Here is a 144,179-nt window from a genome sequence, read left to right as displayed (position 1 = left end):
CACTAGAACTAGTGAGCATCATATATCAGGCCAACTTCTCACATGAGCAATGCTGGATTTTGTACCTGCCTATGCTTCCCTTCATTGCCTCTGGGATACATTTGCTTCATCTCCCTGGTCTAAGGTTTTAACTTTTGACTTGAGGCTTGATTTAGAGTTTGGAACAGACCTTACTTAGTCACAAATGTGGCGGATACCTTGTCCTTCTTATTACAAGTGCATTATATCTTAATGCATTTGTATTAACACTGATGGGTTATGCCTAACATTTGTGACGGGGTACCCATCTGCCAAAACGCTAAAACAGGCCCTTTGTTTTATTCTTGCTTCTCAAAATCCTCCAGGGGGCAAAGCAGGAAGCTGTAGCTGGGCAGTGCTCCATGAGACAAGGTACCTTTACTGCAATGTCCAACTGAACGTATTTTCTGTACAGCAAAAAGCTATGAGGAGGATGAACATGGTTTTCTTGCCAGTCTAATGTGCAACATCTCTAGACAAGCCTCAGCACCTTGTCCCAGTCCTCGAGAGAAGTGAAAAATTACGAAGTCCCCCATTAATTATGTTCTAAGGGAAGTTAGGAAGCACTATAGGTTCGTCGAAGGGTTCCTATTTATGGATGCCTGGGGAATTTATAACGTTGCCACCCAAATCCAGATCAAGTATAGGGATGTTCCTTGCATGCAGCAAGTTGCTAGAAGAGAGTCACCCAACCATTGAGGCCCTAGTGACTTGGGTGATATTGATTGACTGAATGTAACTTCTTCAGTGACCAACTTGGTATTCAGACCTATAGCTAGTCATGAATATTGCAGTGAAGAGAATACGGGAAGCTTGAGTCTTGGGGAAAAGTGCGTGGAGCATGTTCATGAGAAGCTAACAACTCCTGTCCCTGCGGTAAATGATAAGAGTTTGGAGCATGCATTGACACTAAACACTAAGGGGGCAATTAGTGGGGTGGCTAACTGAAAGTCAGATAATTTCAGAAGAGCTTGCTAAGAAATTGGAAAAGAGCGCACTCCATGCTCTTGAACAGATAGCCATGAGCAGAGGGAATTTGATTGGGCCTAATGTACAGCAGACCACGATTCATGCCATAATATTTTGACACACAATCCTGCCAAAGGCACACAAATTGGCATACCCACCAGGAATGTCTCCTGCTTCTGTTGTTAACTTTGGTGGCCCAGACCATGCGATTAGCAGAGGTGTGTCTGATGTCACCTCTGCTAGTACATCCCTGCCCCGATTGTCATAGGATCAGGGTATCCTAGCATTCCAGCAAATATTGGCATACAAAAAGAATTCTCATTGATCTTATCGAACCTTGTAGGGATCAGACCTAAACTCATGGATAACAATTGGCTGCTATTTGTAGGGGGGTGAAAGGATGTCTGCTTCTTCCAAGAAACTTGCTCCGTTGAAAGAATATTTATAAATGGTTACACTGCTTGTAGTGTGGAAGCGACGCCTCCAAATAAAACTGGGTGAGCAGTGGAAGGATTAATGATTCTGGTGAAACATACCACCGCCCTTGCCCACTCACAGCTAGAGATCGATTTCCTAGATTTAATGGGAGTTCAGTTTAAGTTCCCTTCTGGGCTAACTATGGTATGTGCTCAATGTGTAAGCCAGGTCAGTTTCTGTAAGAGAGATTTCTCCTATTTTTGCCTTGCTGGAACATAAGATTGAGCTCTATCAACAGTGAGCAAACGTTGTTATTGCAGGAGATTTTAATGTCTCTTTTGAGCCTTCAACTTCACTTAATGCATTGCTTGAAGAGGAGGATGAGATATGGAATATACCAGGCTTGCATAGTAAACCCCAGCTCTCTTTTTCTAGTGCAGCAATGCAGGTAGCCTCGATGATCAATCAAGCAATCAGGTGTTTGTTAAGCGTGACTACTCACCCGTCAAAGGTCTCAAGGTGCTGGGGGGTTGCAGGTTCCAGTTCATCAAGGAGGGGGTCTGTCGAAGAGCCACGTTTTGAGGTTTCTTGCGAAGATGGGGAGAGATGTTGTCTGTCTGAGGTGGAGCGGAAGGTCATTGATGATGATGGTTGGGCACAGTCTTAGGGCCTGCAATGGATGGACCCAATCTGATCCTCATGGATCACCTACATTTAAAAGAGGATTTTATTCAAGTGTTATATATGACATATTACTTGATGTAAGGATTTGGACATTGCTGAGTGATGTGGTAATCATGTCCCGATTTGACAGTGACCATAATCCATTATTTTTACTTTAAGCGGAGACTCTCTTAACAGAGAGCTGGTTGGTGTCTTTACTGTAATGTAGCACAAAACAATTTCTCTTGGATGAATTCACTCATTCACAATATCTCACACTCCACTGTCCATGTACTTCCCATATATCCTCATAATGCTCTTAAGATAGGACCCATCAATCAATTATAAAGATCTGTTTAATAACACATTTAATAAAAACAATTACAATTGTGTAGAGAACAACTCATATAGAAACTTTTTTCTAATTAAAAACAATCCTAAAATGAATCTCAAATTCATTAGAATATAACACAAAGGCATAAAACAAGAGACAATAAATGTAACAAACATATATCATCACAGATGTGTTAATTTGACTGAATCAATGTCACAAAAGTCTGTAAACTCTGTTATACACAGACTTCAAAGTTCCTCAAATTTAACAATATATAACAAGAGAAGCGTTGACACATTACGGTGGAAGAAGTATTGTACAACCACCTTATTCATGCCAACAAAAATCTTAATGTCCCTCTCAAGGATAAAACCATATAATATGTGTCTTATAGTATTGATCCTCCAGTAGAAGTAAAGGATATAGATTACATGCCACTAAGGTTTACGCGGTGCTAGTTCAATAATGGCCAGGGCTGAATTGCCCCCCACAGTAATACTTGGGGGAAATGTTCCAATTTGTCTCCAAATTTTAAGGAGAAAGTAATATGGTAGGTTCAGAAAGATACAAGAGACCTCTATCATAAGATTATAGTCCTATCTCCAAGATATAGAAGTGGAGACTAAAAAGTGGGTCCATCATTTTACAACATTATATTCAGAAGAAGCTATTCCATCTTTGCTACAACTCCAAAATCTGAATTGGGGTCTCAACGATAATACAAATATCATTAATGATGCGGATCTAGCATTCAGTTTCATTGACACTTCCTCTGCCATTAGTTGCCTAAAAGCAGCTAAGGCCCCAGGCCCGATCACATCCCAGGTGATTTATACAAATCTGAACCCTTAGTTCGGGAATTTTATGTCAATCTCCTGTCCAATCAAATTGCGCTGGGGGTAGGATTCCAGACTCTTGGAGGGGTGCAGAGATCATTCCAGTTTTTGATAAAATCCTGTCAGCCTTCCAAGCAGGATTCCATGCCAAAACTAGCACGTCAGACCCCATTTTTAGGTTCACATTACTGTTTTGGAAGTATGCTCTGATTTGTAATCAAAAACTCTATTTGGCTTTCATAGATCTGCGGTTGCCCTTCGACTTAGTTCCTCGAAGGCTTCTGAGGAAGGAGTTAATTGCAATGGGGGACCCGGCCAACCTGATTAATTTAATTGCAAGGCTGCACGAAAATAATTATGCCCAGGTACGATGGGGCAACCAAGGGAAATTAAAAAAGCAGATTCCAATTTGTCGTGGTGTACCCTAATGTTGCGATTTGGCTCCTCCTCTGTTTACATTCTATATAAATGATGCTGTTAAGGAAATGCAGGACTGTAACACTGACTCTCCCGTATTGAATAGTAACAAGATTCCTGTGTTATTTTTTGCTCATGATTCCTTACTCATATCAAAAACCTGCACCGGCCTTCGGAATTTAATTAACACGTTTCTGCACTTCTGTGTTTCTAGGGGCCTGGAAATAAATGCATCAAAAACTAAATACATGATTTTTGGGAATGGTCCCATTAGAAATAGTACTGTGAGAGTGGCTGACGAACCGCTTGAAAGAGTTAAGTTGATTTGATTATCTGGGTGTCAAACTGACCGACAAGCTTAGTTGGGGAACCTAGCTTAGATAAAGAACCTTTCTTCTGACACAAAGATCCAAAGCAATACCAAGATTGTATAAACAGACACAGTCCAGAGCCATATCCCCAGCTTTGGAGGTATATCAAGCCAACGCACTGGGTGCTGCCCTTTTTAGTGCTGAGGTCTGGGGGAATGCAGATACTCAGAAGTTAACAGTTGAGGAGAATAAATGTTTCATATAACTTAACTGTGTTCCTTCAAGTACACCCCTTATTCCACTTTTCTTGTACTTTGGTAGCAAACATATTGCAGATTTGCCACACCTAAGACCTTTGATGTTTTGGGTTCGTATCTGGTCTACCTCCGGTAATTCGCCAGCTTCATTGGTTGCCGGTTAGGAACCGAATTAAATTCAAGCCACTCTGTATAGCATACAGAGCCGTTAACAACTCTGGACCTGAGTTCCTAAGAAGATCTTTATGCCATTACACTCCCAATCGACTACTGCGTTCCTCCGCAGCCCGCCTCTTAACAGTCCCTCGTACAAAGTAATCATCATGGGGAGACAGATGTTTCTCAGTTGCCACAGCAAAATTGTGGAACACCCTACCTCCTCATATCAGAGCTAGTCCCTCTCTCCTAACCTTCAGAAGTCAGTAAAAACATGGCTTTTTAACCAGTAATTAATCATTCTAAGTGCTCTGTATTTACTGTCTTCAGCGCCGAGACACCTTTGGGTATATGTGCGCTATACAAATTGCATAAATAAATAACTAAATAAATAAAGTATAGGGGTGCATAAAGGGATTTAATGAAGGTCAATGGCACCCTCAAGACCCCTTGGTTACAATATATTTCAACATGGTGTAGGAGAATGGGGCTAAGCAGACACTGGGATAGTCCTGAGAAAACCAGAAAGTCTGAGGTTGCTGTACTTAAAAGAAGTTATTGGGCCTTCCTGCAAGACCAACAACTAACAAAGGCTTCTTCAGGTCATCTGACTAACCAGTTCCTTGAACTCAAGCCTAGCCCAAAGTTGAAGTTTTTCTTGATAAAATTTCTCCCCCACTGGCCAAAAGTCTGTTTATGAGATTTTGGCTGGGTAGCCTGCCGCTAAAAACCTTGACGAGTAAGAGGGCAAGGGAGCAAAATTCATACAAATGTCCTGCCTGTGGGGAAGTTCCTGAGACGGAGGTACACATTTTGTTTTTCTGCCCACAATACCGCCCTGTCTGTTAAAACCTGAAGGTTAATTCCTATAAAATTACAGTCAGAATTTTTTTAAACGGACACCTCTGAAACAATAGTTTTTCCTGTAAGTCGTTTTTTAGTCAATGTTTGGCACAAACCCTGTAAGGTTGTACTCTAGTGTGAGGACGAGTACATTTCTCCCTTTTTAGAATTGAATTCTGATGGCTGGGTTCGTGTGACTCTCTTCAATTACATTATAATACTATACGCACACTAAGCTAGGAAAGGATATATTAGTCCTCTGCTAGATTTTCACAGACGTTATTTAGGAGACTGCCATTGTACATTTGGTATTACAGCTGATTTTTTCATTTTATTAGATCTCTTAAACCTGTGCAAAAATTTAAATGGCCTCTTTTACCCACTTAGCTTTTATATTGCACAAATTGTATTTTAGACTTATAATTATAAACATGTTCTTGTATTTGTATGCTTTGATGGTTTTTGCAAACCGAATAAAGCTTATTTGGTGATGACAAAGTCCCACCTTTCTCCAGTTGCCGGAAAGGTTTTTTCTAATAACTCCTGCACCTCCCAGATTGTTTGGATAGGCTTCTAGGCAACAGGTTTCCCTGCAACCAGTGCTCCAGAAAGGTCCATCCCTCTGTCATCGGCTATACCGTCTTGGATTCAGGAGTCCATCTGCTTTTTGTTTCAAAGGAGCAGGCAAATAGGACATCAGCTACCTGACCCTTTCAAAGCAGTTCCACTCAGTGGGTGTCAGCAGAAGTCCAGAGTCCTTCAGTCTTTTTCTTCCAGCAGGGTCTACGTTCTTCAGGTGTTGTCTTCCCAGGCCCTGGAGTGGTCTGAAGAGGTTCTAATGAGGTACTAATCTTACCCTGAGCACTATCCACTGATTTGAGCATTTTTCCCACCTAATCCTATCTATGTTTTCACAATGTGCCCACCTCCTTTTGATTTACTGTAAGAATTCCCAGAAAGCTTATGTCCAAAATGGCTATCCCCTTATTATATCAGGGGTTCTGACTCTCCCTTTGCCCACTGACATTTAGATGAGATATTCTCTGCTGTTTGAGGGTCACAAAATGATTCTACTTCCTGTTATGGCTGAAGCCTGAAAGTCCACAAGGGCTTTGGAAATGAAGAGATTAGATTCTTCCAGCCTCATTTGGCATCTCAAAGTCAAACGAGGAAGTATGAATGCAATCTTTTGTTCTACCAAAATTACCTGTGTCCTTTTGACATGACTTATCCTTGTTAAGTGGCCAGTTGTTAACAACACCCCTGCCTTCCTGGGCCCAGAGGCCAAGCCATTGCATTCTGAGAGCAGGGACATCAACTCTCAGGTATGAATGTACAAAGAGCCTATGGAATACGCAGAGCTACAAACTGGATCAAAACCAGATTTGCCTCCGCAACCCTAAGTCCACTTTTATAAAGTTAGTTTTCCTTTGAAGCTATCCAATTCAACATTCACCTTTAAAGTCTACTTTTAAAACTAAGTATAGAATAGCTTTGAAAGAGTTTATAGCATTTTCACAGGCAAAGGTGTGAGATAAAGATTTTAATCACACATAGTCCTGTTTATGGAAACCTGCACAGTGAAAGCAGCTTCTGGGTATTTATTCACTGAGATAGTGCACTTGTCCTTATTTGTGCCGCTTTTTATATATGAAGCATGCAGCCCTGTGGGCTTACAAGGCACGCCTTAGCAGTCACTTTTTAACATATAATATAGGTATTCTTCAATGGAAAGGTGCTTTCCTTTTCCATGTGTCACTACAGTGCTTTAAAACTGCAGCCAAGCCAGAGCACAACAGTGCTCTTGCCGCAATATATTAATGGGTAATGTATATACACACAGCAATACCCACATGATATATAACTTTCTCGCCACTTATGCATTTTGTGCTCCAACTTACAACAGCAGATCAGAAACTTGAATACATCAAATTAACAGTACCATTTTCAAGGCAGAGCACATGCACTGTGACAATAATTGGTGAGAAGGGTGAAGGGCAGAGCTGGGTAACTGAATAAACATTTGTATTATGATTACAAAATTGAACAGTGAACCCAGAATAAAAATAGGAAAGTCTGTATTCTTCTTGTAATCCAATTTGATTCCCAAATGGGAAAGAAGATAATGTCCAGAAAACAGCTAGCATGTGTTTTGCCCATCCCGGTGTGCAGTCTTGGGGCTTTCTCAATGGATTGACGAATGTACAAACATATTGGCTAGGTACGTGCCAAGATCCATCAAAAATAGAACAGTGTGGTTACTGTACCATCTGGCCAAAGGAAACCTTCTACAGTCCGCAAGAATCCAACAACCTCTAAGTCGGTCAAATAAAGTTACTAGCAGATCAACAGTACATTTTAAAAAAAAATAGCTTTATTGGCCTTTTCAACAAAGAGAACATAGGTATATGCAACAATTTGACAAGCAGAAGGCTTACAATTTGCAGGTTACAACTTTCCATTTGACAATACCAATTGTGAAACCCATCCTTATCCATAAGCTTCCAACGTGTTGCTTCATGCTGCCAACATAACATAACATCTTCCCCCCCACCCCTAGTCGGCATCCTGTTTGTCCACTAAATTCCTTTTTATCCAACTGAGGCCTCAGTGTAATGAGTCACCTGTTCCATTAACCTTCGGTCGTGGCATCCCCAGAATCTCTGTCTGTCTCCGTCTGTGAGGTCTCTTCTCTAGGGGGTTGTAATTCGGTTATATCATCACCGAACATGCCTGGAGGTCGTCCTCAAGATTCTCGTCTCTCCTAACTTGTGCCATTCTGACTCTCTCGGCTATTGCCCATTCATTCATGTCTTTCAGCCACCTATCTGTCATTGGGGGTGACGGCTTTTTCCATTCGATGGCAATGCACCTCTTTGCGAGTATTAAGCCCAGAAGCACAAATTTACGGGAAACATCCTTTACGACGCAACTTTTACCACGCAGTGCCTTTACAACGCAGGTTTTTCAACGCAAGCCATTAAAACGAATTGCGCTGGGGGGGCGCTCTAGGATAGGTAATAGTTTAATTTACTATCCAACACCTTCCCTACTATCCACGGGGACTGGAGTTGGAATAGTAAATTAAACTATTCACTATCCAGCACCCCCAACGCAAGTCGTTGTAACGACTTGCGTTGAAAAACCTGCGTTGTAGGCATGTGTAGTAAAAGCATGCGTTGTAACAACGTACATCCCAAATTTCCTGTTCAATTTTCTGTTTTTTGGCGTTGGTAGAAGACCCAGTATTACTGTCCGCACTTCCTTGGGGACCTCCCACCCCATGACTTTCCTTATTTTTTGTAGCACTTCCACCCAAAACGCCTCCACTGGCAGGCATGTCCATACCATATGTATGAATTCAGCCCCCGAGGCTTGGCATCTGGGACATGAATTGGAGCGCTCTGGATAAATCTTACAGAGTGTTTTTGGAGTAAGATAGACTTGATGGACATAATTATATTGCATTAGTTTAAAGCGGATGTTGGAGCACCCTTGCTTTACCCCTTCATGAATCTTACCCCAGTCTTTCTCTGTCACGTGTGCACCTGTGAATTCTTCCCATCGCGCCTGGATTGGGAGTGGTTTTGTGGTAGGTCCTCGCCAATTGCTTTGTAGAGATGAGTTATCATATGCCTTCCTTGCACCATAGACTCCATCACCTGTAGGGTTCTTGTTACTGGCAGTTCCTCTGGGAATGTTGGCAATATCTCCTTGGCCACCTGCGAGATTTTTGCATATTGTAAGTACTGACCAGCTCCTAATGCAAACGCAGTCTCCACGGGTTCCTGTGTGATAAACCACCCATTATGATATTGATCCCCCATAGACAAACAACCACCCCTTTCCATTTGTGGATTAACATTGATTCCGCAATTTTAGAAAACTCTGGGATTGCCCATAGGGGGGTTTCTGGTGCAAACTTTTCTAACCATATTTACCCAGACTTCTGCTACCAGCCGAATAAGGTATGGCACGTCTCCAGGAACTCCTCTACCCCTCATTAACAGTTCTGGAAGAGAGCCCCCCTCGTACGACCCGTCCGACAGACTCTTTTCCCAGTTGTCCTGGTCATCCAACCCGTGGATTGAATGCTGCAGGTGTGCAGCCATATAATAATAGTCCATACATGGGACTTCCGCCCCTCCCATATTCCATGGTCGCTGCAGCGTTGACAAGCTAACACTCTTGTGTTTGGGACCCCACTACAGATCCGTTCTCAGTATGTTTAATTCTCTAAAAATACTAGGCGGGATTGCATACAATGAGTTTGAGAGTACATGTAGACATCTCAGTACTATAATCATTTTCGTAATTGCGACGATTCCCATCAATGGCAGGGGCAAATCCCTACAGAAACGCACCAAATCACTAATCCCTTCTACCACTCTGAGTATATTAAGTTCCCAAAAGTGCTTCACCGGTTGTGCCAATCTGATTCCTATATATCTAGGGAGGGGGTGTCTGTCGTCCAGGGCAGGCCCACCACCGGTAACGTGTACACCTGCCGGCATGCCAAACTCCTCATTGGCAGCAGTTTTAATATCCGTGGATTCACTCGGAGGTGGGATACCCTCCCGAACTCCTCCAATACATTCAACAAGACTAGGATTGAGTCAGTCAGTTGTCTACAATACACCAGGGTATCGTCGGCATACATGGAGACCACATGTCCAGTATTCCCTACCTTACTACCCCATTCAGCTAACCGATTCCTGAGCGTTCCTGCCAGCTGCTCGATAACCATCACAAATATTAAAGGGGAGAGGGGACAACCCTGCCTCGTGCCCCTCTCTAGTTGGAATGCCTTAGAGATTCTACCTCCGGTCTTTACCCTCGCACTGGGCAGAGTATAAAGCAGCTGTACCCAATTTCTGAACCCCGAGGCCATTCCCATTTTTTCCAGTACCGCCTATATAAAGACCCATGCCACTGAATCGAACGCTTGTTCGATATCCAGAAGAACCAGGGCATGCTACCCCTGTAGTAAAGTGGGGTCATGCCATACATGAGCTAGTCATCTCAGGTTAAGCATAGTGTTTCGTCTTGGGATAAATCCCGCTTGATCCAGATGGATCAAGTGCGACATGTGGGGAAGGAGTCTGCTCACCAAAACCCCACCTAGCATCTTCACATCTATGTTAAGAAGTAAGATTGGTCTATATGAATTGGTTTGTTGTGGATCTCTGTCCTGTTTTGGGATCATGATCACTAAAGCTTCTCGCATAGAGTCCGGCAGCCTCTTTTCTTGCAATGCCTCATTGTACACCTCCACTAGGCGGTCTACTAATATTGGTGCAATTTTTTGACAAAATTCTGCCGGGAAGCCATCATTCCCTACCGATTTCCCTGATTTTAGCTGTTTAATCTCACTCAGAATCTCTTCTCTCGTGATCAGCCCCCCCCCCCCCCCAGCAATTCTTACATCTTTTCTGCCAGTTGGGGTAATTCCACCAATGCCAAAAACTCTTCTATTGCGGCATTCACAGGCTCACCCCCTTCTTCATAGATTTTAGCCAGATATTCACCAAATAGGTCTGTTATCCTAATTTGTGTATACACCAGCTTCCCAGTTCCAACCATAAGCGACAATATCGGTTCCTGAGACATCTCGATTTATAATAATCTCTCTAACATGGCTCCCTCATGGTGGAGTCGCTGCCGGTAAACCGTATAGTTTTGCTTCTCCAGCCGCTTCCATGCCTCAGCAATGTCTCCCTGGTCTCACACCATTCCCCCCTTCTCTGCAGGATTCTCCAGCTTGGCCAGTCTGCATTCTTGCTCCTCTATATCTCTTATTAGTTGCTGCCTTACCCTGTATGTGGTGTGCATACATACACCCCTGAGGACGACCTTCATGGCATCCCATTCATATGCTCTGTTCGAGGCCCACCCCCAGTTTCCTTTGAAATATTTATCCACCGCCGTCTCCACTGCTCTCTCAAGCGGGGGATACAGCACAGCCTCTGCCCTTAGGCACCACATAGGAATAGCCTGTCTTGGTCTGTGGCCCTCCAGGCATAGTAAAAGCGGTGAGTGGACTGAGAGATATCGTGCTTGATGTGAGACCCCCTTTACTTCTTGGGCTAGCAATGGTGAGACGAAGCAGTAATCTAGATGGCTGTGTGTGTTCGTGGCTGGCGTATGGCATGAGAATATTTTTTGAATGGGGTTGCATTCTCTCCATGCGTCCGTGAGCTGCATGTCTCTCAACATGTCTGACAGTGAGCCAGTTATGTGCGGTTTTGTATGTAGATGTGGCGGTTCTCAGTCGAGGGTACCATCAATGACACCGTTTACATCCCCATCCATAATGATCGCCCCACCTATATACAGTGTGGTAGCCACCCTAAAAGACAGAAAGATAGTTGGACAATCTATATTCGGGGCGTACACAGTAATGATGCACAGGTCCCTCCCTTCTAATGTGCCTTGCAGAATCACATACTGTCCTTCCGGGTCCACTTCCTGATTCATAAACTTGAATGGTACTCTGGGTGCCACCCAGATCAAAACGCCCCTGGCAAAACCTGAATACGACGTGGCATACTGTTGACCTCCCCACCTACATTTCATACATGGTAGTGCCTTTCCACACACATGCGTCTCCTGCAAACATGCTATTGACACTCTGTGTCTTTTTAGGTAAGCATACACCCTTCTATGTTTTTCAAATGCCGCCAGCCCCCTGAACATTCCATGTGAGAACTTTCAAAGTTGAAGATGCCATTTCCACCTTGATACTTTACCCCCCTCACCTCCCATTATTCTCACTCCCCCTTTTTCCATCTGTGTGTAGACTCGGACAGACATTATCTCATACCTGATCAGTAATCTCTGTAGCCTCAAGGACATCTGACTTTCCCCATCCCCTGAAACTAAACTCTCCCCTAGCTCCCACATCCTGGGCAACCCGGCAACACCCCCCCCATTTCCTTGGTGCGGCAAGTCGGGGCTCGACGGTGTCTCCCCATACCCCCATCAAAACAACTTAAACTTAACAATGGCTGTAGCTCTAGCGGTTTTGTATCACCAGCCCAAGCTGCCTTGAACTTGGTAACTTTAAGAACCAGAATGTCACCCTAATGCACCTAGAAGCGATTGGACAGTCAGTCGGGTGCAAGGCTAGCCTCGAGTTCCCAGACCACAATCCGGTTCCTAAGAGGACATGCACAGAACCCCCGCCGGTTACTGCCTCGCTAATATTCCGCTCTTCCCTTTGTATCATATGTTTCACACTGCCCACTGTGCATTCACTTATCTGCTACTACATGTCATTTTTTATTTTTTTTAACCTCAGCGTCCCTCTTCAGCTCATATCCTCCTTTTGACAGGAGGGTGTCCGGGACTATATCCTGCTTTCCTCCGTCTGAGTCCTTTCCCACCTCCAGCTGAAGCATTGCATTGGTGTGCACTCGGATTCATTTCAAAGTGTTGTCACACCCCTCTTGCGACTGTCGGGCTGCCCGGGTTCCATCCTTTGAGTGACCAGGCCCTAGCTTGGATTGGTTTGCATCCCCTCATAGTCCCAGGCTCATATCCGACATGCCCGTCTCATATAGCCATGATGTCGCCGCCTCCAGCGTCTGAAAGAAGCATGTCTTTCCCTTGTGTTCCAACCCGTCATTTGGCCGGGTAGACCGAGCTGTATTTCAGCTCAGTTTCATGCAGTCGGTGTTTTACCACCAGAAATGTCCGCCTTTGCTCCTGGACCCGTTGGGTGTAATCCGGAGAAATCGCAATGGAGTGCCCCTACTACACCAGTAGGCCTTTTGCTCTGGTGGCCTGGAGGATACTGTCCCGGTCCCTGAAGTTACAAAAACTGGCTATGATCGCCCTCAGGGGTCCTCCTATGGGGCGGGAGCCCAGCACTCTGTGTGCTCTCTCGATACTGAAAAATGTAGATAGTCTTTTTGGGGCCACTTCGTTGATAATCCACTTCTCCAAGAATAGATCTTCAGCTGGCCCTTCCGCCTTTTCAGGGAAGCCAGTGAAGCGCAGATTATTTCTTCTTGATCTGCCTTCTGCATCCTCAGCATTCTCATCCAGATGCACCACCTTTTGTTGCATTTGCACCATCGAGTCTCTGAGTTCCCAGACCTCCTGTTGCAGACCTTCCACGTTGTGTTCCATGGCTGTTACCCTATCCAACACTTTGTGGAGATCGAATCTCAGTAGATTCACTTCTATCGCAACTACGTCAATGCTATGTACCACCCCTTCCTTAGATGCCTGGATCGCTTCCATGATTTCCGCCAGTGACTGGGTCGTGTATGGCAGCCGCCTCACTCCATCTCCCCATTCTTCCAAGTTTCCTGCTGCCCCGGCCGGTTCAGCCTGGCACGGCTGTGCATAATTAGAACTGTTGTTAGATTGAACCTTGTTGGCCTTATCCTTCACCATCCTACCAGGTAGGTTCAGGGCCCCAGGGGACAGGCAATATCCTAGGCTCGCACCCTTGGATGTCTTCTCTCCTGTAGGGCAACTGCACACTTACTCTCCAGGCATAGTCCACTCCCCCTCTTTAGTCCGTGCTGTGACCCGGCTGTTTCCCTCTAGTGGCCATGTGTCTCACAGCCCTTCAATTTCCAGGCCTGTACTACCTTCTCCAGCCCCTTCACAGGGTGGTACTGCCCAGTGTGCCCGCCACTTTCTTTCTACTTTCTGAGGCGCCCCTCTCCTGGCAATTCAGGACTGATGGAACCTTCCAGCGCCCAGTGCGGTCCGGCGCACAACTTCAAGAAATTTCCCTTTCATTGGGGTCACTCCTCTTATTGTCCCCCTGTAAGGTCCACTTGCTCCTTTGTATGAGATGGACCGGCCTTGGCCTCCCCCGGGCCTAATTCTCCATTTCTATGCCCCAATTCTTGTGGACAGGGGTACTCTGTTATCCCCTCTAAGCCGCCGGGGTGCCTTCCCCGCTCCAATTCGAGACCCCCGATGGGGAGGAAGGGGTGGCACGGGCGCTGCCTGCTGGTATCTTACTCCCCCCGACCTCCCTCTGGCTTACTGTGCTGCACCGGTGGATCCTACCAGGAGGCGCCAAGTCCTCTGCTCTGTTTCCCTTTAAGGCGTCCCTCCACTCGTCTGGGCGTGTCTTCAGGGCTCCTTAGCCTGACCTGGGAGCAAGCTAAGGACTTCTGGTCTTGCTACGGGCGGCCGCACTCGATCGCCCTCAGTATCCCTTCTTCCTGCGAGAGGTCTGGTTCTCCAGGCCGTTCCTTTCGGTACGGAGACTCAACAAGATGGCACCCACAGCGCCTGTCGTCGCAGCTATTTCTGCGGCTATTACGGACACTGGAGACAATTTTTTTGTGCTGTCCACACTTGCCGTGGAGCAGCGTTGATCTGTTGCCCCCCCTTGTGGGGTGTTCTTTTCAACCGGAATATGAAGGATATGTGTTGGATCGGTATTCACCGGCGGGAGCTCTGGCAAACGTGCCTATTCCACCATGCGTCCAAGCCACGCCCCCAGTTCAGCAGGACTTATCGAAAAAAGGTTGTCCCAGTGGGCAAAAATCTAGCCTGGACATGATGAAAAGAGCAAATCAGCACAGCTGTGTGTTCTCTGATCAGTGCAGACACCTCTCTTTAGTCAGGTTTTCCAATTGGTAGTAGGTTTCTCTGAATTTCTTTAGCGATTAGGTGTAACCACACAGTGCTACCAAATACTCGCCAAAAGACGATATGGCTGTTCTGCAGGAATTTGCATCCACAAAAGCTGTTGTGGAGGTTTTGTGGATCCTAACTTCTGCAGAACAGCCAAATTGTACATGTAATAGTCTTTCAAGAGATTTTTTAACTGTCTGAGTAATCGAAAGCAACCCGCATAGATTAAGGCAAAGCAAGCAAAGTGACATGTGATTTCATAGAAGCATGACCAGCACATAATTAACTCTTCTTAATGCATTCAGAAAGGGTCAAAAGAGCCACAGACAGTTATTTCTATGTTGGTTTAGAGTGAGCTGCACGTTTAAGTTATCGTTTGTAACATCTTATAAAATAAAGATATAGAAACATGAGCAAAGAGATTTGATAATTGTGGTTTCTTTTAAACAATGCCGATCAAAGGGGATTAGCTGCTAATGTTTTGTTTAATTGAGTATTTAGCTACACACTTTCTAAGATACAAAGCATTTACAAAACCATTAATAACCCGGGGGAAATAAAAAAAAAAATACAAACAAAGAGTGCTAATGTGTGGGAGAAGAAAAAACAGAGAAGAGGGCTAAATGAAATAATCACTCTAGGACAGTTGTTAAGAAATGGCTTACAATTCTGATGGGGCCTGTAGAGCAGTTACCAGCCCTATCAAGATTACGTGATTGGGCATAAATCCACAGATCAAGTGGGCCCTTCTTCTGCTTCAAGTAGGGAAAATGTTGGAATGAAACCTCATGGAGAATGGTTTACTACCGAGGAAATAAATGATGTATTCCTGATTCCCCCAGTTACCCCAGTAATCTATTATTTCTGAGAGTATAACTCAGAACACTGCAAGGTATTTCCTCCTAGAGTTGCTAATGCCCTGTTATCTGTAACAGGGCCAATCCTAATAGAAGCCTAAATGAGTATCCGTCTGCTATCTTGTCTAGCAAACAACGTATCAAAATCTCTGATAGAGATTATATTGGATATTCTGTTTCAAGTGTTCTGATAAATAAAATGGAAGTTTTATAATTTTATACTTTACATCTCCCTTCTTCTTTTCACATTGGACCTCATCCTATTCCTTCTCCCCTGGATAAATCAATTAGTATCTCACTGATGTTAGTGACTAAAAAGACTTAATGATCTCTTTACAACATGTGTTTTTAAAGTACAAAACAATTCTCATACGTCATTTGTACTATCATCTTATTACTTCATCGAAAGATTAAATACTTGGCACATCTTTCTAAAATATTTTTCAAGACTGAAAACGTTCTAGTAGTTATCCACAAGACTCACACCTAAACAATTATTGGACGTATCCTGATTAAGGGAGAAAATAGCATATATATCAATGTGCCTGACTCATTTTCTCATATTAATGTTACATAATCAATCCCATATACTCCTCTCAACTTCAGCCACTTTTATACTATGGTTATCTACTTTGGCTTCTCAGGTATCACATCCATTAGGTTATAACCTCAATGATTTGGCTGTTCTAAAATACAAATGTCAATCACTGCATTGGGTCTGCATACAAGATCTGTCCTGCTGTGAATTAACCCCCTTGTCTATAGCTAATACTTGCTTCAAGTTCACAAATAATAATTATCTTGCACTTTGACAGGATTTCTTCCTTGATATAGTTGCTACCCTCCTTTCTTCAGTTTAAGCACACACAGAGGTGAAGGGGACCGTCTTATTGCCTTTAAATATCATTCTCTTATAAAGCAGCAGAAGTTGGAAAAGTATAAAAACAATAGAAATCAAAAAGGAATTACTATTCAAACTTGAACCTCTATAACTGTATGGAAAGTAGTTCTCATTTTTATTATTTTCCTTACAACGTAAGCAATAGTAAAGAAAGTGTTGTACTCTGGAGGGGTTAGATGTACTATTAACATGTGCATTTATGTAACAGAATGGAAAGTGCTGGACTTTGGAGGTGTCAAATTTACTATTCCCACTCCAATCAGAGCAACAGTAGAGAAGGTGTTGCCATTTGAAGGGTCAGATTTACTAGACCCACTCCAACCTGCACAACTTTAAGGAAGATTTTAGACTTTAGAGGGGTCAAATCTACTATTTGGATTCCAACTTAAGAAACAATAAGAAAAGTATTGGAGTTCAGAATAATCAGACTTGCGATTCCTACTCCAAACTGAGCTCCATTAAATAAAGTGTTGGACACACTCCATAATCCACCTAAACAACAAGCAAGACATTGTTTTCACTTTGAATAAGTCAAATGTACTATTCCTAATCCCATATGTCTTTGACAGTACTACCACTCTGTCAAGCTCAGCTCCAGCTATTAACTTTGCACATGAGGGACCATTCTCATCCACAGAACCAACCTGGCAGGGGACCCACAGCAACACATTTATTATTGTCATCACCCAGGGAATTACTTTGTGTTTGAATGTGCTCCTTGTGAAAGGGCATCATGCCGTAACTCATAGTGTAGTCAGCCAATGGCTGAAGTGGAGTGATTTTTGTCACCTTAATACAAGCTTGAGTGGGTTCGAGAAAAATGTGAATGACACAACCACTGACAAATGGATGAGTGTGGCTGAAAATCCCTATAAATAACTAAGTCATACACATAATTTTAGTAAAATTAAAAGGCATTTGGTACACAAACCTAAAAATGCTAAATGCTGTGCCATTTGCTGCTAGCCTCTTGCATTTGAGAAAGAAAGAAAGAAGGAAAAAAGGAAAGAAAGAAATGGGAAAGAAGGAAGGAAATAAGGAAGGAATCAAGACAAAAGAAATAAAAGAATGAAAGACAACAGTAATAAACAAGCATTGGCATAGCCAATAGGTCTCGCCTTTGGGACCTTATAAGTGTTTAGTTATCCAGCACAATATCCTTGGTGCAACAACATCAAGTGTTGCATGGCTAAACACTTATAAGGTCCTAAAGGCGAGACCTATTAGATATGCCAATGCTTGTTATTGATCTGTTTAGAAAACCAGCACATAAATGAAAGGTATTGTCATTTATAACACCAATTGCTAAAACTCTCACAAATGCGAGACCGATTGCATTGCAAATGCTTGTTGTATGATTTTTGTTGTACCATTTACATGCCAGCTCTCTTTTGGGCTGGCCCCGACTATCACTGTCAGGCCAAGAACCTACTACAAAATTATTAGGAGGGTGTGGTGCACCACTCCATTCGCCCTCCCCTGAAACTACGTCCCTGAACACTATTCTGGATTTATCATGTCATAGCCCAATATTGTGTATTAAGACTTGCATGGAAGCTAAGATTAATTCTAGCAAACTAGCGCAGCTGAGCAATACCACTTGAAGTGTCTTTCCAGTGAAAAACATGCGTCTGCCTCTCGGCTCATTCATGCTAACCGCGTGCCGGGTGCCATACAGAATGCGCCTTAAAGGTCACGCAGGTGTAAGGCCGTTCAGGCAAACTGCGCGAGCCGAATGAATGACGCAGCTAGATGGGAGCCCCGAGAATGTCTCTAATAATTCCCTAAGACTATCACGACAGCAGACAGGCGGAGAAGTACACGTGCATTCTTGTGTACATCGGACCTGCCGGGGCAGCAGCTTTACGAGCTGCGCGGGATTGCTAAAGATTTCTCTTGCTACCTTGGAACATCTGCCACAATGCAATGTGATGACGGAAGCAATGTGGCCAAATAAAGCGACAGATTACTTTCAGGCGAACAGCGTATATGTGGTCTAGCTGCCAGAGCTGCCGACGCTGGATTTAGTGAGCCTGGTTTCAAATCCGGCTTTGGGTTAACATCCTGTTTTTCCTGGCAAAACACTCACTCTCCTTGTGATTAAAACTTAAAACATTTACCTTGTGTAATGTAATCTGGTGCTCACAAAGCGCTCTAATGGCTTCCATTTTCTATATATTTTCAATTGAGCAATATAACATCGATATCAATGGAAAAAGAATTAATACTCTTGAGTTAAAAAAAAATAACAAACGAATTTCACGGTTTGTGATTATTTACCTTGCACTAGAAAACAAGAAAGAAGATACTGCAGAATAAATCTAGAATTGTGTGCGCATAAGCAGTAGGGACACTCAACATTCTGTGATTCTGGGCAAATCACTTTCTCCCCGTGTCTAACGAAAACAAGCAGTGGAAGGGGAGAGAGGATGGGGCCTGCACGATTCCCTTGCGAGAGTGAGCAGCAAAGCGTGATAATTGATACCAATTGGTGCCAGCTGCTTGCTCCCGCAAGGGAATCGCCAAACGTGTGCGTGTTGCCACTGAAGGCAATGGAATGCGTGCACATTTTTGGCTGAAAAGCCGAAGCCATTTTAAAAGGTCTTTTGCCAAGCAGCGCATGCGCGCTGCTAGGCGAGACCTAAAAAAGCAATGAATGAAAAAATGAAAGCACAAAAGAATGAGAGATGGAATGGAAGAATGAACGAAAAGGGAATAGAAGGAATGAAGGCATGCGTAAATTAAAAAGTGTTACAAGTACTGCAAATTAAACATGATAAACACTGGTTTTCTTCCTGGGCAAAGTTTATTAGTGAGCCATTGGTGTAATTGAGCTCACATTAAACCTGTTCTGAAGAATTTTCTGCTTATGAATTCAGTTGTATAATATTGCAGCTTCAAATGGACGCAGTCTGTTATGCTGCGAAATAGCAGTAAGATACAGGACACTCCAAAATGAATTTACAACAGCATTGGCCAGAGACAGGAACTCATAAAGTGTAGACAGTGTCCACTTTATCTTTGAGGTTTTGGCGATAATTATTTGAATGAATAATGAGCTCTTCTTGTCACTCTGCCGGTTTTTAGGTTTCGCCTGGCGTTTACTGCGCAAGCAGTATCGCGCAGGCGAAAACTTTTGTAAACAGTATGGAGCTTTCTCCCGCCTCTGTCTTCCATTGGCTAGCTCCATAAATGGAGGCTAGCCATTGGAAGAGCGATCTGTCCGTCATTGCCGGAGCAGATTCGTGGGCGTTCCCGCTATTTTTACTCATCCCACCCCTTTCCCTACGTCATGCAGCGGTGGGCGTTTTTTTTTTTTTTCCTCGGTCATGCTTTTATCTTTTTCGGAGTGTCTTCTGTTGGAGTGGACTGCGAATTTTAAGTTCCCGACAATGTTCTGTATATTTGTGATCCGATCAGGTAAGCATCATTTTGTTTCAAAAATCCTGTGTCTCCGTGTTGTTGTCTCTGTTGCCCCTGTCTCATGTCCATTTCAATGGAATGCTTTTGTCTGCATGTTTCGGCATGTTTACGTTGTTTTTGTCTCATGTCCTTTTCGACTTGCCCCGTTTTGTTACTGTCCAGCGCCTAGCAGGGTAAGTGTTTGTGTGTCTCTGTGCTACGTCTTTGCGTGTAAGTTGATGCTGTTGTCTGTCTCCGTGGTGTTGTCTCTGTTCCCCGTCTCATGTTCTTTTCGACTTGCCCCGTCTTGTTACTGTCCAGCGCCTAGCAGGGTAAGTCTTTGCGTGTCTCTGTGCTAAGTCTTTGCGTGTAAGTTGATGCTGTTGTCTGTCTCCGTGGTGTTGTCTCTGTTCCCCCGTCTCATGTTCTTTTCGACTTGCCCCGTCTTGTTACTGTCCAGCGCCTAGCAGGGTAAGTCTTTGCGTGTCTCTGTGCTAAGTCTTTGCGTGTAAGTTGATGCTGTTGTCTTTCTCCATGGTGTTGTCTCTGTTCCCCCCGTCTCATGTTCTTTTCGACTTGCCCCGTCTTGCTACTGTCCAGCGCCTAGCAGGGTAATTCTTTGCGTGTCTCTGTGCTACATCTTTGCGTGTAAGTTGATGCTGTTGTCTGTCTCCGTGGTGTTGTCTCTGTTTTCCCCGTCTCATGTCCTTTTCGACTTGCCCCGTCTTGTTACTGTATAGCGCCTAGCAGGGTAAGTCTTTGTTGTTACTGTCCAGCGCCTTGCAGGGTAAGTCTTTGCGTGTCTCTGTGCTACGTCTTTGCGTGTGTTGGTGCTGTTGTCTGTCTCCGTGGTGTTGTCTCTGTTCCCCCCTGTCTCATGTCCTCTCTGTGCTAAGTCTTTGCGTGTGTTGGTGCTGTTGTCTGTCTCCGTGGTGTTGTCTCTGTTCCCCCGTCTCATGTCCTTTCTGTGCTAAGTCTTTGCGTGTGTTGGTGCTGTTGTCTGTCTCCGTGGTGTTGTCTGTGTTCCCCCGTCTCATGTCCTTTCTGTGCTAAGTCTTTGCGTGTGTTGGTGCTGTTGTCTGTCTCCGTGGTGTTGTCACTGTTCCCCCCTCCTGTTTGACATTATGCAGCATTCTTTCAGATGAGGAGGCTTTAAATATGCTAGCCACGTCATCAGTCTTGGTTGCATTTTGCAACATTTTTTCAATGAAACAGGTTTTATGATATTAGGAAGAGAAGATCGCTCGCTAAACCGGTTACTCCTACTCTGTTATTGGTGTTCCTAGAACAGAGTATACCTTTTAAGGTCCCACTTACACGACCGCTGTAGCTTGTCTGCTGTCGAAAGACGCATTGTACTATACCAATACTTTCACTGTGCTCTGGGTAAGATTGTTGCTTTTTTATTGGTTGGCTTTCATGTCAGTGGCATGTGTTTGCCTTTTATTTGATGGCTTGCCACCTTCATCGTTTGTCCCTCCCCTGATGCAAAGCATCTGTAGCTTCCTTCTGACTGAACGAGTGGTATCCTTCCACCGCTTAGGTTCAGGGAGCTACTTCCTGTATTTTGTTTGAGCCCTCTAAGTGAGTGTGTGTGTGTGTTCTTGCTGTTGTTCCCTTGTGCTGCTTTTTCTATTGCACCCCTGGCCCTCTGTTGCTTTCTCCTAACCATTGAACTCTGTTTGTTTTTTTGCCCCGCCCCCTCCAGTTCCACTAGCTCATTCCTCTCGTTGCTCTCTAGCACTCAATGGAGTTGAGTTTTTACAATATGATGATAGTCCTGTACCCTTTCCCAAATGCAGTACCAAATCTCTGTGCAAGAGCATCATGATAAGGCTGCCCCTGTTTTTGACTGGTTCCAGTCAGGGGCCTCCAACTTTGGCATCCTCTTAAAAGTGCATTAGGTACCAGTGCCTCCATTCCTTTCACTGTAAATAGTTGGCTTGCCAATGCTCCAAGCCCCTTGTGTTTAGAGCTTTGTGCAGATGTGTAGTTTTTGGCATAGGCACAATACAGTGGTTACAATTGGTGGTGTTAAAGGATTTAATGTATTGCAGCTATCCAGGGTCAGATTGGGACAGAAAATAGGCTCGGGCACCACCGGCGTACCGAGGAGACGGCACAGTCCGGCAGCGATATAGGCTCCTAGATGTATGCACGTCAACATGCACACTGCAGAGGCTGGTGGACGACCTGGCGGGCACAAGACATGCGGCAGTGATCACTTTCAACCTTCACTAACAGATTCCCCCCAACTACTGCCTGATGCCTCAGTCCATCCATCATGAACCTTCTCCAAGCCCCCTGTTTCTGTCTGCTCCAGTGTGTGTGTGTGTGTGTGTATGTGACTGCTCCAGAGTGTGTGTGTGTGTGACTGCTCCAGAGTGTGTGTGTGTGTGACTGCTCCGGAGTGTGTGTGTGTGTGTGACTGCTCCAGTGTGTGTGTGTGTGTGTGACTGCTCCAGTGTGTGTGTGTGTATGTGACTGCTCCAGAATGTGTGCGTGTGTGACTGCTCCAGTGTGTGTGTGTGTGTGACTGCTCCAGTGTGTGTATGTGACTGCTCCAGAGTGTGTGCGTGTGTGACTGCTCCAGTGTGTGCGTGCATGTGACTGCTCCAGAGTGTGTGTGTGTGTGTGTGTGTGTGTGACTGCTCCTGTGTGTGTGTGTGTGTGTGTGTGTGACTGCTCCAGGGTGTGTGTGTATGTGACTGCTCCAGAGTGTGTGTGTGTGTGTATGTGACTGCTCCAGAGTGTGTGTGTGTGTGTATGTGACTGCTCCAGAATGTGTGTGTGTGTGTATGTGACTGCTCCAGTGTGTGTGTGTGACAGCTCCAGTGTGTGTGTGTGTGACTGCTCCAGTGGGTGTGTGTATGTGACTGCTCTGGTTGTGTGTGTGTGTGTGGGGCTCTGGGTGTGTGTGTGTGGCTCTGGGTGTGTGTGGCTGGCTCTGGGTATGTGTGGCTGGCTCTGGGTGTGTGTGGCTCTGGGTGTGTGTGTGTGTGGTAGTAATTGCTGTCTGCTGAGCTCGTCCGTAGGGTACAATAGTTCTCACATTTGCGAGAGATTAAGCTATTGGCAATGTAAATGACAATGCCATTTATTTATCTGTTTTCAAAACCAACACATAAATACAAATTTTGCCATTTACAATGCCAATAGCTCTAACTTCTCCAAAGGCGAAACCGTTGCATTGTAAATGCTTGTGGATAGGTGAGGGCTGGTTTTGTGAATGGGGTGCAGGGTGGTTTTGTTAATTGGGGGTGGGGGCGGTTTTGAAGCAATATCAATCCCCTTTAATAAAAGCACCAGCAGTGGTCACTAGCAAGCCCCCTTGCTGAATTGCCATGGCTGGTTGGTGTTCCCGGTCCGGCCCTGACGATGTGTTCTTCCAAACCATACTGTACTATTACACATATTTCGATATTTGTAAGGGTCTCTTTCATTTTTTAACAGTTTGGAATTTTGTGAATCACTGAATGGGGAACAGCAACATTCATATGACTGCAGTTTCCCGTAGCAAGAACTCGTTACTGCGACTGAACATCTTTGCCATCAGTGAAACTGCACCTCGGACCATCGATCAAGCAGAGCAATACTCAGTATGTTACTTAAGAAGGGCTTCGTGCACACGGGGCGTCACACGCACGCAGCACGCAGGTGAAAAGTGCGCGCTCGATCAACAACCTATGTCCCTTTGAAACGTTAGGAAAGAAACCTGCATAAATCAAAAATACCGGATCTCGAGGTTGAAAAGTCTGCGCTAATCGATGACAAATTTAGTACTTGTTACCACAATTACAACGATAATCGTTGCTTTATGCCATCGCCTTGGGTTTGCAGCTGTAAAATAGCTTTGAAATTCCGCATTTCAAGTAAAAGAAATTAATAGGAGGTCATTTTTCCCCTCGGAGAATTTTTAGGTGCCCATCCTCTCTAATCATCATTAAAAACCAAATCCACGGGAGAAGAGGCACTTTACTGATTGTCAAGTGGCAGCCATTATTCGTTTGATGAAGCTCCCGGCTCCGCGCCGTTTATTCAGCAGCAGTGCCTGCTGGGGCTGCTACTTCGCCTCATGCAATCAAGGCAGTTCCTCCCTGCCAGGAGATATTTATAGAGCGGCGAGAAAAAAAAAAACCTGATGTGTTCTGCTGCTTCAGAATCAACTTCCAAAGTTTGTCGGCGAAGAACTGCTTTATTGTCCCAGAGACACTCCATGCTTAAAGCCAGTTCAAAAGATGATGAAAGGACCCTCTTCTATTTGGAATGAGGAGTGTGTTGTGCAACAGATCTCATGCCATCATGCAGCAAAGGGGCACTTTTAGAGAAATTAATTCTGGGGGGAAATATTCAGGGCGCTAGGAAGTATTTAATCTGAATTATTTTCCATTAAATAAGCAGAAAGGAATTAGCCCAAAGATCCTTTAAATAAAGCCCCCCAAAATTACAGCAAATGAAAAACAGGCCGAGTCTGGAGCTGCCAAATTTTGGCACCAGATTGGAGATACATATTCAATGCTACATTTGAATTTCAAGATTAGGTTAATGATTATGAGAGGAAGGGCCATGGCAGTAGGCGGGGCTTTGAAGAGATATGACGTTTTCAAGTTAACTGTGAAATTGACTCACTGAATGGTTCCCCGCTGCTCTGTTGCATGTCTCTTTACTACTGAGTGGGGATGTTTGCCAGGAAAATGACACAATCCCCATTACCATTACTCCATGAATCTTGAAAATGACCCTACCTAGTGCACCCCTAAACCAATGATAAGCTACCATCAGCCAGGGCTTGAGAAGTGGGGACCAAAGGGACTACCCCCTTGACATTACAAGGTGGGGAGGCAATATTTGGGTTACTATTTTTAGAGGTCAACAAAGGGGTGATGAATCTGTCGTTCGAATACTCCATAGGATATAGAGAGCCCAAAAAGATCACCACAAACAAAAGGACAGAGAACTTTGGGGAAAAAGGAGAAAATTGCAAGGATGCACAGCCTACAGTATTTTTGGGACTTTTATTATTATGGCATATCTGAGAACACACACCAGTCACTGACAACACCTAATCCATGACTCTTACTATGTGTTCTTTGCATATTATAATGCATTCCATGGCTCTCTAATAAATAAAACATAATATTTTTTTACTAAGGCAAGGTGTGCCCTTTGTACGAGGTGCACATAAGGTACGTCTGCAAACACGCATAAGTCACTGCAAACACCTGATCCACGACTCTCGTAAGAGTTCTTTGCATATCGCCATGCTACGTGTTGCTATGTAATAAATAAAACATGGTATTTGTTACCAAAGTAAGCTGTACATTTTTAGAAAGGAAGACTGTGAATACTGAAAATGGTAACCTACAACATATTTAAAGGCTGTAAGTAGCCAGAGAACTTCACGACTCTGGAGCAGTATTGAGAAATACATTGCAACATCCACTTGTAACACTACCTCTAGAAACTTGGTAAATTCAACTGTTAAAAACAAATATAAAATCATTCTGCATTTCTTCAGCGCTAACAGTAAAACTAGCACCTGAGGTTTGTTGGTTCACCTAGACAACAGAATTTTCGAGAAAAGTAGCCACATTAAATACACTTATGCCCCATATGTTAGTTCTGATTTGATTAATGATATGTTCTCTGTTTTTGGATTGTTTCAGCCAAGCATTTAAGGACTCCTTGCAGCATTATAAATGTTTTAGGTAGGAGGCATATTGGAAAATCCAGAAAGGTATGATTATATTGATTCAAACAGGTATCTGTATCATAATGAAATTATACTACTAAATATTTCTTTGATCATTTTACTTCTGCAAATCCATATAATTCCATTGCAAACAATACATTTCATACCATCTTGCAACAATCCTGAAAAAAAAGTGGTAACCTATGTGACAAACGGAGGTTGTGAAACACTAAGTACAGACTGTCAAGTCGAGTGCATTGGACAACACTTTTTCCTTACTCCAACCGAATTAATCAGTACCATATCTGTGGTTTTTGGCTCAGGACAGGCCAGTAGCAATGGACATCTAGCAATACTATACATTATTCCAAATGTCAAAATCCTGGGGAAACCACCAGCTTGTTGGAATCCTTAGGATTTTGACATTGCGAAACATTGTGAAAATCCCCAGCATGTTCTTAACCATGAAGACTTGAGAGTGGAAAAATATTTCTGAAACATACTATTTTCTCAAATTTACCTCCATAACCCTCTGAATCCTACCTCAAGCGACCTGCCAACTCGTAATTTACTTCTACCATCTCTTCAGAAACTAACAGTAAGCTGGACGTGTAGGGACATAGCTCACAGGACAGAAAAAGGTAAAAACTGCATCATTGCTGAGTGGATTTATGGCATCAAGTCCCCAATAGTAAACACATCTTGGCACTTGGAAGTCAACCACCCAGTGAATTCGTACAAAATTATGCAGTTTTGAGACATGGTAACAGTTTTTTCCTTTCCTTTTTTTGTACTCGTATAGACACTTATGTGATCCTTCAGGCCCGAGCGGTGGTGGATAAAAAGATGTGAATGGGATTTGCACCATTTAAATATATATATATATATATATAATGCTTGCATGCGCATACTACCAGATTTGTGCAAGTGGAAACAGTATAGTTAAAACGAAAAAAATGGGTAGTAATGAATGCAAAATGGATTTTAACCCCTTCCGTGCTCATGACGAGCTCAGCTCGTCATGAGTGACGATGCTCGTATGCTCATGACGAGCTGAGCTTGTCATGTAACGCGTTTTTAAAAAAAACGCAGCGCGCAGCGGGAAAACCGCTAGGGCGCATGCGGTTAAAAAATGTGTACTCTTTGCTTCCCATTTTCTACCCAATGTTAGTGGCATTGAAGTTAGAATAGTAATTCGAACCATTACAATATATGCATTTTGCACAAAGTAAATGGGATTTCAGTTATAATGGTAAATTCATCTGCCACCCACTTCCATCAATGTTTGTAGGATTTGAGTTCGACTAGCACTTTTGACCCCTTAAATATTTGCACTTTCCCCAAAGTTTACTTGATTGGAGTTAGAATAGTACACCTGACCACCCCAATATATGCACTTTCACGAGTGTTCCTGGGATTGGATTTAGAAGAGTATATGTGACCTCTTACCAGCATATGCACTTTCTACAATGTCTCTGGGACTGGAGAAGATTAGTGAATGGCACCCCTTCATTTAAGCATTTTCTGCAATGTGTTGGGACTAAGGATTTGAATGGAAATTTGAATATTAGGAAATTGCTTTTTTTCTTGAATGTTTGTAGAATTTTAATATAATAAAATATATTTGCATTTCTTTTTCTATGTTTTTGTATGATTTGAACTATCTTATAAATGTTTCATGTACGATTTCTAAACAGTTTAAATGTTAGTGCCTTGGAGAAATAATAATTATTATTTTTGTAAATTTGTAATTGATAATCCATATATGGTTGGATTTATACATATTTATCTCAAATTGTTAGTTTTTTTAATAACAATATATTTTTACCTTTACAATAAAATATTTTACAGGCGTTAGTAAATGTATGTTGTTTTTGGAAACTAAACTAAACTATATTATAATCAAATTAAATTATCCTTTCAAAATATTTAGATTTAATTAAATGCATTTTTAACAAATATTTTAAAATGCATAAATATTTATTATTTACATATTGGATCTTTATAAAATTAATAATGTTTTTGGTTTGATTGGAAATGCATTAGAAAGTATTACATATTTTAATTAAAAAATAAAACATTAAGTTATATTCACATTTTTTATAATTAATTTTTAATTTAATTTTAAAGCTATATTTATTATTTCAATGATATAGTTGAATCTGTTGTTTTTCTACAAGTACTGAACTTTTGGTTTCTATATTTTGGTAATTGATTTTTGTACATACTATATTTTTACTGTTGGTATCTTTATAATCCATATTTGTGTTATTTACATTATATTAGTATTTTTATATCAATATTTTTACATGATATTTTCCTGCCACAAAACTTTTATAGTTGATATATTCCAATAATTCAAACAAAAATAGCCACACAGCCATGTAGTGACATACAGCCACTCACACACCCACTCGCACTGATACAGTCACAAAGCCACTCAGATCACTCATGTTAGAGATAGTATTCCTCATTAGTAGTACAACTAGTATACTAATTTAACTTTTGTAGTAGGTTAGTATACATGTTTAACACCCCTAAACTCTTTAAAACACTTACACTCACTGGATGTTGTCATCAGTGATGTCATAAGTGATGGCATTTGAGATGTCATCAGTGATGTCACTGACCATGTCATGAGTGATGTAATATGTGTGGTCATAAACAGTGAATTGTGGTGGCGTAAGTTATAGTTAACTCAGGTAATTATAGCTGCTGAATTTCACTGGTTTCGTACAAGGGAAATCTGAACCTAATTATAACGTTGTTGTAACCTTTGTTTTTTTTGAGTGAATTTCTAAGGTTTTTTCAATTCTATTTCCTAACTATAAATTCCTTATAACCTTTGTTTTTTTAAAGTGAATTTCTATGTTTTTTTTACTAATTCCCTCATTTGCAGAGTGGTGGAGAGAGGGGGCGGGGTCTGTGACCTGGTCTTAGCAATTCTGCTGTGTGGGAGTTATTGGAGGTAACAGGAGGGGTTCTTAGCCCCCAAGGACCCTCAGCATCCAAGAGGACTTCATCCCCCAATTAGTAGTGCGCCAGGAGGTGCATTAGCATAGTGGTGGAGAAAGGGTGTGGGCTTTTGAACACCTATCAGTAATCCCACTGTGTGAGACTTACTGGAGGTAAAAGGATGGGTTGTTGGCCCCCAAGGACCCTCAGGAGCCAAAGGGACTTCATCCCCCAATCAGTTGAGTGTCAGGAGGCTCCTTTGCAGAGTGGTTGCTAAAGGGGGCAGGACCTCCGGTTACTTCTACCAAGTGGGCAACCAGTTTTTAAAACATTATTTATATTAGGGGCAGGGGCCCTCCTTTTCCTGGCCAATTTTGCCTGTGGGGACCCATCACCGGGTCCAGGTTTTTTTACAATGGGGACCGGTGGCCTCACGGCCCTCCTCTCAGGGGCTGATTTTGGACCCAGGACCCATCCCCTTGGGCCCGGCCATATGCAAATGGAGAGGAGGCACATGGTCTCCTTCCTTGTGTTGATTTTGGCTCCCCCATCCGTGGGACCTAGCTATATGCAAATTGGGGAGGGGGACATGTTGCCTCCCTGGGCCTATTTCAGTCCTGTGGACCCCATCCCATGGGACCAGCCTCTTTATTCTGGGTGACCTGGTCCCATCCAGGGCACCAAGTTACCTCCGTTGGGGACTGCGTTGTCGTGTAGTTCCTATATACCCTATACAGTATCTGCGCGTTTGGATAATATAAACTGTGAGGTTAGAGGCAGACTGGTTATGACCACACCCACAAGATATGTTAGCCTGTTTTTATCAGCCAGCTCACAGTGCCACTATAATCTCCTCTTATCGGGGAGAGAATCATTTCTGGCAACCTCAGAACATGACAACCCTGATCCCTCAAAATCGTGGAAACAATATACTACCTTTAGCTCAGTCACTCATGTTCACTTAGTTTGTCTCAGAGATACACAGAATAAACAGTCTGTGTGTTTCAATAAGAATTTATTATACAGTTGTTATTCTAGTGTAGAATATATGAGCTGTAACAACCATTAGACAGTAGAAGAGATATATGATTAGCAGTACTACGAAAGTAAAAGGATGGAACAGTTCTACCATTTTGCAGTAATCATGAATATATACAAGTACATAAAATACATGATAATAAGTGCGTACTTCTATGATGCCTCCCTAACTAGATGTATCAAATTATACCTAGCATCTATTTAGGTGTTATGCCAAGAATTGCTCTAGGATCTAGTCAACCCTATTGCCAGAGAATGGGAGAATATGGGACCCTGTCCTGGTCTCGAGTTGGACACCCGTGTGGGATGTTAGACCACTGCTAGATGGAGTGTCTGCATGCAAGAACCTCTGTGTCTCTGGTCAGTGTGTCAGCCGGGAAGTCACTGTCTTCTCTGTCTTACTAAAGCAAGATTTGATGTATATATATTCACAGGTGTCCCCAGGGGTCCTACCTTGCTGTGTTACTGTGTCAGCCTAGAGGATGACCCCGGGCCTGAACTTTATACAGAGATATTATACAGGAGACGGTAGTCCTGCTGTGCTTCCAAGAAACCTCATGCATAATGTATGAGATTCGAACTAGGGAAAACCCTCATTCTGAATGCAGTGTTGTATCTAGGTAAAAGTTCAGTGCCTAAAAAGCGCTATGTATGTAATTTAGGGAAGAATATAGGTGAAAGGTTGTGATGTTACCTGCGCCTATACAACATACCTATATGGAATATGACACCCATTCCTCTTCTGACTGGACGACATATGTAACTTATTACCATACTGCTAGCCTAACTAGATATAGGTATGCTCAAAGTTCATTAAACATTTGTTATTGCTAAAATGTTTCAAAACGTCCAAAAGATTTCTAAAAAATTTAAAAATGTTAAAAGAAAATATTTGCAAGCTATTGTTCTAAAAGTGTCCGTAGTTATAGTCCGAGCCACTATAAGCATTCGAAAGCCATGTATGCCCATTAAGTGAAAGGAATGTCAATTTTGTTTTTGGGTTCCAAATTTTGAGCTTGTTTAAAAATGGGTGAATTTCTTCCAGCACACGACGAGCCAAAATTGAGTCAATTGTTTACGTGTCCTGGCTGGTAGACGCAACATTTTCGTTGCTTCCTTCCACAGTAGACAGCCCCTGTAGCACCTCGCAGAGTACCTCAATTGAGCACAGATGATGTTCCACGCTGTCTGCAGCCGATGCTGGGGGCAGTCTGTGCCACATCCAAAGCCTGGGTGTCAGTGGAGGAGCCGGTATCCATACCAACAGGTGCAGTTACCACCTGCGGTGGCTCAAGTAATGCCGCCATCAACATTGGAATACGCTGGGGACACTGCAGAACATGGGCCGTTATCGGGTCCAGTAGAGCATTCAAGTCCGGTTGCGCACATGATGGGAGTGTCAAAGAAAGGTCAAACACGCATTCTTCTCCGCAAAACAGGCATCGGAGGACAGGTAAGATGCAGTCCATCCAGACTGGTTGAAATGACAAGAACCAAGATGCACTTAGTTCTCTAAGGCGAGGCGTGCCTAGATGTTGTACCATGTGGTCACGGTATTTACGCTCTAGGAGTGCTTTTTCCATCTCCTAGGTGACTGGGACGTCCATTGCGTAGCAGATAGAAGACAATCAGGATACCTGCTATTAGAAACTGGATTAGCAGAAGTCCTCCAAAGATGCTTCCTAATACGGAGTGTATGAAGTTTGGTATAACTCCAAGTACCGTCTGAAAGGTGCCTAGAAGTCCAGAACCTATGGTCTTAAATAGGTGGACAATGCCAGTCATATCCTACATTTTAAAGATACGATTTACCATTTCTATGAAATGGAAAGGGCAGTTGGTATGGATAAGCCCCTGTATCTCTGACAAAGACCTTGTGATCTGAATATCAAAAGTCTCTCGAGTGGAGGCTGAGGGCACAGACTTCTGTAAAAGCATGGCTTTCATTCTGCATAGAGTATTAAACTGTATTAAAGAAACATTCATTCAGTGAAGGTCATAACGGCGCCTCCCTGACTGTATGTGTCGGTGGAAACAATACTTGCATACAACAAGTAACCCTGGATCTCACGGTTACCAGATATGCGATGCACGGAAGCATTCTGCAGCAGCCTTGATTGTTCAGCATCAAGTAACTCCCATTTGAAAGTAGCTCAAAATCTGGAGTAATTACTGCAGCTGGGGCACCCACTCAAATGACAGGACAAGTTCGCTACAGAACCATTACAAGCCCTGTGCAGCATTATATCGTGATATATGAGTGATCCACTTAAAGCGTTCTCACAGCTTCTACCACTGTCATAATCTTTTCTGTAGATGCGAAGTGCACCTCAGCATTTGTGTATAAATGTGATTTGTATGCAATCGGTACTGTTTCACCTTCATTATACGTAAGATAGGTGTACCCAGATTGACCTGCAAATATACGGATCACCAGGTTGCATACGATTACGCGTGTCTTTAAGTGTTTGGAAGCTATCAGGTCAGCTTGTAAGGAATGAAGTGTATCTGTGTGTTCCTGTGATCATTGTCTTCCTGAAAAATTGGATTTTTATTAAATCGTTTAAATGTTTTACTCTTTCTGTGTAATCAAAAATGTATGTTATTCCAAAATTTGGGAATCCCAGGATTGATTGTAGATTTTAAAATAATTTTGGAGGTTGGAGCAGCGTGCATTTTTCTAAAAAAAATTGGCTGCTAGCCTTTTGCCTTCACTTGAAAGCTCATATCCTAAAAACAGGACACTGAGATGGGCTATTTTTGATTTTTAAAGCTAAATTTCTAGCCCTCAGTTGCAAATCTCAAAATTATGGTATTTACTCTATTCAAGTGCTCCTCAAGGTCACCGTCGGTCAGATAAATATCATCCACATAGGACCATGCCTCTTCATCCAATTATTGAAGTAACTCAGTTACTCTGGCCGAAAACAACCCTGGGCTGTTCTTATACCCCTGGGGGAGTTCACAAAATTGACGCTAGGACCCTACCGCTGAGATTGCTGTTAGATATCTGCTTTCAGATGCTATATTTTGGCAGAAAAATCCATTTGAGACATCAAGAGTACTTTTATATTTTTTCCACATAATGTTATTCATTAATGAAGCACTGTGTGCATTTTGGACTGCAAATGTCTCTGTGCAAGTGTTTAAATGCCTGAAAACGTAAACTAGATTATATGAATGATCAGGTTTCATGACGGGAAACAAAGGATTATTAATTGATGAGGTGCAATTTTCGAACACCCCTTGGTATTCAAGTTGATCTAAGATCTCCCTGACCTGTTTAATAACTTCTTGCTTTATTGGATACTGCCTCTGTGCAGTTGGAGTTTTTTTTAAAGGAATTATGTGGTGGGTCGAATCCTCATCCCATCCAACATGGTTTTAGTATAATGCTGGAGCTTGGGCAACTGCCCACTCCTGCGCATATGAGTGTTGCAACCGTGATATAATCATTCAAGTCCGCTATCACCAGAAATTCCATCAGGTCCTGGTGTGCTATTGTTACTTGTGCCTCACTGTCTAGCATTATCAGAGCCCATTCCCCATTCAGTAGTCGAGTTCTCAGAATTCTGGGCATGTCTGATCTTTAGACCTGCAACCATCTTTTTAAACTGTAGCTTTTGCTTTGGCTTCTCTTCTTTCTTAAAAGTGTAATCTTGAGTGTGCTGCTTATCTCTGGAGTTTGTATGCTCTTCTTGTCTTTCTGACCATCCTTCCCTCTCAGAGTTTTTCGATGAACCCTGAAAGGAACGAGAGGAGCCTTTATCAGTATCCTGATACCTGTCAGGTTTCCTAATATTATCCCAATTCCTGAGGTTATACCTCTTTTCTTAGGGCTCCTGTGGAGGAGATCTACCTCGGGATTGAGATCTGTTTCCTTTAAATGTTTGTTGTTTTTTATTATCCCACTTCTTTTTAGTTGAAGCAGGTGCCTACTTGGAGGTGTCCTTTTCAGAACTGCCCATCAGTTGTGGTTTTAAAGCTTTCCCACCCAAACTGTCTCTGTCTAATTCTGCATATGTAGTTTCAATTCTTTTAGGTACTTTGTGTTCCTCTTCTTAATATTAGCTAATATTATGGCTGATACCTTGGCATAGTTACCTAGTAACTTCATCACTAAGTTCAGAGTGGGCTCTGCTCTGTACTCGGTCTGTATTTGTCTTAATACATCTGGTATCACCGCTAATGATTGAATACCATGAGTCCTGGTATAAATGTCAGCAAAGACTGTACCCCAACTGGTACAATCCTCTACTTGTGGTGTTATCCCCATGGGCAAGCAGATTGTTAGCATTCTATGTTCATCATATGGGGTAGTATTCAGGAATATTGCCTCTAGCTTTGTTATTTTCTGAGCTACCCAGAATGGTATTTGTTCACGTTTTGTGGGCATTTTACCCATTACTGCATGTCATTTTTGTGGTGTGATATTAGTTGCTGTACCCATGTGTTGCAACTATTGCTGGTGGACTATAAGTGTCCTCATGACGAATTGTGTCAAGTTTCTGTATATTTTGAGCACTTCTTTGTACTATATGAGAAAGTCTCCTACTGGCATTGTTTCAATGTCAGGATGTAGTGTAGCTCCTATATTCCCAATAGGCTCTGCACATTGGAATAATATACACTATAGATTTGACATAGGACTAAGGTCAGTATGTCTCTATCAAGTAGATTAAACTTAATTGTGCGTGCCAGCTAACTCAGAGGTCACTAGAAACTTTCTTGAGTAAACAAGAAGGGATTAGTCTCTGACAACCGCATAAACATGACAACTTTATTTCCCCTAGAAACGGAACAATATCTTCAGAGTCGTGGAAACAAAGATAACTATTTCACTCAGTCAATCGTGCATGCTTCGTTTCTACAGAGTTGCACAGAAATAGAGAGACAGGTGTTTCGATAAAAAGGGGTTTATTGAACAGTCTTATTTCTCATGCAAGAGATATGAACTGCTACAATCGTTAGACAGAATGCGAAGTATAATGCGTACAGCGCGAACAGTAATATAAAATAATACAGTAATAGCATTGTCTGTTGCTCTGGCATATATAAAAATACATATATATATATAACACAGGCTAAAATACTCAACTGGTGCTTCTAAATACGCCTACCCCAATGTACCTAACCTAGGTCTAGTACCAGGGAAGAAGTAGGTCCTGTTTAGTTATAGTTTTATTTCTGCCAAGACTTGCCAAAGGTTTCTCTGGGTTCTAATCAGCTCCATACCTTAGAATGAGAGAGGTTGGTATCTCTTTCTCGGGACTCGATTTCCCAACCCCCCGCAAGGGGAGTCAGAAACACTGGAGCTGGATTCTCGGCAGGATGATGACAGCTTCTGTTCAGTGCGTCAGTTGGAGAGTTGGCTTCCTTCGGTATTTGCTGTAGCGAGCTGCGTCGTGCAAGTAGGTAGTCGAACTGCACCAGACCACACTGTGCTTTGCCATAGCAAGTGAAGGTATATTTATACCTTGAAGTTGTTTAGGAATGCCAGTATTGAAGTAAAGTCGGGCATTTGAACGTCATGGATGAATCCCTAAATAATAGATGTTCATGCATAATAAATGAGTCCTTGGAGAAATCAATATCGAAGCAAGGGGAAGTCCCTAACTGCTTAAGAGTCTGGTTTTCCAAGAAATCGTTGTGACGTAGATGAACGGATGGAAGTAGCCATGCCTGTATTTGGGTAGCATGGACTATGCCTAAATAAGGACTGGATTTATATGCCTATATAAGGGCAATGTGAAATGTACCTATATAAGGGTATAAATCAGGAAATGTAAACGGAATCTAAATCGATATACAACATCCACTCCACTTTCTTATGCGTGACGTTACTAAACATGTTTAACATATCTAAAAGATATCAACACATGAAGTGCTAAAACCCCTCCAAAATACATACAAAATGCATTAGAATAGGCTTTAAGCATAACAAATGCATTGGTGCTGTACACATTAAAGCAATGTTTCATTCTGAGCATATATTTACATTCGAATGTTAAATGAATGATGCATGAAAATATACATTTATGAAATGGCTCGTTAAATGCAGAAGAAAAATGGCAGAAACCATTTCAAGTCAGATTACATAAAATTGTTTGTTTGTGGACAAGGTCATATATATTGTCTCGTGGAAGTATTCAAAGAATTCTCGTTCTCCATGAATAGTTCTACTTTAAGCAAATTACTTGTGGCAAAAAATGAAAAATACAAGTTTGGAAAAAAAAAATTAACCCTAGGAAAAAGTTATTTGTTTTAAAAAATGAAGGTCAAATTCAAAGTCTTTCAGAACACTGTGAGCCGAACTCAAATGTCAGTGCTAGTGCTTGGAGAAAACATGAAATCTTCTATGTCTGTAAAAAAGTTATCTATCATTGTAGGTGATAGTTGGGATTACCTTGTCCAGAAGAATAACAGCACATAGATGTGAAGCATTGCCGTCAGCATTGGTCGCATTAGCAGTTGGAATTGGATGGCACCTGTTTCCTCTCGTACCTCAGCAGTTGCAATTCGCGTTTGTGAGATCTCAATGAATGTGGTCATAAGAATTGGTAGCCGCTGGGGACAACACTGGGCATGGGCCGTTACCGGGTCCAGCAAAGTGTCAACATCGGTTGGCATGACCTATGGAAGTGTCATGACGGATGGGTTTCCCAACTATGGTTGGGAGCACCCAGTGTTGGTAAAATATACCCTCACACATCAAAAGGACCCTTGGTGTCATGCTTCATCATTGGGGTCTTGCACCCCTCTACGGGATGCGGTGTGCTACGACCTGCGACTACACGGGAGCACTTATTCACTGACTATGTGTGGTGTGTGTGAGGGTTTTTATTTTTGTTTTATGTGCGTGAGTGGTGAGGTTATGGACGAGTGATGTTTAAAAAGTGCCTGGCTCGTGGGGTAATAACAAAAGAAATTTTAATGGGCCCCTGGGCTGGCGCTATTAAAAGGGGTGATTAAATGGAGGTGTGAAATGCAGGACAATGTGCATCACCTCCTGTGTGTGTGTCTCAACATGTTTCGGAGTGTGGAACTCCTTCTTCAGGACGGGGTACACAAATCCCCACCTTACTCACGTTTCTCCACTTTAAAAATGTGTTATTTACAAAAGTGAGATATGGTGCAGGTTATGCAATGTACCTACAATTTCACTGTTATTTGTCGCTATTCAGCTGACCTGCAGAAGAAGGGGATACACTTTTTTTTGTGGTAGTCCACTTCTCTGCTTCCAGAGGTACAGTGACCTGTGGGAAAAAAAGATCAATATGTGCGGGCTTCGATCTCTAGACATGATGTCATTCTATGTGTGAAATCGTGCCTGGTGTGAAAAAAGGAACAATGACAAGACACACAAACACTTTACATAAAGCACAAACTCTATAAAACTATCACACTTTCAAGGGTTAACTTGGTTGTGCATCAATTCGGCTTCTCAAAGTTGTTCTAAAATTAGGGTTTGTAGTTAGTGCAGAGAACGTTATGAACGGAATATTGTTATGGGTTAATTTTCAATGCCTCATGAGCCTCAGGAACGTAGGGTCTTTGTGCTGGTTCGCTACGATGCCTCAGATAAAATCCCTCTAGACTGCCCCGTACGCGGCTGCGCTGCGAGAATTGATCTGTCGGCCAGTTCTCATTTTTATACTGATCCTGAAGGCCAATTATCCCTCTAATTGATAAATTAGTCCTTTCCAAATGCCCATGTTCGGATTATCCGGTGTAGTGGTTTGTCGCATCTGTGCAGACTGATCGGGTTTGTCTGCCCATGCGCATTGGTTTAACGCTGCTCCGCGCTTGCGTTTCACCGGTATTCTACTGGGCCCGTGTTGGGATGGATAATGTGTCTCTGCGCTAGTGCGCTAGCGAGACACGTGTTTTCAGCGTTGTTGTTGTTTATTGTCGGGGATGACTGAAGCGCTCATCCCTATAGTTCTGTTAGCGGTATGAAATCGCTGACTTATAAAGTTTGCAATATAAGGGTGTGCATAAGCCCGTGCCGTATAGCCACGAGAGCCGATCTACTGTTCTCTGGTGACCCATGATATGTATCATGGAGTCCTTGGCTTTCCACTGGGTGTATGAGAAAGGGCCTTAGGCCAAGTGTTAGCGCATAGGTCAAAATGTCATGCTCTATGCCCTGACTCAGATGTTTCGTGCATTTAGACCCGGGTTTAGATGTATTTTTAACGTACATTGATTCCTTCCAGTGTCCTTTGTTGAGGGTTACTTCCAAGTGGGAATCTAGTGTGTACAATACGTTAGCTGATTTAGACCTTCTACACTTCTTTAGAAAAGTTGTTTTGCAAGACATACTGTTGGGTCAGGATGTTGAAATGTTATATGTAGTAGTTTATGTGAGTTGGCTCAGTCTCAACGTGGAAAGCCTATACACCAGCCTCCCCCACGACGAGACCTTAGCAATTATTGAGGAAGTGCTATACACCTCAAACTGGAAATACCAAACACCTAGAGGGGTAGTGCTGGAATGCATCGCATTAGCCCTGACAAAAAATGTCTTTGAATTCAAGAGTACCATCTATCTCCAGAGCCATGGTACCAGCATGGGGAGCACCTTCGCCCCAAGTATTGCAGGGCTGTATGTCAACCACATGGAGACAAACAAGATCCTCCATACAGACAACCCCTACAGACAGCACATAATCACCTGGAAAAGGTATATTGATGATGTGCTGGTCATCTGGCAAGGGAATTCACTGTCGGTTACACAATTCATAGAATGGCTAAATGTCCAAAACCAATACCTAAAATTTACCCACTCAGTGTCCAAGGAATCATTGGTCTACCTTGACCTGAACATTTACCACGAAGAGGGAGTTCTAAAAACAACGACCCACTTCAAGCCTACGGCGAGAAATTGCCTACTCAGGTACGACAGCTTCCATCCCCGACACCTCCGGAACAATCTACCACATGGGCAGTTCCTTCCCTTGAGAAGAAACTGCACAGACGTGGCCGCCTACAAGTCGCAAGCATCTGACCTGAAAACAAAACTGAAAAAGAGGCAATACCCTGAGGGAATCATAAATGCAGCCTTGAAGAGGGCCAGAAATAACAATAGAGAGGCCTTACTAGACGACAAAGTACAATCCAGCACGGAACAAACGAGATCCATATGTGTAACTACATATAGTACACACTCCAACGAAGTGTCCAAAATCATTAACAAACATTGGCGGATCCTTACATGTGGGGCATTGAAATTTTAAAAAACACTTTTCACACACAGAAAAGGAAAGAATATCAAGGATATCCTTGTCCATACCGTCCCAAACAAATGGAACAACTACCACTAGCCACACATGGAATACAGGGTTATTACCCATGTGGCAACTGCGGGAGTTGCCACCTCACAAGAAAGAGCAAACAACTGACATTCAGCAACGGTACGAAATGGGACCAGCGCAAATTGACCAACTGCAATAGTAAGAATGTAGTTTACATGATCACCTGTCCCTGTGGCCTAGAATACATAGGCATGACCACTAGAGCAATAACGGTATGATTGAACGAACATAAGAGCAACATTCGGTGCAAACAAAGCACCACCAAAATGGCCACCCATTTCCTAGAAAGACAACACTGTGTCAATGATATAATGTGGACAATCATAGAGCAATTACCGTCTGAGGCAGGACTCTGAGAAAGAGCAACGCTGGGTGTTCAGATTGGGCACCCACATCAGAGGCCTCAATGACGAAATTCCGTGGGGCCAACTCACATAAACTACTACATATAACATTTCAACATCCTGACCCAGCAGTATGTCTTGCAAAACAACTTTTCTAAAGAAGTGTAGAAGGTCTGAATCAGCTAACGTATTGTACACACTAGATTCCCACTTTGAAGTAACCCTCAACAAAGGACACTGGAAGGAATCAATGTATGTTAAAAATACATCTAAACCCGAGTCTAAATGCACGAAACATCTGAGTCAGGGCATAGAGCATGAAATTTCGACCTGTGCGCTAACACTTGGCCTAAGGCCCTTTCTCATACACCCAGTGGAAAGCCAAGGACTCCGTGATACATATCATAGGTCATCAGAGAACTGTAGATCGGCTCTCGTGGCTATACGGCACGGGCTTATGCACACCTTTATATTGCAAACTTTATAAGTCAGCGATTTTGTACCGCTAACAGAACTGTAGGGATGAGCGCTTCAGTCATCCCCGACAATAAACAACAGCAACGCTGAAAACACGTGTCTCGCTAGCGCACTAGCGCAGAGACACATTATCCATCCCAGCACGGGCCTAATAGAATACCGGTGAAATGCAAGCGCGTAGCAGCGTTAAACCAATGCGCATGGGCAGACAAACCCGATCAGTCTGCACAGATGCGACAAACCACTACACCGTATAATACGAACATGGGCATTTGGAAAGGACTAATTTATCAATTAAACGGATAATTGGCAATCAGGATCAGTATAAAAACGAGAATTGACCGACAGATCAACACTCGCAGCGGAGCCGCGTACGGGGCAGTCTAGAGGGATTTTCTCTGAGGCATCGTAGCGGACCAGCACGAAGACCCCTACGTTCCTGAGGCTCATGAGATATTGAAAATTAACCCATAACAGTATGCCGTTCATAACGTTCTCTGCACTAACTACAAACCCTTAATTTCAAAACAACTTTGAGAAGCCGAATTGATGCACAACCAAGTTAACCCTTGAAAGTGTGATAGTTTTATAGAGTGTGTGCTTTATGTTAAGTGTTTGTGTGTCTTGTCATTGTTCCTTTTTTCATGCCAGGCACGATTTCACACATAGAATGACATCATGTCTAGAGATCGAAGCCCCCACATATTGATCTTTTTTTCCCACAGGTCACTGTACCTCTGGAAGCAGAGAAGTGGACTACCACAATTTTTTTTTATCCCCTTCTTCTGCAGGTCAGCTAAATAGCGACAAATAATAGCGAAATTGTAGGTACATTGCATAACCTGCACCATATCTCACTTTTGTAAATAACACATTTTTAAAGTAGAGAAACGTGAGTAAGGTGGGGATTTGTGTACCCCGCCCTGAAAAAGGAGTTCCACACTCTGAAACATGTTGACACACACACACAGGAGGTGATGCACATTGTCCTGCATTTCACACCTCCATTTAATCACCCCTTTTAATAGCGCCAGCCCGGGGGCCCATTAAAATTTCTTTTGTGATTACCCCACGAGCCAGGCACTTTTTAAACATCACTCGTCGATAACCTCACCACTCACGCACATAAAACAAAAACAAAAACCCTCACACACACACACATAGTCAGTGAACAAGTGCTCCCGCGTAGTCGCAGGTCGTAGCACGTCACATCCCGTAGAAGGGTGCGAAGATCCCAATGATGAAGCATGACACTAAGGGACCTTTTGGTGTGTGAGGGGTATTTTACCAACACTGGGTGCTCCCAACCATAGTTGGGAAACCCATCCGTCATAAGAGTGGATTCATTTTGTTTATGTAGACTTGCTAGGGAGTACGAATCCACAAAAACTCTCTCTCCCCTTCTTGTTAAACTTTGCTATGGAAGTGTCAGACAGATGTCTAGCACGCATTCTCCTCCGCATAGCAGGCAGCGTAGAACAGGTAAGAAGCAATCTCGCCAGATTTGTCTGAATGACAGAAACCATGTGGTATTTAATTCTCGTAAACGATGTTGTCCCAAAATTTGAACTATGCGCTCACGACACTTCATCGCCAGTAGAGTTGTCTACATGGAGAACTGGGTGTCGCTGGTGATTTGGCTTGCCATATCGCAGCAGTAGGAGCAAAAATAGTATCCCTACAACGAGTCACAAAAGGAGGGGCAGTCTGCCAAACACAGAGTGCACGAAGTTTGGAAATATTCGGAGGACAGCTTGAAAAGGTGCTAACAGTCCGGAAAATCGTTCTTAAATAGATGTACAATACCGCTTGTATCAGACATGTTTAAGATACAACTTAATATTTCTGAGAAATGTATAGGGCAGTTTGTAGTCAAGAGAGCATGATTCTCGGCAGAAGTCCTTGCGACTTGCAGATCATAGGTCTCTTTGGCCGAGGTCAATGGCACAGTTTTTTTTACAAAAGAATGGCTTTCATTCTGCTTAGAGTATCAATTTGTATAGAAGAGATGTTCAGTGAAGGCCAAAGTGGCGACTCCCTGACTAGCTTGGTTTTTGGAAACAATACTTGCATACAGAAAGTGACCCTGGATGACACAGTTACTAGATATGGTATTCCTGGCAACATGCCACAGCAGCTGTGATCGTTCAACATGAGGTAACTTCCATTTGAAAGTTGTCCAAAAATTGGATCAATCACTGCAGCTGGTGAACCTTGCAGGTGGCAGGATAAATTGTTAGAGGAACCATCGCAGGCCCATGTAAATTAATAAACTGACAAAGGAGAGAACTGCTTAGTGCATTTTCAAAGTTTGAACGACTAAGAAACACTTTACGTCCCCCACTCCAACATCTGTGTGTGTATGGTAATTCCCAGGATGTCTTGATGTATTCTTTACCCAACCTTTCATATGTGCCTGCTGGTATGTGTTTTAGGCAATACTGACAATGGAAAATTATAACAGGCAGAGTGATTGTTCCATGTATTATGCATTCAGTAGCTGGTTTCTCTGCTACCATAAATGGCAATCTTCCCAGTTTTTCAATGCTCAGCACCGTATAGTCTGCTCCCCTTTGTGCCAATTTGATCTGTTTATCAGTGAAATTGAATTCTGAAAACAGTGACGTAGTATTGATTAAACGTCAAAGCACATAGCCTGAACAAAGGTTTTGCAATGTCCAGGCCAATAGCATGGTAGAACATAATTACGACTGACCATGTTGCAGCATGACCAAGTCCTGTTCCAGGATGTCTATGGCAGAAGACACTATGCTGTCCAATGAATATATCCTGGATGACAGAGTTGTTAACCCATTGTGAACCACAGAGAGAGTTTTCTCTACATTAATATGATCAATTTCTCATATTCGTTCAGCAGTCTCTGCTTTTGTATACTTCCATGCTTCATTATAAGCAGCATAGATACCGGCATATATTAAACATTTTTTACACGGTTTTCTTGGTCCTAGCAAGAATTCCCTAAGATCTGCACCATCTTTAAGTAAAGATTAGTGTTGCTTTACATCCTTAAGTGTAGATCTTGTATCCAATCAAGGCATAACTTCCTTACACTGTATGTTGTTACTATTCCTAGAAGCTGTCTCTGAACATATCTTGGGTCTGACCTATTGATGTGAAACCCTGTGTCTTGTTCAGGACTCTATTTTGACAGTTGTTTGTGTCTGTGGGCCAGATCAACCATTTATTCCAATCTGGTTCTGTTCTGTTGTGATGCAAAATAGTATGTACGTCGACCTCTCCCTCTGAAGTTTTATCACGTCAGGTGTAGGTGTAGGTATGGACAGATTGTTCATGTCTTTGATCTTGGCTAACCCAAGGCAAGACGTCTGTTAAACAGTGGCATTCAAAAAACATAATTTGCTCAGGGACGATACAGGCTCTAAACATAGCTTCTACCCCTGTACTTGCCAATCTTTTGTAGTCCAGACAGTTTTTGTCTCAATGTTATCTTTCCAAAAGTCAAAACCTAGTTTAAACAGTTGGTCATAAAAGGCTGCAGAATAGATCTGTTTTGTATTGGTCAAAATACTTTGTTTTCCTGTCCTGTTCACATTTCTAAAGTAAAATGTTTATGGATTGGATGCATTGAACCCTGAAAAGTATGGAAATTTCATGGCAAATGGTTTTGAGCTACCCTTTGGTGGCGTAGGACAATGTTCTCATTGGTTATACATTAATACATTTCTAGGATTTGCAGATTTGTGCAAGAAATGATGACCACAATGATTATAACAATACATTTGTTCATAGACTGATGAACCTTCTAAATATTCATAAATTTGTAAATACTGCAGATGTTTCTAGGTCTGACATTATATTATTAATAGTCTTGAAGTCCCAATCATCAGAAAAGGTAGTAGATGAAACAAAGTCACTTAATGAAATCTTGAATAAGTTTGGAATCGTCAACAGCTCCGCGATCCGTATTCTCAAGTGCCATCCTGAATGCTTGTAGTTCAGCTCACTGAGCTGTACAATCTCCTAAGGATTGAGTTTTAGTGACCATTGGTCTAAATTTGCCATTGCGCCAGCGACCTTTAACTATCGTGCACGCCACATTATATGCTTGTTTACGTTCTGTAGCGGGCTGAGCTGATCCGTCACTATAAATTATACATTCATACTGGTCAAGAGGCAGAATTTCAGTAGGCAGAGGACATTCTTTTTTGTGTTGTAGAAATGCTTGTGTTTTTAAATAAGGATCAAAAACTGATTCAACATCTGTTGCAGTAAGAGAATCAACCCATTGTATCCATCTCGGATGTAAAGCTTTAGCATTTGGAATGCTTGCTTTTGTTACTGCCTCCAAGGCACGTACAGGGGCTACAACCATAATGCGTTTTCCCTGTGCGAGGGCTATTGCTTTTGCTACAGCGGTTTGAACAGCTGTCAGAATTTTTCTGTATAAGTAAACTTCATTTCTGATTGTGTGTACAAATGTGATTTGTAAGCTATCTGAAATTTTTCACCTTCGTTAAAAGTTAAGTATGTGAATCCGCATTGACCCGGAATGATTTGGATCACTAAGTTTCGTACATTTACGCGTTTGTGTAAATGTTTAGTTGCTAACATGTCTGGAGTGAACGCAAAATTTCAGTGTGTTTTTGTGTCTAATTTATTATTTTAAAATCAGGTTTGATTAATTTGTAGAGATGTTTAACCCTTTCTGCGTAGTTTAAAATATAAGTTCTTCCAAAATTGACTGTAAGTTTTTCAGCGTTTTTGGTGGTTGGAGCAGCGCACACTTTTCTACAAAGTTGGCTGCCAGGCTTTTGCCTTCACTTGAAAGTGCATTTCCTAGAAAGAGGATGTTTAAATGGGCAATTCTAGATTTTTTTTAATTGAATTTATAACCCTCAGAGGCGAATCCAAGTATAATGGTGTTCACCCTATTCAAGTGCCTATCCAAGTCATCATCTGTCAGATAGATGTCATCGACATCTGACAATGCCTAGTCATCATAAATTTGTAGCAACTCTGTTACCCTTGCTGAGAATACCAAATGACTATTCTTAAATCCCTGAGGGAGACGGCAGAAGTGAACTGTGTCCCCATAATTGAGAAAGCGGTCAAATATCTGCTTTCAGGTGCAATATTTTGACAAAAGAAACCGTTAGAAATATCTAATGTGGTTTTATATCTTTTACGTACAATGTTATTCATTAATGCTGTACTGTGTGTATTGTGTACAAAGAGTTTAGATGTCTGTAATCCAATACTAAACGATATGTATTGTCTAGTTTGGAGACAGGAAACAAAGGATTGTTCATTGATGAGGTGCATGTTTCAATCACCCCTTGGTATTAAAGATGATCTAAGATCTCCCTTACCTGTTTTTTAGCTTCTTGCTTAACTGAGTACTGCCTTTGCGCAGTTGCTTGATTTTTTAATTTGATGTTATGGTTAGGCAGGTCCTCATCCCATCCGACATGATTTTTGTATAATGCTGGGGCTTGGGCAACTGCCCATTTCCTGGCATAAGTATACTTTAAATGTACTGGAATATGGTTAGAGAATGATGGCATAATGATGTCTTTGCCACGTGGGCACTCCCTGTCAAATTGTGGTGGCCAGTCTTTTTCAGCTAGAAGTATATCATAACCCTTGAAAAGTCGCTCTCAAAAGAGTGCTTTCCTTTTGTTTGGTATGCCTCCCTCCATTCGGAGTGTTATTTGATATAACTTTTGTGGAGAACTAACACTGGTATTTGCAGTTTCAACTAGAATTAATTAATTCAAGTCTACTGTCTCCAGATGATCCTTCACGTTCTGGCGGGCTATTATGACTTCCGCTGCTCTGTCCAACATTGTCTGAGCCCATTCTCTGTTCTTGAGTTGTGTCCTCAAGATCCTCGGCATGTCTGATTTTTAGACCTGCTACCTTCTTTTTGGTGAATTGAGGTTTCTTGTTTTTCTGAACGTGTTGATCGTTTTTGGACTTTTTCGCGTTCTTCTTTGTTTTCTGACCGTCCTCTTCTTTTGGATTTCTGTGACGAAGTCTGAAAGGTATGAGAGGAACGTGTATCAGTATTTTGTATCTGTCAGGTTTTCTCAAATTATCCCTATTCCTGGGGTTATACCTCCTTTCAGGGGGCTCCTTTTGAGGAGACCTAACTCTGGATTGAGAAAGCTTGTCTTTAGAAGTTTGTTTGCTATTTTCCCACTTCTTTTTAGAAGGAGTAGGGGTGTTTTTAGAAAAGACCTTTTCAGGACTTTCAGACAGTTGGGGCGCGATGCACAGTACTAACTTAAGACAAAATCATAAACTTACTACCATTTTGGTATTCACAGAAGGCACTTACTCATTTTGGTATTCACAGAAGGCACTTACTCATTTCGGTATTCACAGAAGTTAGGAGTCCTAACTTTAGGACTCCTAAATGCCTTCTAAATGCCTAACTTTAAGACTTTCGGTATTCACAGAAGGCATTTAGGAGTCCTAAAGTTAGGACTCCTAACTTTAGGACTCCTAAACTAAGAAAAATCCTAACTTTAAGATTTTCGGTACTCACAGAAGGCATTTAGGAATCCTAAAGTTAGGAGTCCTAACTTTACTACTCCTAAACTGAGAAAAATACTAACTTTAAGACTTTTGGTATTCACAGAAGGCATTTAAGAGTCCTAAAGTTAGGACTCCTAATTTCTGTGAATACCGAAATGAGTAAGTGCCTTCTGTGAATACCAAAATGGTAGTAAGTTTAGGATTTTGTCGTAAGTTAGATCTGTGAATCGGGCCCATGGGGTTTAACTGGTTTCCCACCCAAACTGTCTCTGCCTAATTCTTCATAGGATTTTAAAATTATACTGGCTAGTTCTTGTGGTTGTTCTGTTATATCAAATTACCTTAACTTCTGGTAGATCACCAATGATGCTGCTAATATTATTGCTGAGACCTGTTTGAAATCTTTCAGTAGTTTCATACCCAAATTTAAAGCAGGCTCTGCCCCTTATTCATTTTGAATCTGTTTCAGGACGTCTGGTATTACCGCCATAGATGGAACACCATATGTTTTAGTGTAGATTGCAGCGAAGACTGTACCCCAAGTGGTGCAGTCCTCCAGATGTGGTGTGATCCCCATTGGTAAACAGATTGTTAAAATTCTGTGTTTCTCTTGAAGGCTAGTATTAGGAAATACTGCTTCGATTTGAGTAATTTTTTGAGCTATCCAGAATGGAATTTGCTCACGTTTTGTAGGTAATTTACCTATGACTGAGTGTGAAGTCTGTGGTGTAATGTTTAGTGTATTCCCCTGGTGAGAGCTTTGTTGTGGAATAACTACTGTAGTTTGGACTGTAAGAGTCCGCATGACATATTGAACCAATTGTCTGTAATTTTAATTAACTCTTTAAGTTGAGCTAGTAATTCTACATCTGTCATTTCTTCAATGTCAGAATGTGGTGTATAGCCGGTTAAATCGACCATGTTGCTCCTGGTCTACCTAGTGGACCGAGCCTGGCAATGTGATTTAAATGTTTTAGGGCGCCTTTAAACCAGAGCTCATGCTCCTGGTGTGTGAGTGGAATTTCTATATCCTCGAAAGGAATATACTCATCCGGTGGTTCATCTTCTTTGTAGAAGTGAAACAAATATGTTACTGGATTTGCTTCTGGGAAGACTATCCATGAATAGAATACCTCTGTCTGGTGATATTCATGTGCCTCTATCACAAAAACTGCCCTACCGCCTCTCGATGTCAGGCCATGTTTTATAAGTTTTATAGTGATGGCTTTCCTTAAATTTGGAGGAATGATTATAGCATTCTCATTGGGTTCTTGGAAACCTGTTAGGTTGAAAGTTGGTACGGCGTTTTCGCCTGCAGCTCCACTGGCCTCGCGATTATCTTCGTCGGCCATTTTGTTGACTAAAAGTTTGCAGAGCAAGCTTCAAGGAAACAAGGATAAGGTGCACAATATTTTGGAACACTGTATCCTTCAACGTTGAACAAACCAAAAAGCTAATACATAGGATTTTTCATTCTACTCAGCTATGGGGGTGTTATCCCTTTACCCATTCCGGATGTCTATTGGAGTATTACGGGAAAAGGGGTCTCTGAGAAAAGCACGACTGAGTTACTTTAGCATCTAGCGTTAAATTAGTACCTTACCAAACCGTTGGGCGCCATGGAGTGCAGTTCCTATGTGGTAAATTAAATTTACTTATTACCTCATTTCTGAATTTCTATGCTTAGTAAATCATAATTTCTTGTCAATGCAAAGCGAGGAGTCCGTGGTGCTCAAATGAAGGAGGAGAAGACAAATAACTCGAGTTAAGGGGAGCGCTTCAGCACCAAGCGGGCACAGGAGCAATCTCTCAAGTCCCTCTCTTGAAGTGGGGTGTGTATTTATTTTCAACATCAGAATATTTATACAGTCTTGGTCACGAGGCAAAATAGAGAAACAAACAGGTCGTGGCAGATAGAGGAACAAAGATCAGCAAGAGGGGCAGAGTGTGAAGAAATGGGGGCGAGTCTTAGGCTTCGTGAGGGGACTTGCGATGTGAAATAGTCTGACAGTTGGAAGGGGGAAGCTTCCTCATTTGGGGGTTTGTGCTCGTGCTTCATGTCAGAAACATGAACCATCTCTGCGGGGGAGCAGGAACTCATGTACTTGTTTCCCGGACTTGGCAGAAACCACAGAGACAGATGGTGAAAATGAGGAAGGCCAGGTGCAGGGGTGTCGTGCTCGTTCTCGGGGTCTTGGGACACCAAAGGGTGAATTAAAAACAAAATGGTGCCGGCTTTTAATGTGGGCAATTATTAATCGCGCAAAGGGGCATAATTAGATCGCGCAGAGGGCAGCGAAGGGGCATAATTATAGATTTTATTTCCACATTCCCTCCTTGCCCCAGAGTGTACCTACATTATATCTCAATTTGCATGAGATCATTTATACATTCTTGTACCATGATTCTTTCCCTTTCTCTCTGCTGGACAAGTGGTTTAGGAATGCATTTTGCAGGGCATAGACCGCACAGGGCAGGACCACATTGGATGCAAAAAAAAGCATCCAGTTATTATCAGGAATATTATACCTGCTGCTGACAGCAGTTCCAATCCCCAGGACGATATTATCTTCCAGAAACAATCAGACCACGTCCAAGTGCCAGGTTCTTGATGTAAACTTACGGCTATCTTGTGTAATTTTGTTATGGCCGTGTATACATGTTGGGGAATTATCAGGAATAAATATACAGCAGCTAGAGCCTATAATTTTACAGGCTCCGCCTCTGTCAGCCAAGATGATGTCAAGGACAAGGCGATTTTGGAGAGTAACCAATCGTATGGCAGACTGCTCCTGGGTTAAGCTCCCCAGGGCAGACTCCGTCTGGTTTACAACAGCCTCTAAGGTCCTTGTCAACCTGCGTATAAGCTTGCTGTTCTGTACAGGGCCAACAAAGAAGAAGAACCCTTTGTTAAAATCTGTATACTGTTCCCATGAGGTTTCCGTTTGGTCAACCAAGGAGGTATCGATCGTTCTTTTATGTCTGACATGGGGCACTAGGATCTCTCTGTGGTAAGTGGATGGGGCCACAAAGACAGGGGGTAACAGGAATGCTATATAGCAAGTTCCCCCTCAGTTCAAGGGCAGCTGCACATAGGCCGTTTGGCCACAGATTAAATAAGTATGGCGAGATGCTAGAAATGAGGACTTTCCTCTGTCTTCAAAACTTATAGGGGTATGACAGTCACTGTGTCCTAATGGAACAGAGCCATTTTTCTGGATGCACAGGTGTCCTTTTACTGGTGAGACCGAGATGGAAGGGGGACCAGCATTCTTTTTAGGTTTGGTATTTAACATCTTGTAGGACATGGTCATGTTCCCCTGCTTGTATTCTTCACTTTTTAGGACTGTACCGGTCGCCTGAGGATCTCCCTCCTTATTAGGGTAATAGGCAGTATTGAGTACCTTGTTTAAATCCCCCCAAGGCCACCGATTCTTCCATGAATTATTTCCGTCAGGGCAGGAGGTGGGGGTAGTATCGTCAGCTGTTATTAGGGCGAACCAGGCTTCACAAGTTCCATTATAAGAGAATGGGAAAAGAAAAAGAGGCATCCCTCCCTTTTTCTGATGAGGTGGGATGCGGCCACATATCCAACAATTGGTGCTATTACTGGCCTGCTGAGTGTGGTGTAGCATCTGTATGAAGGTATTGTTTCGCAAGGCTAGTCTATGGGCTTGTTCATGAGGGGGTAGGTCGTGATAGGTGTGTTCCTGAGTGCTGTTGGGTGTATGAGAGGTGTGTTGTGTTGGAGGAAAAACAGTGTGGAGAATCCAACCAAGACACGTCATAACTGCCATGAGGAAAAATAATACTGTCAAACATATAATAGGACCATTATGTCTTTTTCTAGAGTTCATTTTTTTTTCTCCCACATAGTCAAGGTGTTAAAATCCATTCCCATGCTCCAACCGCTTCACCACTGGACCGACGCCCAATGGACCTAATTAGCCAGAGTCCGAATGGCAGACCTTAACTTTGATTTGTAATCCTGTTGTGGGGTTAATTCCAAAGGCAATAAAGATTGTTCAGTCACAATGTCAGTGGGATTGGCAGGGCCATCAGCAACAGTGTCTTTTTGTCCAAAATGTTTCCGGCAGTGGCTTGCTTGGAGCCAGCCCTTCCTGCCCTCGACCTTCACTGCTGTCCGTGTTGTTAGTAGTACGAGTCTTGGCTTCTTCCACCTGGGCTGGAGGGGACTGGTCCGGTCGAAGTTCCTCACGAGGACCCAGTCCCCGGGTCGGATGGCGTGTTCTTCCGGGTTGGTTTTGTCAGGGAAGGTGGCAGCAACCTGAGAACGACAAGATTGGAGTGCAGATATCAAGGAAGCCAGGTAGTCAGTCAGCATAGTACTGTCAACATCAGTTATTCTTTTAGGCCTTGGCGTACCCCACATATTTGGTGGTCTGCCAAAGACCACTTCGTATGGAGATAAGCCAGTTCTGGAATGGGCTACCATACGCATGTAGAAGAGGGCAACCGGTAAGGCTACCATCCAGTCCACGCCTTTGTCAGTGCATATCTTGGCCAATTTTTCCTTCAAAGTTTGGTTGTGCCTTTCTACTAGACTTGCTGCCTGAGGATGTCTTACACAGTGAAACTTCCAAGTGTACCCTAACAGAAGAGACACTTGCTTCATGAGTTCAGAGGAAAAAGGTTGGCCGTTATCTGAGTAGATGATACGGGGCAACCCATACCTCGGGAAAAACTCTATAACTAATTGTTTAGCAGTTGTCGTTGCAGTGTAATATGGGACGGGATAGGCTTCTGTCCATCTGGTCAGAGCACACACTACAACTAGCACATACTTGTGACCTCTACATCTCTCCATCTGGATATAGTCCATCTGGAGAACTTCAAATGGATGGTCAGGGGGTTGGAATCCTCCCTGTTCCACCTTTGTGCCTTTTCCTGGGTTGAACTGATTACAAATCATGCACGTTTTAACTTTTTGTTTGGCTGCAGCTCTCAAATGTTTGTTGTGCCATATATTCTGTATGCTGTCTAACATTGCTTTTTCTCCCAGATGCGCTGGTCCATGTATGGTGTTTACCATAACCTGTACCATGGCATCCGGTAGAAACCATACTGCTCTTTCAGGTGTCATCCAGCCTTGATCTGTAAGGACCCCTCCTTTTTCCTTCCATTTTAGCAGTTCCTGTGGTGTGGCATGACTTTGGACATCCTGGATGTCAGAAAAAGGGTTTCGTATTGTATATTGGCGGTGTGGTATACTTAATTCTGTGTTTGCTGCTAACTTGGCTGCACTGTCTGCAGAATCATTTCCTTTTGATATTTCATCTGTTCCTTTTGTGTGCGCTTTACATTTTAGCACTGCGATTTTCTCTGGTAACTGACTGGCCTCTAAGAGGTCAGTGATGAGTGTAGCATGCTGTATTCTGGACCCATGTGATGTGAGAAATCCTCTCTCTTTCCATAATGTACCGAAGTTGTGTACAACTCCAAAGGCATATTGTGAATCAGTGTAGATGTTAACTGACTTTCCTTTTGCTAAGTGACATGCTCTTGTTAGGGCTATGAGTTCTGCTGCCTGTGCCGACAGTATATCTATCTTGTGTGCTTCTAAAGTGTCTGTACCATTTGTGACGGCATAGGCTGCTGCTAATTCTCCTGTGGGGAGTCTCATACATGAACCATCAACAAAGAGTGTCGTTTCTGCCTTATCAAGGGGAGTATCTTGTAAATCTGGTCTTGGTTTGGTCACTAAATCAATTATGTCAATACAATCGTGAATTTCTTCAGTAGGAGAGGTCAGTGGCAACAGTGTTGCTGGGTTTAAAATGTTGCAGTGTCTAATCTCAATGTGTGGCTGAAAAAGTGTCATCTCATATCCGGTGAGTCTGGCTATTGTCAGATGCTGTGTTTGTGTTCTGTTTAACAGAAGTTCTACAGCGTGTGGGACCTGAACTATCAGATGATGTCCCAATACAATAGAATCGCTTTGTCTAATAACTTGTGCAATAGCTGCTACTGATTTTAGACATGCAGGCAATGCTTGTGCTACTGGATCTAATGTGCTTGAAAAATAACCACATGGTTTATGTTTGTCTGCTTGAAGTTGGGTCAGAACTGATAGTGCTGTACCTGAGTTTTCTGTTACAAATAATGTAAAATCTTTGGTGTAATTAGGTGTTGCCAGCACTGGGGCTTGACACATAGCTTTTTTAAGAGACTGAAAGGCTTGCGTGTGTTCATCTGTCCAGGGTAATTGTGGAGTAGCGCCAGCTTCGAGTGTTGTCAGCTGCACTAACGGTTTGGAAATGAGTGCAAATTGTGGAATCCACTGTCTACAATATGAGGTGAGACCAACAAAGGCTCGAACTTGTTTCTGTGTTGTTGGTTGTGGTATTTGTTGTATGAGTTGGGTGCGTTCCTGTGTAAGCTGCCTACCCTCCTTTGACAGCAAGTGCCCTAAGTATGCCACTTGCTGTAAACAAAATTGGAGCTTACCAGGGGAAACTTTATGGCCATTTGCAGCTAGGAATTCTAGTACTAGTAGTGATGCTTCAGCACATGCTGCGTCAGATCTGGCCGTAATGAGGATATCATCAACATATTGTAGTTTGGCTGTATCCGTGGGCATTTGAACAGTATCTAGTTGTCTTTTTAATGCTTGGCTATATATGCTTGGACTCTCTGTGAAACCTTGAGGAGCTCTTGTGAATTGGAAACTTCGTCCTTGTAAGGAGAAGCCAAAAAGGTATTGACTGTCTGGGTGAATCGGTATGCTAAAGAATGCGTTTTTCAAGTCAATGACTGAAAAATGCGTTGCTTCCGCATCTATGGCTGTGAGTAGGGTGGAGATGTCTGGAACCACAGGGTGTTGTGGAACGACACATTTATTGAGCTCCCTCAAATCCACCACTAGTCTGTAGACAGGTGGTGTTCCTGGTTCCACTTTTTTATGAACTGGTAAAACAGGGGAATTGCAAATGTTAGAAGTTGTTTCCTTAATCACACCTGACTGTATTAGGTCCTGAATAATTAACATTAATGCTTGTTCAGCCTGAGGTGGAATTTTGTATTGCCTTATGCGTGGTAGTTGGGCTCCCTCTTTCAGTGTAACCTTGTGAGGTGTTATTTCCATACATCCTACTGTGGTGGAATCAGTGGCCCACAGGGTGTGTGGCAAATCTTTCAAACGCTCATCTAATTCTTTACTTGTGTAGTGGCCCTTGAAATCTCGCAGAAATAGTCTGACATCTGTAGGTGAGCAAACAATGACAGCTCCTAATTCTTTCAATGTTTTTATACCAAGCAAGTTTTCTGGACATGATTTTGTCAATATAAGATCTGTAGTTGTCATGAGGGGACCAACCTGCAAGGGCAGTGGCTCTGACGTGACGTTTGTCACAGGTTGTCCAGAGAAACCCAGAGAAACACTTTTTGAACCCGAGAGAGGAGCCTCTGGAACCTCTTGATGGCTTATTGTTGTTTTACTGGCCCCAGTGTCTAGTAGAAACTTCCTATCCTCCCCAAGAAGTCGGACCTCTATGATCTACTGGAATGGGGATTAGGGGCAGTTTGTCATCTTCTCTCTCTGGGCAACATCATGAGAAATCTGGGTAATATTCAGTGTAGGCGCTGTCTATAATATTCATTTGGGCCATTTGTGTTGTCAGAGGAACTGAAGGTGTTGAACTGTCTAGGGAACCATTCTGTTTTGGCTGATATGGGCGTGGCTGGGTCTTACCCATAGCCAAATTGTGCTTTAAGACAGGGCAATCTTTAACGAAGTGTCCCATCTTTTTGCAAAAATTACAAGTGCTTTTTATATTTGTCTGGCTACTTGGTGTCTGTTGATGCTGGGGTGCAGTTTGGGCTACTAATGCTTTCATCTTTGTATCTTTCATGCGTTTCTTATCATTTTCTTCTTCATCCCTAATGCGATTCTGGTGATATTGTAGCATTTGTAACACCTGTGGAGGTGTATGTGCTTGCCAGGTACTTTCTACTTTTAGTACTCTGTCCTTAATGGCTGGCAAGGCGTTATCTACTAATTTGGAAACAAACAGATGCGGGTAAGCTTCACTTGTTGGCGTAAAGCCGCTATTTACCGCAAAACACTTTTCAAGTCTAGTGTAATAATCTCCTATGTCTTCACCATGTTTCTGTTTGCAGGAGGAAATGGCATCCCAGTCCTCCTTTTTCACTTTTAGTAACTGTGGTAGCACCTTTAAAATAGTGCCAGGAAGTGCTTTTAGTCTGTCTCCTATACCTTGACCTGCTACTCTAGTATTTTCGTCATTCTGAAGTTCAGTCCATCTAATGTGTTCACCTGCTACTTCCCAATCTTTTTCTCTTAGTTTGTCATATATACCTGATAACAACAATAATGTCAGAATTGCTGTGATATCAGAAAGAGTATATGTTCCCATCATTAATACATCTCCTAATTCCTTAAAGAATCCAGCAGGATCCTTTGAGTGGGAGGGAACCATCTCTTTCATCCTTAGTAACTCAAGTTTTGTCAAGGGTACATAAATGAAGACGTGTTGTAGCGCTCCATTTGTGTCTGCTCTGGGGTGGACCTCTCTCATGGGGAACTGGCGTGTTTGAGGAAGTCTATTAGTTGATCCACACGTATTATGGGGAGATCTATATCCAGTCACTTTATGGTATTTCTGTCAAAAATCTATAAACGTGTTGAGAAAAACTGAACTATTGTGGAGGAACATGTTATCAGCGCAGTCAGACAGAAAATCTTCGAGTCTTGGATCATGTTTAAAATGAGTGTCATTGAGTGTGATGAGATGTTGTACCATGTAGAAACTTGCTAATCTTTGATGTGAGCGTGGTAATGCTAGAAAAAGCTGGGCTATGAGATCATTGTCATATATCTTATATTGAGAGACCCATAGGGTCGCAGTTCTGGCTATTTCCTCCTCCTCCGGTGTAAGCGGAGGTTCCTGGTCTAACCAGTAGTCTAATGCATTGGATGTATTTTCAAATAACTCATCTGGAGATGACCGTTCAGAGTGACCTTGGAGGAATGTAGGCGGGGGTGTTTGTGAATTAGGGGCGGAAGAACGAACGGGTAGGACTTTTTCAGTAGGTTCAGTAATTTCCTCCTCAAGTTTCTTATTCTCTTCATTTGTTTGCAAGTTTTGCAGAATACGGGTCACATTACGGGTGAACCTGTCTAGTGCATCATTTATAAGTTCTAGACTAGTGTGGTCGGATGCGGAATCTAATAAGTCAAAAAGTGAAACTGGTACATTTCTTTCCTCTGCTTGTATGTGTTTTATGAAACAGCAAAGGAGGAACCTATACATGTGCATTTTTACAGGGTGTGATCTTCTTGTAGTCATAGCGTTAATGGCTCGTGAGTTCTCTCCAGTACGAAGAAACTCAGAGGCCGCTTGAAGAAACGTGTCAATTGCTGGTAGATGTCTTATTTCTTCCCAGGAGTCATGAAGTATTTTACTTATTCGGCCCGCCTCCCCTGTGTTGCTCGGAGTCGGGTCATAGGGGCAGTCGGGAATTGTTTTACCTGGGTCTGGACCTACGGCACCCCCTTCTGCAGTGAGAGGTGGTACGTTATGTTGTGAAAGGGATGACGGGGGCAGAGGGTGTTGAATGGCTGGAACCTCATAGGGTGGTAGAGTATCTAAGAGAAAATTAGTAAAAGTATCCTCTGGTAGTGGGGCTGTAGGCTGTGCTGATGCAATGTTAAGGTTTTCAGGTGCAGATGGCAATACAGGATAAAAACCAGTAGAAATGGCTGATTGTTCCCTTTTATTCCTTTCACTAACTACTTCTTTCCCTATTTCTTGTAACTGTTCTTTCTTGGCCTGCTCTGACATTCTCTTACCCTTTTCAACTTTATGCAATTCCTTCTGTTGCCTCCTATGGGCTTCTTTTCTCCATAATTCTACTGAGTCACTCTGTGACTGGCGGACTCTCTTTTTCTTCCATAACTGTTGCTCTAATTTCATAATACACTCCGTATCAAAACTACCATTTTCAGGCCATCTATATCTGAGTTCTAGGTCTTTAGTATATTCTACCATAGATCACATTAAATAAGTGCACCGACACCATGTTTTGCATACATGAAGTGTCCTGGAGTATCCCGAGGAGGAAGGGGAATTTCCTTCTCAAGAATACTCCTTTTGGTTGCCATCTTACGTATTTTCGAGAAAATAGGCATGATGGCAAGACTTTCAAAGATTTTAGAAGTGAGAAAAACACAAACAGAACAAATATCTTTACCGTACCCACGAAAGAGGTGAGTCCGTCTTTTATACTAGTTTAGTAGTCCTCACAAAATAAGTGAGAAACCCACAAAAACATGTATCTTTACCGTGCCCACAAGGTAGTGAGTCCGTCTTTTATACTAGTTTTAGTAGTCCTCACCAAAGATAGGTGAGAAACCAACAAAACGCGTATCTTTACCGCCCCCACAAAAGCTGTGGGTTCGTTTTTATACTTTTCAGCAGTACTCACCGAAAAATAACTGGAAGGCCTCTTGAAGATTTTGGGAAAACGTGGCGCGCAGTTTCAAGGTGGGATTTGTAGAACCTCGGACTCGTCTGCTTCGCAGGTTGGGCTTTGGTTCAGGACGTTCTGCTATTTCCTCACCGCCTCGTGTGGATGCTGGGCCGCAGTCGGTCCCCCTCTTCGCCTCGAGGGAGTTAGCAGGAATTCCCCGCGTTGTGCACTTTTGAAGTCCGTCAACGGTCAGGAGGGGAAAGTACCGGGTCCAATATCGCCGGCGCGTGGGGGAAAGGGAAGGTCCCTATTCCGGGCGCCAATTAATGTGGTAAATTAAATTTACTTATTTCCTCATTTCTGAATTTCTATGCTTAATAAATCATAATTTCTTGTCAATGCAAAGCGAGGAGTCCGTGGTGCTCAAATGAAGGAGAAGAAGACCAATAACTCGAGTTAAGGGGAGCGCTTCCAGCACCAAGCGGGCACAGGAGCAATCTCTCAAGTCCCTCTCTTGAAGTGGGGTGTGTCTTTATTTTCAACAGCAGATTATTTATACAGTCTTGGTCACGAGGCAAAATAGAGGAACAAACAGGTCGTGGCAGATAGAGGAACAAAGATCAGCAAGAGGAGCAGAGTGTGAAGAAATGGGGGCGTGTCTTAGGCTTCGTGAGGGGACTTGCGATGTGAAATAGTCTGACAGTTGGAAGGGGGAGGCTTCCTCATTTGGGGGTTTGTGCTCGTGCTTCATGTCAGAAACATGAACCATCTCTGCGCGGGAGCAGGAACTCATGTACTGGTTTCCCGGACTTGGCAGAAACCACAGAGACAGATGGTGAAAATGAGGAAGGCCAGGTGCAGGGGTGTCGTGCTCGTGCTCGGGGTCTTGGGACACCAAAGGGTGAATTAAAAACAAAATGGTGCCGGCTTTTAATGTGGGCAATTATTAATCGCGCAAAGGGGATCGCGCAAAGGGGCATAATTAGATCGCGCAGAGGGCAGCGAAGGGGCATAATTATAGATTTTATTTCCACACCTATATTCCCAATAGGCTCTGTGCATTGGAATAATATACACTATAGATTTGACATAGGACTGAGGTCAGTATGTCTCTATCAAGTACATTAAACTAAATTGTGTGTGCCAGCTATCTCAGAGGTCACTATAAACTTTCTTGAGTAAACAAGAAGGGATTAGTCTCTGACAACCGCATAAACATGACAACTTTGTTTCCCCTAGAAATGGACCAATATCTTCAGAGTCGTGGAAACAATAGATAACTATTTAACTCAGTCAATCGTGCATGCTTCGTTTCTACAGAGTTGCACAGAAATAGAGACGGTTTCAATAAAAAGGGGATTATTGAACAGTCTTATTTCTCATGCAAGAGATATGAACTGCTACAATCGTTAGACAGAATGCGAAGTATAATGTGTACAACACGAAGAGTAATATAAAATAATACTGTAATAGCATTGTCTGTTGCTATGACATATATAAAAATACATACATAAATAACACAGGCTAAAATACTCAACTGGTGCTTCTAAAATATGCCTACCCCAATGTACCTAACCTAGGTCTAGTACCCTGGAAGAAGTAGGTGCTGTTTAGTTATAGTTTTAGTTCTGCCACGACTTGCCAAAGGTTTCTCTAGGTTCCAATCAGCTCCATACCTTAGAATGAGAGAGGTTGGTATCTCTTTCTTGGGACTCGATTTCCTAACACCCCGCAAGGGGAGTCAGAACACCGGAGCTGGATTCTCAGCAGGAGGATGACAGCTTCTGTTCAGTGTGTCAGCTGGAGAGTTGGCTTCCTTCGGCACTTGCTGTAGTGAGCTGCTTTGTGCAAGTAGGTAGTCAAACTGCACCGAACCACACTGTGCTTTGCCGTAGCAAGTGAAGGTATATTTTACCTTGAAGGTGTTTAGGAATGCCAATATTGACGGAAAGTCGGGCATATGAACTTCATGGATAAACCCCTAAGGAATAGATGTTCATGCATAATAAATGAGTTCCTGGAGAAATCAACATCCAAGCAAGGGGAGGTCCCTAACGGCTTAAGAGTCTGATTTTCCAAGAAATCGTTGTGACGAAGATGAACGGATGGAAGTAGCCATGCCTGTATTTGGGTAGCATAGACTATGCCTAAATAAGGACTGAATTTCTATGCCTATATAAGGCAATGTGAAATGTACCTATATAAGGACATGAATTGGGAAATGCATACTAAATCTAAATCAATACACAACAAGGATGTGGTGTGTAGGCTGCTAATATTGGCCATGTTGCCCCTTCTCTTCCGAGCGGGCTGAGTCTTACTCTTCTTCTTATGTCAGGTAGGGCACCTTTAAACCAGTATAAGTGTTCCTAGTACATGAGCAGAACCTCAATGCCCTCAAACAGACAGTATTCCGCTGGTGCATCTCCTTCCGTGTAGGAGTGAAATTTTTGTGTTCTGGCATTTGCTGCTGGGAATGTAACCCACAAATAAAATACCTCCTTTCTGTATGATTCGTGTGCCTCAATCACAAAAGCTAATATGCCACCCCTAGGTGTTAAACCATGGTCTAATAATTTCAGGGTGACTGTATTTCTGTATTTTTCTGCATTTTGTATTGCGTCTGCATCTTTGTCATCTGAGAGGTGCGAATTATGCACAACTCTCCCTGCGTTCTCCACGCCTTCAGTCATGTTTTTAGAGGACAAAGGTTTTTTCAAGGAAACTAAGATTAGGTGTTTTTGTGCACAATTTTAGGAACAATGTGTCCTTCAAGCCCGATTAACCAACAGCTAATAAACTGGATTAATTCGCCTACTCAGCTGAGGTGGAGTTTGTACCCACCCATTCCATACGTCACTGGTGTTTTGTGAGTAGGGCTCTCTGAGAATAGCACAACTGAATTACTCAGATTCTACTGTTAAATAGGTACCTGTCCCACGTTGAGCACCATGTTCTGTAGTTCCTATGTACCCTATACAGGATCTGTGCGTTTGGATAACATAAACTGTGGGATTGGTGGCAGACCGGTTCCGAGCATCCCCACAGGATATGTTAGCCTGTTTGTATCAGCTAGCTCACAGTGCCACTATAATCTTCTCTTATCAGGGAGAGAATACTTTCTGGCAACCTCAGAACATGACAACCCTGATCCCTCAGAATCGTTGAAACAATATACTACCTTTCGCTCAGTCACTCGGGCTCACTTAGTTTGTCTCAGAGATACACAGAATAAACAGTCTGTGTGTTTCAATAAGAATTTATTATACAGTTGTTTTTCTAGTGTAGAATATATGAGCTGTAACAACCATTAGACAGTAGAAGAGATATATGATTAGCAGTACTACGAAAGTAAAAGGATGGTACAGTTCTACCATTTTGCAATAATCATGAATATATACCAGTACATAAAATACATGATAATAAGTGCGTACTTCTTCGATGCCTCCCTAACTAGATGTACCTAAATGAACCTAGCATCTGTGTAGGTGTTCTGCCAAGAATCCCTCTAGGATGTAGTCAACCCCATTACCTTCGAATGAGAGAATATGGGACCCCGTCCTGGCCTTGAGTTGGACACCCCGCGAGGGATGTTAGACCACTGTGAGCTGGAGTGTCTGCATGCAGAAAACTCAGCATCTCTGGTCAGTGTGTCAGCCGGGAAGTTACAGTCTCCTCTGTCTTTTTAAAGCAAGACGTGACGTATGAATACCCACGGGTCTGCCCAGGAGTCCTACTTTGCTGTGTTACTGTGTTGGCCAAGAGGATGACGTTGAGCCTGAACTTTATAAAGAGATATTATACAGGAGATGGAAGTCCTGCTGTGCTTCCAAGTGAAAACCTGCATTCTGAATGCAGTATCGTTTCTCGGTAAACGGTCTGTGCCTAAGAACCATTATGCATGTAATGTAGGGAAGAATATAGATGAAAGATTGTGATGCTACCTGCGCTATGTAAGGTACCTATATGGAATATAATAGCGTGGGCAACCTCAAGGCCCCTGCAGTCCCTGTCAGCCCCCACCTCCTGTGGAATCCAGCATTGCTTTGCCACACAGGGAGCTGCTAAACATGCAGTCAAAGCAATTGTCCACTGTTTCCCTGCCTGCATCTCTGCTGGTAGAGAAACAGACAAAACCTCGGCTCTCAGCAAGCGGGACAGGTCCCGCTTGCTGACAGAAGAGTGTTTGCTCTGAATTGGCTGGGAAGTGGAGGTCCCTGGGGTGGGGTCGTCCGTCTGGGCCCTCACATCATAATTTTAAAAATTCCTGGGGAGGAGGAGGCCCCTGGGGCTTAGGGGGTCCACACTGACCCGTCTCAAAATAAAAAAAAGCCCTGGGCAGGTGGTGGTCCAGGGGGCCGCAGAGGGCAATGTGGGCCCTTCGCATCAATTTACTGTTTTGCCCTGGGGAGGATTTGTTCCCCAAGGCTGCAAGGGAGGTCACGCTGGTCCACCACATTATTACTTCCTTTTGCCCCGGGGAGGTGGTGATCCCCAATTCTGCAGGGGGCTGCATGGGCCTCCCAATTTTATTTACTTTGTTTTGACCCAGCAAGATGGCCGTCCCCGGGGGCCCTCCTGCCTCCCTTGGAGACGGAGATTCAGGGCTGCGGAGGCCATGCCTCTCCCGCATTTATTTAAAAACATTTGCCCTGGGGAGGCTGTGGTCCCGAGGGCGCCAGGGCACAAGGCACCCCCTCATAATTAAAAAGAAGTGCCGTCCCTGGTGCTTTTATAAGGCCTTGAAGGAAGGCTCCATGTGCCCTTTCTTCTACATTTACAATGCCCCCTACCCCCAGGAATTGGCCCACTTTGGGTCTTCCTTACAAAGATGCACTGGAGCCCGTGCTTTTTTTTCACTGTTGCCATGGATCCAGCTGTGATTTCACTGCAATTTTTTTTTAACCCTTGGCGGGTCATGGTAGTCCTATCCTGCCCCCCTTTATTTATTTTTTAAAATCTTTGTGGGACTCAGCTCAAGCCAAATCTCAAGATGGCTGATAGTGCTTCCTGGTTGAATTATTGGCAGCCAATCAGATGTCAACATGGGGACATTTGGATGCATGGAAGATTTTGGTCCCTATATAAAAATGTGTTTTCCAGTTAATATCTCCTAACCTGCTGAATGGATTAACACTAAATCACCAAAAGTACGATCTATGGACCAACAGCTAGCTTTCTGGCAAATGTGGTGTAATTCCGTCCAGTGGTTTGAGCGCTAGTCATGTCTAAAGGTTGTATGGGAATTAAGAGAGAGAAAACATATCCCCCCCTTTTTTCTTGGCCCACGCTACATGTAACACCGGAAACGTTCCAGACTGCAAATAAAATAATAGGCAAATACTTTTAGGAAATTTCATTAAGATTCATCAACCAGCACCAAAAATATAGGCAATTGAAAATCACCTAACTACCTAACTATAGAAACTGGGTCCTAACTATACCTACCTACTGGCGACTGCCATTTATAAAATCATAGGGAAACACGTTTAGGACCCCCATTTTTTCTTGGCCCCGACTGCACAAAACATCCTGAAACTTTCCAGCCAGCATGTGAAGGAACGGGCAAATGTTTTTGGAAACGTTCATGACGATTCGTCAACCGGCGCCAAAGAAATAGGCTACTGAAAATCACCTTTTTGATAGAAACTAGGTTTTAACTATAACTACCTACTGGCGAGATTATATATAATATATGTATTTATGAAGAAAGACCCTAGGGCTAATAATCAGCCTCAAGGAAACCTCGCACTCCACAGTCAAGCTTTACAGAATAAAATTATTCCGGTAACGTGTTTCACCCGACCTCGGGCTTCTTCATGGCCAAACTGTTTAAACATCACCCAACAAAAAAAACGGAAAGACTGGCTAGGCATACTGTAGACCCAGAAGGTTTTACAGTTTCCAATAATCAAGGAAAATAGACAACTTTTATGAGATGTTAAAAGTGAGATAAATTCCTACTCACAGTTGCCCAGATATATTTGTACTTTGATAATTAAGAAGGAAAAAAGTGAAACATAGGGATAAGCAAATAAAGCGATATATCCAGTGACACCCATTACAACTAAATAGGCATAAAATAAATCATAGGTAGTCCATAATATTGCTATCTATCTATCTATCTATCTATCTATCTATCTATCTATCTATCTATCTATTGATCTATCTATCTATCTATCTATCTATCTATTGATCGATCGATTTCGATCGATTTAGCTTTATTCGATTTTTAGTTTAAAAAAAAACCATAAAAGCAGCAACAGTACATAAATAATTAACTCAACATTTCATTACGAAGTTAATATCAACACTTAGAACAGAATTAAATCAGTATGACGAATCAGCAATCAATGTTCGTGCATATTCAAGGCTAATTAGAGGCTAGAGGGTTAGTGGCACAGGGTACACAGAGTCTCCTTTTCCAGGAATTATAGTTCATTGCCGTTGGTCTTGATAAAGGGAACACGGATAAAAATCAAACAAGTCCCGAAGGCAAATGGGGCCATCTCCTTCTTTTGGCTTGCAAACTCGTAGGTAGGGGACGGTGTTCCTATGCTTAAATTTGATTAACACCAAGTCCCCCAAAATGTCTTTGGGCAACGTACCCAGCCACCCCACCCTCCTGACACTCAGAATTCCACCATCGAGTTCAGGGGGCAATGGTCTGTTGTCCTTTAGCCAGAAAATGGCCTTATTTAACAGGTCCTGGTGTGTTTCGAGTTTGCCCTGGCTAAGTGCAGGGACCCCAGAGAGGACAGTCACGTATGGGGCGGCTTCGGGAGGTAAATTAATGCGGTGCCTTCTTTCTAAAGTGGTCCTGGCCGGTGCAGAATTTAATGTCAGTTTAGGGCCAGTTGGGATAGGTGTAGTAAGAGGTAGTTCTAAAGATTGGATGTTCCTGCATAGAGTGGACTTGGACTTTTCGTAATTGGTAGGAGGATTGGGGCAAATAGGTATATCTGATTTGTTGATTGGTGGAGGGTTCCTTTTAAGTGTTTTTTCAATACTGGTCAGCCTGTCCCCTAGATCGTTAATTTTTGTAACCAGGGGTGATATGGCAGATATTAACAATTGCTCAAACTGAGCCAGTAAGGACAATTGAAGGGGTGATGAAGAATCATCTGTTCTATACACAGCCTTATCCACCATTGAAGTGATTGGGTTGGGGGGGATGGTGTAGAAGTAGAGCACAATTTTTTTGCGTTAGATTGGTTCTCATTATCTTTTTCCTCATCGTGCTTCCGTTTACAATTTGGACCCCGGGACAGTGTATTGACTTGAGATTTGACTTTATTAAAATATAAAGGTACATCCCTTGGAGTGCCATTTCGCTGGTCCGCGTCTCTACCCATAATGGGGGGGGGGGGGGTTGATACATCCGGGACATACTTAGTGCCACACAGGGCATTCAGCTCCTCCCAGACGGACATGATTAATAGAAATTAAGACTGCAAGGGTCCCAAAGCGACAATAGGCAGTACAGTGCAAGACAGGTGAGAAAATAAAACGTCTCTATACCTCCTCATTGGAAAGAATCAGGGGGGGGTGGCCCGTCCCGTCCTCCTCTGGCCTCTGACGGCCACAGACGGCCCGCCGTCTGCCCGGGCTCTGCCCGCGCGCGTCCCGCGACGCGGGAGGAAGGGCTGGCCAAAGTACTCCTCCGGGCGGAAGCCCCAGCTGTCGGACGGCGTCCCCGCGAAGCAGGGGACGCTGGGAATTGTGGTCTTTTCTGCCCTGCCCCTCTCGGCGGCCGCGGTTGGTTGGCGGTGGCGGGGGCAGGCAGTGGTGGCTGGAGACCTTAGGATGCAACAAAACAGGTAGCGGGATCCCCTGGGCCGGAATAGAAGTTCCCCGCTCCACCGGAGGAAGGGCTGGCCAAAGTACTCCTCCGGGCGGAAGCCCCAGCTGTCGGACGGCGTCCCCGCGAAGCAGGGGACGCTGGGAATTGTGGTCTTTTCTGCCCTGCCCCTCTCGGCGGCCGCGGTTGGTCGGCGGCGGCGGGGGCAGGCAGTGGTGGCTGGAGACCTTAGGATGCAACAAAACAGGTAGCGGGATCCCCGGGGCCGGAATAGAAGTTCCCCGCTCCAACGGAGGAAGGGATGGCCAAAGTACTCCTCCGGGCGGAAGCCCCAGCTGTCGGACGGCGTCCCCGCGAAGCAGGGGACGCTGGGAATTGTGGTCTTTTCTGCCCTGCCCCTCTCGGCGGCCACGGTTGGTCGGCGGCGGCGGGGGCAGGCAGTGGCGGCTGGAGACCCCAGGATGCAACAAAACAGGTAGCGGGATCCCCTGGGCCGGAATAGAAGTTCCCCCCTATCTATTGAATAAAGAAGCAAAGGAAAAATGTTGTGAGTGGTTTCCTCAATAAGCGAACAGCTTCATTTGGAATATGTTAGTGGCCCGCTCTGGCCACGAGGATAACCCCGCTGCAAACTGTGCAGGTCCGTGTGCAATAGACTCAGAAGCACACAACCGAACAATGTGCCAGTTCGAGTGACATATGAAAAGCAGCAGTAATATAGCACACCAAACAGCAGCCTGACGGAATTTTACTTACGAAGGGAAACTGACGGCGTCTACTAAAGACTATACACTTACCTGAACTACAATTACCAACAAGCATAGCGCGGACACGCCCCTGTGGGGGCAGTCTTATGAATTTGTTTAAACACCGGATTGAAGTGAATACGTTGTTCTTCTCCCATTTTAGCCCAGCCAGTGAACAAGGGAAGTTATCCCGGAACGCGTGTGGCATCAGTGGCGAAAATCATGCTGGGAGGTCTGTTATCAAGCCTGTTACTGTTTATCGAATAAAGAAGGCAAAGGAAAAACGTTGTGAGTGGCTTCCTCAATAAGCAAGCAGCTTCATTTGGAATATATATATATATTACCTACTGGCGGTCGCCAGTAGGTATATATAGTTAGGATTTTTTCTCTATGGGTTTTTTGAAAATTCTATGTCTAATAACTTTGGCGTTTGTGGACGGAATTGGCTGAAATTTTCAGGAAAATGGCACATTTTGTTTCTGAGCAGCCCCTGAAAATTGGGGGGGGGTTCGTCCAGGGGGGGTCGAGAAAAAAGGGGGGTCCCAAAACGTGTTTTTAACATTGAGTTTTCCATAGGGCGGTTGGCCTCACTTTTAGCCCGAACGGCTGAATGGATTTGCACGAAACTTGGCAAAATTGTAGGGACTGGTAGCCCGATGTGCCTTTTGTAGGTCTCAATATATGTGCTACAGTGGATTTTGAGAAATTAACGTTTAAAAAAAGATATATATCTGTAACAGCGGACCGGGCAGCGCTCCAGGACGCGTACTTTTCGCGCAACGGAGCTTTGTGAAGCGAAGCTGATTGGTTCTCCGGCGTCTGTCAACATTCCAAACAGTCCGTAGCGGCCGCCATCTTGTCTCTCGGTAGGATCGAGAGACAAGAGGAGGCCAAAGCGAAGGGGCAAATGACCATAAGGGGGAATAGTAGATCCTCGCTGACCCCCTAGGTTTGATGTGGAGGTTTTAAAAGGGCCCCGCGGGGCAAAAAAAAAAAATAATAATAATAAAACGGCTGAATGGATTTGCACGAAACTTGGCAAAATTGTAGGGACTGGTAGCCCGATGTGCCTTTGCTAGGTCTCAATATATGTGCTTCAGTGGATTTTGAGAAATTAACGTTCAAAAAAAGATATATATCTGTAACAGCGCACCGCTTCGCGTACTTTTCGCGTTACGGAGCTTTGCGAAGCGAAGCTGATTGGCTCTCCGGTGTCTGTAAACATTCCAAACAGTACGTAGCGGCCGCCATCTTGTCTCTCGGTAGGATCGAGAGACAAGAGGAGGCCAAAGCGAAGGGGCAAATGACCATAAGGGGGCATAGTAGATCCTCGCTGACCCCCTAGGTTTGATGTGGAGGTTTTAAAAGGGCCCCGCGGGGCAAAAAAAAAAAATAATAATAATAATCGAACGGCTGAATGGATTTGCACGAAACTTGGTAAAATATTAGGGACTGGTAGCCCGATGTGCCTTTGCTAGGTCTCAATATATGTGCTTCAGTGCATTTTGAGAAATTAACGTTCAAAAACAAGATATATATCTGTAACAGCGCTCCGCTTCGCGGAGATAAAATTATATCTGTATTACCTAGCTGTTGCTAACACCAGTTAGCGACGGCTAGTAGGAGATAGCGACCATCTTGGGCCCCACTTTGCATGTGAGTGATATTTATCACTAATGACATGCAAAGTGGGCATGCCAAGATGTTAGCGACTGGAAACAGTCGCTAACATCGCTATCTCCTATTATCAACTTTTGGAAATATTCGAGATAAGCGCGAATATCTCCAAAAAGTAACAGCTGCCCTGAGCAGTTCTTAGCCATGTTATCCAATGGGAGGTGGATAACATGGCTAAGAGCATTAGCTCGGTAATGCATGAATATCGCTGAGTTTTCAGCGATATTAATGCATTGCGGTCGTTTTTTATCGTATTTGCGATAAACCTTGATAATAGCAAGGTTTATCTGCGATAATTTCTGACGGTAAAAAAATCTTTGCAATGCATCGTTAGGGATAAATATCGCTTAACTTTGGTAATATGCCCCAACGTCTGTTAACGTTCGATTCGAAGGAAATCAGGAAGTGTTGAAAAACATTGTCTGCGCCATCTTGTCTTTTTTCAAATGCCACACTTTTGTCGTGCACGGCAGCCATTTTAGATGCCTTGACCAGACCCACTCTGTGCACGCTGTCGATCCTTAGCATGGCTCCCCACCCTCGCAAGCATCTCACCCAGGCAGTGGTCACCCCCGCTCTCTGTCTTATGCATGGGTAATAAACCTCCCCCCATCTGCGCTGCTCTTCCCTGAGAATCACACCCTGTGCCCGCCCGACACCTCCCTTTCGCCCTATTCACTACCGCACCCTCTGACACTCCTTTTCCTCTGTGTCCGATTGTCCAGGCCGGTCCTAGGCTATCAGCTAGCCCTGCAGATGTAGTTTATGGCCACAGCTGTAAAGAATCACCCCTCTTCAAAGGAGTTATAGTAGATCAAGGCCCACACTCGATGAGATCCGTCACAGCAGAAGCGTTGCTATTATCTGAAAACCATCCTGTATTGTGATTGGGGAGGGGACCGAGCATGAAGCGGAAGATTCCAGGGATGACTCTTTGTACATCAAAGTTTTTACAATTATGTGTCACATTAAAAATATATAGCACTCCGACAAAGTAGTAAGATTATAAAACTTTAATAATTTATAAATATATACAAGAAAACAAAAATAGTAATAACATATAAACATTTTTAGGGAAAAACAACGAAGTAGCGGTCGGCTGTGCGAATAGTCCCAACGCAGCACAACGTCCAGATTACCGGCGTGGGGCGTCGCGGGGGGTGGGTCATCAGTAGCAAACTGTTGTGCGAATAGTTCCAAGGCAGCAGAACGCGCCGAAATCTAGATTACACGAAAGTGATGTCTAGTAAGTTGCCACCCAGCAAATAACGGCGTGGGGCGTCGCGGGGGGTGGGTCATCAGTAGCAAACTGTTGTGCGAATAGTTCCAAGGCAGCAGAACGATGGCACCAAGGTGATGTCCAGTAAGTTGCCGCACTGGTTTTGGTATCCTACAATGCTGCTCCGAATAACGGCGTGGGGCGCCCCAGGGGAGGCGGCGTGAACGGGCCTCTCCAGGTGGAGTGTCATCTGTTGTAGTGGGGCGCCCCTTTACCGTTTCAGTTGCCATTCCGTCCGTTTTTGGTCCACTGTGTCAAAAGCCGCAATTCAGCTGAGTTGCGCCCACTCTTGCGGTGCAGCGATAGGCGGCTGTCACAGGACTCTCAAAATGGCGGCAGGCTCTTTCCTTTTTGGGCCTGGTCCACTGAAATGGCCCTGGGACACCTTGGAAATCGGACGCTTGTCTGCTAGGTCTTGGACCCCATTCTCGAAAGCGTCCCCTCCGCCTTGAGAATTCATCAAAAGTTTTGGGGGCCCCGACTCCTGCAGGCTTCTGGTGGGGAGCGGCTGCCATGATTGCTCGCGGAATGACCACGACGGAGCTACGAGATGGTGGTGCTCTCATGCTGACGCCAGTTTAGTCTGAAACATCCAGAAACAAGGTGGGGCTTTCATCGTTTGGGAAAAAAAAAAAAGTTTTCATCCAATGAAAAGTGTTGTTTTTAGGTCATATGATCAAGCCTTCCATCATTAGGAAACCAAAAGTAAAATGAACCAATGAAAAGTTTTATAAACAAGTCACATGACCTGTTATGCGGCATAGGGTATAAAATGCGGAGAAAATACGTTGGCACGTGAGGCGGCGTCAGTAGCGGACCGATGTGCGAATAGGCCGAAGGCAATACAACGCGCCAAGATCCGGATGGCACCGAGGTGGTGTCCAGCAAGTTGCAGCACTGGTGTGGCCATCCTACAATGCTGAAAGTCGGCGTGGGGCGCCCCGTTGGCCTGTGAGTTTGCGTCAGTAGCGGACCGATGTGCGAATAGGCCGAAGGCAGCACAACGCGCCAAGATCCGGATGGCACCGAGGTGGTGTCTAGTAAGTTGCCGCACTGGTGTGGCCATCCAACAATGCTGAAAGTCGGCGTGGGGCGCCCCGTTGGCCTGTGAGATGGCGTCAGTAGCGGACCGATGTGCGAATAGGCCGAAGGCAGCACAACGCGCCAAGATCCGGATGGCACCGAGGTGGTGTCTAGTAAGTTGTCGCACTTCTGTGGCCATCCTACAATGTTGAAAGTCGGTGTGGGGCGCCCCGTTGGCCTGTGAGATGGCGTCAGTAGCGGACCGATGTGCGAATGGGGCCAAAGGCAGCGCAACAATATTTTCTGACTGACACCACAAGGCGCTGAGATGCCAAGATCCGGATGGCACCGAGGTGATGTCTAAGTTGCGGACTGATGTGCGAATGGGGCCAAAGGCAGCGTAACAATATTTTTTGTATGGAAGATACCACTAGGCGTTGAGATGCCAAGATTCGGATGGCACCGAGGTGATGTCTAGCAAGTTGCTGTACTGGTGTGGTCATCCTACAATGCTGAAACTCGGCGTGGGTCGCCCCATTAGCCTGTGAGATGGCGTCAGTAGCGGACCGATGTGCGAATAGGCCGAAGGCAGCACAACGCGCCAAGATCCTGATGTCACCGTGGTGGTTTCATAGTTGAGAGGCACTTCATCTGCAGTGGGGCGCCGAGATCCGGATGGCACCGAGGTGATGTCTAGCAAGTTGCTGTACTGGTGTGGTCATTCTACAATGCTGAAAGTCGGCGTGGGGCGCCCCATTAGCCTGTGAGATGGCGTCAGTAGCGGACTGATGTGCGAATGGGGCCAAAGGCAGCGCAACAATATTTTCTGAAGAGAAGACACCAAAAGGTGCTGACATTCCAAGATCCGGATGGCACCGAGGTGGTGTCTAGCAAGCTATGCAGTTGAGTTGTGTGCGCACTTGCGGCGAATAGGTCGAAGGCAGCATAACAATGTTTTTTGAATAGAAGACACCACAAGGCGTTGAGATTCGGTTACCACCGAGGTGATGTCTAGCAAGTTGCCGCACTGGTGTGGCCATCCTACAATACTGCTCCGAATAACGGCGTGGGGTGCCCGAAGGGGGGGGGAGCCGGCGTGAATGGGCCTTCCTAGGTGGAGGCTCGTCTGCTGTAGTGGGGCGCCCCTTTACCGTTTCAGTTGCCATTCAGCTGAGTTTCGGCTGCTCTTGATGCTACAGCGACAGGCGGCTGCAAGAGGACTCTCAAAATGGCGGCCTGTTCTTTGGATTTGGGCCTGGTCCACTAAAATGGCCCTGGGACACCTTAGAACTCGGACGCTCGATTTTTTTTTCCTTTCCTGTACATGCAAAAAAAGGTAAATGCCCGGTACGTTACACGCTTCATCTGCCACGATGAACTCTCCAGAGGAACCGAAAAAAAATATAGTTGTGGTAACTATACCATGCATCGTCATATGGAGAGGTGGCACCAATTAATTATAGTGCTGCATAAAAGAGAGATTTGGAGGAGAACCCCTGACCTGCTAGTACATTCATCAAAGAAGTGGCACTGAGAGCTTCAGAGGCAATGGAAACGGTCCCAAATATTTAGAAGAACTTTGGAAAGATTAAAATGACATGTTTAGATTGTGGCAAATTAATTTCATGTGGACAGATGAGTGTTACTCTAATAAATACAGCATATGAACATCATCATAGTCGATGGTTGGTAGAGACATTTTGACTATATCCTGGACCTGCCCGTCCTCGCCCAAAATGGCGCCGGAATAAATGGGACTCGTAACTCCTTGTTGTGTACTGGTTGCAGAACCTTGAAATCACGAGATACGTATGCAGTTTTGAAGCACATGGCGGGCGGGGACGAGAATTGATTGACTATTTCGACATCCCTATTGATATTAAGTTCTGATGTGTTATTGATTACTGTACTGTTGAAAGTTCGAATTAACGTCACCCATGGTACTTGCCCGCAAATGTATATCTAGATAATTTTATTGTAACTGGCCCTGTCGTATTTTAATTATAAAATGTACGTCCACCGATTCCGTAACTGTTAGACACCTTAGTTCTTGCAACCTAATGGCCCGCCCGTTACGTTCCTCTACAGTGTAAATGTCTATTCATCATATACGATTACAGTTTGCTCTGTGGCAGGCCCACGTGGTTATAGGCTCGTATTTGTATAATGACATTTTCACAATAAAGGTTTTTAAAAGAAAACATGGTAGTAGTATATACATTGGTAAAGTTTTTAATAATAGTGACTGTTTTAGAATCATTAAAAGGCAAGTGAAATAAAGCAGACCAATTACATGAAGGGTAAAAGGTATAATACGAAGGAACGCAGTAAAGATAAATGGTCAAGGGCTGTTGTGTTTTCTATTCCTGCAACATAAAGTGATCGATAAGAATCTCATATTCAGGCGTATCGGCGACTAAGACAGCAGGTCGACCCTCTTTTGCTCAACGGCTCCGTCATGGTGTGGTATATAAATAAATAATACCGGATCTAGGTTTTACTGGACATAGCAATAACAGATAGCTCAATAAATAAGAGTCAAGATTCGAGGTAGTAGGAGTTTGCAGGTTTAATACAGCATAAAGGACAGGAACAGGACAACCTGCACGGGAACAGGATGGCAGCGCTGCCGGGGGCAGGATCAGAATCGGCATAACATTTAATAACAGTGCACAAATATATATACTAAAACAGTTACATTACAATGAATTACAGTAGGCGGGCAGTGGGTGTAACAGGGGCGTATACATAGACATGTGATGCAAACGTAACAGAATATGTCATAAATGGGGCGGAAACATGGAGGGGGCTACCTAAGGAGCCGGGACCTCTAACCTAATGGTGCGCGCAAACTGACAATAACGTGTTACTAGGAGAAGCTGGGGGCTATGAACTCTGTGCTAGGAGCAGAGACTGAAGTCTGGAGAGTCAGGGCGACATGTACCTAAACAGTATCTAGTATCTGATGTTTAGAGAACATGTTGATAGAATCCAAAAGTTATCGGGGTAAAGGCTAACAGACTCTAAGAATGGTGCATGCATTATTCCACATGTAGTGCGTGATGAAGAATATTAAATGACCATTAAATGCAGTATTTCTCTTACATGGAGACGTAAAGGCTAGACAATGACGGAAACTATTGATGCGATTCAGTAGCTTAGGAATGCAGAGAAGGAGGGCTGGACTGATAACTAGAATCATAACATACTCTTGGCAGACTCGTAGGCAGAGCCAGGCTGAGCCGGGCACTGTGAGGCAGGAAGTAAGTGAAGGGTCGAGGATACAGGTGGGGGCTGTATCGCTCCTCAGCGAGGCTCAGGAGACAGGAGCTGAATCTGGTGTCCGGGCCCTTTTGAGGCCTAGAAACGGGGACTTTACAATGAAATAACGTGCACACTGAGAAACGTGGCAACGTAACTTTACATAGGCCTGATACTCGTAGCTTTCATGAGAACTGGAAACTGGCATACTAGTGATGGACACAACTGTAATTGCGTCTTTAATCAAACATGGGGGATACATATGCATATTTAATCATGCACACATAACATAAGATGGAGGACACGTAGGGACACAGAACATGGCAAAATTTACTTTTCCACATTCCCTCCTTGTCACTACGTTTCCATCAGGAAACATCAATATTCATGATACCATCTATCATTTCATACAGTATCATTTGCTCGTCTCGAATTGTCTTGGAACTGGATTTAGGACGAGACTTGGGACTAGGAACACATGATGTAGCACAAATGCCGCAAATCGCAGGGCCGCATTGTAAACAGAGGCAGCAACTGAATATGATCGCTACTGCAATACCCAGAAATGACAATACTCTCCATCCCCAGGCGGAAATTATATTCCAGAACCAACCGGACCATGTCCAGGTGCCTGGATCTTGGTGTAACATATGGGCAATTTTATGGAGTCTGGTAATAGCTGAATAAACAGACGGCGCGTTATTAGGAATGAAAATGCAGCAACTAGATCCGATGACTCTACATGCCCCGCCCCTATCGGCCAGTATGACGTCAAGGACGAGACGATTCTGGAGCACGACAATTCTCATAAAGGATTGTTCTTCGGTTAAGTTACCTAGAGCAGAAGTAGTCTCAATCACTACTGCTTCAAGTGTTCTGGTTAATCTACGTATCAGTTTACTATTCACGACAGTACCTAAGTAGGGGAAGACACCTTTATTGATATCTATGTATTGTTCTAGAGCAGTTTCAGTATAATCGACAATCGGGAAATTTCTCTTGTGTCTAGTATGTACTAGGAGGGAATTCCTATGATAGTCAGGTGGGGCTAGGAAAACTGGTGGCAGTAGGAAGGCAATGTAACATGTTCCCTCCCAATCGAGGGGCAGACGAACATATGCGGTCTGACCACAAACAAAATAAGAATGACGTGAAGCTTTGAAAATAGATTTCCCACTGTCACTATACTTGACAATGGTAGTACAATCACTATGGCCTACATGTACGGAACCATTATTTCGGACACATAATTCACCTTTGACTGGTAGTACTGAAATAGCAGGTAAGTCTGGAGTAGAATCAGACTGAACATTCAGGACCATGAAATTCGAAGAATAATTACCTAGATTATAAACTTCATTCTCTAGATCTAACCCTGTTCTGTGGGGAAGACCTTGCTTGTCTGGGAAACATGTACTGTTCAGAAAAGACATATCTGTTGAGGATGACATTAACGTGGACCATGCTCCACACGAACCATTATGTGAAAATGGATAAGGAAAGAGTGGCAGAACTCCCTTCGGTGTCTGGAAAGGGGGGAGTCGACCACACACCCAACAATTAGTGGCATTGCTGGTCTGGTGTGAATAATGTAACATGCGGATAAAGGAGTTATTACGCATAGCAAGACGATATGAGAGTTCATGGGGAGGCAGATCACTAAACGTGTGCTCTACTGTAACATTAACAGACTTATTTACATGAGAAACTGAAAAATACAAATAAAATGCATAACTGGTGCAGGAAATTATAATGCTGAAATATAGCAGAAAACATAAAATAATAGTGCAACTTCTAGAGTTCTCACTAACTCTCTCTCTGTGGGGGTCTATTATATACATGTCAGAAACCGGTCTAACCGTTTCACCTAGGGGAGGACTTAGACAATCAAACTGGCTGACTTATTTTACTAGACCTTAGTTTAAGCTTATACTCCTGTTGTGGAGTTTTCTCTAACAGGGAAGGGTTCGTAGCAATGTCTTTTGCGGGACAGTCCTTAAGAATAGTACTTTGGCAGTCTTTAAGATCCTCGGAAATGTTCTTTGAAACAGGTTTCAATCCAAAAAATCTTTTCACATGTGACAAATGGACCCAGCCCATCCTGCCTTCCAGCTTGACGGCAGTACGGGTGGCCAGGAGGACCTGTCGGGGTTCCTTCCAGCGAGGCTCCAGCGGACTTGAACGATCAAAGTTCCTGACCAAAACCATGCATCCAGGAACGATTTCATGCGGTGCCACCTCGGTATTGTCTGGAAATGCGGCAGCAACCTGTGAACGACAAGAGTTGAGGGCAGACATCAAGGAAGCTAGGTAATCTGTCAGCATATTACTTGAAACATCGGTAATACTTCGAGGTCTAGGTGTACCCCACATATTAGGGGGGCGGCCGAATACGACCTCATAAGGGGACAGACCTGATCTGGAATGTGCGACCATGCGCATATAAAATAAGGCAACTGGCAGAGCTACTAGCCAGTCCACACCTTTCTCTTTACATACTTTTGCAATTCGGATTTTCAGGGTCTGATTATGTCTCTCTACGAGACCGGCTGCTTCTGGATGGCGTACACAATGGAACTTCCACTGGTACCCTAACAACAGGGAAATATGTTTCATAAGCTCGGATGAGAATGGCTGGCCGTTATCAGAATATACGACTCTAGGGAGTCCGTAGCGGGGGAAGAATTCACGAACCAACTGCTTGGCAGTGGTCGCGGCTGTGTAATCTGGTACTGGATATGCTTCTGTCCACCTGGACAAAGCGCATACAACTACAAGGACATACTTGAAACCTCGACATCGCTCCATCTGAATATAATCCATCTGGAGGACTTCAAAAGGGTGGTCAGGGGGCTGGAATCCACCTTGTTCCACCGGGACACTTTTACCTGGATTAAACTGGCAACATATCATACAAGTACGGACCTTCTGCTTGGCTGCAGCTCGTAAATGCTTGTTGAACCAAATGTTCTGGATACTATCTAACATAGCTTTTTCTCCTAAATGTGCTGGACTATGTGCGGTATTGATAATGACTTGAACCATAGAATCGGGGAGAAACCATGTGGCTTTACCCTTCGTTACCCATCCCTGATCTGTCTGGACCCCTCCTTGTTCGGACCATTTCTTGATTTCCTCGGGAGTAGCATGTAACTGGATATCTATGACATCTTGAGTAGGGTCCTTAACTGTCATACAGGTAGTTGGATCTGGAGTGTATGTCGGTGTCTTATTAACTGGAATGTCTGGCGTCTGTACTGTAAGCTTGGCTGTGCGATCTGCTAGATCATTACCTTGAGAAATAGTGTCAGTAACTTTCGTATGTGCTTTGCATTTCATGATAGCAATGGATGTCGGTAAGTGTATGGCATCTAACAGAGCTTGAATAAGGAGACCATGCTGAATCTTGGTTCCATGAGAAGTCATGAAACCTCTCTCCTGCCAGAGCACTCCGAAGTCGTGTACGACTCCAAATGCGTAACGTGAATCTGTGTAAACATTAACTTTCAGGTTCTTGGCGTGTATGCAGGCTTGAGTCAGAGCAACTAGCTCTGCTGCTTGAGCAGACAGGGTGTCAATACGGTGTGTTTCAATAACTTCAGTGTCAGTAGTCACTGCATACGCGGCTACTAGTTCTCCTGTACTTGTTCTCATACATGAACCATCCACATAAAGTGTCAGGTCGGGATCTGGTAATGGAATATCTGTCAAGTCTTGTCTTGGCTTAGTCATAATGTTAACTACTTCCACACAGTCATGTGTGGCAGGATTTGAAGTAACTGACGGTAACAGTGTAGCAGGATTTAAAACGTTGCAGCGTCTGATTTCTATGTGTGGCTGGAACAGTGTCAATTCATAACCTGTTAAACATGCAATTGTCAAGTGCTGAGTCTGTGTTCGGTTTAAAAGAACTTCCACGGAGTGTGGAACTTGTACTGTCAAGGAATGTCCTAATACTATGGAATCACTTTGTCTGATAGCTAGTGCTGTGGCTGCAACTGACTTGAGGCACGCAGGCAGAGCCTGGGCTACAGGATCTAGTGTGCTCGAAAAATAAGCAGAGGGCTTGTATTGTCCTGCTTGATCTTGTGTGAGAACAGATAATGCTGTACCTTCGCGTTCAGTGACAAAAAGTGTAAAAGGCTTACTGTAGTTCGGTGTTGCTAGAACTGGAGCTTGGCATAGAGCCTTCTTTAATTCATTGAAACTAAGTGTATGTTCAGATGTCCAAGGGAGGACAGTCGATACGGCTGCCTCCTGTGTCGTTAACTGTATCAGTGGTTTAGCTAGAAATGCATACTGAGGAATCCATTGTCTGCAGTAAGAAGTGAGGCCGATAAAAGCACGTACCTCCTTCTGGGTCTTGGGCTGAGGAAGACTCGCTATTAACTGGATACGGTCAGGTGTCAATTGCCTACCCCTCTTGGACAGTAAGTGGCCTAAATAGATCACTTGCTGGACACAGAATTGAAGCTTAGAAGGGGACACCTTGTGCCCCATCTCGGCAAGGAAATACAAGACTGTAAGGGATGCTCGCTCGCAAGCACGTTCAGAACGGGCTGTGATCAGTAGATCATCGACATACTGGAGCAGGGCAGTGTCAGTTGGCATGTGAATATTGTCTAGTTGTCTCTTGAGTGCTTGACTGTAAATACTTGGACTTTCTGTGAAACCTTGAGGAGCGCGTGTAAACATATAGCTCCTTCCATTTAAACAAAATCCGAAAAGGAACTGGCTGTCTGGATGAATGGGGACACTGAAAAACGCGTTCTTGAGGTCTATGACTGAAAAAAATGAGGCTTCAGAATCAATGGCTGTCAATAGGGAAGAGATATCTGGGACAACTGGGTACTGGGGAATAATACATTTGTTGAGTTCTCGAAGGTCAATCACTAATCGATATACTGGGGGTGCATTTGGATCAGTACGTTTCATGACTGGAATGATCGGAGAATTACATACATTGGAGTCAGTTTCTACAACTACTCCTTGAGCGATGAGCTCGTCAGTAATTTTGGATAAGGCTGCTACAGCCTCAGGTGGCAATCTGTACTGCCTGATTCGTGGTAACACTACACCTGGCTTGAGAGTCACACGATGGGGTGTGATTTGCATATAGCCAACATCAGTTGGACCTTGTGCCCATAGATGCTGCGGAACATTAGACAATCTCGGATCAAAATCTCGTAATACATAGTGACCCTTGAAGTCACGTAGGAACAGTCGTATTCCCTCTGGGGAACAGCATATGACTGCACCTAATTCTTTCAGTGTCTTAATGCCTAACAGATTTTCTGGACATGACTTCGTAAGTAACAGATCAGTAGTGCGGGACAATGGACCTACTTCTAGAGTAACTGGCTTAGATATCTCGTTTATAATAGGCTTTCCTGAAAATCCAAGGGAAACATTTCTAGAGCCTGAGAGCGGAGCCCCTGGAACTTTGGCGTGACTAATGGTGGTCCTACTTGCCCCTGTATCAATCAGAAACTTTCTGTCTTTCCCTAGTTCTTGACTATGAACATAGGGACCCTCTTGATCTACAGGTATCTCGATGAGAGGCAAGCCTACCTCCCTCTCTAGGCTGTTTCATGAATATGGCTGATACTCTGGATACTCGGACTGTGCATACTGGTACATCTGCTGTGTAACATGCTGTGTTGCAGCAATAGGCTGCGGTGCTGGAACTGTCTGTTGTGCATTCTGTGGCTGAGAAGTCTGTGAAACTTGTTCTTGTCTAGGCGGACGTGGTCTTTCTTTAGTCTTACCAGTAGCTATGTTGTGTTTCAGAACTGCACACTCGTTTATAAAATGACCTGGCTGTTTACAATAATTGCATGTCCCTTTAACGGGAACTGCAGGATGACTGGCTTGATTCGTACCCCTCTTCTGACTGTCTTGTGGAATAGATTGTGCAACCAGCACTTTCATTTTCGTGTCTTTCATACGTTTTCTCTCGTGTTCTTGCTCTTCTCTGATTCTATTCTGGTGGTATTGAAGCATCTGTAACATCTGGGACGGGGTATTAGCTTGCCAGGTACTTTCGACTTTCAAAACTCGATTCTTAACTTGTGGACTTGAATTCTCGACTAATTTAGTAACAAAAAGATGAGGGTATGACTCGCTACTTGTCTTGAGGCCACTGTTTATACTAAAACATTTCTCGAATCTAGAATAAAAATCACTAGTGTCTTCGTCTTGTTTCTGTTTACAGGCTGAGATTGCATCCCAGTCTTCCTTTTTAGTGGCTAATAATCTTGGCAAAACTTGTATCAACAGTTCTGGTAATTCTTTACATTTCTCTCCTAGACCGGTACCTGGTACTCGTATCTTATCTTCAGCTTCGAGAACTGCCCAATCGATCTTTTTCTCTCCCACCTCCCATTCTTTTTCCTTGAGTTTTTCATATACCCCTGCGGGCAACAGGACCTTTAACATTTTAATAATATCTGGATACGTGTATTCTCCCATACGGAGCATGTCTTTTAATTCTCGGTGGAACCCTGCTGGATCTTTATCATGACAGGGAATTCACTTTTTCATCTCTAAGAGTTCCATCTTTGTAATCGGGGTGTAAACAAACACTCGTTGCATTTCACCATCTGTTGTCCTAACTGGGTGTACTTCTCGTAACGGATTCTGTCTGTCTATGTAAAACGGTTTACTTTCTGGAGGTGAGACATGAACAAAATGCGGGTTCAAAAACATACTATATTTGTGGCGCTGTTCTAGAATGACACTAATTAAATCGGTACCTAAACCTTTCCATCTATACTGGAGTAACTCGTTCAGGACATCGTGTAACGGACCTGGATCAGAATGTTGACCCTCATACAATGTAATGAGGTGCTGGATCATATACATACCCACCAGTCGCTGCTCGGCTGGGGGCAATTTCAGAAACATTTGTGCCACTATTTCGTCTGGAAAAGTGGTAGAATCAGTAATCCATCGGACTGCTGATCGGGCTAGTTCTTGTTCATGCATAGTACTTAACTCACTGTAACCGATTCGTGATTTCAGAATGTGATCGGTAGCTTGAAATACTTGTTCCAGAGAACCTTGTTCTGGTGCTGGATGATGAAAAACTGACTTGTGTTCTAGGCGTAAATTACGGTCTGGAAATCTAGATTTTCCTACATACGCTATTCTAGTGGGATTCTCGTCCTCTACCTCTTCAGTAGAGTCATTTTCTTTCTCGCTTACTTGTGCTGCTTTACGTTGTTCGTGTAACTTTAGTATTTCCTTACGAATTTTCTTGTATATACTCTCTATACTACTGATAGTCTTGTGTTTACCCTCGGCTATATTATCACTCCACCTTGTCAGGATTTTCATTTCGGCCGGATCTTTAGTCGGGTAATCTTGTTCTCTTATTAGACAATTAATCAGAAACTTTAATATCATGAGCTGGATCTCAGCTTTCCTTTGAGACATGGCTTCGCCAATACTTTCTGGATCATCCCCTGTACGGATGAAACGATATATTCTGTCTAGATCTCCTTTCATATCTGGTAGGGTGTCTAAATACCCGGTCACCCGTCTTACACGGATGGAATATATTACTGTACTATCATCACCTGCAACTGGATCATAGCGGCATTCAGTGAGAGCTCGTCGGATTTCTGCAACGGACTTAAATTTGGGCGTACGCTGTAACGCACATTCATGTAACTCGGCCAACGTTCTACGTTGGTGCGGTGGCGGGGTACCAGGAGGACCTCCTCCTGCGGCCCCTAAACTGGAATCGTCGACTGATACTCTTCGTACCAGCGCGGCGAGAAATTGTAATGTAGGCTGGACCGGGGGTACCGTAGCAGGTACTGCAAGAGGTGCCCCGGTGTCTGGGGGAGCAGGAATTGCCTGATTTACAGGGACTGGCGGAACAGGATTTGCATATTCCGGGACTGTGTCGTCCAAATAGGACGAGATGAAAATATCAGCTGCGGTCGGTTTGTGACGTAGCTTGGTCGGAACTAATGGTGGCGGAAAATTACTGGATGCCTCCGGGGTCGATTTTGGCAAGCCCTCGGCAAGAAGAGGATACATACCCTTGATGAGGGCATTCCTCTGTCTGTCTGACTGTTCTGTTTTAACTCGTTCACCTATCTCGATTAGTTCCCTTTCTTGGGCTCGCTCTAAGGATTCTCTACTTAGTTCTGACTTTCTGATTTCTTTTTCGGTTCTTTTATGAGATTCTTTGCGCCATAACTCGATGGCATCCTTCTGTGACTGTCTGGCTTTCTTTTTCCATAATGCTTCTTCTACTCTCATGATGCACTCGGCATCCCACGTGCCTGATACAGGCCATCTATACTTTTCTTCTAACTGTTTGGTATACTCTACCCATAAGTCTAGATATAATATGGCACTTATGCCATGCTTCTGATACATAAAATGACCTGGACTGTCCCTAGGCGGGACAGGAACTGCTGCTTCTAGCAGACCTTTTCTAGTTTTTAACTGACGTAATTTCGAGAATAAGGGCATGACTGAACTGTAATCTAGACACAATACAATACACAATGAACACGATAATTACTTCACATTCATACCACGACATTAAAATACATGAAGAATATTTAAAATAACAGTTCGAACAGAATACTACCTGGAATACTGAAAACAGAATACATGAATTTTCTCGAGAACAGAACTGACTAGAACAGAAACTAGATGCACTGCTGAAACAGTACGAAACTTACCGGTCTCATAAAGAGACACGTCAGGACCCGCATCCACCGAAGTGGACACTTCGTTTTGGGTCTGTGTACCACCAACCCACGGACCAGAGTCAATTAGATTGACCCTGTCTAGATACTACCCCAGCAATGGTACTCACCGGGCAGCAAGAACGGAAGGCCTCGGACTGGACTGGACTGCTTCGACGCCGGACGGACGAACTTCGGACTTCTGTTACGGGTGGGCCTCCGGATACCTCGGACCTTGGACTCTCGGCTTGGGCTCTGGTCGGGACTCGCCGCGTTCCTCCACCGCCTCGTCTGGATGCTGGACCGCCACCTCCGTCTCCTCCGTGGGCCTGAGGGATACTTGAAGCAGAAATATCTGCACGTGCACGGTATGGTTCCGTCACGGCTGCAGAGGGTCAGGGGGCCGGCGTGGCTTCACCGGCGCGTGGGGAAAGGGCAAGTCCCTGTTCGGGCGCCATTATGTGGTATATAAATAAATAATACCGGATCTAGGTTTTACTGGACATAGCAATAACAGATAGCTCAATAAATAAGAGTCAAGATTCGAGGTAGTAGGAGTTTGCAGGTTTAATACAGCATAAAGGACAGGAACAGGACAACCTGCACGGGAACAGGATGGCAGCGCTGCCGGGGGCAGGATCAGAATCGGCATAACATTTAATAACAGTGCACAAATATATATACTAAAACAGTTACATTACAATGAATTACAGTAGGCGGGCAGTGGGTGTAACAGGGGCGTATACATAGACATGTGATGCAAACGTAACAGAATATGTCATAAATGGGGCGGAAACATGGAGGGGGCTACCTAAGGAGCCGGGACCTCTAACCTAATGGTGCGCGCAAACTGACAATAACGTGTTACTAGGAGAAGCTGGGGGCTATGAACTCTGTGCTAGGAGCAGAGACTGAAGTCTGGAGAGTCAGGGCGACATGTACCTAAACAGTATCTAGTATCTGATGTTTAGAGAACATGTTGATAGAATCCAAAAGTTATCGGGGTAAAGGCTAACAGACTCTAAGAATGGTGCATGCATTATTCCACATGTAGTGCGTGATGAAGAATATTAAATGACCATTAAATGCAGTATTTCTCTTACATGGAGACGTAAAGGCTAGACAATGACGGAAACTATTGATGCGATTCAGTAGCTTAGGAATGCAGAGAAGGAGGGCTGGACTGATAACTAGAATCATAACATACTCTTGGCAGACTCGTAGGCAGAGCCAGGCTGAGCCGGGCACTGTGAGGCAGGAAGTAAGTGAAGGGTCGAGGATACAGGTGGGGGCTGTATCGCTCCTCAGCGAGGCTCAGGAGACAGGAGCTGAATCTGGTGTCCGGGCCCTTTTGAGGCCTAGAAACGGGGACTTTACAATGAAATAACGTGCACACTGAGAAACGTGGCAACGTAACTTTACATAGGCCTGATACTCGTAGCTTTCATGAGAACTGGAAACTGGCATACTAGTGATGGACACAACTGTAATTGCGTCTTTAATCAAACATGGGGGATACATATGCATATTTAATCATGCACACATAACATAAGATGGAGGACACGTAGGGACACAGAACATGGCAAAATTTACTTTTCCACAATGGGACGAAGAAACACTCTTTTTCTCGAAAAAAGAATATATTTTACTTGCAGGACAGTTGTAAAATTTCCGGGAAAGTACATTAGCCTGGAACATTATAACATATATTTAAGAAAAAATAATGTTCGGAAGTAATGAAAAGCGTAATTTTTAGGTCATATGACCAAGCCTTTCATCATTACAATAAGAAAAGTAAAATGTACCAATGAAAAGTTTTATTAACAAGTCACATGACTTGTTATGCTTACGTTACGCGCTGCGCGCCCCGGATGACTTCCGGATGCGCTAACGCGGCGCGTCATATGACGCATTACGCGACAACGCAGGTACAGAATATAGTCAAAATGTCTCCACCAACCAGCGGTCGGAACACAACCCCTTTCAGCAGGCTAAATAGTTCTGTTAAATGACAACAGAAGGGACAGGCAACAAGAACCATCAGTCAAAGAGGGGAGGGCTAGTTCTTCTCTACCGGGTTACATTGGGGCGCTACCGGAACTGATCGAATTGGTAGTCTACAGTGTTTCTGGATGTTTCAGACTGAAGCTGGGGTTAGCATGAGAGCAGCACCATTTCGTAGCTCCGTCGTGGTCATTCCGCAACCAATCATGGCAGCCGTTCTTTATCGTTATTTTGGGCGGGGTGGGTGGCGGAGCCGAGCTGTTTTGCAGCCATCATTGTGTGGAGTTCAGTTCATCTCACTAGTTTTGTATTTGTCATGAGGGGTTGTTCCTAATGTTTCTATTTTAGCGAGGTCAAAAAGAGATCCCATTAGTGGCCTACTGATTTTGCTCGATTCCTTTTCTTTTTTTTTACACGATTTTTCGTTATCTGCAAAGACTAAACAGAGTATTGCGACTCTGTGTTTGTTTGTAAATAGAGAATGAACCAAAGAGAACTAATTCTAAAACAGTAAATACTTGGATAACAATCAATCAAATGGAGAGAGAAGCAGGCACGACGGATTACAACGGGGGCAAAGGCCTGCGTTAACTACCTTTCACTATCTGCAAAGAGAGAGTACTCCTAATAGAAATGAGGGGGGGGGGCACCATTCAAAGCAGATCAGTGTGCATAAACACGAAAATGTTTTCACTTACCACGTACTTGACATTCGACAGCTTATGATATTTGCTATTAAAAAACCATTGAAATTCACTGAAAAAACCATAGGTTATAGACCATATATAGTTAGGAATTAGCATTTACAAAACCTTGAAAATTCACTGAAAAAACCATAGGTTATAGACCATATATAGTTAGGAATTAGCATTTAAAAAACCTTATTTTACTCACACAAAACCATTGAAATTCCATATATAGTTAGTTGCACTGACTATATATCGCGCACCCGCAATCCACTGCTGATCATGTCACATATTACATCATTCATGACATGGTCAGTGACATCACTGATGACATCACTGATGACATCTCAAATGACATCACTGATGACATCACTGATGACATCTCATTTGACATCATTCTTGTGCTAATACGATAAACCTCTTCAGACTCTAATATAACCTTAGATACACTCAGTGTATACAGACACTCACACACTGCCACTCATCCATGGAGTTACTCACACACCCAGTCAGTCATGCAAAGAAACAATCTCACCTCCATTTCTTCAACTATACAGTTAAACACACCTTACTTATTGAAACATATACTAACACATATTTACTCTCTTATACAATCCCTGATACAAGTTCACAATGATCGATACAACCACTCACTCATTCAGTGGCTCTCATGCACAGTTATTTATATATGCCAACTCTCACATGTACTGTGTTTTACATATGTACTTACTATGACATGTAGCATTGAGATATCCATTCACTCATCAATACACTCATGCACACAGTCAACTGCCCATGTAGCTGTTTCCACATGCACTCTTGAACTCATACACCTAGTGAATAAACTGCTCACACATCTATGCATAGAGTCACACACCTTCCAGCCACCCCCACACAAACTCAATCTCCCATAGAAATACTTGGGCAACCAATTAATAACACATATAGCCTCTCGTATAGCTAATGATCAACACATGCAGCAGTTTACAGAACAACAGACATAATGATGCACAAATTAAGACAGTTTAGTCACTAACCCATGCATTCAGTGAGACACATTTAATCACTCACTCATACAGTCAGTCACGCACCTACTAAATCCTTCATCCAGACACTTATACATCCACTCATTCTTCAATATGTAAGACATATTTTAACTTCACAGAAACATACAGTCACTGGATGTTGTCATCAGTGATGTCATCAGTGATGTCATTTGAGATGTCATCAGTGATGTCATCAGTGATGTCACTGACCATGTCATGAATGATGTAATATGTGACATGATCAGCAGTGGATTGCGGGTGCGCGATATATAGTTAGTGCAACTAACTATATATGGAATTTCAATGGTTTTGTGTGAGTAAAATAAGGTTTTTTAAATGCTAATTCCTAACTATATATGGTCTATAACCTATGGTTTTTTCAGTGAATATATATATATATATATATATATATATATATATATATATATATATATATATATATATATATATATTTTCACTGAAAAAACCATAGGTTTCAGGCCTTAAATAGGGGCCGATTATGATAGCGGAATATCCGCATCCTCCGGATGGCAGAGGGATATTTTTACTGTCCGCAGCTTTTCCCCCGCGGTCACCTTCCGACCGCGGCAGAAAAGCTCTAACATGGCTGGCGGTGTCTATCAGACACCGCCAGGCATATTAGGATGGCTGCTGTCCTATGCCTTTCCACGGCGGCATTTCCGCCGTGGAAAGGCATAAGGTCTTTTGTTTGGAGGCCCTTTGCGGGCCCCCAGGGGTGAAGGGGGGGTGGGGGCTGCACATGGGGGTACCTATGGTACCCCCTGCCTTTGCGTGCACGAAGCGGCAGGCACCACGCGGTGCCTGCCGCTTCGTGCATGCAAAGGTCAACATAAACTTTTTAACCTTGCTGCGGGTGCTGCTTGAAGCAGCATCCGTCGCAATGTTAAAAATACAGGATGTGACCGCCAGGGTGGCGTCACATCCTAATTGCCATGGAGGGACCGTCGCTGCCCATGCAGACGGTCCCTCTTCCTCGGGGATGGTCCGCCGCCAACCTAATAGGGCCCATAGTTAGGAATTAGCATTTAAAAAACCTTTGAAATTCACTGAAAAAACCATAGGTTTCAGGCCTTATATAGTTAGGAATTAGCATTTAAAAAACCTTTGAAATTCAATCAAAAAACTATAAGTTTTAGGGGTGTTATAGTTAGCTGGACATTTCACTCATACAAAACCATTGAAATTGCTTCTATATAGTTAGTTGTACTAACTATATTTCGCGCACCCGCAATCCACTGCTAATGATGTCACATATTACATCACTATATAGAAGCAATTTCAATGGTTTTGTATGAGTGTAATGTCCAGCTAACTATAACACCCCTAAAACTTATAGTTTTTTGATTGAATTTCAAAGGTGTTTTACATGCTAATTCCTAACTATATAAGGTCTGAAACCTATGGTTTTTCAGTGAATTTCAAAGGTTTTTTAAATGCTAATTCCTAACTGTATAAGGCCTGAAACCTATGGTTTTTTCAGTGAATTTGCAAGGTTTTTTAAATGCTAATTCCTAACTATAACGTGTGTGAAACCCATGGTTTTTCTGTGAATTTGCAAGGTTTTTTAAATGCTAATTCCTAACTATAACGGGTGTGAAACCTATGGATTTTTCAGTGAATTTGCAAGGTTTTTAAACACTAATTTCTAACTATATCTGGTCTTAAACATATGTAATTTTCAGTGAATTTCAAAAGTTTTTAACATGGTCATTATAGTATCAATTTTTATTATTTCATATATATTTATTTTTCACAAACTGCCTTTGTATATTATAATCGATTGACTATATCCAGTAATATGCAGTGGCACAACGACTTTTTATGATTTGCTTAAAGTTGAACAGTATAGTCTACAACTTCAAACAACAAATAGCAGTCATAGTTGTTATTTACCTTTTTTTCAGATTTTTTTCAGTGTGCGCGCACCATGTGTGCACCCGCAATTTGTTTTTTTAAAACAAAAACATTTTTGGAGCCTTCAGGGGTCCTTCAGGGACCCCCTGAGAAGGCGTAGGGGGTCAGGGAGTGTCCTCACTGCCTCTTTTACCACGTTCTCCACTATTGTTTTTTACTCACTTTTGCCTTGGGGTGCTTGCACCATGCGCGCGCCTCGCGTTTAAAGAGCTCCTTCAGGGACCCTCTGAGAAGGCCTAGGAAGTCAGGGAGTCTCTTAACTGCCTCCTTTACCACGTTCTCCATTATTTTAAGACAGACCCTATCCTCAGGAAGATATAGTCTAAAGAGGACCTGCTATCGATCCAGCCTGGTGGTAAGTCCCAAATCTGTATCACCCTCTACCCCAGGACGGATGTAAACAATATAGTATGTCCCTCCTGCCTATTTTCTCCCAATCTCCTAATTTATGAGAACCCCTCATTAAAATGAAACTCTAATAAGCAGCAACAAGCCCGCCCCTTCGGGTGTATCCTCGTTAACACAAGGTCATCAATAAAAAACTGTGACGAATTTAAAGATCTCATTGACCGATACAATATTGACCTAGCGTTTGTAACATAAACATGGTCAAATGCTTCAGCAGGACCTGACTTAGCCATAGCCACTCCACCTGGCTATACAATTCATGGACATGATCGCATTAATCACAGAGGCGGAGGAATTTCTCTTCCTCACAACTCTGAATGCAAAGTGTTTGCTTTCAAGATAAAGGTAGACAATAGTTGTTGTTTACCTTTTGTTTGTGATTTTTTCAGCGTGCGTGCACCCGCAATTTCTTGTTTTAAAACAAAAAAATTTGGGGGCCTTCAGGGGTCCTTCAGGAGCCCCTGAGAAGGCCTAGGGGGTCAGGGAGTGTCTTCACTGCCTCTTTTACCATGTTCTCAACTATTGTTTTTTACTCACTTTTTCCTTAGGGTGCTTGCACCGTGCGCGCACCTCGCAGTTTTTTTTTAAAAAACAACAACATTTTTTTGGCCTTTAGGGCTCCTTCTGGGACCCTCTGAGAAGGCCTAGGGGGTCAGGGAGTCTCTTCACTGCCTCCTTTACCATGTTCTCCACTATTATTTTTTACTCACTTTTGCCTTGGGGTGCTTGCACCGTGAGCGCACCTCACGATTTTTTTTCAAACTAAAAAACCCTTTTTTTGGCCTTTAGAGGTCTTTCAGGGACCCCCTGAGAAGGCCTAAGGGGTCAGGGAGTCTCTTCACTGCCTCCTTTACCACGTTCTCCACTATTGTTTTTAACACACTTTCGGGGTGCGTGCACCATGCGCGCACCACGCGATTTTTTAATAAAAAAGAAAAATGTTTTTTTAGCCCATCGGAGTCTTTCAGGGACCCCCTGAGAAATACTAGGGGGTCAGTGAGTCTCTTTTTGTGTTTTGGAACTTTTTGGGAAATCGGGCAAAACGCCATTTTGAAGCGGCGTGCGTGCACCGTGCACGCATGCGTGCGCGCACGTTGCGCGCGCGTAAAGTAATGTGCCTTGAAAATACCACTTTTGATTGGTTCATAGCAGTTACTGTACTAGAATCTTCAAACACCCCACCCACTTCCCTCACTATCTCTTTCACTTTGTTAGGAGAAGGACCTCTTCAGACATCCTGTTGATTTCAACTCTTAACATGGCAGAAGACTTTCATCAGACAGTGATGTGCAAACCTTAGTTGTGGAGCCACCAACAGACAAAAAGAAAATTTTGTTTATTTGTCAATTCTTCCCAATTCCAGAGGGGCAAAAAAAGGTGAATGCCGCCAAAGTCACCTGTGTGCTCTGTGGGGCTGTTTTGTCGAGAGGAGACCCTAAAACAAAATACAGCTTTAGCATCTATGCATTGATTAGGCACATCAAGAACGTGCATCCCATCAACTATGCTCGTGCTGCAACCAGAGCTAAAGCTATGGAGCTTCCACCTGCTGTGCCGAGCACATCTTCGGAAGTTCAATCTCCTACTTCTCGACAATTGGACATACATCCCAATTTTTAAAAAAGTGCACATTTCGTGCAATGACTGCAATGAAATCATTTGTTATGGAGAACAAAGTGTCAACCTAATTGACATTAGGATTGCAGAACATAAATGCAGTTAAACTTTTTTATTTTCATTTTTGTTGCAGTTATACCATTTTTTGTTACCTGTTTACTGTTTTTGTTTTAAAAAAATCCCCCAAAAATATTAAACTGTTTAAAAAATAAAAAAAATAAAAAGACAAAAAAACAGTTCTTTTCAGAACTAACCTCACTTCTCAAAGAAGAGCTATATCTTATATATATATACTGTGTCACACTTTTTTTGAATGAAAGTGTAGAGTATGAATGAATGACTGAAATGACTGAGTGAAAAGGAGGAAACGACTAATGGAATGAGTGAGGGAAGGGTAGTATGGTGAGTGAGAAAAGGGGAGTAAAAGAGTGACTAAAAGAAGGAGACTAAGGGTAGGGGAGTGAGGTAAGTGGAAAGAAAGAGTAAGGGAAGGGCAGTAGGAAAAACAAAAGTGAGAGAGGACGAGTGAGAAAAGGGGAGCATGGAATAGAGACAGAGAAGGTAAGTAAGGGATGGAAAGGGAGAAGTAGAGCAGAGTGAAGGGAGTAAAAGTAAGAGAAGTAGAGTGACGGAGAGAAAAGGGGTATGAGAGTGAGGGAAGGGGGTAATGGAAAGTGAGAGATGGGGAGTGAGGGAGAGAGAAGTGGAGTGAGGGGATGGAGGAACTTAGAAAAGGGGAATGAGAGAAGGGGAGTAAATAATGGAGTGACAGAAGGAGAGCGAGGGGGTGTGAGAAAAAGGGAACGGGAAAGTGAAAGGGTGAAAAACATAGACAGGAGGAAGGGGAGTGGAAAAGGGTACTGACGGTGAGTGAAAGACAGTAACACTTAGGGAAGGTGTATGAGGGTGAGGAAAGGGAAAAAGAGAGAAGGAAGAAGATTAAGAGAGAGAAAAGGGAACTGAGGGATAAAGTAGGAGTGAAGGAAAAAGAAAAAGAGAGACAGGAAGAGTGAAGGAGAGAAAGAGAGAGAGAGAGTGTGAGAAAAAAAGAGAGGGAAAGTGAATGACTGAGAGGGAGTAAGGCGGTTAGACTGAGTAAGATAGAGGGAGAGACAAATAGAGTGAAGGAGAGTGGAAGAGTAAAAAAACTTAATCAACTGACTCAGATGTGCAGTTTATTGAAGAGCAGCCATGTAGTAAGAAGACTAAGAGTGAGTGAGACATAGGGAGATAGGGAGACAAAAATGAATGAAAAAAAGTGAGTGAGGGAGTAAACGAAGGGGAGTAAGTAAGATAGAGTGATGGTGTGATGAAAGCGGAGTAAAGGAAGGAAAGTGAGAGAACGGAAGTGACAGAAGCAGACTGAGGGGGAGTAAGGAAAAAGGAGTGGGAAAGTAAAGTGGTGAAAAACACAGATAGGATGAAGTGCAGAGAGGGAAAGTGAATGATGGTGAGTAAACAACAGTGATAGATAGGAAAATAGTAAGTGGAAAGATAAGTGAGGGAGAAGGAACAAAATTAAGAGACAGGGAAAGTGACTGAGGAATAGAATAGGAGTGATAGAAAGAGAGAGGATAGGACTTTAAGGGTAAAGGAGAGAGAAGGATAGAGTGAGAGACAGGGAGAGGGAGAGCAAAGAACTGAGAAGGAGTGAGCCAGTGAGACTGATTGACACAGAGGAAACAGGGAAAGATAAATGGATGGAAAAAAAAATGACGGAAGGAATAAGTGGAGGGGAGTAAGGGTAAGGGAGTGAGTTAAGGGGAGTGAAAAAGTAAGGGAAGGGCAGTAAGGAAAGGAGAGTGAGGGAGGCGGAGTGAGAGAAGTGGAGCAGGGGCGGAGACAGGCAAGGGGAGTAAAGGACAGAGAGGGGGAAATAGAGTAGGGTAACGTGAGTGAAGGTAAGAAAAGTGGAGTGATGGTGAGTGAAGGGGTATGAGGATGATAAAAGGGAGGTAAGTGAAAGTGAGAAGTGGGGGTGAGGGAGAGAGAAATTGAGTGAGGGAATGGAGGGACTTAGGAAAGCGTAGTGAGGGAAGGGGACTGAGGATTTAAATGAGTGAAGCAGAGTGAGGGAGAGTGAGGGGAAGAGAGTGGAAACGACAAGAGGGATGAGATAGAGACAGGAGGAAATGTAGTGGGGCAAGGGGATTGATGGTGAGTAAACAGCAATGACAGTTAGAGAAAGGGTATAAGGGTGAGGGAAGGAAAATGAGTGAGAAAGAGAAGGAGAGCAAGTGAGTGAGAGGGAATGAGGCGGTTAGACTGAGTGACACAGAAGAAGAGAGGGAGAGAAAAATGGAGTGAAGGGGAGTGGGGGAGTAAACGAATGGGAGTTAGCAAAAGTGAATGAGGAAAGTGAAGTAAGGGAAGAGGATTGACGGATAGAGTGAGGGAAAGAGAATAAGGGGAGTGAGAGAATAGAAACAGGTGAAAGAGAATAGGAGTGATGCACAGAGATGAGAATATGAAGTAGGGGAAGATGAGTAAGAGTTAGTGAAGGGCAGTGACAGGGAGGGAAAAAGAAGCATATTAAGAGACAGGAAAAAGTAGTGAGTGAGAGAGAAGGATTTATGGAAAGAGAGAGGAAAGAAAAGAAAGAGTGGTGGAGAGATAGGGAGATAGTGAGAGAGACAAACAGAGGGAGAGTGAAGAAGTGTGAAGGAGTAAATCAGTTATACTGACTGAGACAGAGGAAGACACTTAGAGACGGATGAAGGAAAGGAGAATGAGGGAGAAAATAAAGGAAGGGGAGTGAGCAAAAGGGAGTGAAAGAGTGAGAGAAGTGGAGTGAGTGAAGGTCAGTGATGGATGATGTAATAGAAAGAGAGTAAGGGGGAGTGACAACAGATTGAGCGATACAGCAACAGAAGGTAGTGATTGAGGAAGATAGGAAAGAGAAGTGAGAGACAGACAGTGGAAAGACAGAGTTATACAAGGTCAGGTATGGTGAGGGAAGAGTACTTTTGGTGAGAAAAGGAGTGTAGAGGTGAATGAAGGGCAGTAAACACAACTAGAAAAGGTGAGTAAGATAAGTAAGGAAGGTTAGTAAGAGAGAGATTAAAGAATGTGAAAGAGAGAAAGAAAAGTAAGAGAGTGATGAAAAAGGATTTTTTGTTTGTCAAACTTACCTTATAAATATTGACAAGTTTATAGTATATTTTTTTCAAAAACATATACTATCTGTGGAAGAAAAGAAAAAATTAGGTTATAATATATATTTCATAATACAAAAGAAAATAGGAGTGAAGGAAACAGAAAGAGAAAGAGAGGAAGGGTGAGGGAGTGAGAACGAGAGAGAGAGAGTGAGAGAGAAAGAGAGGGAGAGCAAGTGACTTACAGGAAATTAAGTGATTAGACTGAGTGAGACAAAGGGAGAGAGGGAGAGAGAAATGAAGTGAAAGAAGTGAGAGACTAAAGGAATGAGAGTTAGCAAAAGTAAATGAGGAAAGAGAAGTAAGGGAAGGGGACTGACGGATGGAGTGAGCGAAAGAGAGTGAAAGAAGTGCAGAGAGTGAAAGAGAGTGAGGGATGATGACTAAGGGGAGAGTGAGAAGAGACTGATCAATACAGCAAGACAAGGGTAGTGATGGGGGAAGATAGGAAAGAGAAGTGAGGGACAGAGAGGTGAAAGAGGGAGTTGGATAAGGTACTTCAGGGTAAAGGAAGAGTACTGATGGTAAGAAAAGGAATGTAAAGGTGAATGTAGAGAAGTAAAGAGAATGATGGAAGAGGACTAACATACAGAAAAGGAAGGTGAGTAAGAGAGAGTGAAGAAAAGAAATAAAAGAAAAAGAAATAATAGAGTGATGAAAAGATATTTTTTATTTGTCATACTTACTTTATAAATAATGACAAATTATATAGTATCTGTGGAAGACAAGAAAAAATTGAGTTATTATATATATTTCACAATACAACAGAAAATAGGAGTGAAGGAAACAGAAAGTGAAAGAAAGGAAGGATGAGGGAGAGAGAGAGAGGGAGAGAGTGACAGAGAAAGAGAGGGAGAACAAGTGACTGACAGGAAATGAATAGGTTAGACTGAGTGAGACAAAGGGAGTGAGGGAGAGAGAAATGGAGTGAAAGGAGTGAGACACTAAAGGAATTAGAGTAAAGAAAAATAGATTGAGGAAACGGAAATAAGAGAAGTGGATTTACGAATGGAGTGAGCAAAAGAGATTGAGGGGGAGTGAGGGAATGGGAGCAGGACAAAAGGAATTAGAGTGATGCAGAGAGAGGGGAACATGAAGTGGTGGAAAAGAACTAAGATTGACTGAAGCACAGTGTCAGTGAGGGAAGGGATATAAGGGTGAGAGAAGAGATATGATGGGAAAAAAGCATATTAAGAGAAAGTAAAAAGAAGTAAGTGATAGAGAAGCATTTATGGTAAGAGAGAACAAAATAAAAGGAAGACTGTTAGAGAAAGAGGGAGACAGTAAAAGAGACAAACAGATGGAGATTGAAGGACTGTGAGGGACTAAGACAGTTATAGTGACTTAGGCAGAGGAATTGACTTAGAAATGGATGGAGGAAAGAGAAATGAGGGAGAAAAAAAGGAGAAAGGAGGTTAGCAAAAGGGAGTGAGGAAGTGAAAGGAGTGGAATAAGTGAAGGTGACTGAAGGATGATGTGAAGGAAAGATAGTAAGAGGACAATACAGCAAGACAAGGGTAGTGCTAGAGGAAGATAGAAAAGAGAAGTGAGGGACAGACAGAGTAAAGAGGGAATAAGGAGAATGAGAGAAGAGGAGTACGTTGAGGAAAGGTAAAGGACTAAAACAGAGAGTGAAAAAAAGAAAGAGAGAAAGAGAAGTAAGAGAGTGATGGAAAGGTATTTTTTCTTTGTTGTACTTACCTCATAACTATAATATCTGTGAAAGACAAGAAAGAATCGAGTTATAATCTATATTTCATAATACAAAATAATGTGCACAATATGTTATATATTTTATTTTGCTGTTCTCAGAAAATATTGAATTCCACTAAAAACAGTGAGTCCAAAACTACTCATAATATGACAGCGGGCAAAAAAAACCACAATCAAAAAGATTGTGTTTAAAAAACCCATACAACATTTCAATAAATAATGTAAATATTTGAAAAAAACATATCTTAAATGTTTTCTTTCAATCAGCAATTTCTTTCATAAGTAACCAATATCAACAACAACATTATTACTTCTTATTTATAGTCTCTAAATAAAGTTATGTACAAACATATGCTGACAACATTTACCTGAGATAGTCACTTTTTCTTTCAAATACCTTTCCTCATGGCCAAATAGTATGTGTGACATCCTTAGTTTGGAAGTTACTTAATAGTACTCTTTTCCGTCCATTTCCCAACCTTCGAAATCAAACGCACCAACATCTTTTGTACCATCCAACAATGGTTAACAACATTTACCTGCGATAGTCATTTTTTGTTTCAAATACCTTTCCCCATGGCCAAATAGTATGTGTGAAATCCTTAGTTTGGAAGATACTTAATAGCACTCTTATTCATCCGTTTCCCAATTATCTGAATAAATAGCACCAACATCTTTTGTACCATCCAACAATGGTTATCCCTGTTTTTTTTCAACTTGATCACCGTCACTCACAAAGTTATTCTCAAAAGCAGATTAACCTTTCTTAACAGGACTACACTGCCTACATCAATTATTTCCTCTAAAATGTGGGTTTTAAAAACACTCGGTAAGAATTTGGTAAGTCAAAAGGCAAACGTTGTTTAAACATCAGTTGAGTATCATTACATTGTGTCCAGCCTTTTGGAGATTTTAAATAAGCTGTGTAATGTCCTGATGTTGTAGAAGGACCATCATGGAAAATAATAGCTACAGTTACAAAAGTTCTTCCTGAAATTGATAATTGAGAAGCCACAACATTTTTAATAAAAGTTGTCACATTTGTTCCATCAGGTCTACATCGTTGGAGCATTAAAATTACAAACTGTCCATATCTCCGTATTAATAATGTTGATAACACTTGTGAGTTACATTGGGTACAGACCATGTTTTGATTTGCTTCTCTAACTAAATAATTAAAAGACACTGATTTGCAGTCTGGTAACGTTAAATATATAAATCTTTCAGTGTCTATTTCTGTACTGCTTGAAAATGGACAATTGTCACAGTCATGTTGCCATTTATAAGAAAGACCAAAAAGATTTTCAATGTCTACACCTTCATCTTGCAATATAACAAGTATATACATTAAAAATTCCTGACAATCTTGCTGAATATTCTGTGAACATTGATTTACACCAGAACAAATGTCTAAAACATTTCGAATATCAGAGACACTTTCTATTTTACTTTTATCACTGCTACATTTCTCAAAGACAGAATTCAACAAACAACAAAATCTTTGGTCCAGATTTTCAACAATCTGTTCTTGTAAACTTTCAAGAAAAAAAACATTAACCACTACATTAGCATAGCAGTTGACACCATAACTGTTTTCAAACTGAAACAACTTCTTCAATAGTATCCATTTTCTTTTTGCTTACAATTACAGGTTCATCTAGTTTTCTTCTTTTCTCTACAACCTCACTACATATTTTCTCATATCTTCTTTTTCGACGTACCACAGGCTTTTCAAATAAAGGATATTGAGGTAAATTTGGAGCATATTCTCTTCTTAACCTATTGTACTCTTTCACACAATTTTGATCTGCACTAATCTTTGTTTCATCAAAATCAATCAAATATAATCCAGATAAAGTTCTGACTCGAGATAAAGCAACATATGCCATACCCTCTTTGAACACAGTGCTTCACCAAAGCACTATCTACACTCAAACCTTGCGATTTATGAATAGTCACCGCATATGCCAAACAAACAGGACACTGTTTTCGGCGGACATATAAATCTTTTACTAGCAAAAATCGAGTCAAACAACGACTCAATTTTTGTACCTCTTCAATATCATCAAATTTGATTTTCAAAAATTCAATGTCATCTCTATTTGGGTAATTCACAAAACCAACAACATGTCCCATTGCTCCATTTACTAAACCTCTTTCCACATGTAAATTACGCCATAAAATTATCCGACAATTTAAACATACATATAGATTCTTTTCTAAACCAGCTGTTTTAGATAGTGATTTCTCTAAAGAATCTAATTTTGACTTTAACGTTTCTGACAAAATAATAGTAGCTCTTTCATGCTCTATTCTATCAATAGCTTCCAATTTTATAATTTCTTCATTTTCTAACTTCAACATTTTTTCATTGAAGTTTGCACATTCTTGCAGAGTTGGCATTTAGCATATCACTGATTTATTTTCAGCAATTTTTCTATATATATTCTCTGCACCAACATTTTCCTTTGGAAACAAATTTGAAAGTAATCGTGCCTGTAAAGCTTCTTTGCCATGTTCACTCACTTTTCCAATTCTTATATCTTCAAGATTACTTTTATAATCAGCATCCTTTGCCTGTTGCATATTTTGAGTTAGTTCTGAATATTTGAAATATAACCATATATTAACATTTCCAATGCTTCCCAGGCACTTTCTGGTGTCTTCATGTGTAACTGTTTTAAATACTGGTTGTCCTTTCATAGGAGTTAGTTGTAGTAGATCTCCAAAAACTATGACGTGTTTGCCTCCAAATAACACATCATACTCTGTTTTAAGGAGTTGTTGCATTCTTAAATGCACAAAGGCAAGCATTAAATTTGATACCATGCTTACCTCACCAATAATGAGAAGTATAGGTATTCTAATTTATTTTCATGCTCTACTGGCAGCATCAATAAACGATGTAAAGTAATCCCTTTAATGTTATGTGCTGCCAACCCAGTTGGAGCGGTAACAACACAAAACAGTGACGATTCAGTTCTTTTCTGTAGATAAGTTGTAATTACTTTAATTAGAAAACTTTTTCCAGTTCCTGCTTCTCCACTCACGTACAGTCAGACAGGTTTAAATAACGTACATGAGCACTCTTTTTATCATGACATAAACCATGCTCAATCTGCCCTGTCACTTCATCGTATATTTGTTTTTGCTCAACATTTAGTTGTTTTTCCAATTCTTCTAAGTTTATTACATCCTCCTGAGCTTGTTCCATTGCTCTTTCCACCTCATCCATGGCAGTGGCTGCTTCATTTTGGATAATTGGTCCTCCTAGTGGATCCTGACTCAACGAAGGAGAACTTTGACTGTCTTGAGAACTGTCTCTAGCAATCTCTGCTGCAATTGTAGCTTCTTGCTGTATTTCCTCGTTCACCATTTGGAGATAATTAGTAAAAACAGGACATTCTATAGTATTTTTGATTGCGTTGAATGAATCTTCATAACTGAGAAAATCTCCAAGTAGTTCCTCTTCTGTACGCCATGGCTTAAAGAGTTGCAAATGAGCTAAATAGTAAAATTCCTATTTGTCAGGAGTTTCGCAACGCTGTTTTCGATGATTAATCAAATGTCCTTTTCTTTGTTTCACCAGACATCTTTCAGATCCAATCACAGCATATACTCCTTTATTGATATCTTCTGTAATGTTCTTCTTAAAAGTATTGCTTTGCAGTACTTCATAGAGACAAACATTCTCAAGATGATAACTTCTATTTGGATAGTATGTATCCAACATATTTGTCTTCAAAATATCTGTACTGTTTGGTTATCTCTCTGCTAAAAACTGAGGGGCATATTATCAAGGGATTTATCTCTGCTTTTTTGGCTTTAAAAGCCAAAAAAGCGTAGAAAAAATTATCTCCCTATCAGAAACAGGGTGGTAACACGCAAATTCGCATGTTAGCACCCTTTTTCTCTACGCTTCCCCTTGCATCTCTAATGAGATGCAAAGGGGGCGTTCCAGAGAAAAATAATAGGAGAAATGTTGTTAAGCGACATTTCTCCTATTATCAAGGATATCGCTAACCCTGTTCGTGATAAAAAAAAAGCAGCTCTAACCGAGGTTAGCGCTGCTTTTTTTACACCTGGTATTTTCCTGACTTAGCCATGATATCCTATGGAAGGTGGATATCATGGCTAAGTTTGTGAGCCCCTATTATCAAGCTTACACCAAACTTCGAGAGATTATCATTGGTTTTCCAGCGATAATCTCTCATTTGGCAGTTAGCGCGAGGATTTTTATCACTTCTGAGATAAACCTTGCTAATAGCAAGTTATCTCTGCGATAATTTCCGGTGATGCTTAGCGTTAAAAAATTCGTTGCTAAGCCTCGTTTGCGATAAATATCGCTAATCGTTGGTAATATGCCCCTCAATTTCTTGTACAGATTTCAAAACTCGATTTCGTGTTCTTGCAAGACCTGAATTCACCCAAATGATGGTTCTAGATTTGGCATATAGACTTGCAGATGATAAGCGATCTGAACATTCATATGCTCCGATTTCTCGATGAGACAACATCTTCAAACTGAAGCTGTACAATTTCTTGCTTAGGCTCTTTTCATGAGAAATTTCTTACCACATTTCCTTCAGTTCTGTCTTTTCAGATTTCGTAATGTAAGAAGTTACATTTTGAGCCACAGCAATGGAATTGTCTGCAACATATTGAATATCCATGTTTGCATTCCACATGGACAAAATGACTGGGTTATAGTCATTTATATATCTTGACTCTTTATTTCTTCTTAAGTTATAGGTATTTTTCGGTGATTTTCGTGTCACAGTATGTCGCAAAGATGACATAAAATTGTTCACTCTTCCTTTTGATGTTACTGGTCGTGGAAATCCAAAACGACATTTTTGTAGAACTTGTCCTTTGATTTGTACTTTCGACGACAGTATTTTGCACAACGATGGGTTTGAAACCGCAAGACTTGATGTTTTAAATTCTTTTGTTCTGTGTTTTTAGGAACAGCACATGTAGAATACTGTTCAATAAAACTCATCACTGTGTCATCTGAATCCGTTCCAAATTTGGGGGCATCTTTGATCCATAGCAGCATATGTATGTGAGGAGCACCTCTTGCTTGATACTACTTTCTCCAAAAGAAATCCAGAACCTCTCCAAGAAGAGAATTTTTTTTGTTTGTGATAAAAGATATCATAGCTTCAAATCTATGATTAAAATACCTGCATACATTAACTGGATCCAAAGAGCACAATTCTCCAGGTGTCTTGTATTCTATATTTTCTATGTTTGCATTTGCCTCTCAAAGAAATTGAAGTAAATCTTCCTAAGCATACTCAGCACAGCTTAGAGTAAGGAACCATGTAGGAGTTCCTAAGTTTCTTAGCATACATTTCAATTCCCCATGACGACGGTACCAATACTCGTTAGTACCACGCTGACATGCCATGAGATTAATTAGCTGAGATTCCAAAACAGTGTCATTCTGTTGGACTTTATTCATAAAGTCCCTTGCTGAAACATTCTGCAGATGTACTCCACTTTTTAGTATGTGGTTCACTGCATAAGAAAGTCCAGACAAGTCACTCTCAAACAGAAGATGAAACACATATGGAATACATTGACGAAACCTTGGATCTTCTGCATATAATCTTGATGTCCGGTATTCAGATGCTGGTATCTGCACAGGTCACTCATCAGATCGTCCACCTTGACCTCTTGGAAATAACTGAGGAAAACAACAAGCTTCCAAGCTTTCTTACCATACACTAATGGGACTTCCTTTTGCTTCTTTCATTTGAAATAACTCAATAGCATTCCCTATTACTTCTTTGGAATGCAATGGAGGAACACTGTAATGTTCGTATATTTGTTCACCTCTGGACACATCCACTTTTTCAATTTGTCCAGCTGACAAATCACTGTCCTCTTCTACAGTTGTTTCCTCTTCTCCTACATATACATTTTTGTAGTATTGATTGTTTTTTACCAAATACAACGTTGCCTTTCTCACTTTCCTAACATCCACTAATTCTTGCCAGATTTTCTTGCTCTTCGTAGGTACGCCATTAACTAGAATAACTAGAGGCTCCTCTTCCACATCTTCAACACCAATTGTTTCAATATTTTGCTTTGTTCGCCCTAAGTGTGGCTGGGTATACTCAGACGTGAGTCCCTTGTTCACTTGGCCACTGGATTCAAGATAGCCTGGCTGATGAGGATTATGAATCCGAAACCGGTCTCAGGATGCTTGTTTCCGGTCCAGGGAAGACATGGCTTGGCAGTTCGGGCTGGACTGTTCCCATAGGGCACAGGGTCAGTCTGATTTGCACATAGCCATGTCTGAACTGGGGTGGCTGAGTGAACTAAAGAATGGTGATGGATTAAACCCAGATCAGTTGACTGGGGGTGAGTGTTTGAATTGTTCATACGCTCCGTCCATCATCCCCTTTTGTATCGCTTTGTTCGCCCTAAGTGTGGCAGGGTATACTCAGACGTGAGTCCCTTGTTCACTTGGCCACTGGATTCAAGATAGCCTGGCTGATGAGGATTATGAATCCGAAACCGGTCTCAGGATGCTTGTTTCCGGTCCAGGGAAGACATGGCTTGGCAGTTCGGGCTGGACTGTTCCCATAGGGCACAGGGTCAGTCTGATTTGCATATAGCCATGTCTGAACTGGGGTGGCTGAGTGAACTAAAGAATGGTGATGGATTAAACCCAGATCAGTTGACTGGGGGTGAGTGTTTGAATTGTTCAAACGCTCCGTCCATCATCCCCTTTTGTATCGCTTTGTTCGCCCTAAGTGTGGCAGGGTATACTCAGACGTGAGTCCCTTGTTCACTTGGCCACTGGATTCAAGATAGCCTGGCTGATGAGGATTATGAATCCGAAACCGGTCTCAGGATGCTTGTTTCCGGTCCAGGGAAGACATGGCTTGGCAGTTCGGGCTGGACTGTTCCCATAGGGCACAGGGTCAGTCTGATTTGCATATAGCCATGTCTGAACTGGGGTGGCTGAGTGAACTAAAGAATGGTGATGGATTAAACCCAGATCAGTTGACTGGGGGTGAGTGTTTGAATTGTTCAAACGCTCCGTCCATCATCCCCTTTTTTATCGCTTTGTTCGCCCTAAGTGTGGCAGGGTATACTCAGACGTGAGTCCCTTGTTCACTTGGCCACTGGATTCAAGATAGCCTGGCTGATGAGGATTATGAATCCGAAACCGGTCTCAGGATGCTTGTTTCCGGTCCAGGGAAGACATGGCTTGGCAGTTGGGGCTGGACTGTTCCCATAGGGCACAGGGTCAGTCTGATTTGCATATAGCCATGTCTGAACTGGGGTGGCTGAGTGAACTAAAGAATGGTGATGGATTAAACCCAGATCAGTTGACTAGGGGTGAGTGTTTGAATTGTTCAAACGCTCCGTCCATCATCCCCTTTTGTATCGCTTTGTTCGCCCTAAGTGTGGCAGGGTATACTCAGACGTGAGTCCCTTGTTCACTTGGCCACTGGATTCAAGATAGCCTGGCTGATGAGGATTATGAATCCGAAACCGGTCTCAGGATGCTTGTTTCCGGTCCAGGGAAGACATGGCTTGGCAGTTCGGGCTGGACTGTTCCCATAGGGCACAGGGTCAGTCTGATTTGCATATAGCCATGTCTGAACTGGGGTGGCTGAGTGAACTAAAGAATGGTGATGGATTAAACCCAGATCAGTTGACTGGGGGTGAGTGTTTGATTTGTTCAAACGCTCCGTCCATCATCCCCTTTTGTATCGCTTCAACACCAATTGTTTCAATATTTTTCTTTAAATCTAGAGGCAAATATACAACTCTTCCCTTTAATCCTCTCTGTAAATCAGAAGGAGGCAATTTCCCTGTCTTAGGCTCCATACGAACAATAGCCTGAAATGGATGCACACATTGAATCAGAATGGACTCATAAATATTTGAATCCATCAGTTCAGAAGGAATATTTACCAACTCAAGATTATTATGTACAGCTCTAGCTGGCATTTTGTTTTAATTTAATTTATTGTAACAATATTTACAAACACGTTGATCAGAACCCAAATCAAAACATTTCTCTACCAACAAATAAGTTGCAAATTCCTTCCACTCATTATTATTCTCCTTTTCACTTTTTAAATATAGATCAACTAACCTGGTCTGATTTTTATAAAGAACTCTTATACAACAAATACAAGAAAAATTGGTTCTTTCTCCTGAAATGACCTTAAACCTTGTAATTTCTTGGTCAAAATTTTCTGTACTAAAACTTTGTACATTTTCTTCCACAATTCCTTCTATTACTGTATCAGTTTCTGCACTGCCCTCTTTTTCACAAAAGTAACTAACCTCAATTTCTTCACAAATGTTCTTTACATCTAATACAGATCCATGTAAAAGAGCACTGTTTAACTGTTTTAGCTTAAGTGTTGGACTTTTTGCATAATACATCCTTCGCACTAATTTCCTCACTTCAGTATGACGCACTGCTAACATCCGAAAATGGTGAAAAACACTCCGGCATACTTTTTTAGAAAGACAAGCTAGAGAATGACCTTGCAAACCCATTTTTTCTCTCACTTGGCAGGGGTCTAATTCTTGCAACATCTTAATCTTCTGTTTAATACTTTTCTTAGAATACTTACGTAAGAAATTGCGGAAAAAATCAATTGAATTTTGCCGTACACTACAAATACTACTACAATTCCAAGTGTAGACTGAAGCCTTAGAACGTCTCCCTAAAACTTCATCAGATAACACCTCTTCTGCATTTCTTGGGACAATTTTCTCTTTTTCAATCACACAACCGTCCTTCACCATATATGCTCGACCAACAAATGCAACAAATCATTAGTCTGAAAGTAAGTCTCTTCATTAAAAAATGGCTCAGAACTTGAATTATGCTTCCATTCTCCAGAAAAAACATTAAAAAAATTAGTTCTATTAATTAGTCTTTTCCACTTACTTTTCGCTTTCAAAAGATTAATTGCCTTGTCCAGTGTACGAAGTCTATTGATTACTAAAATAAATAATTTCATTTTTTAATTCAAACGCTTCATCCACTGAACCTTCAATATTTTTTTTTTTGCTTATAAAAAGCTGTTTTCCTTTTAGAAGTCTTTCCACTTTGCAACAAATTTAATACAATTCTGTTATAAATCATTCTATTGCGAATTTCAACAAATATATTTTTTCTTCTATTACTGTAGATAATTTGATCGCCACAGACTTTTCTGATTTTTTTTTTAATTCCTTTTTTTTGTTCTTAGAGATGATTTTTTTATCTTTTCCACATTATCCATATTTTTTTTCTTTCAGTTAATTTCCTTATAAAATCCTTTGTTGTCTTACCAGAAGCAATCTTCTTTTTCTCTGTACAATGTTGTTTAGATACATCTTGTAATTGTGTTGTTTTGGAAAAGTAAGCCTGTTTATATTTTCTTCTTTTATAATCCTTAGTAGGCATCTTGATTTTCTTTCTGTAGATAATAACAATCTATTGTGAAGAAAAAAAACATGTTATACACCACTACTAACATACTACATAGCAATTTCTACAACTACATGATGTAAACACTGATTCACTTCATAAGTAAGTTGAAGGTACAGCAACAGTGTCTGAGCAGAGTAGGAAATCATACAGTCACTGCTGTTTCTCAACATTATAGGTGAATTTCCTTAGAATGGTGTTTCAATGTTCTGAACAGTGCAGTGGTATTTAGACAGTGTAGGAAGTCATGGTGAGATTCATATTTCTGACTTTAGAGCAATACAATTGTGCTTGGGCAGTGTATAGTATCATGCAAGGGCTAGGAGTATAAGGCACTGCATGTCCTAAACTCTAACTCACTCCATGAGTACATGTATTCCCATGTCTTAAAACACATACACCAAGGAAGAGAAACGATTACTACATGCTACAGAGAGACTTGCTATGGCATTTCTACAGCACGGCCAGGATCTTCAGTACACAGCATGGAGACTATTCCCAAATTAAGAGGTCTGACAGACATACTGCATAGCAGTTTCTAGTACTACATACTCTAAACCCTAACACACTTCATCAGAACATGTATTCCCATATTTTTTAAACACATCAACCAACCAAATTATTACAATACTACAAAAAGACTCACACGGATAATTTTTAATTATAAATGATACATTTATTCATCAAACATTTCGTATTCCAATAAAACCTCCAACATCACTTTGTCCGGTATTTCATTTTGATTTTTCTCAAATTCAAAATTTTGATCTTCAAATTCAAAATCTTCCACCGCTTCCAGTAATTCACTGTCCAAAGTCTCATGAAATAAATCTGCATTTTCTTTATTAATTTCCTCTGCAAAAGGTCCATCTATTAGGTCCTCTATTAGTTTGCCTGACATGTTGACAAGCAAAGTTCTTCTGATGCTCTTCCATTGCACCAATATGATAATGTTGTTGCACCTTGCAAAAAAAATAAACACTTAATTATATCATTTTCTCTAATAGATAATAAAAAACTACCTTTATCAATTTTATAAACACATATATAAGCATGGGCGGATTTTGCGGATTGGCAATCCGCGAACTTGCGTATTTACGGATTCGCAATCCGCGAAGATCCGCGAACTCTAGCGGATTTTTCCGTTTTTTGTGTTGGCGCGTGTTCGCGCCGATTTTGGGACAAGTTCGCAATTGCGAACTTACTTTTCGGCTTGCAACGGCCGCGACTATGTTGTTTCTACGTCTGGTTTATCATCACAGGTTCACAGCACCCTCTGTTTCACCACTGCCACCCTCTGGGACACCCATGCCACCCTCTAGTACATCCTCACTGGCACCTATTAGCTTTATTTATCACTGTAGATTATGGTGGTTGAAAAAAGCAAGCACACCTGCCCTTCTTCAACTGCCATCAATTAATTTGTGTTTCATTAATGTGTCAGTAATTTTGAAAGTTCCAGTCTGGCTGGCACCTGCTTCCTTCCTTATCTGTAATTTGCTTTTTGTTGCAGTGAAATTTTTTTTTCACAGGACCTTTATGGTGCTATTCTATGAGCCTGCTGTTTGGGTCATAGCAGGGTCATAGAATAGTTGCAAACTCTGGAGGGGCCCATCAGGAAGCACTACCTTGAATGTTACTAATGTTAAGTTTGAACTTTTGCACCTGCTCATTGCTTTCAGTTTAGCTAAAATCGTTTTTTCTGCAATTTCGCGCGTTTTTTGGGGCGCGAATCCGTGCGAGATCGATTTCGGAAGCCGCGAATACGTGCGAATACAAAATTGTTTTTGTTGCGACGTGTATGTTCGCGTGATCTTGCGCGTGTTCGCGAGGCGCTTCTAGCTATACGTTTGCCAAGTTACCCTATCGGTCGTACACGGGCGCGGCCATCTTGTTGGCGTGACGTAATTCCGTTTCCGCCCGCTATGTGTAATCTCGCAAAGTGTGCTGCTCGCTAGTACAATTTCGCGCGTACTCGCAAGGAAAATCTCGCGCGAACTTACCCACGCGGTCGTGAACGGGCGCGGCCATCTTGTTTCTCATTCATTGCTATGGTTCTGGGCATGCTTTCTCTATCCTCTCTCAATCTCTGCCATCCTTTGCTTGTTTGAAGTTTTTTTGATCTAATTTTACTTATTATCTAACCCTCTATTTTTCTAGCTCTATATTTTTGTGTTTTCTGCAGCTTTTAGTTACTTTTAAACTACTTTTTTAAACTCTTTTCTTTTCTTCTTCACTATTCTATTTCTTCTTTATCATTTAAGTTTATTTCTGCCCAGACCATGGTAAAGGGAGCCGGGAAGCACCCTGAGAAGGGGAAGGGTCCCGCACCCCGTGCCCGGCTCCCGTGCGGGCGTTTAAGGGGGGAGCAAGTGGTCCCGAGGGAGATCTTCAGCGCGGAGGAAGTGGCGGCACTGATCTTCCACGTCCAGCGCCGCCTCCCCAAGACGATCCTGGGAGGCGGCAAGATCGCGACCGGCTATGGCATCCGGGAGCGTCGCAAGCGGTGGGAGAAGGTGTGCCGGGCCATGTACAAGATCTCTGGGGTCCGGCGCACATATAACCAGGCCACCCACCGCTGGACCGATGTCATGGACCGGGAGCGGGACTTGCTGGACGCGCTCGGCGTAGAGGTCCCCGGGCTTGGTGAGTAGTAGTAGTAGTACATTTACTACTCTGTTTTATCCTGCTCTGTTATTTGCAAATCTTTGTTCTTTACCAAGAGCAATAATGCTGCCGATTACATTGAGGTAAATTATATTTCAAAATCTTCTATGCATTTCAGGTGCACTGCTCTCCTTCTCAGTAGCCTTGCTTGCTACTATGCTTCTTTGTTTTGTATGTTGTGTTCAGAAGCATTTCATTGGCCTGAGAAATTATGTATGAGTGTACTGTAAAGAAAAGAACTGCGTAATGCTAGACAGTAAGGGTCATATTTTCAATTACCGGCGCATCCCTGCAAAGTAGCAGGGATGCGGCAGTAATTGTGTGCCATGCCACCACCACCCATTGGCCCAAAACGTCACAGAAGCCTTACGCATCTGTGCCGTAAAGGCAGCGCATTGCTGGAGTTGCGTGCCAACGATGGCGCAGCTCCAGCAATGCTCTGGGGTACCCTATCTCCCCAATGCTGCATCAAGCCGTACGTCGGCTTCAAGCGCGCAGGGTTTGAGTCATGCATCATTGTCCTAAAAGTGACTGATTGACATCTTGTAGATTTCCCTCAGCCACTTTTAGGATTCGTTCCTGCGCAGGTACGCCCTCCCTTGCGCCGGAACGCCCCCTGATGGCGCAGGGCTTTACAACGTGATGCATCGCCCATATGCCCATATGTGTTTTTTTTTTTAATATATACGCCGCACCAACACCATGGCGAGTCTTTTGTTCTGCCGCTGCGTCAGAAAAGGCACGCAACAATGGAGGAAAATCAGCCGCAACTTCCGCAAGGGACTTATAAATCAGCCCCAACAGACTGAAGTCCAGTCCTTCCTTTAGACAGTCACATGGCTATCAGAAGAAATAGTGGCGGTGGTGGCGGGTGGATTGATAGTTTGAGTATTCACTGATCTGCAAGCAGGATGGACTTTGTCTGTCACGTGTTGCGCACTGCTGCCTGCAGTGCCAGGCCTAGGCAAACCTCTTTAGTAGTCTGTTTATTGAGTTACATAGGAACTTTCTAAGTCAACGTTCCGCAAATCAGGCAATACGAATAACGTAGTATACCACATGAGATAGATCCCGTGGAATAGTTGTCTATCTATTTGCTATTTTTCCAAAATATGTTGTTATTGTTCTTTTGAAATGTTTGATTTGGTTGAAAAATCTCATCCATGTTTTCTGGTTTTTCTTTCTTTCATGTTGTACATCAGCTCCCCCCAAGGGCAAGAGGACACAGGAGGAGGGTGCTGAGGATGCAGGCCAGGATCGGGCAGGCGAGGGCTCCTTTGCTGGCCCCAGTAAGTTTACATTTTAATAAACAGTACCTATTTTTTCCTAGCGTTCCTCATTCGATTTTTTCTAAATCGTCTTTGATCTTCTTGTAGACTGGATATAAATTCTTATCCTGCCTCGAATATGACTCCCTGTGGTATTACTAGACTATTCTTATTAGTCTGTCTGTGTAGCTAACTAAGATTGGACATTTGGCAATTCCATTGGACTCCCATTATATTCAGCAATACCTCTATGCACTGTCTCCTTACTGACTAGATAGTGTGGCAGAGTCATTCAGCTCCCGAAGTCACCGATTATAGATCCCCAATGATCTCTAGATTATCGTACGCAGGACAAGAGAGTAGTACGGAGTCACAGCACAGTCAAGAAGTGTCAGAGGCACTCATGCTTGCAAAAATTCCAAAACCTTTAGCTCATCCACTCTAGTCTAGAGGAACAAAAACCACAGAGTCTATTTAAGTGTAAAAGCTTTATTAAAAGTAAACACATTTATTAAAATCTACTTTGTCATAAAACTATTTAACTGTAAACGGAAAAGTGGTTAGTGCTGACGATTAATTGGACACATTTCTTGTGGTCGAGCCGAACTCTCACCTAGTTTGAACTTGATCCTGGTCGTGTTCTTAGGACTCAGGAGTCAAGCTTCTGTCTGTTAGGAGAAAAAGTGGTGCGTGTTAAAAATCAAAAGCAAGCATTCATCAGTTGTGCATAAAAGTGCAGCAAGACAACAGCCTTCCCTGGAAAATGGGACATTTTTACTATGGAGTAGACAGTCACAAATTATTACATTGTATTCTGTTTTTTTAACATTTCTCCTAGACCAAATATTATATAGTAGTGAGTGGTGTATTAACATTCTTAAATGTACTTTGTAGGTGTAACATCTGGTGACGGGGCCAGCGCGGAGGTGGCTGTGTTGGACTTGGACTCGGAGGCCTCTGGGGAGGAGGCGGCGGTAGAAGAGCTGGTGGCCGTTCCTGTGGGGGATCAAACGGTGGTGGCGGAAACAGGTAAGCTATATATTCCTTACTTATTGAGATTGAAGACTGCATAGTGTGCTTTCTGCACGGGTGTATTACAATTACAAATCAACCAGGTAGTAGCCTCCTCGAAATGTACTTCGACTTAGCTGTGAAGTTTTTGGTGAGAAGAAATGAAATGAAATGAAAAAGAAATTTCTAAAGCGCACTGCGGCCAAGCGGCTTCCTGGCGCTAAGGAACACGACCGTATCTGCAGAGGGGCCCAGGGGGATTAGCCAGGGAAAGCCTGAAGAAAAAGAAAAGTTTTGAGGGCTTTACGAAAGTGGGAAAAGATAGGGATGGAGCGAATGGAAAGAGGGAGATTGTTCCAGATCTGGGGGGCCCGCACCGAGAAGCGGGTGCCCCCAGTGCGGGATTTACGGAAGCGGGGGACGTGAAGAAGAGAAAGAGAGGAAGAACGGAGAGAGCGACTAGGGGCATGAGAAGAAATTAAAGAGTTAATGAAAAGCGGAGCCGAATGGGCGTGCGCCCGGAAGGCCAAACAGGCAAGTTTAAACTGGGACCTGAAATGAACGGGGAGCCAGTGAAGGGTTTTGAGGGCCGGAGTGATGTGGGAGGATTTGGGAAGAATCCCAATAAGTTCTTAGACGAACGTGATGGATGGGATGAACGAAAAGCGAAAGAAGGGTGTAAGTAAGTGGGACGCGAACTTGTATGATGGCTGGCAAAGAAGAACGATATGTGTTTGCTTGGCCCCCGAGGTGGCTGGGAAGGAAAGAATATGGTATGGTGCATGGCTGGGTCAATGATGAAGCAAGGATGGGTGGAAGGACAGCAGCCTGGGTGGGTGAAACAGAAACTGTATGTGTGCGTATACTTTGACTGAATGGATGCCTGGAGCATGGTATTCTCTGACTCTTACATAGCACATGTGTATCTAGAGAGAGTAGATGGTCGCCAGGTGAAGTAAGTGTTACCTTGAAGAGCATGTACCACCGCACCCGCACGTCCGTCCCAGTGCAGGGAAGGCAAGGAAAAGAAATTGTAAATGTGTCCAATACTACCATGAATAGTAGCAGTACTTTGTATTGCGTTTGCATTCACAGCATATATCTGGTTATTACGGTGGACACTCCGTACCTCTCTTAATAACTTTAGTTTACTTGTAGTACGTCATTCATGTGTGGGTGTATCACTGTTCACTCAATATTAAGCAAAGCACCTAAAGTCATCTCATCTGTCATTAAATACGTCCCATGTGAAGTGATAGATAATCAAATTAGTTAGCTTCTTCAGTTTCCTTTTCTAGTACTCATTTGCACTGTAGGGTGAAAGGTAAATTAATTAAGCAGTAGCCCTTGTAACAGAGTATTCTCAGTGCCACCCGTAATAGAAAAGTAATAGCTTCACCACCTGCATGTACTGGACCGGTACAGTAACGCAAGTCTGTCTCAATCATCATGGTGTGCAACTTTTTTTCTCGGGTGCAACTTCACTGTGCTGTGTCCATGTCATTCTGCCGGCTTGCATAAGATAACGTACCCATTTCCCTAAACAAGAGAGAAGAAGAAGAATAAGACTGGTGTACTGTCATAGTCGACTGTAATGGAAGTCCATAGTGGTCGTAGAATTAGTTCATTAAACTACCACTACTGTTAGAGCAAGGATGCAGAAGTGGGAGGTTACATAGATACTGTCCTCAATAGTTATGTACTGTGCTTTCAATTTGCTACTTGTACTCTGTGACCCAACTATCGGCTCAATCACTTTGTGTTATTAATAAGGAGCATTGGTTACAGACTATGTCTTTCTTTCTTCATATAGTTGCTCCTTCCAAATCAACAACAAGGAGGGAGCAGGCTAGATTGGCCCGGCAACGGAGGCTGGAGGCCACAGTCGCCGAGTATCGGCGGCTGGTGGCCCTGGAGGAGGAGGAGGACACGCAGTCGAGCGGGGCAACATCCTCGACTGTGACCACTGCATCCTCCTCCGTGACTAAGCCAGCGGGACCGAGCCGGGCTAAGAAAGCCGACCGCCACCGCCAAGCAACCGAAATACCAGCTGCCCCCCACAGGAGCTGCAAGGAACGCCAACGCCGCCTACGAGTCCGCATGTCCAACCTGGAGCAGGAGGTCCTGAGGTATAAGAACTTGGTTAAGGGCCTCCGCTCCGAGCTTGCCACCCTCCGCAAGGAGTATGATGCCCATGCCGCATCATGCACCAGCACCAGCACCCTCCAGTAGTGGAGTGTCCCTTGCCCTTTTTTTATAGACTTTTGGGGGGTGGGATTTGGGAGTTGGGATCGTTTTGGGACGTTTCAGAGACAATCGTTGGGGTTAGGGTGGGTGAGGGAGATTATTTTGTTAGGGCTAAATAAATATATTTTTCAACTTTATCTGACCATACCTGTTTTTTACTGCTTTTCAGTCTGGTGGGTGGGGGGCGGGGGTGTAACAGTAACTTTGTTTTCCTGAACAGTCGTAGGACTTTAGTAGTACAACCGTCAATCTCTTGTCTACTCCGAAATAATACTCCATTATACTACCTCCCACCAAACGCTTATCTTACCTGTAATTTGTGTTAGAAATTAGGGCTAGGCCCAGGGCTGGCTCCAGGTGAAATGGGGATTAACGTTGTCAATCCTGGGCGGGTGACATTTCCTCATTGCGGTGGTACTAGTGGTGTGACACAGTGGCAGTTGCATGCCTATGGAAAAAAAGAAAACGAAACCTTGTTTGTCCTCCTTACTGTAGCATTACAACGGTTACGGTACGATCGAGAAAATAGCAGGTGACAGTACACTAGAACAGTGCCATAATGTAGCCTAACAAATGGTAAAGTATTTGCTTGCAAGTATAACTAGTACTTGCGTTGAATTTATTTGACATTGGCTACTACTACTAGAAGATATAGTACTGAAGCTGAGTAAGTCTAGAAGATATCCTCGTATTCCTTCACCAGCCTGTTGCTGCTATCACCTTATCCTCCCCAGCAAGTGTGTGGAATTATTGATGTCATTTTAGTCAGACATCAAGCAAAACAACACAGCCCGGGGGAAGAGGGTTAGGGTTTGTAAAATGGATGGGAATGGGGGTTTCTTTTTGGGTAGGTTTTGTTGAGAGAAGAAAAAAAAAGCAGAGCATGGACAAACAATAATTGAAGATACAGAGTTTACAGACAATCTTTGGTTACAAACTAAAGGTAAGCACATGCAGTCACACTCATAGAATAAAAGAAAACAATGGATACTGTATCTGTATTGCGTATGTTGTTGGAGTTGTCCTGTTGAAATTGGTAAGTAAGTTGCATGCAGCAAACAATTCCTCTTATTGGCGGCACTCCTCCATTCCAGCTGACGCTTCGTCCATCAATGTGGTGGTGACCACTGACAGAAGAGACACCCTGTCCACTGCCTGCCTGGCGGATGTTGACTGAAACCCGGCCTGTAATTATTGAACGGAAAACAGGAAGTGCTATTACAATACCACTGATAAATAAATAAAAGGTATGTACGCTGTGTGGTTCAAAAAGTGACACTTTGATTTCCCTAATAGACAGTACAATATTTTTGAAATTGCGTGCTCTGTCTGAGTCACCTTTTTAAGGATCAATAAGTATGGCCAAAATATTATAGCGGATCTTTCCCCTCAAGGTGGGTGTACTACTGTGTTTTAGAACAAAATTTGACCTTCCCAGCAATGCTCCCACCAAGACCCTTACTAAAGCCAGTCGCAAAAATGTAGAAGAACCCAATCATATCTCCAAAAACGATGCCTAGCAGAAAAATGGTTACAAAACGTACTTTGAAAGTAACAGTAGGCCCAAATACAGACCGTGGATTGTATTCAAACCACTTGCCTGCAAGCAAAAGTATCCATAGCCAGCATCGCTCCAACAGTGCTCTACAACAACAGAACCGCGTTGCAATAGAACCCCCCTAAACACATGCAATCCTGCTGCTAGGGCTAACCCTAACGAACCCTAACTTACAAAAAGTGCCAAAACTGGTGTTTCCTTATGGATTTTGTCCAACAAACTTCTAGCCGGTATTAGACCTTCCCAGGAATGCCCCAGGCAAGACCCGCCAACCCACCCGCAAAAAAACACCCGACACAACACCACCAAACAGCGAAAAAGCTAAATCTCATACTTACAATGTCTCTCGGCCTTCGGTCCAAACGCGGCGCTGTGCAGCTAGGTCGTCATCATCATCAATCATCATAACTCCTGTTTTCCACCACGGATTTCCTGAAAAGCAAATGCAATCAAGATTAGACTGTCGCAGCAGTGCTTCGACAGAGACCCCGGCCGCAACCCACCCACGAACAGCAGGAAGCCCCCCAAAACGCTACATTGAGCAAGATGTCTGAAGAAATGGCAAAAAAAAGGCTGTTCCTTATGGATTTTGTCCAAAACACTTGTATCCGGTATTAGACCTTCCCAGGAATGCCCCAGGCAAGACCCGCCAACCCACCCGCAAAAAAACACCCGACACAACACCCCCAAACAGCGAAAAAGCTAAATCTCATACTTACAATGTCTCTCGGCCTTCGGTCCAAACGCGGCGCTGTGCAGCTAGGTCGTCATCATCATCAATCATCATAACTCCTGTTTTCCACCACGGATTTCCTGAAAAGCAAATGCAATCAAGATTAGACTGTCGCAGCAGTGCTTCGACAGAGACCCCGGCCGCAACCCACCCACGAACAGCAGGAAGCCCCCCAAAACGCTACATTGAGCAAGATGTCTGAAGAAATGGCAAAAAAAAGGCTGTTCCTTATGGATTTTGTCCAAAACACTTGTATCCGGTATTAGACCTTCCCAGGAATGCCCCAGGCAAGACCCGCCAACCCACCCGCAAAAAAACACCCGACACAACACCCCCAAACAGCGAAAAAGCTAAATCTCATACTTACAATGTCTCTCGGCCTTCGGTCCAAACGCGGCGCTGTGCAGCTAGGTCGTCATCATCATCAATCATCATAACTCCTGTTTTCCACCACGGATTTCCTGAAAAGCAAATGCAATCAAGATTAGACTGTCGCAGCAGTGCTTCGACAGAGACCCCGGCCGCAACCCACCCACGAACAGCAGGAAGCCCCCCAAAATGCTACATTGAGCAAGATGTCTGAAGAAATGGCAAAAAAAAGGCTGTTCCTTATGGATTTTGTCCAAAACACTTGTATCCGGTATTAGACCTTCCCAGGAATGCCCCAGGCAAGACCCGCCAACCCACCCGCAAAAAAACACCAGACACAACACCCCCAAACAGCGAAAAAGCTAAATCTCATACTTACAATGTCTCTCGGCCTTCGGTCCAAACGCGGCGCTGTGCAGCTAGGTCGTCATCATCATCAATCATCATAACTCCTGTTTTCCACCACGGATTTCCTGAAAAGCAAATGCAATCAAGATTAGACTGTCGCAGCAGTGCTTCGACAGAGACCCCGGCCGCAACCCACCCACGAACAGCAGGAAGCCCCCCAAAACGCTACATTGAGCAAGATGTCTGAAGAAATGGCAAAAAAAAGGCTGTTCCTTATGGATTTTGTCCAAAACACTTGTATCCGGTATTAGACCTTCCCAGGAATGCCCCAGGCAAGACCCGCCAACCCACCCGCAAAAAAACACCCGACACAACACCCCCAAACAGCGAAAAAGCTAAATCTCATACTTACAATGTCTCTCGGCCTTCGGTCCAAACGCGGCGCTGTGCAGCTAGGTCGTCATCATCATCAATCATCATAACTCCTGTTTTCCACCACGGATTTCCTGAAAAGCAAATGCAATCAAGATTAGACTGTCGCAGCAGTGCTTCGACAGAGACCCCGGCCGCAACCCACCCACGAACAGCAGGAAGCCCCCCAAAATGCTACATTGAGCAAGATGTCTGAAGAAATGGCAAAAAAAAGGCTGTTCCTTATGGATTTTGTCCAAAACACTTGTATCCGGTATTAGACCTTCCCAGGAATGCCCCAGGCAAGACCCGCCAACCCACCCGCAAAAAAACACCAGACACAACACCCCCAAACAGCGAAAAAGCTAAATCTCATACTTACAATGTCTCTCGGCCTTCGGTCCAAACGCGGCGCTGTGCAGCTAGGTCGTCATCATCATCAATCATCATAACTCCTGTTTTCCACCACGGATTTCCTGAAAAGCAAATGCAATCAAGATTAGACTGTCGCAGCAGTGCTTCGACAGAGACCCCGGCCGCAACCCACCCACGAACAGCAGGAAGCCACCCAAAACGCTACATTGAGCAAGATGTCTGAAGAAATGGCAAAAAAAAGGCTGTTCCTTATGGATTTTGTCCAAAACACTTCTATCCGGTATTAGACCTTCCCAGGAATGCCCCAGGCAAGACCCGCCGGCGCCAACCCACCCGCAAAAAAACACCCGACAACACCCCCAAACAGCGAAAAAGCTAAATCTCATACTTACAATATCTCTCGGCCTTCGTTCCAAATGCGGCGCTGTTCAGCTAGGTCATCATCATCAATCATCATAACTCCTGTTTTCCACCACGGATTTCCTGAAAAGCAAATGCAATCAAGATTAGACTGTCGCAGCAGTGCTTCGACAGACACCAAAAATTACACACAAACCCCCGGAACCCTGCCAAAGAGCACCTCAAAGGCAAGCAAGTCAGCAAAAACGGCAAGAAATTTCCACCTCATATTTGGTCCAAAACACTTTTGTCCATTATTAGAGCTTCACAGCAATGGGCCCAAAACCGTCAACTCACCCGCAAAGAAGTACAACACCCCCACAAGTGCTGAGTCTTTCTTCATTGTGCGTAATCCAGCACTCTGCTTGGAGGGAAATCGCAGTCTGGAGGAGGAGGATAGAGGAGCATGTTCTTCAGAACTTGTGAACCTGAGGAATGTAGACTGCGGCACCTTCAAATCAATAAGCAAACAAGTGAAGACAGTTCTGATGATGGTCTTGTTTTTGGGATTAGGTGATTAAAGTTTGAATTAAATTAACTGTGCAAAACAAAGAAAGAGAGACACAAAGCACACAGGAATAAAAGTGAATAAGGACGAAAAAGAAAGTTCTTGATTGATTGTCTCATTTTCAGGGCTCGGTGTCAGGGAATAAGAACAAGATTTCGTCATCATACTCTGCGAATTCAGGCTGGATGAGGTCAGTGGCACCGAACAGAGAAAAAATCCCCTCATCTACGTTGCTGTCCTCCTCGTCTTCATGCGGCGTGCTTTCTCGTACTTTGTAATCTGGTGGTATGAGGTGCTGATTCATCTTGATCATTGTCAGCCGCTCCACATTTTTGGGCGAGAGGCGGCTCCGTTTGGGAGTTACAATGCCACCAGCAGCACTGAAAACACGTTCAGAAGACACACTTGCGAGTGGGCAAGACAAATAGTTTATAGCCAGGTTGAAGAGCTGTGGCCACAATTGTTTTTTGCCATGCCAATACTGCAATGGCTCATCATTAAGGAAGACCTCTGTTGAGTCATTCAGATAGTCCTGCACCATCGACTCAAGGTCATCAACTGTTCCTCCACTTTGCTTACTTTTTGCTGTGCCTGTGACATTTTTTCGAGAACCATACCCCATCAAACTTAGCCAATCCTCCTCCCCAGCCACTGTTAGTGTTGTCATTGTGTGTGGTGCAGATGATCCAGTTGCCGGTGTCTTTAACGGCTGAGAGGTCACTTGTGCCCCAGCCACAGGTGCAGAAGTGGATTCTTGTGACTGCGGATGGCCTGCTGATGCTGATGCTGATGTACTGGCTTCTCCTTCAATAACCTGCCGTTCTTTTTCAAACCTCTTGGCTGACCAGGCTAACCAATGTTTGTACTTTTGAACATCTGCATCAGCGAAAGGAAAGAATGCGTTGTCTGCCAGCGCCTTTTTGTAGCGTGGATCCAGAATAGTAGCACAAATGTAATGCTGATCTGAGTTGATGTTTTGAAGACGTTCATCACCACGTAGGCGATGTAATAATTTCTCAGACAAAATGAAATGTTTTTTTTTTTTTTCATCTTTTTCAAACTCAGAAGAAACCGCCATCAGTTGGTGCTCCAGTATGCACAACAATGGGATAGCTTTTCCCAAATTACAGTCCTCCTGGCTGACTGCACGCGTGAAGAACTCAAAAGGACGAAGCATGTCTGTCAGGCTTTTAACTATGTCCCATTGCGCCTTACTCATCCGCAGGTCCTCCTTCTGAGATGTAGCCTCTGTCAAGAAATAGTGATCGAGTACCGTATACTGCTCATGCAGACGCTCAAGCATGTAGAAGGTTGAGTTCCAACGTGTTGCCACCTCCTGGATGAGTGCTTTCACTGGCATTCCACGTTGAAGTAGCAGTCTCCGCAGATGCTTCCGGGCCTTAAAAGAATGGCTGAAATGGTTGCACATTTTGCGGCAGGTGGCCATTACCTCGAACGCTGGACTCTCTTTATCACTCAAGAATTTTTGAACTACCAGGTTGATACAGTGCGCCAAACACGGCACTCTAACATGGTCACCAAGGAACATGGCCTTAACTACATTGGCACCATTATCCGTGGAAACATAACCAATCTTGCGTTTTAGGGGGGATAGCATTGTCAAGACCTTTTTGTCAAACTCTTCCAAAAGGTTTTCTGCTGTGTGACTTTTCTCCAAGCCAAACATGGCTAGTGTTGCATGTTTCCGAGCAGCTTTGAAAACTTGGTCCGGGTCAACACCTGCGTTTAGCTTTGCTTTAACACCTGAAAAAGAGACCCAGTGTGCAGTGATGCACATGTAATCATCGCCTGGGCCACTGGTCCACATGTCTGTTGTCAGATGTATTGTGTGAACAGCACTCTTCTGCAAAGCTGCCCCAATCGCCTGCAGCACATCTTCATGTAGTGCTGGAACCGCAACTCTGGCAAAATAGAACCGGCTCGGAACCTTCCATTTAGGGCAGAGCGTTGCAACTAATTCAAGAAAACCTACCGCTTCTACAAAAGAAAAAGGTAGAAGGTCCACAGCTAGCATTTTAGCCAGCTTAGTGTTATACAGACGCGTCAGTGGGTGGTTGCGTTCATATGGCACGTCTGAAGTAAGCATTGTTCTAATGTTGCCCTGGACCAAGCATTTACGGGCTGATAATGACTTCGTTGACCCAATTTTGCTCGCTGGTGAACTTTTGTGCGTTGGTGTCTCACTCGCTCCAACACTCTTAGTGTGCCTCACATTGGGTGTGCTGCTGACAGGGGTACTGGGTGTAAGGGAAGTGTTTGACACGTCTTCTTCCTGCTCGTCAACATCAGATGAAACATCAACGTTTCCTTGATTTTGGCCTTTCTTGATCGCAGCTAGGTGCGCAAACCATTTGACAGCGTGCTTTCTCTCAAGATGACCACTCTGGCCGCCGGTACCATAGTTGGTACCTGACTTACCACGACTAACTGCAAGCTTACAAAGGGTACAAATGGCAAACTTTGGATTTTGGGGACAAACAGTAAAGAAGTCCCAAACTGGGGACTTGAAGTGTCTGTGGGACCTGGAGGAGGCGGCGATACTGGTGGTGGTGGTCATGAAGCTAATGCCAGATGAAGTGGAGGATCTGGATTGCCCAACTTTTGTACGTTTTCCACTTTCACCGCCACTAATTAAGGTCGAGGTTGACGGAGGTCTCTTCTTGCCAGAAAGAAATATGGAAGCGGGACGAGTTGGTGTACTACTTAACTCCAATGATTGTGGTGTTTCCACTGCCTCCTCATCGACAACATCATCATCATCATCATCACGCGCAGCAGCTCTTCGGGCTAGGGTCAAAATGTCTGTTTGCTGCATGCCCGCTGGGGCTGCAGTGACCTTTATGATGACTGGGTCGTCGTTGGCAGAGTCTTCATCAGCAGCAGTATCCGCCACTTCTTGTTGAGCCTCATCACACTCCATAAGTCTGAGACTTTGGACGAGCTTCCTTTTACGCTTAAGTACCTTTGTTGGATCATGGTGTGCCTCACTCTCAGACGGCTGTGGTGCTGGTTCCCAAGTTTGATCCGTATCATCAGAAGGAGGTGTGCTTGAAGAGGATGTAGACACCACCCTTGATCTCTTCCTTGCTAGGGTTGTGGAAGACAATGAAGGATCAGCAGGAGGAGTGGCTTCCTCAAATGATACCTCGCCTTGATTGTCGATTTCCTGATGTGCCCCTACTTCGGGAGGAACAACTATTGTGGGCACTTGTGACCCTCCATGCACCTCTGCTTGCGCATCTCCTTGCGCTGCCTCTCCTTCCACATGTACTTGGGCTTGTACTTGCACATGTGATTGTTGTTGCGGCTGTGGTTGTTCAACACTCGTCAGATGAGCTACAACAACCTGTGTTGATTGAGGGACATTGCTGCTGCTTTCTTGCGATGAGCCAACATCACTGGTCGATGGTGATTGAACAACTATACTGGCTGCCTCTGCAGCACTCAAGGGCTTGGACTTAAGTTGGCGTGGTGGTGGTGGTGGCACTGAGCCCAATGGAGCGGGGGGGGTGCTGCCAGCTTGGTCCCCAGCAGATCCCGCTGCTGCTGCTGCAGGCATACTTTTTTTTTTACTCCCAAAAAAAGGGGCGGGCGGCACACCAGTCTCCTTGGTAACTTGCTTCTTCTGCTCCTTACTGGCACCTTTCTTGCTAGAGGAGCTACGGGTTACTTTTTTTGGGGCCATCCTCTTCAGAGCAGGTCAGCAGGCAGCAGTTGCACGAGTTGCAGAGGGTTCTGTGTCCAGACGTGACGTCGCGTGACGTTATGCTGCACACACCGCTGCAGGACTTCTTCCTGGCACTGGTGGTTCTCTTGAGTCTTCTTGTGCACCTAAAAGCAATGGAAGACAGAGGAACATCAGTTCAGTTATACACCCCAAAAATTCGACAAAACACAGAAAAATGAGCACAATCCCATGCCATCCTTGATGTTTACATTGAAGACACCCCACAGAAAGACTACGGACATGCAAGTATGCAACACTCACTACCCCTGGGCATAATGGATGAAAAGTAGGCAAAATAAGTGCAGGCCTCAGACACTGCCTCTCCTCAAAATGGCCCCTTACACCCCAGGCACATGTTGCCAGTACCAGCCAGCTCTCAAGATGGCCACCACCACCACCCACATGGCCAGTCCACATCAACAGTACACCCCCAAAAAACAGAAAAACAGCCAGAAATCACCACAATCCAACGCCATCCATGATGTTTACATTAAAGAGAGTGAGACCACACCACAGGCACACTCAGTCCATGCACCACCCACCACCCCTGGGCAAAAGGCCACACCAGCAGCCCCCCAAAAACGACAAAAAACAATAAAATAAGCCCAATCCCAGCCCATCCATGGCCTCAATTATGTTTAAATTCAAGAAGACACCCCACAGAAAGACTAGGCCCATGCAACACTCACCACCCCTGGGCAAAGGGCCCCACCAGCAGGCCCAAAAAAACGACAAAAAACAATAAAATCAGCACAATCCCAGCCCATCCATGGCCTCAATGGTGTTTAAATTCAAGAAGACACCCCTCAGAAACACTAGGCCCATGCAACACTCACTACCCCTGGGCATAATGGATGAAAAGTAGGCAAAATAAGTGCAGGCCTCAGACACTGCCTCTCCTCAAAATGGCCCCTTACACCCCAGGCACATGTTGCCTGTACCAGCCAGCACTCAAGATGGCCACCACCACCACCCACATGGCCAGTCCACATCAACAGTACACCCCAAAAAACAGAAAAACAGCCAGAAATCACCACAATCCAACGCCATCCATGATGTTTACATTAAAGAGAGTGAGACCACACCACAGGCACACTCAGTCCATGCACCACCCACCACCCCTGGGCAAAAGGCCACACCAGCAGCCCCCCAAAAACGACAAAAAACAATAAAATAAGCCCAATCCCAGCCCATCCATGGCCTCAATTATGTTTAAATTCAAGAAGACACCCCACAGAAAGACTAGGCCCATGCAACACTCACCACCCCTGGGCAAAGGGCCCCACCAGCAGGCCCAAAAAAACGACAAAAAACAATAAAATCAGCACAATCCCAGCCCATCCATGGCCTCAATGGTGTTTAAATTCAAGAAGACACCCCTCAGAAACACTAGGCCCATGCAACACTCACTACCCCTGGGCATAATGGATGAAAAGTAGGCAAAATAAGTGCAGGCCTCAGACACTGCCTCTCCTCAAAATGGCCCCTTCTTACACCCCAAGCACATGTTGCCTGTAGCAGCCAGCACTCAAGATGGCCACCACCACCACCCACATGACCAGTCCACATCAACAGTACACCCCCAAAAAACAGAAAAACAGCCAGAAATCACCACAATCCAATGCCATCCATGATGTTTACATTAAAGAGAGTGAGACCACACCACAGGCACACTCAGTCCATGCACCACCCACCACCCCTGGGCAAAAGGCCACACCAGCAGCCCCCCAAAAACGACAAAAAACAATAAAATAAGCACAATCCCAGCCCATCCATGGCCTCTATTATGTTTAAATTCAAGAAGACACCCCACAGAAAGACTAGGCCCATGCAACACTCACCACCCCTGGGCAAAGGGCCCCACCAGCAGGCCCAAAAAAACGACAAAAAACAATAAAATCAGCACAATCCCAGCCCATCCATGGCCTCAATGGTGTTTAAATTCAAGAAGACACCCCTCAGAAACACTAGGCCCATGCAACACTCACTACCCCTGGGCATAATGGATGAAAAGTAGGCAAAATAAGTGCAGGCCTCAGACACTGCCTCTCCTCAAAATGGCCCCTTCTTACACCCCAAGCACATGTTGCCTGTAGCAGCCAGCACTCAAGATGGCCACCACCACCACCCACATGACCAGTCCACATCAACAGTACACCCCCAAAAAACAGAAAAACAGCCAGAAATCACCACAATCCAATGCCATCCATGATGTTTACATTAAAGAGAGTGAGACCACACCACAGGCACACTCAGTCCATGCACCACCCACCACCCCTGGGCAAAAGGCCACACCAGCAGCCCCCCAAAAACGACAAAAAACAATAAAATAAGCACAATCCCAGCCCATCCATGGCCTCTATTATGTTTAAATTCAAGAAGACACCCCACAGAAAGACTAGGCCCATGCAACACTCACCACCCCTGGGCAAAGGGCCCCACCAGCAGGCCCAAAAAAATGACAAAAAACAATAAAATCAGCACAATCCCAGCCCATCCATGGCCTCAATGGTGTTTAAATTCAAGAAGACACCCCTCAAAAACACACTAGGCCCATGCAACACTCACTACCCCTGGGCATAATGGATGAAAAGTAGGCAAAATAAGTGCAGGCCTCAGACACTGCCTCTCCTCAAAATGGCCCCTTACACCCCAAGCACATGTTGCCTGTAGCAGCCAGCACTCAAGATGGCCACCCACCACCACCACCCACATGGCCAGTCCACATCAACAGTACACCCCCAAAAAACAGAAAAACAGCCAGAAATCACCACAATCCAATGCCATCCATGATGTTTACATTAAAGAGAGTGAGACCACACCACAGGCACACTCAGTCCATGCACCACCCACCACCCCTGGGCAAAAGGCCACACCAGCAGCCCCCCAAAAACGACAAAAAACAATAAAATAAGCACAATCCCAGCCAATCCATGACATGAATTATGTTTAAATTCAAGAAGACACCCCACAGAAAGACTAGGCCCATGCAACACTCACCACCCCTGGGCAAAGGGCCCCACCAGCAGTCCCAAAAAAAGGACAAAAATCAGCACAATCCCAGCCCATCCATGGCCTAAATGGTGTTTAAATTCAACAAAACAGTTGTATCATGCACCCCTAACCAACCCTGGTCCTACTGGATACTGTGGCTACCCACAATATAATTTATTTAATGTTCTGAAAAAGTTCCAAAATTTTACTTGCAGCAACTGTAATGCCCCAAATAAACTTACTTGTGAAAGTTGATTTCTAATCCAAAAGTGATCCAAAGACAGTCAAAAAGGCCTCAAATCCAAATATCCAGCAGCACCCACAAAAAGTAATCCTTCCAGCTCCAGATCCAAATGAAAGTGACCAGGAGATGGACAAAGCACTGGGAGGAGCCTGCTGGACAGGAACAGGAAGTTGGAGACTGTGGGGCACTTCCTTCCTCCCCCCTCCCAAAATGGACTCCTTGCAAAAAAAAAAGGCCATGCAAATGTCAACCTGAGGAGTGATTCTGATAAAAATCATAATTTTCTGAAGGTTTATCCTGTTTGCTGGTGATTTTTTTGTGCGAAATTGCAAAATCTCTATTTCGCAAGTGCGAGATTGTTCCTTTCCGCCGCAACTACGTGTTCGCAATTGCGAACTCTCGCGAGGTGTGCTGTGCAAGGTGGCAAGCCGCGAGTACGTATTCGCGGGCGACAAACTCCCGCGGGAACACGCAGCAAGATCTAAAATGGCGCGTCACTCGCAAAGAAAAACAACTCGGCAAACGCTAAAATGACGGAAAGTGAACGCCGTGCACCACGCCGCGCGCCGCAACCAAGCAAAAAATCCGCCGCGAGCGGATTCACGGATTTTCGACAAATTCGCGAGCGTTCGCGGATTGCGGATTTGCCGAAAATCCGAAAAATCCGCGAGCGGAGCGGATTTTACGCCCATGCTTACACATATATTCCCATATTTTTAAACACACTAACAACGCAAATTATTCTGCCACCTTCTTCTTAAATGAAAACAGACTCACACTGTGATCTTACACACATAACACTATCCCTTCCAATTCAGTAAAATGAATACTACAATCAAAGGGAGTCTTGCTGGGAATATTCTTTCAGGCTTTACAACACTGCAGTTGTGTTGCAAGAGTTTTCAAAATGTTTCTAGGAATGGAGTTTCAGGGTTTAGGACAATGAAGTCAACTTAAAGCAGTGTATTGTCCCTCTGCCTACAGCCCTCCACCATCTATCCTCTGTGTGTACCATGTCTGTGTCTGCTTGCACTATCTGTGTCTCCGCTTGAACCATCTCACCCTCTCTCTCCACCATCTTTTCTGTGACTGCACCATCTGTCCCTCTGGCTGCAGCCCTACACCATCTATTATTAATATTATATTATTATTATAATTACACTTGTTAAGCGCGCAGCTACCCGGAGGTTTCCCGGCGCTAAGGCAGACAGAAGGCATACAAGATGAGAGGAGCATCAGACCAGCAGACTACATATTAAAGAGCCAAGTCTTGATTCCTTTACGGAAAGTCAAGAAGCACATTTCAGAACGCAAAGGTAAGGGTAAGGAGTTCCAAAGAGAAGGTGCTAACAGGGAGAACGAGCGGCCTCCCATTTTAGCTCTCTTAACACGCGGTATCTTAAATTTGTTCTGGGTAGAGGACCTGAGTGTGCGAGGAGGGACATAGTGCTGCACTAAAACAGATAGGTAGAGCGGAGCTCTTCTAGTCATGATTTTGTGCATGAGACATAAAGCCTTAAATTTGACCCTACTCTCAATTCGCAACCAATGCAATTTGCGCATATGAGACGTGGCCGATGTTCTAGCAGGGAGGTTACAAATTAGGCGAACAGCCATATTTTGTACCACCTGGTACTTCCTAATTACCTCCTTACAGGCACCCAAGAGTAAGATGTTCCCGTAGTCCAGGCGTGAGATGACAAGAGCCTGGACTACAGTCCTGAGGGTGTCGTCAGGCAGCATCCACGTGATTTTCCTCAGCCACCTGATGATGGTAGTACAGGTGGCGGAAACTTTCACGACGTGTTGCTTGAAGGACAGTTGGTTGTCAAGGAGGACCCCAAGATTACGAGCAGTCGTAGTTGGGGTGGGAAGAGGACCCATCTCCGGCGGCCAATGTTGTGGGCCCCAAAGCGAGGTGTCAGAGCCAAATAGGAGCAGTTCTGTTTTGTCCCCATTCAGTTTTAATTTGTGCTCAAGCATCCATGCAGATATTTGTCGAAGTCCCATTTGAAGAGAAGAAGAGGGAGAATTTTTGTTGGTGGAGAGTGAGTAGATGACTTGGGTGTCATCGGCATATGAGTAAATTGTGAGACCTGCCTGTTCCGCAAGAAAAGCAAGAGGTCTCACATACAAATTAAAAAAGAGGGGACTAAGGATAGACCCTTGTGGAACACCGTGTTTAGAAGGAAAGATTGATGAAACAGAAGTAGAGGAAAAAACTTGAAACGTGTGATCAGAAAGGAAATTAGCAATCCAGGCCAGGGCGGAACCATCGACACCCACAGATTTCAAGGTGGACAACAGGATGGAGTGGGAGACGGTGTCAAATGCGGCACTCAAATCAAGTAAAATGAGCGCCACTGTCTCCCCATTGTCCACCTTTTGTCTAATGGATTCCGACACACCAAGGAGGGTGGTTTCAGTGGAAAAGCCAGCCCTGAACCCGGATTGAGAACCATGGAGAAAATTAGAAGATTCAACGTGAGAGTTAAGCAAAGAATTAACATGTTTCTCTAAGATTTTAGAAAAACATGAAAGCAAAGAAATAGGGCGGAAATTAGATGGGTTATTGGGATCTGCGTTGACCTTTTTTAATAATGGAACCACCATAGCGTGCTTCCATTCATTAGGAACGATCGCTTCAGTTAAAGACGCGTTCAGGACCTTCAGAATGATATGCAGTAAGGCTGGGTCCAGGGAGTTCAGAACTTGTGGAGGTATTGGATCAAGAGGGGAACCAGATTTAATGTCACGCAGATACTTTTTTAGAAGTGTAGGGGAGATGGGATCCCAAGCATGTAGCGAGGGAGTCACGGAAGTAGAGCAGAAAGTAGTAGCCGGGGTGGGATTACATATGGTTGGATCAGAGTTAGTGGACACAACGGAAATGGGATTAAAAGTGTCGTAAATTTTATCAATCTTCTCAACGAAGAAATTAGCTAACACCTCACACTGGCCAGTGTCCAAACAGGGGTCTTTGGGTACAGTAGACGCACCTGAAAGCTCTTTGACGATTTTAAACAGGGCCTTGGGTCTATTTTGCGCCATAAGGATAGTAGTATTGGCAAAATTGGCTCTGGCAATGTCACAAGCCGAATGATAAGCTTTGAGGGCAACCTTATATTTTAGTTTCTGATCAGAATTATAATTGGAACGCCAAATGCGTTCCAATTTTTTACAGTTAGATTTTTGTAGGCGAAGAGCATCAGTAAACCATGGTGCTGGTGGATGATGGATTTGAGGTTTATTTTTTTGAGTCAGGAGACAAGAGTCCAAAGCTGTTGTCAGCCAACGTCTGACAGTAGGTAGCTCATTAGTAGTTATACTGGAAAACGTAGGTTGTGAGTCAGCAAGAAGGGAGTTAAATTTATCCATGTTTAGACGTTTCCAGTTCCTACTGGCTTTGTGAGGGGGAGCGGGGTTTGAGAATATAGCTAATGCTGCTTTAATAGAGAAATTAACAATGAAATGGTCCGACCAGATAACCGGCGTTGCAGATTGATAGGAAATGCCAGTGAGGTTGGAAATGATGGGGTCCAAAAGATTACCGGCTTTGTGAGTGGGGTCAGAGTTATGCAAGTGAAGGTCTAAGGCTGCAAGGTCCTGTAAAAGGCGCGTAGAAATAGCACACGACGCAGAGTTAAAATGGATGTTCAAATCACCAACGATGATAAAATTAGTTGATTGCGCCAAGAATGGGGCAATGAGTTCAGGGAGGGAGGCGGCCCAATTACTAGCGGAACCCGGAGGGCGATAGATCAGCGTGCCGGTTAAGGTAAAATGATGAGTGAGTAAGAGTTTAAACAAACCCGCCTCACAGTTTGGGAAATCTAGATCTTCCCATTTGCAGGAGAATTCTCTCTTGAAAATGATAGCGATTCCCCCACCATCTTTAAGAACCCGGTTTCGCCCAATGTAGGTGTAATCATTGGGGAGGGCCATGGCGATGTCAGGGCCAGAGCTATCGTTTAACCAGGTTTCGGTGACAAACATGGCAGCTGGGCTAGCTGTCTCCAAAAGGTCGAAGATATCCCTCTTGTGTTTCGCGAGGGATCGACAATTGATACTGATAAACTTCCAAGAGGGACAGGGTTGAGGCGGAATGAGGGAAGGATTATGACTTTGGGATGGAAAATTCCAAAATGTAGAAGACATGCAGTCTAAACTTGAGACGGAAGATTCCAGTGAAAGGCTACAGTTTGGGCACAGGATGGGGGCATTGTGACAGTTAAAAACGGTATTCGCGGAGCAAGGAGGCCCCCGCAACTGCAATAAGGCAGTACGGGAGTAGGTTACATGATTGTAAGCAGAGGAACTGGGCCCTGGGCCCGTACTGGCGCGGACGGGCGCAGACGGGCTTGACTCTGGCGCAACTCCGGCGCGCCTACGGCGCGCCCGCTGCGCTCGTCCGCTGCGCTGACGCATGAGGGCCGTCTATATAGGCTATGACGCCGTGATGGGAGGAGTCAGGAGGGCGGGATAGGGGTAGTGAAGTTTTAAAAATGAAAGTTTACCGTTCGCCGCTCGTAGTCAGCGGGACGGATAAGGCTTGAAGCTGCTCGCACTCAGCAGCAGTGAGCAGGCAAGATTTTAAGATCAAAGTGAAGTTAAAGCGCTCAGCGCGCAAGTCCTCTGCCCTCTGCCACAGGGCTTCATCCTCTGTATGTACCATGTCTGTGTCTACTTGCACCATATGTCCCTCTGCCTACATCCCTCCACCATCTATCCACTGTGTGTACCATATCTGTGTCTGTTTCCACTGTCTGTGTCTCTGCTTGAACCATCTCACCCTCTCTCTGCACCATCTTTTCTGTGACTGCACCATCTGTCCCTCTGCCTGCAGCCCTACACCATATATCCTCCGATTGTACCATGTCTGTCTGCTTGCACCATCTGTATCTCTGCTTGAACCATCTCACCCTCTCTCTACATCATCTTTTTTGTGACTGCACCATCTGTCCCTCTGCCTGCAGCCCTACACCATCTATCCTCTGTGTGTACCATGTCTGTGTCTGCTTGCACTATCTGTGTCTCTGCCTACAGCCTTCCACCATCTATGCTCTGATTGTACCATGTCTGTGTCTGCTTGCACCATCTGTGACTCTGCTTGAACCATCTCACCCTCTCTCTGCATCATCTTTTCTGTGACTTCACCATCTGTCCCTCTGCCTGCAGCCCTACACCATCTATCCTCTGTGTGTACCATGTCAGGGTCTGCTTGCACTATCTGTCCCTCTGCCTACAACCCACCACCATCTATCCTCTGTGTCTACCATGTCTGTGTCTGCTTGCACTATCTGTGTCTCTGCTTGAACCATCTCACTCTCTCTCTGCACCATCTTTTCTGTGACTGCACCATCTGTCCCTCTGCCTGCAGCCCTACACCATCTATCCTCTGTGTGTGCCATGTCTGTGTCTGCTTGCACTACCTGTGTCTCTGCTTGAACCATCTCACCCTCTCTCTGCATCACCTTTTCTGTGACTGCACCATCTGTCCCTCTGCCTGCAGCCCTACACCATCTATCCTCTGTGTGTACCATGTCAGGGTCTGGTTGCACTATCTGTCCCTCTGCCTACAGTCCTCCACCATCTATCCTCTGTGTCTACCATGTCTGTGTCTGCTTGCACTATCTGTGTCTCTGCTTCAACCATCTCACCCTCTCTCTGAACCATCTTTTCTGTGACTGCACCATCTGTCCCTTTGCCTGCAGCCCTACTCCATCTATCCTCTGTGTGTACCATGTCTCTGTCTGCTTGCACTATCTGTGTCTCTGCCTGCAGTCTACACCATCTATCCTCTGTGTGTACCATGTATGTGTCTGCTTGCACTATCTGTATATCTGCCTGTAGCCCTCCACCATCTATCCTCTGTGTTTACCATGTCTGTGTCTGTTTGCACTATCTGTGTCTCTGCTTTAATCATCTCACCCTCCCTCTGCACCATCTTTTCTGTGACTGCACCATCTGTCCCTCTGCCTGCAGCCCTACACCATCTATCTTCTGTGTGTACCATGTCTGTGTCTGCTTGCACTATCTGTATCTCTGCCTGTAGCCCTCCACCATCTATCCTCTGTGTTTACCATGTCTGTGTCTGCTTGCACTATCTGTGTCTCTGCTTTAATCATCTCACCCTCCCTCTGCACCATCTTTTCTGTGACTGCATCATCTGTCCCTCTGCCTGCAGCCCTACACCATCTATCCTGTGTATGTAACATGTCTATGTCTGCTTGCACTATCTGTCCCTCTGCTTACAGCCCTCCACCATCTATCATCTGTGTGAACCATATCTGTGTCTGCTTGCACTGTCTGTGTCTCTGCTTGAACCATCTCACCCTCTCTCTGCACCATCTTTTCTGTGACTGCACCATCTGTCCCTCTGCCTGCAGCCCTACACCATATATCCTCCGATTGTACCATGTCTGTCTGCTTGCACCATCTGTATCTCTGCTTGAACCATCTCACCCTCTCTCTACATCATCTTTTTTGTGACTGCACCATCTGTCCCTCTGCCTGCAGCCCTACACCATCTATCCTCTGTGTGTACCATGTCTGTGTCTGCTTGCACTATCTGTGTCTCTGCCTACAGCCTTCCACCATCTATGCTCTGATTGTACCATGTCTGTGTCTGCTTGCACCATCTGTGACTCTGCTTGAACCATCTCACCCTCTCTCTGCATCATCTTTTCTGTGACTGCACCATCTGTCCCTCTGCCTGCAGCCCTACACCATCTATCCTCTGTGTGTACCATGTCAGGGTCTGCTTGCACTATCTGTCCCTCTGCCTACAACCCACCACCATCTATCCTCTGTGTCTACCATGTCTGTGTCTGCTTGCACTATCTGTGTCTCTGCTTGAACCATCTCACTCTCTCTCTGCACCATCTTTTCTGTGACTGCTCCATCTGTCCCTCTGCCTCCAGCCCTACACCATCTATCCTCTGTGTGTACCATGTCTGTGTCTGCTTGCACTACCCGTGTCTCTGCTTGAACCATCTCACCCTCTCTCTGCATCACCTTTTCTGTGACTGCACCATCTGTCCCTCTGCCTGCAGCCCTACACCATCTATCCTCTGTGTGTACCATGTCAGGGTCTGCTTGCACTATCTGTCCCTCTGCCTACAGTCCTCCACCATCTATACTCTGTGTCTACCATGTCTGTGTCTGCTTGCACTATCTGTGTCTCTGCTTCAACCATCTCACCCTCTCTCTGAACCATCTTTTCTGTGACTGCACCATCTGTCCCTCTGCCTGCAGCCCTACTCCATCTATCCTCTGTGTGTACCATGTCTCTGTCTGCTTGCACTATCTGTGTCTCTGCCTGCAGTCTACACCATCTATCCTCTGTGTGTACCATGTATGTGTCTGCTTGCACTATCTGTATCTCTGCCTGTAGCCCTCCACCATCTATCCTCTGTGTTTACCATGTCTGTGTCTGCTTGCACTATCTGTGTCTCTGCTTTAATCATCTCACCCTCCCTCTGCACCATCTTTTCTGTGACTGCACCATCTGTCCCTCTGCCTGCAGCCCTACACCATCTATCCTATGTGTGTACCATGTCTGTGTCTGCTTCCACTATCTATATCTTTGCTTGAACCATCTCACCCTCTCTCTGCACCATCTTTTCTGTGACTGCATCATCTGTCCCTCTGCCTGCAGCCCTACACCATCTATCCTGTGTATGTAACATGTCTATGTCTGCTTGCACTATCTGTCCCTCTGCTTACAGCCCTCCACCATCTATCATCTGTGTGAACCATATCTGTGTCTGCTTGCACTGTCTGTATCTCTGCTTGTATCATTAACAAACAAAGACGCCGCATGCAGACCACGCAAGAGATTACTCCGTCACCGGTAAACACACGGGATATCTGGGCGTCACCTTGATTTTTTGTATGCTGCAGCCAAACCGCATTGCGAATAACGCAGCTACACCTAATCGGCAAACAGAGCGCCCCTATTTTTGGTTTACCGGAAAGCTTATCAACTAAAGACAATACGCTAGTCTTGTGTGCTAACCAGCTATCACTAGAGCCCAAGAGCCACACAATGAGCCGTTCACAACATCGAATTGAAGGCAACTAATATTTCCCAAACATCGTGCGTGTGCATTTTCCACTAAATAAGAACAGTGCGGCAACATCTTTTCACCGCATTTTAACAGCTATCTGATGGTACAGTCCTGATGAAGACACAGCCCACGTGTCAAAACGCGTCGACAGGAAACCATCCTTTTTTATATTGTTTAGTGATTAATTTTTAATTGTCAAATCATGTACATCAATGTAAAATAACAATGAAGATTATATTAATCCTCAATATCGAACCAATGATTTTATCAAATGATTTTTTATAAATGAAAATTTCAAGATATTAAAATTGACTTTATACTTGAAAGCAGTTGTTTATCGTTTCAGTAGACATTATGTCTTGCAACTGAACACGCCAGTAACTTTTGTGTATGCCTGGGTAGTTAAGTTCACATAAATTTCTCACCCTGACCCAGGATCGCTAATTGCACCAGGGGGTCCCTGTTTTTTACACAGTGTATCTCTGCTTGAACCATCTCACCCTCTCTCTGCACCATCTTTTCTGTGACTGCACCATCTGTCCCTCTGCCTGCAGCCCTCTCCAATCTATCCTCTTTGTGTACCATGTCTGTGTCTGCTTGCACTATCTGTGTCTGTGCTTGAACCATCTCACCCTCTCTCTGCACCATCTTTTCCAATTTACAGCACTATTTCTATACCAGCATTTAATCAAAACACTGCAGTTGTGTTGCAAGAGTTTTGAATATTTTTTTACGAATGGAGTTTCAGGGTTTAGGACAATGAGGTGAACTTAAACCAGTGTAGTGAGTTAAGGTGGGACTGATAATGTACAAATCCAATTCACTGAAATGATTACTACATGCTACAGACACAGTTGCTTTAGCATTTCAACAGCACACCCAGCATCTACATTGCACAGCATAAACACAATTTGAAAATTAAGAGGCCTGAAACACATACTGCATAGGACTTTCTACAACTACATCACCTAAACCATGACTCAGTTCATGATTTAGGTGATTTAGCACACAGAGGGAGACAAAGTATAAACAGAGACAAAGTGGTACATACAGAGGGTGCGAGACTAAAGGCAGAGAAGGAAAAGATTTACCATGTAAGCGCTGTCATAACACACACCAGCAGCCATATCATAATAGGCCTCTGCAGATGCACATGAAAGGGTGCAGGCAGTGGGAGAAGGTTGGTGCAGACAGAAAATTAGATACTGCAGGCAGAGAATAAACTGGTACAATCAGAGGATAGATGATGCAGGGCTACAGGCAGAGGAAGAGATGGTGCAGTCACAGAAAAGGTGGTGCCGAGAAAGGGTGAGATGGTTCAAGCAGAAACACAGATAGTGCAAGCAGACACAGACATGGTACACACAGAGGATAACATAGTACAACAGAGAAGAAATACTGGAAACAGTGAGAGAAATGTTACATGCAGAGACTAGTTGGAGCACAGAGAGGGAGAGATACTGAAGACAGAGATAAAATGATACACACAGAGGATGCGAGACTACAGGCAGAGAAGGAAAAGAATTATCATGTAAGCGCTGTCTATCACACATCAGCAGCCATATCATAATAGGACTCTACAGATGCACATCAGAGGATGCCGGCAGTGGGAGAGAGTTGGTGCAGACAGAAAATGAGATAAGCAGAGAGAGGTAGACTGTGAGGAGAGACAGGGGAGATTATAGAAAAAGGTGTAAATATAATTCTTTAATTGACACAGACACTCAGTGTGATCTTAGTCAAAAATGTTAAAACCATAGATTTCACCAAAACGCATATACAACAGAAAAGCCTTTAAGAGACAGAACACTATCCCTTCCAATTCAGTAAAATGAGTACTACAATGAAAGGGAGTCTTACTGGGAATATTCTTTTAGGATTTACAACTCTGCAGTTGTGTTGCAAGAGTTTTGAATATTTTTCTAGGAATGGAGTTTCAGGGTTTAGGACAATGAAGTGAACTTAAACCAGTGTAGTGAGTTAAGGTGAGACTGAGAATGTACAAATCAAATTCACTGAAATGATTACTACATGCTACAGACACAGTTGCTTTAGCATTTCAACAGCACACCCAGCATCTAAATTGCACAGCTTAAACACAATTTGAAAATTAAGAGGCCTGAAACACATACTGCATAGGACTTTCTACAACTACACCACCTAAACCATGATTCAGTTCATGATTTAGGTCATTTAGCACACAGAGGGAGACAAAGTACAAACAGAGACAAAATGGTACACACAGAGGGTGCGAGACTACAGGCAGAGAAGGAAAAGATTTAACATGTAACCGCTGTCTAAAACACACTAGCAGCCATATCATAATAGGCCTCTTCAGATGCACATAAGAGGATGCAGGCCGTGAAAGAGGGTTGTTGCAGACAGAAAATGAGATAAGCAGAGAGAGGCAGACTGTGAGGAGAAACAGGGTAGATTATAGAAAAAGGAGCAAATATAATTCTTTATTTTACACAGACACTCAGTGTGATCCTGGACAAAAAGTTTAAAACCATACATTTTACCAAAACACATTTACCACACGAAAAAGTTTAGGAGACAGAACACAGCCTATCTATTTCAGAACTACAATACAGTGCAGAAACCTGAGTCATTTTCAAAATACATTTCCAATTTACAGCATTACTTTTTTGCCAGCATTACATCCAAACATGAGACACATTATAAGAAGAAAGAACACAGTATAAGCAGAGAGAGGTACACTGTGAGGAGAGACAGAGGAGATTATACAAAAAGATGCAAATATAATTCTTTAATTTACACAGACGCTCAGTGTGATCCTGGACAATAACTTTAAAACCATACATTTTACCAAAACACATTTACCACACTAAAACAATTAGGAGACTACATTACAATGCAGAAACCTGACTCATTTTCAAAATACATTTCCAATTTGCAGCATTACTTTTTTCCCAGCATTACATCCAAACATGAGACTCACACTGTGACCTTAGACACATAACAGAAATCCTAGCAATTCAGTCAAATGATTGCTACAGTGAAAGGGGTGGAAGAGGGGACCTTGCTAGTAGTGATGTATAAAAAGAGCAAGCGTAAGGGAAACAGAAAGAGAGAGAAAATGAGAGTGAAAAAAGAAACAAAAAAAGTAAATCAGAGGGAGAGAGGGAGTTAGAAAACAGGAGTGAAGAAAAGGAATAATGACAGTGAGGAAAAAGATATGAGGGTAAGAAAAGGAGAGTGAGAGAAAAAAAAGCCATATTAAGAAAAAGGTGTAAGGATTTATAGAGAAACTGAAGAAGGAAAAAGAACAGTGTTGGAGAGAAAGGAAGACAGTGAAAGAGCGAGACAATGAGTAACATCCACATTGCAACTCATTTTTATTATTAACTTAAAATGCACAACATATATCCCCTCACAAATTAATAACTCACCTTTAAAAATGCATTTGAACATTTAGAACAGTGTCAATCACACACCAGATTTTCTTAAGCAGAATCTCTGAAATGTACCTCAGACACTGCAACCACAAATGGCCCTGATTCCCTCTCATTATCAACACATATCTCTCTACATAACCAATGAAATTTCTTCCCACACGAATTCAAAACCAAACTAATATTTTAATTGGTTGTACATTTCAACACTTTCAAACTCACATAATGTTCAACCTTCCCCCACTGCTCTCTCTGCCTGTTACCGTGGTAACTCTCCATAGAACACCTAACTGTACTCAAAAGGTGAAAAGTTCATCTCTCAATGTTGCAAACCAAAGCAGCAAGTGTGTTTGACTTCTCAATATTCCAGTTTATCCTGTGCAATGTTCTTTTCAATCACTTTTTCTAAACCAATAGTATTATTACTTTTAAAAAACAGTAGTATGCACCCTCGTTTTCAATGTTAAATTATCAGAAACCACCAATCATTTCTTGTTTTTCAAGTGCACTGAATCTCAACAACATTTTTTTCCAAACTCCAAGTTTTCAAACTGCCATTTCATTTCCAGAGACCATCTGAGTACAACCAGATCTTCCTTCAAGATGCTTAGAGTCTGGATTGTAGGACATAGCTATATTTTGTGGATTGAAAGGTATGCAGCAAATAGATGTTTTCTCAACCTTGATTTAACAAGTGTGGATATTATATGGATTGGCCAGAGAGGATTGAGAGGTCACCAATTGATGCCATTGATAAAATCCTTTTTGCATCTCCCACACCCTGACCTCATAATTGTGCACTGTGGTGGCAATGACCTGTGCACTTTGACTGGGGTAGGTCTGGAAATGCTTTTAAAGGACACCTTTGGCCAATTGATGTCACTTTTTCCACAAACTGCCTTTGTATATTCTAATATATGCCAAAGGCAAAAATGGAACTGGTCCAACCAATATTGTCCTCAGATTGAGAAAGCAAGGAAACATGTGAATAAGTCTGGTTCTGCGTTCCTCAGAGACTATGGTATAGGGTTCTATATACCACAACAACTTACGTTACAACATGCAAGGAATCTATAGTAGAGATGGTGTACATTTTACAGATGAAGGGAACAGAGTCTTCCTTTTAAACTTTAGACTCTGCTTTGGTACTTACTGGTAGGTACAAAAAACACTCAATGACCACAACGGCTCTTTTTAGAGCCACCCAACATCTAAACACACAAACTAGTCATTTGAATGTAATTTTTTTTGTATTTTATTTTGGCGTGCGCGCACCTTGACATTTTTTTATTTAAAAAAAAGGTTTTTTTGCCCATCAGGGTCCTTCAGGTACCCCCTGAGAAGGCCTAGGGGGTCAGGGAGTCTATTCACTGCCTCCTTTACCACATTTTCCGCTTTCATTTTTCACTCTCTTCTGAAACTACACAAAATGATGGCTGTAGGGTGCCCGCTACGTGCGCGCACCTCGCACCTCGCGTTTTTTTTTCGTTGTTTTTTTTAATTTTGCCCTTCAGAGTCTGTTAGGTACCCCCTGAGAAGGCCTAGGGGGTCAGGGAGTCTCTTCACTGCCTCCTTTTCCGTGTTCTCCGCTTTTGTTTTTCACTCTCTTCTGAAACTACACAAAATGGCGGCTGTAGGGTGCGCGCTACGCGCGCACACCTCGCTATTTTAAAAAAAAATGTTTTTTTTGCCCTTAGGGGTCCTTTAGGGACCCCCGACAAGGTCCAGCGGGTCAGGGAGTCTCTTCACTGCCTCCTTTACCACGTTCTCCGCTTTCGTTTTTCACTCTCTTCTGAAACTACACGCAACACGCACTTATATATCGGCACCACAAACTTTGAAGATTACATACTGTTATTAAAGGATTATTGTCTTCAGATGGCATCATGTATTGTTGCAATGAATACCCTTAAATATTATGTTTTTGCCACGGGGATGTTGCGGTCTCCAGGTCTGCGGAGGTGGCCATAGGACCTCCTCCACATTAAACAAATAATGTAAGTGCCCTGGGGAGTTGGCGACCCCCATGGCAGCGGGAGGCAGTTGGGCCCCCTGCATTCCTATTGTTAAGTGCCCCAGGTATGTGGAGGTCCCTAGGGCTCCAGGGATTTTTAAAAATCAGTGTGCCCCAGAGAGGTGGCAGGCCCTAAGGCAGTGGGGTGCCAAGCGGGGGCCCCCGCATTTCTAGTGTTTACTGCTCCAGAGAGGTAACGTCCTCCTGGTCTTTGTACAAGCCTAGGAGGGGGGTATCATGAGCCTCCTTCTTCATTTCCTTCATGTATCCGGAATGTGGCCCACCCAGGGGCTTTAAAACAAAGACATTTAATTAAAAAATACTCTTTACCCTAAGCTTAGGTAGGTAATGATAGTTAGGACTTGTAAGGTAGTTATAATTAGGACTTGATTTCTATGTTTCTATTATGGAGAGGCCTGTCTCTTGCCATACACCCAACTACACATCCTCATCATTTAAGAGAGAGGTTGGGAAGGAGAGGGTAGTCCATGTACACACCCTAATATACACACCTGCCATCTGAGAGACCGGTCTGATAGGAGAGGCCAGTCCACATACACATTCTAATATATGCACACCTGTCATCTCAAAGAGATATCACAGCAGAGAGAGCGGTCTCTCTTAGCACACACTACTACACATACCTGTCATGTGAGAAAGAAGACTCAGTGGAGAGACCAGTCTCTGTCCTTACATCCTACTAAGCACATCCATCATCTGAGAGAGAGGTCTTACAGGAGAGGCCAGTCCCCCCGCGCACCCTACTACACACACCTGTTGTCTGAGAAATAGGTCTAATTGGAGAGGAGTAGTCTCCCCGCAGACTACTAAGCACACCTGTCATCTGAGAGAGGTGTGAAATGGCAGCCCTGCTATTCTCCACACACTACTATGTACACCTGTCATCTGAGACAGAGGTCCGACATAAGAGGGCAGGCTTTTACCACACACAACCTTGCCACCCGTTGTGTGAGAGAGGTCTGACAGAAGAGGCCAGTCCATCCACACACCCTACTATCCACACATGTCATCTGAGAGATGTCTGACAGAGCTAAGGCTTCTGTGTGACATAGTCTCCCTCATCTGAGGTGAATAAATGTATTCTTTTTATATTTCAGCTTCTGTGCCAATTTCTTCTTTGTTGGTTTAAAAGGACCAAGTATCAGTGAGACCTCTGAGAAGGTTTCTATTTTCTTCAAATGGCGCTCCAATGTGGACCTCATCAGAGAAGTGGCTATCTAAGGGAGTGATCTTGACAGGAGACAGGAATCTACTGAGGAGGAAAGGACAGGATTCTACTAAGGAAGTACTCTGTGCACGGATGTTCTGGGGATTCTCTGTCTCTGCAACCCAGTATATTTCTGGTCTTCCTGATTTTGATCCTCCACATGATGTTTACCACTCCTGACTGAGAACCTTTTTGGCGTGAGTATTCTAAAAAAAAAGACTTTTAGGTCATTCAGAACTTGACAGTTAAAATTTGGACACCGAGTGATTGGTAAGGGTTGTTTTGATGCAACACTTGCTGTTGGTTTGATCTCTGGGATTGGTAAGGTAGTTTAGTAATGCTTACTGTGGCTTTGGACTTTGTGTTGGCCAACTTGGATTTGTATGGGATTCATATATGAATTGCAATTTGTGTAGGCAGGTAATGAGGAGAATATTTTCTGTTTTGAATTGATTTGAATGGCACAAAGAACAAGAGTACCTTAAGTGCTACTTTAGTTATAATATGTGCATATGTTGCAATATTTTTGGCATGCCTGTTTCAAGCACACATCGAAGAATGTATTACTTTTGGGAGGTGCCATAGTGAGATGTGAAGTGAATTAGCCGGCTCCCCTAGAGGGAATACCTAAATAGGTTTAGGTATAAAAACATATTTCTTCCTTGGTGATTCTGTATCCTCATGGAATTCAAATATGGACATAAAACAAACAAGGATCCTCATCTGCACACTTTTAAAAATGGAGATATCCAGAGCGATTTTTTGGTGTTCTGCCAGCCAAAGCTAGTGAATTGAGTGTATTTTGGCTTCTTAAAAATAAAACAGTCTGTTGGGCTGTTTTTTGCAGTCTATTGGAATACTATTGAGAAGCTCTACTTAAATATGACTTACAACTAGTATTTACAAATGGTTTGGTTTAATTACAGTCTGTGGGCTGTCCTTTGTTTCTGTCCTAAGTGCTGATCTGTGGGTTAATCATGTGTTTAAATGTCTATGTGGTTCGTGGTTTCACATCAGTGGTACTTCTGTTAGTAAATAGCGATTGCTCTCTTTGTGAAAGAATTGCTAGCCTTAAGCGCTCTGTATTGTGTGTTCTGAGTGTATGACCCCATCTGTATATGTCTGGAATGAGCTCAATGTGTTTGTTTGTGGTTTTCTTTGCTGTCATCAGTCTGTTATGCAAAATGTCTTTTAATTAATATTACATAAAAATCATAAAAATCCAGAAATGAACCATATGATATGCTAAATAACTGCATGTTACTATTAAATTGATAGAGTAAGCAACTATGCACATGTACAAACTGCTAATGCTTAAAAGATAAAATTAGAATTCACATTGAATAGGAATAAAATAGAACTCACAAACGAAATTGTGTGTTTTGCAATAAATAAACAATTATAAAATGTTACAACTTTTTTCTTAGATACATTGTGTTATATATAAACAGGCAAACACATCATCTGAGTAAATTGGATGTTGCTGAACTAAACACACATTTTAGAACTTGAAATGCCTCAGTTTTAAATAGACTGTCACCATGCTTACATTTCAACATAAAAAAAGCTTCCCAACAGCTGTGTCAACTGTCATTAAGCAGCAGCTGTCGTTTTGATTGTAGGCCACGGAGACGCTAGTATTTTCTCAGTGCAAACACTGGGTAAAGTCCAGCATTTCAGACTGCTGTTTTAAAAAGTTACAAAAATTAGGTTCATTATTTTAGATAACAGGAAAACATTTAAAGTAAGGATTTCCTTTCTTAAAGCCTTTTTACATAAGCATATCCATGGTTCTGATGTTAAATAATGATTGTCCTTTTAAAAAAGTGGCGCAAAACTTTTTATGTTTCAAGTTAGGCTTCTGTGCTTAGGCTTATGAATGAATGCGTCTAAATATGATAGACAAGGAATGAAGCTTGCTTTTCATATGTGGAATTATCAAAATGATTGGTTTTATTAAAAAAAATATATATGACAAAAAAAGGTGCTTTTAAATTCTTTTTTTAATATTTATAAAGCTTAATGCTCATACTGTGACCTCCTAGCATAAAAAATAAATTTAACTTGTGTTGTATCGCATAATGAGGAAACTTGCGTGTGAAATTTCACTCTCCGCAGGCGTAAAAAACTCATTTTTATAAGGATATATATGATATATTTCTGATGCCCAATCTCTGGAATTTGTAGAGAACATTCTGAGGATGACTATTATGCAAAAAATGTATAGGATATTCATTTTTAAGTGCCCTAAATGTCAAAGTCGAAATTGGGCAAAATTCACTAATTTGAAAACAAATTCTGCCATTCAGAAGCGCCATTTGAGTATAATAATAATTACCTGGAGGCTTCTATCTGCCTCGTGGCATGTTTTACCATTACCTGGGCGGTGCTTATTTGTCTGTCTCAACAGTGAAAGGAATACTTAGCACAGCTTCGAGTCAAACCTTTAATCTGTAAATTAAATGCAGATCTCTGGAGTAGTCACATTACCACAAACACCTTCGCTATGTCTTCTACAATGGTGCACACATCTTTGCCATACATCCCCATAAACAGCCTCACCACAAACACACACCCTCAGCTTGCACATCCCATGTTCACACAAACCTCCTCACTATGTTCACCTTGGCACATGCCTTCACCAGGGCTTTCCAGGAGCACAGTCCTTCAACCTGCACCCACCATGATCACAGAAATCCCACGATTTCTTCTACCATGAACACACACACTAACCATGTCCACCCTGAGCCCATAAACACCCTGATTGTGTCCCCCGTGAGCACCCAAACTTACACCATAAACCTTTAGTGAGTACCAGACCTTCTCATCAAGTCTTCTATCATACGCACACAAACACAGCCACATCATCCAGAACCACACGTCAATATGCAGCCACTATAAATGCCCACCATAAGCACACAAACACCCTCACCAAGTGTCCCTGGAGGAAAGAATCGCATAACTTAAACTCACCATGACTACACACACAGTCCCCTACTGTGAACACAATCAGGAGCATATTTTTATCATGGGCATGCACACACCGTTTCCTACCATGAACACACAAAATGCCATCACCATGAGCACACAAAATTACACCAGAGGCCCACCATGAGCATGCATACACCTCACATGGACACCTTGCGCTTCTTCAGAAGAGCAACTAATGATTGTTGGCCCTGTTCTTTGAACACCCGCTCCATGAAACACTTGCGCTTCGGACTTGAACAATCATATCTTGTTTCACCGAGTTTACACTCACAGATGGGTCAGCAGTTTCCTGGTGTTTGCTATCTTGCTCCTACTGCATGTCCTTCACCCTGGTTTCTGCTTTGGTTTTACTGCTTCTTGGCTGGGCAGGGGGGTGCCATGTGTGGTTGCAGGAGACCGTGGTTGCCACTAGGGAATCATTTTTTCTCCAAGGGGGCTTTGCTTTTTCACAATTCTGTCATTGTGGTTTGCTCATTTTCTGTGTGAGATAAAGACAATCCATCATGGCTACTTAGTTTAAAAACTGGGCAGCGTCGTAGTGACTTGGTGTGTTTGTTGAGCCTTTGTGTAAATATGAAGTGGTACAGGGTGAGTGTCGCAAGTGTTTGGTATGTGGATTCATGCAGTGTTTGCTGCTGCGGTTCATGAGGCAACAAACTGCTTCGTGGACCTGTACAGCGGTGTCCTACATTTTCTGACTTTCATCCTTGTTTGTCCTCTCAAGTTCGGACAATGATTTTTAATTGTTGCTAAAGGTGATACTGCGATTATACAACACTAATAATCTTAGTAGCTCTAAATATGTTTCATTGAAAATAAGAAGCTCTCAGTACAGAAAAGGTTGGAGACCCCTTTACCGGAGGTTGCTGTTTTCCTAACGTGCAACTTGGGAGGAGTGTCTGTGTGAGTGCATAATCAGAAGTTTGGCTTTGAGTAATGGGTGGCATTTGTGTCTGAGTGCAGAGTTGCAGTTGTGTCTTTGAGCGCAGGGTGACAAGTGCAAGATACGTGGTGTCTGAGTGCATAATAAGGAATATCAGTAATTGCAGAGTGAGAGGTATGAACATGCAGGGTAAAAGTTGTATCTATGCGAGTGCATTCTGATAGTTCTAACTGTGAGTGCAAGGTGAGTGGTGGATCTGTGAGAACAGGGTACCAGTGTCAGGGGAGTTTCCCTATGAATGCACGATGTGCCTGTCATAGTGTAGTTTGAGTTATTTCTGTGAGTGCAAGGTGAGTGGTGTAGTTTCTGTGAGTGTGTAAGTGGAGTTTCAGTGTGAGTGCAAGAGGAATGGGGTCTCTGGGTGAGAGCAGGATGCGGTGTCTCTATGAGTGCAATGTGAACAGGATCTCTTTGAGTGCGGAGTGAGCCGGGGAGAGAGGTTGCTGTGAGAGCTAGGTGATAGGTGTCTGTACGAGTGCAGGATGAAAGGGGTTTCTGTCTAAGTGTAGGATGAACGGTATGTCTGAGTGTAAGGCAAAAGGTGTCTGACTGCAGGATAAGCAGAGTCTGTATGACTGCATGGTGAGATGGGTTTCTGTGCGAATGTGGGGTGAGTAGGGTCTCTGTGTGAATGTAAGGTGAGAGGAGTGCATGTATGAGTGAAGGGTGAGAGGTGTACCTGTGAGGTGTGTCAATGTACATGCCCCATATGGAAAGTGTAGGTTGAGCAACTTGCCTGAGTGAGTACATGATACGTCTTGTGAGAGTTACTGCAGCGTGTTCCTGATTGTGCGGTGTGAGCAGCGTGCCTGTGTGTATGCAGGGTGAGCTGTGCGTTCAGGGTGAGCACTGTGCCTGAGTTTGTGCAGGGTGAACCCTGTACCTGTGTGCGTGCATGATGAGCACTGTGTGTGCGAAGTAAGCACTGTGCCTGTGTGCGAGAAAGGTGCAGCACATTAAAGCCAGAACTATTGGCATTGTCAATGCTTGTTTTAATATAGTAAATTATTGTTTTCCATGTTTCCAGTCAATCAAGTCAATCAGTTAATCCTTCAGTCCATTTATATACCACATTGAACCCAAACATAGGGCAACTAAGCCATGGCCAAACAGTATTACCAACACTAGAGAGTGTCTAAGGCAGTGATACTCAAAGTATGGCCTTCTTGACCTTTACATGTGGCCCCCCGGTAAACAGCAGTAATACTCAGAATTTGTTTTTTTTAAAGAAATGGGCAAGCATTTATTCGCAGGTTAAGTGAAGTTATGTAGTACTTATGGTTGTGTCCTCCACCACTTAACTTTAGTTAACCTGCAAATAAATTATTCTCCGTTTAGTTAAAAAACTTTAGACCACCTGCCGTGATCACCTAAGTCACCCAGACCCCCTACCGCCACCCTGCTGGCATCAGTGTGACCCTCAGTCACACCTCAGACCATACTTCATACCCAGGGCAAATGTTTGCGAGTACCCATGGCCTAAGGCCTTCCTGAAAACAAGAAACTGTTCGATGTTCCTAAACTTCTTAGGCATCATATTCCACCAATCACTTACTCCTGCCACAAAGGTTCTCTTTTTTTCTATATAATGTTAGAAGGGACCAGTAGGGGAATTGCCTGCAAATGCAAGTGCTTAAGTAGGGCAAACAATGCTGAAGCATTGCTTTGGTACTTCAGGGCACAGCGTGAGAAAGGGTCACTGTCTTAAAATGGGTGCATGTGTGAAAAGGAAGTAATTTGTGGTTACTTGAATGAAGTATGTGTGACCACTCTTCCATAGATTACAGATTGCCCGAACAGCCGAAGTCTAAGGGAGATATTCACAAGGAATTATCTCCGATTTATCTCCACCTTAACATATCAGAAGTGGAGATAGATTTAACACCCCATTCACAAGCTGGTGCAAACGGCAGACTTCGCCAATATTCCCGCGATAACTGCCCCAAAATTTATCTCCACGGTGAACACCACCAACTAACCCTAATGAGATGCAGAGTAGGCGTTCCCATGAAAAAACACATGAAAAAACCACAACACCACTTACACAATGAACTGCCAGATCTGCGATGTGAACCAAAAACAGGCGATAAGCCGCGGTAGGAGCAGGAAATTAACACCTGCCTTTTGCTGTTGTTGGACAATAAGAGGCTGTGGTAACCACTTCCTGCGTGATGCACTGCTTAGAACACCCAGTGTCTTTAGTAATATTCAATACTCTTTTTAGTTTGTAAACCATATATTTATGACTGTTTTTATCCTCATTCAAACCAACTTCATACAAAGTTATAAGTCAAAAAAATTATATCATTTCCCAAATTACAGTTCATTCGCGATTCCAAAAAACATCACCAATGAACATTATATCTACTAAAAGCTCTATATACTTTAACAAAAGTGTACAGATTAGTTTGTTAACAAAACTCCCAATGCATTTCGGGTTTCCTCTGAACCCTTCCTCAGGGGAATTACAGTATTCTTGTGACAAACAATCATTTTCAAATCTTCATGCTCTTCTCCTGGACCTAAAACGCAATGTTAAAAACCATGTTTCAGAATAGTCCATATATTAACAATCAATACAGCACATGTGAATCTATTGGGGTTTGCACTCCGGATAAAAAAATATGCGAAGAAAAATTGTATTGTGATGCTGCCAACAATCCGTGTGCTGTTTAGGAAACCTCTTTTGCTATCAATCATCAACCGTTGTTCAAATTGTGTGTCCTGTAGTGCCATTCGTAGATTCCACCTTATCGCCCTCACACCCATGTGTAGCATCAAAAGGTGTTTAAAACAAAATTCATCCACATGAGTGTGGAGTTCTAACCGCCCGTGAAAACAAGTGTACACATCCAGAACTACGTGATCTATTTACACGTTAGTACCACGCTTTCTTACCCCGACTGTGCTTTTGAACGCCAGGTATTCACAAACTGTAAAAATAGATAAACCATGCGTCTTAATAACATTATAATGACCTCAAAACGATGTCCAACTTCTTACCCGTAGGCTGTCTTCGAAAACCTCCACTGCCCAATACACTCTAGTCACCCGCTCGACCTTGCTTTCGAATTCTGTGAAAAAGGCTGTAAGAGCTGCGTTATAGTTCACCTGTCCCCTCCGTTAACCTGGAGTCTTGCTCAAAGAATGAATCATAAACTCCCTAAACACTCACTGTTTCCCGCGTTCTGCTCGTATCCAGCTAGAGTCTCCAGTCACGTGTGCTTCTCTGCACGCTACTATTGCTGCAACTTCCGTGTTTGGAATTTAAAGGAGCCGACGTCTCTAAGACTTCCTCCAAACCGTTCAGCTCAATGAAACTTTAT

Source organism: Lissotriton helveticus, chromosome 1_2 (assembly GCF_964261635.1).
Source record: "Lissotriton helveticus chromosome 1_2, aLisHel1.1, whole genome shotgun sequence".
Taxonomy (NCBI): domain Eukaryota; kingdom Metazoa; phylum Chordata; class Amphibia; order Caudata; family Salamandridae; genus Lissotriton; species Lissotriton helveticus.
Note: the sequence above shows the minus strand (reverse complement) of the source record.